The 144,179-nt window shown below is 40.0% G+C and overlaps 1 protein-coding gene and 1 non-coding gene across 6 annotated transcripts; one reads left to right on the plus strand and one right to left on the minus strand.

Annotated features, from left to right (window-relative positions):
- Window positions 1-780: 780 nt before the first annotated feature.
- RMDN2 (regulator of microtubule dynamics 2) lies at window positions 781-68,511 on the minus strand. Of its 5 annotated transcripts, none has more exons than XM_077843580.1 (12): window positions 68,360-68,511; window positions 55,282-55,749; window positions 32,488-32,662; window positions 31,281-31,383; window positions 27,502-27,562; window positions 21,133-21,208; window positions 20,182-20,259; window positions 14,997-15,095; window positions 9,312-9,365; window positions 8,914-8,994; window positions 1,096-1,145; window positions 781-990 (listed from the first exon to the last, which is right to left on the minus strand). In XM_077843580.1, the coding sequence occupies exons 2-12, from the start codon at window positions 55,731-55,733 to the stop codon at window positions 921-923; spliced, it is 1,299 nt and encodes a 432-aa protein (XP_077699706.1). In that variant the 5' UTR covers window positions 55,734-55,749; window positions 68,360-68,511; the 3' UTR covers window positions 781-920. The 5 variants fall into 5 exon arrangements, with proteins under 5 accessions (XP_077699706.1, XP_077699707.1, XP_077699708.1 ...); XM_077843581.1 differs by lacking the exon at window positions 68,360-68,511 and adding an exon at window positions 65,015-65,162; XM_077843582.1 differs by lacking the exon at window positions 68,360-68,511 and adding an exon at window positions 63,358-63,484.
- LOC144281473 (U6 spliceosomal RNA) lies at window positions 17,878-17,984 on the plus strand. Its single transcript, XR_013349989.1, has one exon. It is a non-coding gene; the product is annotated as a U6 spliceosomal RNA (small nuclear RNA).
- Window positions 68,512-144,179: the final 75,668 nt, after the last annotated feature.

A 144,179-nucleotide genomic window follows, 5' to 3' on the forward strand; every position in this document is an offset into this window, starting at 1 on the left:
AAATAAAATTTTAAAAAATTTAATTATCCATTACAATGGATAATTAAAGTGTTATTTTGGTAGTGAAAAAAATGGGAGATACAAGAAATAAAACCTAACTCCACAGAAATATGAACTGCTACCAGATTAGTATCTTTCCAATAGACGTTTTTCTGCAAATATTTTCATATAGTTGAGATGTTTTGTATACACTATTTTGCCTTGTACTTGCACTTAACACGCTTTGTGCATTTCACAATTTTTGGAATTTTTTCAATGTCAAAATAATACCCTGTTGTAATTATTTATATTTTAATATGGTAAACTGCTTTCTATTGTTCCACATAGTGTTTTGCTAAAATAAATAATGCTGTTATAAACATTTGTGCATAAATAATTATACTCTTTCTCTTTAGAGCTATTTCATTGAAATCACCTTACAAGATTAAAGAGTTAATACATTTTTAAGGCTCAGGATACATTTTACCAAATATTTGTGTCAAAATACCCTTCTGCCAGCTGTGGTGGAGAATGTTTCAAGTCATAGCATCATTATTAGCACTGAACATTTCTTGAAAGAAAAAAAAATTCTTGCTAATTTGATGACAAATCAGTATCCTACTGTAATTTTATTCTCATTTCTGAGTACTAGTTACAATATATTTACTCTTTTGTTTTTCTTCTTCTATCAATGACTTGTTCATGACCTTTGCCTATTTTTCCCATTTTTCATACATAGTAATGAAATTTTGTTTTAAAAAGTCTCCACTGAAGCAGAAATAAAAGAATCGCTAGGGGTCATTTTATTGAATTGATTTAAATATTTTATTTAAAGAAATATTCTGAAGACTATGTTTATTGATAGGAAAAATATAATCATACATGTTTAAAGATAATTTTGTACTGACATTATGGGAAGTTGATTTCTTCAAATAACATGATTAGTTTTGTCTACTTGTGGAATGCATTCTGAAGAAATGTGATTTTACCTTCAAATCTGAGCACATCATCCTTACATCAAAAAAGAAAAAAGGATAATAAAAAAACACAACTTGGATTAGTTTGAATTTTAGTAGACCACATCTGATTTGTTGAAGAGTAAGTTCTTTTATTTACCTCTTCAAGGAAGTGCTTATTTTTTTCACTTCTTTCTGTGCATCTTTATCCTATAAAAAAATACAAATACATAATGAAATTTCACACATTGATCCTGCTACTCTGGGTACTCGGAAACAATTTTTGGTGGAGTGAGGTGATACATTCTAAAGAACCATTAAAAAGAAATTACATATTTCTTAGAACCAGGCATGATTCAGATCTCTGAGAACACATATAATGTGGAGAGCTATTTCTAGGCTCTTCCTCTACCAGGTTTGGAGTGGTGGGATACAGGAAAAAGAGAGCCTTCCCTGTAGGCTGACATGCTGGATCTTACTAGTGTGTTAATGGTAACACTATTTTCTTCTTCAACTGTATCATGTGCAAGAAGTCCTAACCCTACTAGGAGAGCTTGAAGAAATGTGAGATTCCACTGCAAGATCCAGACTAGCAAATACGCATTTCATTACTGACTTTATCAAGTAGTTTATATTTAAGATGAGAAACCAAGTATATTTTATAGTACTCCACATGTATTGTTATTCCTTTAAAACAAGAGTGGAGGTTGGAAACAGTGGCGATAAATTCAGATGACAGGGAACTCCTCTACACTTTTGCATTTGACATTTATTGAGAGGCGCCTGTGTCAGTAGGTTAAGCATCTGCCTTCAGCTCAGGTCATGATCTTGGGGTCCTGGGATTGAGCCCCACATCAGGCCCTGCTCAGCGGGAGTCTGCTTCTCTCTCTCCCTCTGCTCCTCTCCCTTGATTGTGTGCTCTCCCTCTCTCTCTCGCTCCCTCCTCCCCCTCAAATAAATAATCTTTAGAATTTTTCAAAAAAAAAAAAAATACCCCTTGGTCTTTTCCCCTGCCTTTAGGAAAAAGGTACACAAGGCTCTCATCTCTTCTCTCCCTCTAGTACTCAACGTTTCAGCCATATTGTACATTTGGTTCAATGCTTTTAGGCATATTTCTCAATTCCAAGCCTTTGCTTTTAGTGTCTTATAAAGTAGGGCCTGTAAAAAAATTTTTAAAAAAATAAGTAGGGCATGTACACCACCCACATCAGTATCCTGAAATATCTGAATCACATAGCGTGTGTTTATGTGTTCATGTTTCCATTCACCCTTGCCATGTAGATACATATTTCAACACTAATATAATCATTAGAACACATTATTTTGTATTCTACATTTTTCAATTACATTAAAAGTTGTTTTCTGTTTGAACAAAGTCTTTGTAAATTTGTTTAGAGCTGCATAAAAAATAGAAACTAATCAACTTTCAATAGTGATGAAACAAAGAGAAAATGGCCTGATTACTCAGCATAACATTTCATGATTGAAGACAAATGCCAATGTATTAGATTTTCTATACACAACTTTTATTAATCTACTGAGGAGGGACTATCTTACTGCCCATTACATTTTACCTATTCTGCATTCAACATTTCCAAGAATGCATTACAGTTCTACCTTTTTACATGACATGATCTTCAGTGCCACACCCTTTGCCAAAAGTCTAAATTATAGGTTGAATTGCTAAATTGTGTTCTAAAGGGTTCTTGATCATTTTGTTCTCCAGTAGGAGTTTTCTTACATAAATGGCAGATAAAGGCATTCCTACTTTGACTAGAAGCCTGAAGGACTCCCCAGTGTGAGAACTTGAAGGTATGTGTGATCATTGAAGACTTTCCTTCATTTGTGATACCAAGAGTGTTTTATTCAGTAAGAATCCTTACATGTCCTGGAATGTTGCTCTATGAGGAAACAGTTTCTCATGTTTATTTCATTGAATTGCTGCTCTAACATAAATTATCTGGTATTTCTCAAATGGCTTCCTCCTCCTCGTAAAGACTTGCTGTTCCCCATCTTGTTTTTGCTTCCAAAGTTTGAGGTTTGGCTAAAGGCTGTAGGGTGTCTCCCCTGTGGAAACTCTTGTGTCTATAAAGGTTAAAGCTGAGGCTGAAGGCTCTTCTACACTCATTACATTTATAGGATTTTTCATGATGGCTAAGGTTAGAGCATCAGCTAAGGGCTTCACCACACAGATGACATTAGGATAGTTTTTCTGCAGTGTGAATTCACTCATGCTGTTTAACAGATGAGTTGTTCCTGGAGGCATTTCCACACTGATGACAGGCCAAGGGTTCTTCTCCTGTGTGAGTTCTCTCATGTAAACAAAAGTTAGTTCTTCAGCTGAAGGGTTTGCCACATTCATTACATTTGTAAGGCTTCTCTCCAGTAACACAGGCTAAGTCAGTGGAGCTATGGCTCTTTCCCCAACCTCATTATATTCAAAGACCTCCTCTCCAGTGTGAAATCTGAGGGAAAGTAGAGCCTGCTAGAGAACTGCCTATATCCATTCATCTATTCATTTTTCTGCATATGAATTCTATGCTGATCCTTGAGTGATAATCTCCAATTAAAGTTTTTGCCACATTGGTTACAGCCATATGGTGCGATACTCTCCTGCATGTAAGTTTTTTCCTTCATAACATGTCAACTGCACAGCTATGTGATTAATTCTGAGGTCTTCATTATGTTTCAAGCACTCGGTATATTGGCCATTTTTGTGCAAATGTCATCTTCTAAGGATTTGGGTTATGGTTTTGAGTTCAGGTTATCCTTTCTTCCCCAGATTCAAACTACCCAAACCATTCTGTTGAGACAGCACACGTTCTCTCCATAAAACACTGCAGTTTCAGATTCTGGGAATACAAAGTTGTTCACATGCATGAATCTAGGCCCTAGAGCCCACGGGCTGACATTTTCAATATCAAGTGCAGTGTGATGAGCTTAGAGCTCCCTGAAAGGGACAGAAGACATGTCACAAATAACTATCGTGCCAGAAAGAGATTTATAAACACCACAGGAAAGAAGCACATATGGGAAAATATGTCAATACTCTCTGCCAAAAACTTCAGATAAGTAGGAGAGAGAAAGACTTACTTATATTATGTTGTTATACTCCTGGCATTTGGAGAATGATTATCAACATCAATTTGATTAGACAGGGTACATGTTAAGAATGGCTGATTCCAAACCGATGCTGTGTCATCAGTTATTTTAAGAAAATTATTAAAAGGAGGTCTAAGAAACTTCTTTCAGGTGTTTTTAAGATCAACTTAAAATATACAACCAAGGCCATTATATATGGAGAAAGCTCAATGAATATTTTAGAATGTCAATCAGTAAAAGATAAGAGCCCAAAGAGTAGAAATAGAGGAGTATAGACACAGTAGCACTCTCCGCCTGCAACTCATGAAAATGTCTGTTCAGAGAGTGGGAAAACTCTGTCCATCCTCTAGTGGCCTTATTAATTTATTTTAAAATGTACCAGGAAGAATGAATTCTCAAGGCATGGATAGCACAGATGAGTTAATCTATAAGAAATAAGTTCAAACCAGAAATAAATAGGCAAATCAGAATTTCTAACAAATGGGAGACCTTGGACAACACTGCTGGATTTCAGTAAGTGACCTGCTCATCACACTAAGCTGTGGTATTCCCTTAACAGGAAGGCAAGATGAACATCTGTGGATGAATTATATTTTATAAACTTAACTGAAAAACCAGTCTCTTAATTTAAAAAATCAGGGATCCCTGGGTGGCGCAGCGGTTTAGCGCCTGCCTTTGGCCCAGGGCGCGATCCTGGAGACCCGGGATCGAATCCCACGTCAGGCTCCCGGTGCATGGAGCCTGCTTCTCCCTCTGCCTGTGTCTCTGCCTCTCCTTCTGCCTGTGTCTCTGCCTCTCTCTCTCTCTCTGTGTGACTATCATAAATAAATAAAAATTTAAAAAAAAAAAAGCTTTCTAAAAAATCAAATATGAGGTCTTAATTAAGACAGAAAATTAAAAGCAGGATTAGGAATTGTATTACTAAGAGTGGTTACTACTCAGAGGGATGATTCTTAATCTATGTAACAGCATGGAGATACAGCCCAGGATTTTAAACAACACATTAACTTCCAAGAACTTGCTAGGCAGGATGAAGTATTCCTTACTGTGAGCACTCTCAGAGTCCTTAAAAGAGCAATTAATGTCACTTTCAAATATTACAGAAATTTAAGAACAGTTTGTTTCTTTACCAGATTAGCACCTCCCTTGTCATAAAACATGATATGACATAGTACTTTTTGAGCGGAGCTTTTGCAGCATACTCCAGGTCAATATGACTTGGACCATTCCTCCAGGCAAAACAACTCCCAAGCTGCTGGTGTGGTCATGACTTCACTCATCAAGCATTCTTACACTGCCTTAGACACAGGATCCCTTTTATTTTAAAAACGGGATGTTTCTCAGGACCTGAGATTACCTTCCTAGGGTCAAGAAAAGTCCACATGAATAATAAAATACCGCAATTTCAAGTTCTGGGAATCCAGAGCTGCTCACATGCATGAGTCTGGGCCCTAGAGCCCAAGGGCTGATGTTCCCAGTATCAAGGGCAGTGTGATGAGAGTTCCCTGGAAGGGATGGAGGACATGTTACCAGTGACTCCAATGCCAGGAAGAGGTTACAAGTGCCATGAGAAAGCAGCCTATAGGTCCTGCGAGGTCACCTGAGGGAGAGAGCACTGATGGCCGGGCCAAGAAGGGGTGTTCAACCGTAATTTGTGGCTCTGCTAAGCATTTTGGGTATGAATAGACTGGTCAGCAGAATCACTAGCGGGATATATTTCAGTCAGGAAAAGCTTACAGAGAGAAGGGGTACTACAGATAACTCTCCTCAGCCTAGTTTCTAATTAAAAAAGAAATTGAGATATTCCTGATAGGTCATTTACTACTTAAAACAAAACAAAACAAAATCTCCTAGAATATACAAATGGAAACATCACTGGAAAAAAAAAGTAACATGGAAATATTCACTACTGCTGTTTTATTACATAAATATTTCCACAGTGCCCAGGTCTCTTAGCTACATTCATAATCAGTCTTATTTATTAGTACTACTGGCACTAATATTTTTATTTGCAGGGTATTAGTCTTCTGATTCTTCCTGCCATGAATGAATGCTTATGATCTGCCAGGCATGGCAACTGGTGCTGGGAACAGAGGAGTGAATGAAACACATCTAGCTGTGACTCTCATGGAACAATCAGACAAATGACTATGCAACCACAACCCTGCTAAAAAATATGAAAGAAAAGTACGAGGTACTTTCTTGCCTGGGAGTGTCAAGGAAGTCTTTCCTAAAGAAATGACATTTGTGGTGAGGCCAGAAGGGTGAGTAGCAATAAAGGTAGTAAAGGGAGTGGAGGGCTCAGGGCGGGGGCGGAGGGTATTACAGGAGGAGGCAACAACAGGTGTAAGGCAGGGAAGAGCAGGGTGCAGAGGTGGGGAGAGCGGGGAACATACATCAGAGCCATGATGGACATGCTAAACATTTCGGACTCTGAAGCAGCAAAGCGACATACTGAGGTTTGTTTCATCTGTTGCTTTGGCTGCTATTGAGAGCCAAGAATGACCAGGAGGGAGGAAGAAAGCTGTGAGACCAGTGGGAGGCAATGTAGTTTGGGTGAACTTGGGTGTATCCTGCTTGGAGTGGTGGAGTAGAGCAAGAGGGCAGTTGGATGACTCATGGCATGTTTTAGAAGAGGAATTCTGAGAACTTGGGGACTGGGTGGATGTCTGGGTTGAGGGCTGAGGGAAAAGGAAGTATCTAGGATGATTCCCAGCATTCCCAACTGATGAATGAATGTGCCAATTAGTAGATGGGAAGATGGAGAAAAGCAGATCTAAAGGCCTGATGATGAGTTAAGTTTGAGATGTCTGCAAAACCTCCAAGTAGAGATGTTACATAGGAAGTGGGATAAATAGGTCCAGAGCTCAGAAGAGAGGTCTAGAGATACAAATATGAAGACTCCTGGCAGGTAGATAGCATTTGAAGTCATAGAAAACAGGCTTGTGAGGTAGGGAGGAGGAAGAGTGAGAGGAGAGAAGAGACTTAGGGACCAAGGACCAAACCTTGGGGGTCATTGATATTTAGCTCTTGTGTGAGCACTCTAAATTTTATGCACAAATATTTGCATGTCAAACCAGGTGTTATGCCTCATTATCATACTGTGTTCTAATCTCAAATTCTTTTTTTTACATTTTTAAAATTTAAATTCAATTTTCCAACATATAGCATAACACCCACTGCTCATCCGCTAATCTCAAATTCTAATAAGAACGCATAGGCACTCAGTTTAAAATGACTTTATGTAACCTAAACTGACATTCCAGGAGAGGTGGAAAAGATGGTAGGGTCCCCATCACTCATATGAAGCAAGCAACCAGAGGAACAAAATCTATTTTCTGCCCCCCAAATCTATAAAGCATCTTCTGGAGAAGTGCCACTACTGATCCTGCACTGTTGTGCTCAGTACTGACCAACAAAACCAACTCAGGGATCTGAGTTGGAAGGATGATCGACCTTGTAGGAAATCCCAAACATAGAAGTCATCTAAGACATTGTACAGGTGGTTGCTGGAAAGGTCCATGGACGCCTAATAAGTCCTGTGTACAGACGTGGGCACTCCTGAACCCTGAGGCTCCCGGCAGGTCTTGTTCCACTCCCCCACCACCACCGTCATCCTTATTTCCCATGACCGTCCTGAAAACCCCCTCCCCTCCAGGCGAACAAATCTTTGCTTTTCCACCTCTATGCCTTTGTTCATGACCTGAGATGTGCTTCACGCACAGCTCCACATATATCTTCAAAGCCCACCTCTGATGCTACTTGATCTTTTCTAGGTGAAAATAATTTCCATATTCACTATTTACATAACCAATTACTTGTACCTCTCTTAGCACTTTAGGCTTTCCACCCTGAGCTATAGTTATTTGGATATATAATTTATATTCTAGGCTGTAAGTTCCTAGAGGGCTGTGGGTATGTCTTATATGTTTATATTCAAGATCACAACAAATAGTGAAGCCACCGTTGCTCCAACAGAGAAGAAGAAGGATGCTTATTTCTGAGGCATTTTTTCCTTTTTTTTTTTTTTTAAACATAGGCTCCACACCCAGTGCAGAGCCCAACATGGGGCTTGAACTCATAACCCTGAGATCAAGACATACTTTTGAAATTAAGAGTCAGACACTTAACAACTGAGCCACCCAGGTGTCCCTTGGGGCATTTCTTTTAGATGTGATTCAGAGGATGATAACGTTTGGTGGTATGAGAAGGGAGCAGGAAAACATTCATCTATTTTTCTTTTGTTCCCACACCACCAATATATGGCTCATAGGAACACTGAGTAAACACTGAGTGTTTACTCTGAAATTCCTAAAACAGAGCACATCCAGAATCCTGAATTTGTGAACAAAAGGACAAGAAGCAATATGATAGTTTCTTCTTCATTAGTGGTAGGTTTTCAAAGACCAACACAATGTTAATATATTATTTTAAATCTTCTTCATGGTAGAAGATAGTCACACTCTGCTGTGGGGTTGAAGTTGGGGATTGAAGATGGCAGCCATGTGGACAGTCCTCTTGCTCCAAGGTGGGCAGCCTACTTGTCCGTTGCCTCTCACAGTTTAATCATTGGCTTCCCAGAATTAGGCTTTCCTCCTTCGTTCTCAGTGGGGTTGGCCTATTCCCTGCTGTCTAACATTAAACAGACATCAGGATGTTTTAACTGCTAGGCCATGATGTGTGTGTCCCTTAAAGATACAGGGAGTCTTCTGGTAAAGGGTTACCTACAGCAACTTTAAGAACCTCATAGGATGTGTTAAATACAAAACGTTTTAGTGTGGAAGAAAATCCAGATTTATCTAAGCCAGTTGTTCATGTTTGAAGCCAGAAAAGTACTAATAATATAACAGCCCTCATTGTCACTGTTGGGACTTACCTCTTTGGTAACACAAGGAAGCAACACTGCCAAATTACAAAACTTCACAGCGTTATCTGCTTGTTCAAGATCAATGTAACACTAGAAATGAAAAATAGTCAATATGAAACACAATCACATCTTTATGTAATGGACTCAAAGTGATCTCAAAACAGCAGGCTTCCTGGGGTGCCTGGGTGGCTCAGTAGGTAAGCCCTCAGACTCTTGATTTTGGCTTGGGTCATGATCTTGGCGTTGTGGGATTGAGCCCCATATAGGGCTTCTTTCTCAGTAAAGGGTCTGCTTCAAATTCTCTCTCTCCCTCTCCCTCTGCCCTACATCCTACTCGTACTCTCTAAATAAATAAAATCTTTAAAAAAAAAAAAAACCCAAGCACCCAAAACAGTAGTCTTTCTTACCTTGGCCAAGTACAAGTAATTGGACTTAGAAAAACCAGGGTGTAGTTCTTCAACCTGATTTTAAGAGAAAACAGAAAAGAGAATAACAAGCCAATATTGAAACAACCAGCAAAGATGATATATCTTAATAAATCAAATATTAACCAAATTGTCCTAAAAATTTAGGTTGATTACGTTACATTAGCATCATTTTATCAGTTCAATATCTTTTAGATAGAAATACAGCTTTTGAGGTTATACAGCTCATAGGGCTCATGAAACAATGAGACACAATACATTAAGATTTTGAGATTCCTTTGTATAACCTATCCTTTCTCTTCTATTCCTCTCAAAAACAAAAACAATTGGTGATACATTCTCCCAGGACAAGTCCTATACAATTCACAATCTATTTAGGAAATGAGTAGAGGATAACTGGTATCCCATGGCTAGCATCCTCCACTCCACTGCATTAGTACTTGATTTCTTAGGATTTCGACACATCTCATGAGTTGAATCATATTTGAAGTCCATCACATCAAGTATTTTGAAAGAAGAGACAGACTTGTGAAACAACCAGTCAAAGTAGCAGACCTACTTGCAGATTTTAATAAGTGGGTATTATGTAGGCACTTTACTCCTCATCTACTAAACTCTTATGCACCAGTTCCCTTTCTATATCTCTGGTGAATAAGAACTTTTTTTCAGGCATCTGGCACTGCTACTAGAAAGCACTTCTTAACCTAAGTCAATCTTTGGTCAGAGTCAGCTTCTGCTGTTGTAAAGGCCTATGCAAATAAGCTCCCAATCTGACCCTGGAACTCAATCCAGAGAGATGCAGAACCCAAGAGAAGGTTTCTTTAAAAAACTTACAAAGATGGGCTTGTTTTACAAGATACAAATAATATGGACATTTTTAAAATTAAAAAGTGGAAATTTCTTTGTACTAATTTCATCTTCAATTTCAATCTCATTCCCCAGGGGTAACCAGTAGCAACAGTTTGACATGCATCCTACCAGACCTTTTATCAAGTAAACACAAATTTTTTAAAAATTCACTTTCGAAAAAAATTAATAAGGGAACATTTCTACATATTGGTCCAAAACTTTTTTCCCACAACATATCACAGACACATTTTTTTTGTTAGCATTCACAAATCTACCTCATTGTTCCTAAGAGCTGCATTTCATACTACACATATGCCATAATTAAACTGAGCATTCTCTATTAGAATTTTTTTTTTACTGTTACTAATAAGGATCAATGAACATACTTGTTCCTATATGCTTGTGCACATGTGTGATCATGTCTGTAGGACAGATTTCTGGAAGTTGAATCACTGAGTCAAAGGATACATACATCTTAAAGATGGAGGGGAAGCTAAGAACTAGGCATTCCTGTGCTAAGGAATGCACATCTTTAGTAAAGAACATTTACTGTCTATAAAATTCAAAAGGCAAGGATTCTAGAGGAGGTGGAGGACAAAGTCTTTTGGACTAGGGAACCACATTGGGTATAACTCTTTAGGACCAAGTAGATGAACAGTGTATGGATCTGGCCAAGAACTTGCTAGTGAGATCACAAGGCTGCCAACAGATGAAAGACATTGTCAAGCCCAGTCCTAGCCAGAGCTTTGAAAAGCCTGGAGAGTCATCCATGGTGCTGATGGATTCTGGTTCTGCTGCTCCACTCCTGTCCCATTACTTTCATCTCAACTCTTTGAGTCTAATAAGTGCATTTCTTGAGTCACTCTAATAAGAAATACCTCAATTAAACTTTGTTCAGTTGTACCTTCTATGTCTAATAGTTGTCCAGCTCTGTCCAAATCCTGTCTGGAAAATGTGCTCCAACATATGAGCATAAGCAGCTTATTTTTTTTAATGTTGGCATTTTAATTCTGATACATACCTTAGCACTTATGTTTAATTATCTGTAAGGACTATAAATTAGAACATCTCTTATGTGCTCATGATTTTTAAAAAAAGTCAAAGGAATATATACAAGCTACTAACAATACCAACTTCCTAAAATGGAGCAGAGTCTGAGTTTTTACCAAATGGCTTACCCGAATAACAAGGAAGGTAGTGTTGCTCAGTAGAATGTTCTAGTTAAGGAGCAGTTTCTAGCTAGGCTCTTCGAACACTCTATAATAACACTGGGCAGAGAATATTGTGGTTGTTTACTTGGTCTTGGCTATACAAGTCCCTGGAGGCAGGAGCTGTGTTGATCATTTCTGTATCCCCTACATTTGACACGCTGGTACTAAGTATGTGCTTAAAAAGATTACTGAATAAACTAGCATTATTTTAAGAAATCTCATAACCTCAAGCAGCAACCCTCCATTGTATCAGGACACAGATGATGGTTCTGCAGGTGGTAAAACCACTAAGGGAGATCCAGGGATCATATGTTACAAAGAGTGGGGGAGACCAGGGCCACCAATCCCCCAACATTGCCACACCTGTTACCTACTACACACACTCAGGTACTGGTCCTGGGCTGTCAATCATGCCATAGACTGTACAAGAAGAGCTTTAAAAACACAGATCAAGTTTTAAAAATACTTCCCTTATGACCCAACAAGTCCATTCCCAGGCACTTACCAAAGAAAATTCAAAACATATCTACATAAAAGCTTGTATATGAATGTTCATAGGAGCTATATTCATGGTAGCCCCAAACTGGACACAACTGACATGTTTACCCTACCTACCAACGTAAATGCATAAGCAGACCATGGTATGTACACAAAATGCAGTATTACTAGGCAGTAAAAAGGAACTACTGATACATTGATAAAATGAATGAATCTCAAAACATGTTGAACAAAGGAAGCTGATATACACAAAGTACAAGCTCTATGATTCCATTTATATAAAATTTCAGAATAGGCTAAACTAATCTATAGTGACAGAAAGCAGATCAGTGGTTGCCTGGGGCGGGGAGTGAGGGAAATTGACAGTAAAGGGGCAAAGATAACTCTTAAGGGTGATGGAAATGTTCTATATCTTAAAATGGTGGTGGCTACTCAAGTATATAAATTTGTCAAACTACAATGATCTGTAGACTTCAAATGGGTGCATTTTATTGTATATAAACTATACCTTAATATATTCAAAGATTCTGAAATAATTAGTCTGGGTTGTGGCCTGGACTGGCCTTTTTTAAAGCTCTCCAGATGATTCTTGTGTATAGCCAAATTTGAGAACCACTGCCTGAGGGAACCATGCCAGAATTTTGGATGAGGTGGAAAGCATGCTATAGTTTGAGGAAATTCCCACAGAGGATTCATAGATGACTCTTGGCCAAAAACCACCTCCCTAGTGGCTGTGATGCTGTGGAGGATCAGATTTCATCAGTTGGAGGAGCTATATAATAACAGCAGCTAACATTTATTTTTAGTTAGAGTACTTAATGTGCTAGACCCTGAGCTAAGAAAATTTTATGTATTAATTTATTTATCTTCACAAAAACCATATAAAGTAGGTATTATTATGTCTGCTTTATCGATGAAGAATTTAAGACTAGGAGAAATAAAGAAACATGGCCAGGTCATACAGATAGGAAAAGGTTCAGGTCTCAGACTGTCTGATTTCTAAAGCCAGTGCTCCAGATCTCTACAAAACGGAGCTGGATGGTCTGGGGACACATTCCTGGCCCCTGTGAACCCTCTTTGGAGGGACTGAGTTGGGGACAGGAGTCCTACAGTCTGGGTTCCAAAAACATGACCTCCTGCTGGGACCACAGGTTGCAGACTCCCCTTGGGTGTGGGATACAAGTTTCTTTCTCACCTTCCACCTCCCAGTTTTCTTACATCCTTTCAGCCTTTACCCTTAGCACTCTGGACTCCTCAGCACCCTCAGCTGTGGCAGCTGATGCAGGAAGAAGCTTTCCTGATGCCTTCTCACTCCTTAGCAAACACCGTGAAGCACATTTTCAGATGGAATCTAAGTCATGACTGAATTGTCAGGTCCCCAAGATGGTTTGCCACGGTGTTGACAATTTCATGGAGTTAAAATTCTTACTAGGTGTGGAGTACTAAGCAATTTCCTTGCGTTTACTTATTTAATCTTCACAACACACTATATGACTCAGGTACTGTTATCTCCATATTATTGATTAAATTGAGAGGGGGCTAAGAAACTTATTCAATGAACTGGAAAGGGGCAGAACTGAGATTTAACCAGGTGGTCTGGTTCTAGAGGTTGTAATCCTTACCTCTACATTATTGGGCCTTTGATCATTTTTTATTTATCTGGGTAGTATTTCAGGTACACTAGCAACTTAAGAATTTCTGTGCAATGTCCTAAAAACCTGAGCCCCTGCTTATAACTTTATAATATGAATAAATGAGTTTCAAGTCCAAATGATATTTTTCCTAATTAGCTTAGCGTCTTCTACTGAACTATTTATCTTAAATATACCATGATCTTAAATTCTTATAAAATGTAAAATAAAAGAACAAATTCTCAGGGGTAGGAAAAAAGGTGAAGAAATTGGAATGATATAATCTTAGACTACATTCATATCTTTGGTCTGCCACTGTGTAACACTAAAAAAATTAAGTTCCTGAGGTACTGATTTCCTTTTATAAAACAAAAAAGATCACGTTAAATAAAAACTAAGACATGTCTGCCCCTTGTGCTTTTATACCCTGCATTCTTTTCCATTGGGCTCGTACTTGATCTCAGAACACTTATTTTTACCACAGAGCCCTGGAGGTAGGCACGAACCATTCACTCAGTAATGGAAAGTATAAATGAAACCTATTTGCGATCTGAGAATACATATTCTTTAAATTCCCTTTCAGTTCTATAAGATCAATCCCTAACATACAACAGAAAAATATGAGCATGTACAGTATGTTGGATAACACAGTCTAGAGCCTGATTTTGTCTGTCTGTTGTTACAAATCTGAAATAGGTAGATCAGGAAAGAAAAAAACATCTTAGGGTCTATAAGATTCTATAATTGCTTCCAGAGAAAGACACAGGGATTAGCCCATGAGGAAGCTGATTATGTGCACACACACATGTAACTCTTCAGAGTTTTATTAGCATAGCAATTATACATTTTAGGATAGGAATGAAAATACTAGTTTGGTCTGATTCTCCAAGAATATTCCATAAGACTATCTGCAACTTATGTGATGGCTTTTAAAATAATAACTCTTCCTTCTGGCACCTTTTAGTTCTTCAAGATTTTTTTAAAAAGATTTTACTTATTTATTCATGAGAAGGCAGAGACATAGGCAGAGGGAGAGCAGGCTCCCTGCAGGGAGCCCAGTGTGGGACTGGATCCCGGAACTCCGGGATCACACCGTGGTGAGCGGAAGGCAGACGCTCAACTGCTGAGCCACCCAGGTGTCCCTAGTTCTTCAAGATTAAACTGGCTCAAAAAAAAAAAAAAAAAGATTAAACTGGCTCTCTAGTAGGCTAATTAGTAGTATTTGGGAACAAGTCTAATAATCACAAATGCTTTTGCGTATACTCACATGACCTGGAGAGCTGCTCTTGGATTTGGTAGTAAGGGCCATGCAGCTAGGACCCAGGGCATAGCTAGCTGCTCTGGGAAGCAGTTTGGATATGCTAAGACTAGGGTTCAACCACAGCTCCCATTAGAGAGCTATTCACGGAGAGGGGTAGGAGGGACTGGTACAGGCAGCAGCCTGTTTGATACTAAAATAATGGATAGACAAAGTATACCTTAAGGAAATTTTGCAAAGCTTCTTCCACTGTTGAGGATGGTATTTTTCCAAACAGAGTAGCAGCCATTTTTTTCTCAATCCAGCTCAGTTTGGAGACCTGCAAACACAGAGGCAACATCATTCTTAGGAATTTGTGTACATTTTGAATAAATAATCTCTCCTCAGTTAGATGTTTGGTGTATGTACGTATACGTATATATATAAATATCCTTAAATAACATATATGATAGAGATCACCTTTATGGCATTAATATTCTACCTTTTTTTTTTATAGTTCTAACAAAATATGAGCTCTAAAAGCACTGGTTACCAAACCAATTTGAAACACTCATGATAAGATTTGTGTTCAATCAGAGAAAGGGATGGGAAATAAAGCTGATCCTGTTTATTCAAGTGATTCAAGATTCTGGGATAACCACCCAGTATTTCTTTGCACAAAATGTAGGAGCTACTAGACCCCATCTTTGTTCCTTCCTGATTACTCTGTGTTATCAACCTGACCCAGAACACAGCATCTCAGAAATGTACATAGAACAAGGATCCTCAACCCAGAAGGAGTATAGAGTGAGGGCCCAGTATACATATTTACAATCCAGAAGAAAATTTTTTTAACCAATAACCACCAAAATTAAATTTCATATTATCATTTATTTTTTGCTTCCTTCCCCTCCCCCATTTTAATTCCAGTATAATTAACATACAGAGTTATATTTGTTTCAGGGATACAGTATAGTGCTTCAACAATTCCATATATTACTCAGTGCTCTACAAGATAAGTGGACTCATAATCCCCTTCATCTATCCCCTTAATCCCCCACCCACCTCACCTCTGATAACCATCTGTTTGTTCTCTATAGATAAGATTCTGTTTTTTGGGTTGTCTCTTTTTTAGTTCTCTTGTTCATTTATTTTGTTTTCTAAATTCCACATATGAGTGAAATCATATGGTATCTGCCTTTCTCTGACTGACTTATTTCACCTAGCACTATAGTCTAGATCCATTCATGTTGCTGCAAATGGCACGATTTCATTTTTTATGGCTGAATAATATTCCATTGTATGGTATAATATACCACTTCTTCTTTATCTATTCATTTATTGATGGACACTTTGGTTGCTTTCATAATTTGGCTATTGAAAATAATGCTAAAATAAACAATGGGGCACATGTATCCCTTTGAATTAAAGTTTCTGTATTCCTTGGGTACTCAGCAGTGTGATTACTGGATCATAGGGTGATTCTATTTTTTAATTTTTTGAGGAACCTCCATATTATCTTCCACAGTGTCTGCACCAATTTGCATTCCAACCAATAGTGTATGAGGGTACCTATTTTTCTACATCCTCACCAACACTTGTTATTTTTTGTGTTTTTGATGTTAGCCATTCTGATAGAATATCAGAAGTGATATTTCAATGTGGTTTTGATTTGTGTTTCCCTGGTGATGCTGACCATCTTTTCAAATGTATCTGTTGGTCCTGTGTACTTCTTCTTTGGAAGAAGATTTTCTCTTTATGCATTCTGTCCATTTTTAAACTGGATTATTTGTTTTTGAGTGTTGAGTTGTATCAGTTCTTTATGTTTTTTGGGCACTACTGATATGTCATTTGCAAATATCTTCCCCATTCAGGAGATTGTTTTTTAGTTTTGTTGGCTGTTTCCATTGCTGTGCACTTTTTATTTTAATGTATATACAATAGTTTATTTTTGCTTCTGTTTCCTTTGCCTCAGGAGATATATCTAGAAAGATGTTGTTATGGCCAATGTCAGAGAAATTACTGTCTGTACTCCCTTCTGGAATTTTTATGGTTTCAGGCCTCACATTTAGGTCTTTAGTCCATTTTGAGGGTTTTGTTTTGTTTTGTTTTTTGGTGTATGATGTAAGAATGTGGTCCAGTTTCATTCTTCTGCACTTAACTGTCCAGTTTTCCCAACACTGTTTGTTGAAGAGACTTTTTCCCATTGCAAATTCTTCTCTCCTTTGTCAAAGATTAATTAACTATGCAATTGTGGGTTTACTTCTGGGATTTCTATTCTATTGATCTGTGTCTATTTTTGTGCCAGTATCATACTGTTTTGATCACTACAGCTTTGTAATATAACTTGAAACCTGGAATTGTGATACTGCCAGTTTTGTTTTTATTTTTCAAGAATGCTTTGGCTACTCAGGTGGTTCTATACAAATTTTATGATTGTTTATTCTAGTTCTGTGAAAAATGCTATTGGTATTTTGATAGAAATTGAATTAAGTCTATAGAATGCTTTAAGTAGTATAGACAGTTTGACAATATTTGTTCTTTCAATCCATAAGCATGGAATGTCTTCTCATTTCTTTGGGTCATCTTTAATTTCTTTCATCAACTTTTTATAGTTTTCAGAGTACAGGTCTTTTACCACTTTGGTTAAGTTTATTCCTAGCTATTTTATTATTTTTGTAATTATAAATGGGATTGTTTTCTTACTTTCTCTCTCTTCTTTTTAGAGATACAATGGATTTTAGAAATGCAACAGGATTTTGTATCCTGTGACCTTACTGAATTCATTCATCAGTTCTAGTAATTTTTTGGCAGAGTCCTTAGAGTTTTCTGTATATAACATCATCTCATCTGTGAATAGTGAAAGTTTTGCTTCTTCCTTACCAATTTGGAAGCCTTTTATTTCCTTCTCTCGTCTGACTGCTGTGGCTAGGACTTCCAGTTGAATAAAAGTAATGACAGTGGACATCCTTGTCCTGTTCTTGATCTTAGGGGAAAAATCTCTCAGTTTTTCACCACTGAGTATAACATTAGCTGTGGATTTTTCATATAAGGCCTTTGTTATGTTGATGTATGTTCTCTCTAAACTAACTTTGTTGAGGGTTTTATCAAGAATGGATATGGTGCCTGCTTCGGCAGCACATATACTAAAACTGGAATGATACAGAGAAGGTAAGCAAGCCCCCTGCGCAAGGATGACATGCAAATTCGTGAAGTGTTCATACTTTTATATATAAAAAAAGAATGTATATGTACTCTTTCAAATGCTTTTACTGGATCTATTGAGTTGATAATATGGTTTTTATCTTTTCTCTTAATAACAGGATGTACCACGCTGATTGATTTGCAAATACTGAACCAACCTTGCATTCCAGGAATAAATCCCATTGATCATGGTCAAAGATTTTTTGAATGTATTGTTGGATTTGTTTTGCTAATATTTTGTCAAGGATTTTTGCATCTATGTTCATCAGAGATACTAGTCTGTAGCTCTTTTTTATTGTCTTGTCTATAACTGGTTTTGGAATCAGGATAATGCTGACCTATTAGAATGAATTTGGAAGTTTTCCTTCCTATTTTACTTTTTAGAAAAGTTTGAGAAGAATAGGTATTAACTCTTCTTTAAATATATGGTGGAGGGGATCCCTGGGTGGCTCAGCAGTTTGGCGCCTGCCTTCGGCCCAGGGCGTGGTCCTGGAGTCCCAGGATCGAGTTCCGCGTTGGGCTCCCTCCATGGAGCCTGCTTCTCCCTCTGCCTGTGTCTCTGCCTCTCTCTCCCTTTCTCTGTGTATCTCATGAATAAATAAATAAAATCTTTTTAAAAATATATGATGGAATTCACCTGTGAATACATCTAAACTTTTTTTTGTTAGAAGTTTCTGGATTACTGATTCAATTTCATTGCTGGTAATTGGTCTGTCCAAATTTTCTATTTTTTCTTTTTTCAGTTTGGGTAGTTTATATGTTTCTAGGCATTTATCCATCTCTTCTAAATTGTCCAGTTTGTTGGCATATACTTTTTTATAATATTCTCTTATAATCCTTTGTATTTCTGTGGTGTCAGTTGTTATTTCTCCTCTTTTGTTTCTGATTTTGTTTATTTGAGTCCTCTTTTTTTTTTTTTTATGAGTTTGAGGTTTATCAATTTTATTGATCTGTTCAAAGAACCATTTCTGGTTTCACTGATCTGTTCTATTTTTTTCTTTTTTTTTTAGTTTAGTTTTTATATCATTTATTTCTGCTCTAATCTCTATTATTTCTTTCCTTCTCCTGGATGTGGGTTTTGTTTGTTCTTCTTTTTCTAGTTCTTTAGGTGTAATATTAAGTTGTTTGAGATTTTTCTTGCTCCTTGAGGTAGGCCTCAGTCGCTATATACTTCCCTCTTAGAATCACTTTTGCTGCATCTCAAAGATTTTGGATCATTGTGTTTTCATTTTCACTTGTTCCTGTGTATTTTTTTTTATTTCTTCTTTGATTTCTTGGTTGATCCATTCATTGTTTAGTAGCATGTTATTTAACCTCCATGTAGTTGTGGTCTTTCCAGATTTCTTTTTTTAAGAAAGAAATCTAAACAAATATAATGTACATCCAAGCCCCAGACTCATGTGATGTTGGGTCAATGGTTTTTAAGCCTGAGGATTTTCCTACCTTAATGAAGATTCATATTCTTAATATTTAAAACTGGCATAATAAAAATTGCTTACAGAGCTGTTTCAAGGGTTAAAGGACATAAGAAATAAAAAGTATAAACTGCACATTTGTTACATAGCAGGTGTTTAGTAAAAAAGCTTCCTTCTCCATTCCCAATCCTCAAACCTCAATTAAAAACTTCCTCTTTTGCTTATGCTAATTTTCGCATTCAGAAATAGCATTTCTCTTCAGCATAATTTTTTCATGCATCTCTTAAGATAGATTTTCACATTCTGTTAATTTTCTATAAACTAACATCATTTAAGACACCAGATTTTACACTTGCCAGCTGCCTTGATTTATTTCTATAGGTTTCGTGTGCCTTTCTAAATTCAGTTCTTTGAAGACAAGAACAGTGGGCATGTAATTTATGCTCAGTATACTCTGATAAATGAAAAAGTCCTCTCACAAAACAAACAGTAATGTGCCAATATAGGACACATGCAAGTAGATGATTGGTCACCACCTGAGAGCACGAAGGAGACAAGTGATTGCTGCAAGGGGAAATAGAGAGATGGTAAAGGGAAAAAATTATATACTGTATGTAACACAATACAGAAAACACAGTAACACAGTACAGAAAGAAATCAATCATAAACTCATAAAATATGTATGGATTTTACCATTTTCCTTATAGTAGGCACTAAGTAAAACACTTAAAGAATAAGGCACTGAAAATATATCACATAATCATAGTGTATTTAAATAAGACTTATAGATAAAAATACTCAACTCACAGTATAACAGTATCTTCCTTTGAGGTAATACAAAAAGGGTTCTTCAGGTAAAAATTGGATTGCTTTATCTAGGTGTTCCTGAAAGAAAATTCAAAATAAATATCATCTCTCAGATTTCAAGCAGTGTTGAATGGAAGTGTGCCTAGTAAGTTCAAGGGGCTTTACGTGTTGTTTGGTACTCCTCCTCAATCCCTATCATTAATACAAGTAAGTCTTACCAGTAATTCAATTATCAAAAATGATTGCTCACAAGTAGAACCAGACTTTGACTATGATTTAATTAAGCTATGGATAATTTAAAGCCAAATGTGACTATGAAAATAGAAAATATCTGGCTGACATTTTTGTCTGCCCATGCCTTGCCTAGCTAATACTTATTATTAGTAATGGAAGCATGCTTGCAAATATCAAATGATTAGGATATAATGGAGGAAAGAATAGCAGAACTAGGTGGTGGAGGAATCTACTCTCCTGACATTATTAAATGGTTTTAGAGAGCTGGAAAACAGATTCTGACCATTTATATTGAGTTATCAAAGCTAAAGGCACATTATAAATGATGTACACATACATTACTTATTTTATTCACTTATCATGTTAAGTTTAAGCCTTAGATTGGATTCTATTCCTTCCACCAAATCAATATGCAAGAAATGTTAACTAATTAGTCCTAGTCATGTTTATGATGTTGGTGAGCTCATGACCAAAAGACTAATCCCCCATCTTTGAAAAAGTAATACTCATCTACTATGTGACTTCTTTCAAGATCCAGAATAATTATCTTCAATCTCCCAAATAGTTTTATTCTTTTTGCACAGTACTATGTAAAGACTGTCACTTCATTTAAATAAAAAAGATAAATTCCTTGAGATTAAATTGTTGAATAACTTGATTTATATCTTTAAGGGGAACATACAGCTATATTAAAATATTTTTAATTTTAAGAAATACCTTGAAGCGATGTCCATAGTTGATTTTGTTTTGTAAGCCCTCAAACTCAGATACATAGCCACACAAAACTGCATACCTGAAAAGGATAAAGACAGTGGATAGTCTGTGAACTTCTAATCAAATACCACCAAATGTAACATTTAAAAAAAATATCTCTAAATCATTCATTAACACTTGACAGAAGTATTCATATAGAGGCAAGGGCCCTAAAAATAAAAAATACCTGACACTACATGAGGCCAGTTTCCTCATCTGTAACTGGGGATACTGACACCATCCATCTCACATGTATGCTGTAAGGGCAAAACACTTCAAACACACAAAATTGCTTAGAGTACTACCTGGAACTCTTAGAGTGAATTCCAAGAAATATGAGCTGCTGCTAACACCAATATTGACATCAACGTCACAAAGAGGCTCTCTGAAAAAGCCTAGTCACACAAGTAATAAATTGAAAAATATATTGCATCATCATATCCCTATTCCTCCTTAATAAAAATAAAAATTTCATAGCCTCCCTTAACGTCATCTGAAAACAAAAATAAATATCATGACTAAAACAAAGTCAAAGGTGACTTCAGAACACACTTTTCTGAAAAATTCCCTTCAATTCCTTTAATCCTGCCTTGTTAGCACTGCATACTAGAACAGGGCATCCCATGAACTGTTTACTTTTTTTTTTTTCCACTGAGAATACTAAAAGTTACATTAATAATTCTTTGACATACATTCTGTGCAATATTTGTTCAGCAATTTGCTCACTCCAAAATCGGGGGATATGTTATTTTTATATCCAGAATGTTTCTGTCTGTGCCAAGTCTCCAGAGTATTTCAGAGTGTTTCTGTCTGAGGCAAAATATTCATTTACCTAAATATTTTAAGAGTAAGTATTAATTATTACTTTCATTGTCATAGCTGAAATGGAAGATGTAATTTTGGGTATTTATCTCATCATTTCTGTGGATAAGCATAACTTTCAAGTACAAAAATGAAGTGAACGATTTTATTTAGAACAGTAAGACCATTCCTGAACACAAAAGATCACATAATTCACACAACTTAGGACAACCAATAAAACAGTCAGTTTTCAGTGCTGACTTGTGTGACCTCTGAATTTTCAGTTTCTATATAATCAACCAAATCTGCTACAGTAGAAACAAGAGTGAAGACCAAATCAACCTATCAAAAGTGGTCTGAGAACATAACTAGAGTAGGAGATATCACAAATTCTATGATCAGACTACTTTACACACACATCTCTACACCCATCAGAGATTGAGCATGTAGGAAAGGATTACTGGAAAAACACTTGTGAATTCCCTTGTAGAAATGCTATGGTCACCATGTTCTCTTGACATGCTGTCATTTTGTTCTATCATTCCTCCTAGGGAGTTCCAGAAAATAGAACAAAATTCCATACAACTACATCCCCACATTCCCCCATTTCTGTTATGGGCATTATCATTTTCTGACTTATTCAGACTTAAAGCCTTAGGTCATCTTTTTTTTTTTTAATAAGCTTTTATTTTAAAATAGCTTGAGATTTATAGAATAGTTGCAAAGATGGCACAGATGGTTCCTACATACGCATATTCAGTTTTCTCTACTGTTTTCACCTTACATTACTAGAGTACATTTATCACAAGTGTACTGATACTATCAAACAATACTGATACCTAATTTTTACAATGTACCAATATTAATATATTATTAACTAAACTCCATGCTTTATTCAAATTTTCATCTATTTTTCCCTAACTTAAATTTTGATGCTTTTCTCTCTATCCCTCCTTCCACATTTATCCCTATTAAATCACACATGTGAAGATCTTTGGAATTACTATTGTCATTTTTTTTTTTTTTTTTTTAGTAAGAGATCAGTTTATGGTTAACGGTATGGGACAGACCGGGAAGATACCAGGGCCCATAGTAATGAGCTTCCCAGGAATAGACTGACAGACTTACAAGTAAACAGAGGGGCAGGGAAACAAAGCCAAATGGCTGAGAGACCCAGGCCCAGCCTCGGTGGCTGTACCTGGGCCCTAGTTCCAGTTCTGCCCTGGGAACCTGGGGGATGAGCAGGACCTACAGGTGCCTCAGTTCTTGTAAGGCTCCCATCTCCTCACTCCCTCCTGTCCCCTACCAGCAGGCTGGGACTTCTCACATGTGGTGTATTTCCAGGGCTAGGGAATGGCTGGTCTGGGAGTGGGAAGGCAGAGGCCTGGGTAGTACGGGGTTAGCAGCAGCACTGGGGGGAATCTGGTCAGGCACCAGGTCATACACTCTGTTCCTCCTAATTTTATGTTACTTGCAACTTTCATAAACATATGTGTTATATCTTTACCAACTGACAATTTTACACAACATATCAGTGTTTATAATGAAGACCTGGAGCCCTAGAATCACCTCCAGATTGACAAAGATGTTGCCAACAGTTACTCTGTTGAATAGCTGAGGCTTGAACCCTCCTCTCTATACGGGTAACCCAGAGACTTGCCCACATTTCTACATCTTGTCCACAGGAATGTTAGACATAAACTTACCTTAATGCCTTGTTTAAATCCAGATATACTAGCTCACTTGCCCTATCCTATATGCTGACAAAGAAATAAAAAACAAATCACGCCACATTTTTAGAAAAATTTGTTGGATCTTTTTGAACTTCCTCCTCCAGAGACTTATGGAGCAACCCAAATATTTGTGCTGGAATCAAAAGAAAGGAATCTATGTTTGCCAATCTAGAATGGTGGGATCAATCATCTATTTCCCAAACATTAGCACCAGAACGACTTAGTGCACACCACTAGGTATATACAGTGCTCTCTCAGCACACTCTCTTCAAGCTATTCTGAGGAAAAAAAAAGGAAAAAAAAACCCTATGACTTATGAATTCCATTATATGAAATATGTACATTTTCCTTGTAAATAATGTCATACAGTTTTATGCTTTTCATAATTTTTTTGAAGTCTGTTTTTGTTTTTTTATGTTTTTTGAGCTAAGATCAAGAGTTGGATGTTTAACTGAGCCACCCAGGCACCACTTGAAGTCTGTTTCTTTAAAGTTTAAAATATAAAAAAATAATAATAATAAAGTTTAAAATATTATTTATCTTCCTACATACCCTAGTTCAAAGTTCACCTAATCAGTTTTTCTCAAAGGATCATCGCTTCTTTTCTGGCAATTAGTTCCACTTATGTCTCTCTGTGTGTGTGTGTGCATGTGTGTGTGTTCTTTTATGCTGTTCATCTTTTAAAACGTAATTTAAAATTTTATTTCATAAACCATCTCAAGTGGATGGGAACGCTAAAGTATGTTATTTCACAATATGGTCTATTAACTCCATCTAGAGGTCATTCTCATCATACATGCTTTGACAAAAATTCTGTGTTTTCTTTGCATTGATATTGAATATATCTTTAATAAATGACCAACACTCCTGTTTCCACAACTACCAAAATAACTCCATTAGTTTATTATTTATACTATGAGAAAGCAGTAGAAAAATAATGTAATAGAAGAATTACTGAGTATCTAAGAATAAAAAACCTGGTTTTTGTTTTTCTATTTATTGTGTGACTCTTGCTTACTATTCAGCATGACTCCCCCACCCTCACCACACACACCCTAGGCATACTACCTTGCTCATCCTTATCTATAAAATGGAAACAGGTTGTTCTGTGAATCATGTGCTGCAAGGCATATGGATATAATTTGTGAACAGTAGAGCTCAACAAATATGTAAGACATTATTTGTAATTAAGGTCAGGCCTATTCAGCTAACAAACTGCAAATCCACAGTGACTTTACTCTTTTGATTCTGGAAGTATTTGAGGCTGAGTATAACAAAAACAACAGAATTTGTAGCAAACATTTTCAGCTTTGAGGTCAGATAGTCAAGGTTGCAACTATTCAACATCATTGCTAGGCACAAATCCAGGGGAGTGGCTGTGCACCAATAATAAATAAAACTATTTATGAAAATAGGCAGTTGGCCCAGAGCCATAGATTGTCATTTATGCTGAATGAATGAGAAAATGTCTTAAATACTGAAAAAGACTTTTTGATGATATTTTCTTACAATTAATTATGGAATCAGTTAACCTAAATTTTAACCATGGCTCCTCTAGTCAGTTTTAATTTCTCTTTTTTCATTATGCGAAACTTCTACTATTTAAATGAATGAGAACTCTTGTATTTATTACATATAATACATTCTAAGAACAAAGATAATATTGCCATTTGGATTTATTAAATTTTATCAACTGATTAATTTTAATATTCTTTAAATTAAAAACTGATACTGAATAAGAAATCATGTGTAACACAACTAATCATTACTCTGTGTGTGTGTGGGTATGTATGGGTGTGTGTGGGGGTGTGTGGGTGTCCATAAGATTTAAACTTGGAGTTAAATAACATAGTTATAAACAAGGCAAATCCATTCAAAACAAAAAGTGAAAGAAGATAAAAGAAAAGTAGCCAGATTAGTGCAGGCCAACTGGGTTACCTACTAGGGCAGAGTTACATATACTTTCTTCTTAAAAAATGGATTTTAAGGTACTTGTGAAGCCTCCAAAGAAGACTTAACATTGTTCCTCTATGAAAATTTGAAGTTTACACAGACAAATGCCCCCAGATTGAGGATTAAAATCAATTGTACGTTTTAAATGTGATTCTTCATGGATGCAGATGTATGTATGGGAGAAGGAAGAGAGCGACAGAGGAAGAGCAATGCAGCGGGAGGGTGAGGAGGAGCAGCTCAGAGTTAAAAGTAGGGCTTGGGAATTTATTCTGCATGTAAATCTGACCAACCAGCTCCCAAACACCTCCAATATCAAAGGAGATGAGGAGTGTGTGGTTTGATCAGTACAAATTCATCGCAGTTACAACTAAAAGTAGTACAACAGAAGTACCTGAATGCATACATATATTAATTTATTAATACTAATGTGCAAAGTAGATGAGAAGGTATATTTGGCTGTAGAAATAACAGCCAAGACTGTTACATACTGGGAAAATGATCTTAAAGATATGTACTAGGATGTTAACTACAAAACTACCTTTCTCCTAAAGTTGTGGTAGAAGCACCAAGGGCATAGAAGAATACTCTATTAGGTGCTCCAATTCCTAAAGCAAGATGCTCTTGCATGCTCTTGTATGATATGCTAAGGAAATGATCCACAGGTCTTGCCAGGCTATTAGCCCTTTACCCTTCTCCAGGCTACAGAAGAAGAAGGTAAAGAAGGATTCCTGTAGATAAAATTGTTAGGGGACTGTGGGTTCCACCTCCCACCTTCTCAGGGGAGGGGGCAGAAGGAAGGCTTGCGCCTCATCTTAAGCCAAAACGAGGGCAGATCAAAAGATCTGTTTTTATTTTGGCTTGTGTCCCTTAGGGGACAGAAAATAGGTTACTTGACTCGTAAGCAGAAAAGCTTTCAGATAAGAGTGTGAATGGAGCTCCCCCTGCTGGTGGTACAGTAAAGAAACTGGTCTGCTTTGGGAAAATTGGTTTGCATTTCAGAGTCAGCTGGTGGAATGAAAATGAATTTCCTGTGGGGCAAATGTGGACCAGCAGAATGGGAGCCATTCTGAGAGAGACTGTGCCTAAAAGTGCTTCAGAAGAATAACAAGAATCCTGAGAAGGGGTGGATTTCCAGAAACCTAGGTCTGAGAGAAGGGTCATAAATTAACTTATCATTATCTTCCTAGCACCTAACGTACCTGTATTGCTGTAAGGAACTAAAAGATGTTGTAAAAACGCAGCCACAGGATGTTAATTTAAAATGACATATTTCTTTTTATTTGTGTTTTATAATTCTAAACATAAAAAGGATCCAAAACAAAACATATTCAAGAATAAATTTGTTTCCCCAAGGATCTTCACCTACCAAATGAATTCCCTTTGTTTGAGCTTTCTTATATTCTATTATATTTCTTATATTAAAAATGGCTTCTCTTTGACCTATAGAATTTGTACACATGGACTCATTAAGGTATAAGAAATGAGTGACGTGCTTTTATTCTTTGAAGCATTCTTCCTATATTTCATTTAGAAACAGGACATCACTTCAGTATGTTTTCAAACAAGAAGTTAAATTATATTTAATTAGAATTTAACATGTTCAAAGGCACTGCGCTTGCTAGATTCACTTATGAAATCTTCAATGAAAGTTTACTTTGGATATATTTAGAATATGCATACTGCAAAACACATGAGAATAAGAATAGTTACTGTGCTATCTATTAAATATACTTTTCAGTGAACGTGACAGACAGGTTAAATGGGTCAATAATATCTTAAAAATCAATTGTAACTTAGGTTGAGGCCTATGAGAATTTAAAAGACTGGATAAGTTCTTTGTACTTACCACAAGTGACAATGTCCATTCGTGGGTGCTCTAGTAATAGCTCTTTCTCCTAATGTCTTTCCTGAAAAGACAAATGTACTTATGTTTAGTACTTTCATGTGAGTTGGTGGGGGAGGAGGTGGATTATTGAATTAAGTCAGTGGCTCCCAAAATATGGTCCCAAGACCAGAAGCATCATCTGGGAACTTGTTAGAAAAGCAAATTTTGGGCTCCAAGGGAGACTCATTCCATAACAAGGTTTGGTCTCGGCAATCTGTTTTAACTAGCCTCTAGAGATTCTGCTGTATGCTCAAGTTTTAAGCTCACTGGACTAAGTGATGTAACCAAGTGCAAGAAAAGTCATTCAGTCATTATTTAAAAGTATTAATTTAAGAGATTGTTTTGTAATTAACCCAACCAACATCTACTGCGTGCTTTGTACGTGCCATATAACCTCTGGGAATAAAAAGTCAAATTAAGACACAGTTTTTGACTTCCAACATTCACGTTTTAGTAGAAAGTAGGTATATAAGCAAATAAAACACATGCAAAAATTAAAAGCAAGATGAAAAAAGAGAAAGCATGGCAGAGAAGAGAGTGACTAACTCAATCTAAAGGGAAGGCTTCCCAGAGAAGTGCTTACCTAATCATGCACTATTAATAATGAACAGGCTCTGTACATAAATAATCTTCCCAAATCATTTCACTTAGTTTTAGGATAACTTTCATAATGTCATAATTACTTTGGATAGAGGTTTGTCTATTTTCCTGAAAAGTCAAAATTCTTGCAACAAAACTGAACATTCTGAAAATCCTTCTCAAAAAGGGGCTGCTTTGTTTTATGCTATCTCCTTTTACCTTGTTCCATTTTTCTGTTGTTGCCTTGAAGAGAACATCCAGTGATCTGCAAAAATGTTCTTCTAAATAAGTGGTTGAGACAATCTTTATAAATAAAGATCTTTTATTCTAAACCATATTATTTGTTAATTTGTTAAGGTGGTACACTCTGTATTTTATAGCTCTATCCATTAAGAGAACCATTCTGTGTAGAAATCTATCTAAACTGGAAAAAATTAAAAAGTGAAGTGTTTTAATACTGATATTACATTGTAGACATATATTAAAAGGGTATCTTTTAAGTAAATGACTGAAAAACATAGTTTAAAATGTACATTTAAATATTAAAAACATAACCAACATTTTAGCTGCTTTGCCAAAGGAACAAAAATAGCTTTTAGTGCACTACCACAAGCCTAACATAGAGGAGAGTCCACTACCCTGAGAATATAAAAGGAAGCTGGGTAGTATATAGACTGGTTTGGTAGTCTCATTTTTGCAGCTGAAGTCTGAAAGGAAAGCTGTTTTCTGTACAAAATTATACTTTGTGATCTATTTGAGGCACTTGTATTGATTATTTAATTCTGGAAATTATAATAATATTCCTTTAGATATAATATTCATATTTTATTTGGAATACAAATCATGATCAGAGTACTTCAAAAGATGTACTGCACCGCAGCTACAACCCAGCTTGAGGACTCTGAAAGAATTCTGCACTCCCCAGTGATCACATCTGCCCTTAGTATAACAATTTTAAATATGCTATTATGAGGAATAACATTTAGCACTTCGTCCTCCCTCACGCCGAGTTCCAGTGTCCTCTAACACTGGTCTCAGCTCAGTGCACTCTGTCATCACCTTTCCTAAGAACTTATGACCTGAACCCTTAAGTATGATGGGCTGTCTCCATGCAGATCTATCTAGTAAGTTCCTTAGCACAGCATCCTCTTAATCACATTCACCTCCCTCCTCTCTCCCTTCTCTTTCCCTCCACCTCCTCATTTTAACATTGTTCCTGGACACACTAATTTCACATAAATATTTCTTAAATGTACAAAAAATATTTTTAATATATTTTAATATCTGAACAAATGCATTTGAGGCTTTCACTCTTTTTTCTTGATATTTTAAATGTTTCTCTCTTCAAAATATATCATATTCCAATCTATGCTCCATTTTGTCCCTTGATTCCTTCCAGCTCATTTCTTTTTTCATTTTTATCACCTCATACATTAACTCAATCAAACTTCTATTCCATTTAAAAATAGAGATCCCAAGTAATATCACCTATGTGAAACTCTTACTTCCCCCAGGAAAGACTCCTGGCCCCTGCCATCACATTCTTTCTGTTATTACTCTTAGCATCCTGCATTCTCTTTTACTCATGGTGGGTTTCCATCCGCTTCTTTAAGTGTATGGTTACTTCTATAATAGTGCTCCCCTCACAGAGCTATCAGTTCATCCAGAGTCTGAGAACGTGTGATTTTGCTATCATTTCTACCTCCTATCACACATAGGAGGAGCCCTGATGCCCGGGGTAGGAGAGGTGCTTATGGGAAATAAAAAGAACTTAATACTGATACTGTGATTTTCTCAGTAGATACGAACATAAGCCAGTTTTTTCTCTTTGTGCAAAAAAAGAGAATCTACAAGTAGAAGGAATATAATTACAAGGAGTTTGAAGATACTACCTTCCTTCTTGGAAATAAAAATGACAGGGAATGAGATTGGAATGAAGTCTGTAGTATCATCATGTTTTGCTGTTTCTTCCTTGTGCTACCTTAGAGAAAGTAAGCTTGGAAAAGGGGAAGTTTGGAATAAAATAAGAATTAAATAAGTTTTGATGTCAGATTACTCTGCTAAAACTCAGAGAAATGGCAGCTAAGGGGATTTTTGCAAGAAAGAGTTTTGATATTAGGTGAGAGTCAAGGTGAGACATATATGCATAAGAGATTTGACGTTCTGGGTGTTTTTCTTTTGTTGTTACTATGGAGAATTTCAAAAATACACAAAAAAGTATAAAGGATAGTATAATGAAATACCATGTACTGTACCCCTTAGTTTAACTGATGATCAACTCAAGGCTAATTTTGTTTTATCAAGATAAATTTAGAAAAAAAAAAGCACTGAAGTCTGAGTAGTTATTTCTCTGCAGCAAATAAAGTTCTACCTTATGGAATCAAGGAGGGTTATTTTTATTTCTTTAAAATATTTTATTATTCATGAGCGACAGAGAGAGAGAAACAGAGACACAGGCAGAGGGAGAAACAGGCTCCATGCAGGGAGCCTAATGTGGGACTCAATCCCAGGACTCCGGGATCATGCCCTGGGCTGAAGGCAGCTGTTCAGCCACTGAGCCACCCAGGCATCCCTCAACCACTGAGCCACCCAGGCATCCCAAGGAGGGTTATTTTAATTCCGCTGAAGACAGCTATCCTCTGCCTCTTATTGCTCCTCATATATTACCTCTTAAATGTTTTGCCTGTGATTTTATAAACTTTAATATCTGAAATTTGAGTTTTACAGTTGCCTATTCTAATATGCTCAAACATTTTTAAAGAATATATACTTCTGGGGTGCTTGAGTGGCTCAGTTGTTTAAGCATCTGCCTTTGGCTCAGGTCATGGTCCCAGCGTCCTGGGATCAAGCCCTGCTTGGGCTCCCTGCTTAGTGGGGAGTCTGCTCCCTCTCCCTCTGTCTCTGTGTATTCTCTCTCTGTCTCTTCCTCTCAAATAAATAAATAAAATCTTTTTTTAAAGAAAAGAATATATATATATCTTAGTCCTAAAAAAACCTTTCTGTCCTTAGGCTTTGTATATTTTTCAGTACTAGGATATATTAAAATAGATAAAACATATTGGTTTTAGCTAAGATAATTTAAATTTAATTAAAATTCATTAATAGGTTATTATAGATAACGATTGTCATTTGAGGATAATCAATCTTTACAAAATACTTACCAATATTGGCAAAATGTTTCTTTTCTTGTGCATTAGTAGATAGCTCATACATGTCTCCATAAGCACGAGTTAATCGCCAAGTAAACTCTATTTCATCTCTAAACTGAAAAGAAAAGATAGAACTGTATATTAGATTAACTCAGTAACTTGGCCAGGCTATATGAATGTTTTGCAGTACAACTTCTAAAAAATTTAGGCTGATGAACTGGAATTTATAGATGACTGAATCTACTCATGTGCATATAACATTTTAAATTCAAATATTCATGACTACAAAATATGATTTAATATAGAGTTACATTTGGATCTTAAAACTAATGAATGTTATCCAGATACTAGCTCTACAACATAGAAGAGAATTGATAGGTGCCAGAATCTTTAAGTTTTTCCTGGGTTGTAGTCTCTTCTTATTTTCCTTTCTAAATTACTACCTTCAATATAATGCCCCAGTGAGCATTATAGATCACATATAGTCAAAAGAGCAGTCACATTTCTAACCTAAATTACCTATAATCATAATCTTTGTATTTAGAGTTGCTAAATCCTCACGCAAAGGGTTTAAGACTTAAATTGCTCATAGGAAGGAAAGATTCATTGCTCAGTGGGATACTGAGAACTTCCTTCCTTCCTTCCTTCCTTCCTTCCTTCCTTCCTTCCTTCCTTCCTTCCTTCCTTCCTTCCCTCCTTCTCTCTCTCTCTCACTCCCTTTCTTTTTGGTGGTAGTAGTGGGAGGGATGGGCTTTCCCAATTCAGTCCAACGATAAATGCTAAAAAATGATCATTAGTAGAAATACACTGAAATACTGATGGCTTATTAGTTACACTATAACTATAAGGCAGAAAATTTATTTATTTATTTTTGTTTGTTTTTAAGGCAGAAAATTTAATATGTAGCTTTTCCTGTCCCAACAGAAGCAGTAGGTCTTACTCTTTATGTTATAAAGTATGTATTAAATACGGCAAATTAATAAGAATCAAATAAAGATAGATGTGTATAATCATACATCTGGGTCTCATTTTCATGATCTTAGGGCCTAATAAATTCCTATAATTTATTTTTTAAAGATTTCAGTCAGATTATAGAAATATTTTGCGTCAACTATTTAGCTTGTGTAAACTGTAACACAGTTGTTAACAGTCATACCGTGAATGGGATAGCAGATTAAAAATTAAAACTATATAAACATTATTGTCTCATATCTCTTACCTTTTCTTTGTGATCACAAAGTAGTTCAAAACTCTCCATCTTGCCACATTCATTCATACGTAAATTATCAGCCTTTTGAAGAAGGACATCTAAATTTAATTCCTCTATGTGTGTATTAAATGCCTTAGAGACTGGAAAACTCTGTTCTTCTGTGTCAGTATTAGCTGTAATATACCTAAAATTGCAGAAATAATAATGATCAAATCTCTTGAAAGTAATATAATAACCAGAGTAATTCTTTTAAAATATAAGCCAATATCTATAAGAACAGATGAGTGACTGATGAAATAAAAGAGGCCAGAGGCAGATCCAAACATATATGGAAATGTGTATGATGGAGTTGGCATGTCATATCACTGGAAAAGTAAGGGAATGGGCCCGAAAAAAAAATTCCTATGGAAAACAATGAAATTGAATCTCTACCATATAATATAAAAATAAGTGTGGAAGGAATTAAGTGTTAAAATTTTCTAAACCCTAAATAGAAACTATAGGTGAATACCTTAGTCTTTGGAGTAAAAAAATTTTCTTAACCAATATATGAAAACATTAATTATAAAAGATTATTAATTATGAATGATTAAGAAGTTTGGCTATATTAAAATGAAAAACTGCTGCTAATCAAAAGACACTCAAAAATATAAGAACACAAATTGAAAACCAGGAATTGATGTTTTGAAACACACACAACTAGAAAACATTGATACAAAGAACACATAAATTCTTTCCTAAAATAAACACAGTGAACTCAACAGAAATTTGCTTGAGAGATATAAATATATTGGTTTCCCAAATGAGAAAATACATACAGTTAATAAGCTAAGAGAAGATGTTCAATGTTCACTAGCAATTAGAGAAATACAAATAAAGACCACAAAGAAACATTGACAAAATGTAAAAAGTCTGACAATAGCAAATGCTGGGGACTGTCAATCCACAGGATCTGATTTGAATGCAAACTGGTGAAGCCAGTTGAGAAAGCACTTTGGAGTTATCTTCTAATATTGAACTTTCACATACCCTAGGACCTAGTAACCTAGTCTCTTGCAGATGTGGAAAAAAAAAAAAGGTATGTATAATAGAGACAGTAGTACTTTCAAATAGCAAACACCAGGAAACAACCTATATGCCCATCAAAGAGTGGATGAATACTATACAAAAATCAAAATGAAAGAAATACACTGATGTGCAAAATATGGAGGAATATTAACAAATTTATTATTAAGTGGAAAAATAAGCTCTTAAAACTATACACAACACAATCCTCTTTCAAAAAAAATCAAAATTAAATGTGCATCTTAAGGCATATACATATACATGCAATAAAATGGTATATTAAAAAAGGAAGCAACAAACAATATAGATTATACATTCAGGATAATAGTTACCTTCAGGTGAGGGAAGAAATGTGTACATATGTTTATCCAATCATAATAGTCCATAACTGGAAAGTACCAAATGCCTGTTAGGAATAGGAAGCTTATATATTGTGGTAAAGTAACACAATGGAAGAGCATTTAGTAGTGAGAATAAATGGACTACAACCACACATAACAAAATGGATGAATATCACAAGATAACGTCAACTGAAAGACGCTAAACACAAATAAGTATGTAGTGTGTTATTTATATTAGTAGAAACATAATTTTAACTAATGTATGCATTTAGAAATCAAGGTGGATTATACTGTTGGTGCCAGGGAGTGACTGAATGAAAGAATGTTGGGAATATGTGAGGTACTGATAATATTCTAAATATTATCTCTAGTCTCTAAATATGGGTTCTGACTTTACCATTGTATTCAGTTTGAAAATCCATTAATTTAGTCTCTAAATATGGGTTCTGACTTTACCATTGTATTCAGTTTGAAAATCTACCTGTGTACTTGTTGTTTGTATGCTTTTCCACATGTACTCTGTATTTCATAAAGTTTTAAAAGAATTTAAAAAAATACACCTCCCATGTAAGAGAATGTAAAAAAAAAAAAAAGAAAAAAGCAGAAGTCATTATAAACACCATCAGGAATGAAACAAAGAACCATTGTTACTACAAATAGAGTATGGATTTACATAGCAGACTACCATGAACAATTTTATGCTAATAAATTTAAACTTTGAAATGAAAGGCAATCATCTAGAAAAATGTAACTGGCTAAAACTGTTCAAGAAAAAGAAACAATCGGGATCCCTGGGTGGCGCAGAGGTTTGGCGCCTGCCTTTGGCCCAGGGCGCGATCCTGGAGACCCGGGATCGAATCCCACATCGGGCTCCCGGCATGGAGCCTGCTTCTCCCTCTGCCTGTGTCTCTGCCTCTCTCTCTCTCTCTCTCTCTGTGACTATCATAAATAAATAAAAATTTAAAAAAAAAAAAAAAAAAAAAAGAAAAAGAAACAATCAATTTGTTCAGAAATAAAAGGTGCTCACATTGAAAAGAAGTAATCTCTAATCACAGATGATATCATCTTGTTCATATAGAATCCTAATGAATCCATAAAAAGTTATCAGAACTAATAACAAGTTCAACAGGTTGCAAAATACAAGATCAACTTATAAAAGTCAATTGTATTCCTATACATCTAGCAATGAACAATCCAAAAAGGAAATGAAGAAAACAATTTCACTTACAACATTATTAAAAAGAATAAAATTCTGGGGCACCCGGGTAGCTCAGTCAGTTGAGTGTCTGACTCGTGATTTCAGCTCAGTTCATGATCTTATGGGTGGTAGACTGAGCCCCACACTGGGTTCTGCACTTAATAGGGATTCTGCTTGAGATTCTCTCCCTCTGCCTGCCCCCAAATAAATAAATAACCTTTTTTTAAAAAATGGATAAAGTTCTTAGGATTGAATTTAACAAACTATGTGCAAGACTTGTATACTGTAAACTATCAAACAATTGTTGAAATTAAAGAATAGGATCTAAGTACATGAAAAGAAATATAATGCTCATGAACCAGAAGATTTTGTTAGGATGACAGCATTTCCCAAATTCATCTACAGATTCAAAGTAACTTCTATTAAATCTCAGCTGACAATATTTTCCCCCCAAAGCTGACAAGCTGATCCTAAATTCCATATGGAAATCCAAGGGACCCAATATAGCCAAAGTAATGCTGTAAAAGAAGAATTAAGTTAGAGAATTCACACTTCCGGGTTTCAAAATTTACTAGAAAGCCACAGTAGTCAAGACAGTACTGGCATAAGGATGATAGACATATGGAATAGAGATTAAGGAAGGGTCTATTAAAAATTAAGAGTCCAGAAATAAACCTTTATGATTATGGTCAATTTGTTTTGACAAAAGCATTAAGACAACTTAGTGGAGTATACAATTTTATTTTCAACAAATGGTACTAGGACAAATATATACCCACATGTAGAAGAACGAAGTTGACACTTTACCCCACACCATATGTAAGTATTGACTCAAAATGTATCAAAAACCTAAATGTAAGAGCTAAAATTATAAAACTCTTATAAGGAAACAAATATTTGTGACCAGACACTAGGCAATCATCTAGCACAAGTGACAAAAGAAAACAAAGACAAAAGAGATTTTACAAAATTTAAAACTAATGTGCTTCAAAGGAAATTTTCTTCATCAAGAAAATGAAAGGATAATTCACAAAATGGAAGAAAATACAAAATCATATATTTGATATAGAATATATAAAGAACCTTTACAACTCAATAATAAGAAATAATTCAATTTAAAAGTGGAAAAAGGACTTAATAGATATTTCATCAAAAGATGATAACAAATGGCCAAAGAACACATGAAGAGATGCTCAATATCATTAGTCATTAGGGAAATGCAAATCAAAAGCACAGTGAAATATCACTTCAAACCTCCTAGGTCAATGACTGTTGACAAAGATGTAGAAAAACTGGAATCCTCCTATATTTCTCATGGGATTGTAAAATGGTACATCAAGTTTGGAAAACAATTCAGTAGTTCCTTAAAATGTTTAACATGAGTTATCATATGACTCAGCAATTACACTTCTAAGTACACACCCAAATGAACTCAAAGCATGTGTCCACACAAAAACCTGTATAGGAATGTACATAGAAACTTTATTCCTAATAGCCAAAAAATGAAAACAATCCAAATGCCCATCATCGGACAAATGGGTAAACAAAATGAGTAAACAATGGAATATTATTTGGTAATATAAAGGAATGAAGTACTAGTGCATGATACAACATGAATGGACTTTGAACACATTATGCCTAGTGAAAGGCCTGCCACATATGGTAAGATTCCACTTCATGAAATGTACAGATTAAGCAAAGCCATGGAAACAGAGAGTAAGAATAATGGTTGACAGGGCCTGGGGATGAGGGGAAATAGACAATGTGTGGATACAGGGTACATAGCCTTTTTTTTTTTTTTTTTTTAACTGATGAAAGTGTTTGGATATTAGTCAGGATGGCCTTACAACTCTATGAATAAACTAACCCCCCACCAAATTGTATACTTTAAAGAGGTGAATTCTACAGTATATGAATATATCTCAATAAAAATTTTATTTTTATAAGAAAAAAATCCCAAAAAGTGTGAGTATTCCTGTAGCCATTAAATAAATTAAGCCAGATTCTATATATTATTTCAACAGACACACACACACACACACACACACACACACACACACGGAAAGAGGGAGACAGAGACAGAGATTGAGAGATAAAGAGAGAGGGTCAGTTTTTTTCATGGGGAATTTTACCAAATATCCAAAGAATTAGATTTACTCAAATTCTTCTAAGGAATTCAAAAAGAGGGAAGGAACACCACTTAGCTTATTTTTTGAAGCTGGTAAACCTAACACCAAAATCCAACCCGGACAAGAGCAGAAATGAAAATTATAGACCAATTTCATATATAAATATAGATGTAAAAATATCAAAGACATCAAAAATATCAAAAAACTGTAACAAACATGAAAGAATGCATCATAACCAAAATGGATTTCTCCCAGGAATTACAAGCACAGTTTAACCCTAGAATATTTCTTTAGCACAATAGATAGGATGTGAAAAATTGCATGATCATTTCAGTGGTTACCAATTTTTTTTTTCAACAAATTCTGTTCTATTTTAGGACAAAGAAATACCAAAGCCACAAACGGAGTAGAAGGGGACTTCTGAACAAAAAGTTATATGCCAAAACTATAATACATTTCACACTTAATGGTGAAACATTAGAAGCATTCTTCTTAAAATAAGAAATAAAGAAGAATGTTTAATATTGCTTCTATTCAACAATGTACTACCGGTCCTGTTAGCACAATATTAGAAGAAAACAAAAATTATAAGAATTGAGAGAGAAGAAACAGAACTATTATTATTTGGAGTTTATGGAATAGAATACAAAACCCATCAGAATTTACAGATAAGTAAATAAAACTAATCAACATTTATGATCAATTTTTGAAAATCAATTATGTCCCTATATCTATAAAACAAGTTAGAGAATCTAATTTCATAAAACATTTACAGGAAAAATATAAAGTACCTAAGAAAAAAATTCCACATAGGTTTTTTCTTTTTTCACTTTTCTATATAAAATTACAAAAATATTATCTGAGGGCAATAAAGAATATCTAAGTAAATGGACAAAGATACCATATCCATGGATAAGAGAAGTTAACATTAAACCAATTTCATATGGCCCCAAATTTAACTATACTTTAATGCAATTCTAATCAAAACCACAATGGGGGCAGCCCCAGTGACCCAGCAGTTTAGCGCTGCCTTCAGCCCAGGGTGTAATCCTGGAGACCCGGGATTGAGTCCCACATCAGGCTCCTTGCATGGAGCCTGCTTCTCCCTCTGCCTGTGTTTCTGCCTCTCTCTTTGTGTGTGTCTGTCATGAATAAAAAAATAAAATCTAAAAAAATAAAAAAAAAAAAACAAAAAAAAACACCAAAATGGTTTTTCCTATGGAACTTACCTGATTCTAAAATTAATATGGAAGGGCAAGTGCAAGAAGAGCAAAGACACTTTTAAAAAATAGCTATCAGGACTACAGTATATAAAAGATAAAGCTGTAAGAATTCAACATGGTATTGGTATTAACAATAGACAAACTGACCAATAAAACAAAAGAGAACATTAAGTTAGTCTTTTCTCCACATTTAGAAACACTCAAGTGTTTTCCTCCTTTGCACAAGAATCTTCTACCTATTACTGAGCATTTATCAAAAATTATAAGAAAGTTTTAAAGCAAATTTTAAAAATAGGGCATATCTAAATAGGCTTGGGAAAATTCAAACATATGTATTAATTTGGGGTTAGAGCTTAGATTTGCAGTAGGGAAAAAAAAAAAAAAGGCAGTTCATAGCCTATCTGTGGGAAAACAGAATTTTCCCACAGTGTTTAAGCAGGTCTGGAGAGATTCATCCTTAAATGTTAAAATTACTTACAAGCATTTGGAATTTCGTATACTTTTCTGGCCCTATTTTCTGCTCCCAATTTGAATAAGTACTATGCCATTTCCCTTATCCTTTCATTTCTTCTGCATAATCAATTGCTTACTTCAATGGCAACAACAGCATCTCTGAAGGTATCACTGCACAATTTAAAGGGAAGATGACATTATTTTCTATGAAAATAAGGTGATGTATTTACAAAATCAATCTGCGTTGCATCAGAATAGGCCTACCTACAGTACTGTGCCATCTCTCTATATCAGGCACCCTGATCTAGTATCTTTTGCTCAGCTTTACCCAATACCTCATTTCCCAATTTTTAAAAAATATAGATGCCAAGGGAGACTGAAGTCAGCAAGATAGCACAGAGGAATCTCTAGGCCCTCATTTCTACATGGAAACACTAGATGAACAATAGACAGATTGAAACAGCTTTGTGGGAGATTTAGAAGCCAGTCAAGGATTTGCAGCAACCAAGAGAATGCCAAATCAAGAAAAAGCCATACTCAAAATGGTAGGAAACTTCATAGTATTTTTGTTCATCCTTGCCTCACCTCTGGCATCATATTGCATAGATGGAAAGTTTCCAATTCCCAGCTCCTCCCCTGGGACAGAAGGAAAAGAGTGGAACTTGTTTGCAATGTTTTAGCATGTCTAACTGCTTCCTGAAAGACTGTTTTCTGTTTTGCTTGCCTCAGAGCTCAGACAGAAATGAAGGCATCATTTCAATATCAGATTGGAGGTGGTTGAAAGCAGTAGCAGGTACTGTGGCATATGAGAACTACAAAGGGTCCTACAAACTCATGGGTGACTCCATGCAAGACATTATGGGGAGAAGAATACAAGAGATTATACGGAGAGAAATACAATGAGACATCTAAGAACGGGGTAAGACTCACTGAAATTAAGATATTTTAAAACAGTCATGTATATGGGATAATTAGAGAGGGGAAAAACCACACACACACAGGTCCAGGGAAAACTAGTGCCTAGAAAACACCTGAGAACACTGGGCTAATTAGCAAGGTTCTTCTGCTGCATGGAGCCAATCAACAAAGGCTAGGATATATGGCTGTTTTTCCAAATGTGCAATTTTCTTTTCTTTCTTAAAGTAGGCTCCATGCTGAAGCCCCACTGTGGAGTTTGAACTCATGACCCCAAAATCAAAACCTGAACTAACATCAAGAGTTGGACGCTTAACCAACTGAGCCATGCAGGCACTCCAAAATGTGCAATTTTGAACAAAAGATCACAAACCATACAAAGAAATAGGATAGGAGGGACAATTTAAATGAATAAAATAAATTTCCAGAAACTGACTCTAAAGAAATACAGGTTTTAGACTTATTAAGACAATAATTTTAAAATAATACTTGTAAGTGTACTCAAAGAGCTAAAGGAAAACATGGAAAGGGAGCAAAAAGAAATCAGAAAAACAATATATGAACAAAATGAGAATACCAACAAAGAACTAGAAATTATTTTTTAGAATCAAACAGAAACTCTGGAGCATAAAAAATAAAATAAGTTGAAAAATTCACTAGAGGGAATTAACATACTCAAACAAGCATTATTAAGAATTGGCAAACTTGGAGACAGATTTTAAGTTCTTGAATTTGAAAAGCCAAGAAAAAAAGAAAAGAAAGAAATGAAGAAAAGTGAACAGAGCCTAAGAAACTCTGGAATAACATAAACGACCAACATACATATTATTAGAATACCAAAAGAAGAAGAAGAGAGGAAGGGGTTGAGAGCTTATTTTGGGGATAATACCTAAAAACTCCCCCAAATTTGAGAAAAATATGGATATACAAATGTAAGAAGCTCAGTGAATTCCACGTAGGATAAATTCAAAGAAATCTACAACAAAGACACACCTTCAAACTGTAGAAAGTTAAAGACAAATCTTAAAAATCTTGAAAGCATCAAAAGAAAAACTACTCATTTCATATAAGGGATCTCCAGTAAGATTATCAATATATTTCTTAGCAAAAAAAACTTCTGGCATGAAGGCAGTGGGATAATATATTTAAAGTGCTGAAAGGAAAAAAAAAAAACAGTCAACCAAGAATTCTATATCCAGCAAAACTGTCTTTCAAGAATAAGAGAAAAATTAAGACAATGCCAGTTAAACAAAGCTGTGGCAGTTCTTTATCTTTAGATCTGTTCTCCAAGAAATGATAAAGAGAGTCCTTCGTGTTGAAATGAAAGGATATTGGCAGCAACTTGAAGTCATATGAAAAAATATGAAGTTTTTTGCTGTAGCTAAATACATGGATAAATATAAATACCAGTATTATTATAATTTTGGTTCAGAACTCCATTTTTTATTCTCTTACCGTATTTAAAATAGAAAACCATAAAATAATGATAAATTTATCATTATATATATATTTAATATATAAAGATATAATTTCTGACATCAATAACTAAATGAGTAGAGCTGTTAAATGAGAAGTTTTTCTATGCAATTGAAGTTATGTTGGTAGCTGTTTAAAATAGATTGTTATAACTTTAGGATGCTACATGCAATGCCCATGGTAAACACATGGAAAATATCTACAGAAGACACATAAAAGGAAATGAGAAGGGAATCAAAATGTGTCATTTCAAAAAAATCAAGTAAATACCAAGAAAGGCAGTAACAGGAAATGAAGGCCAAAAGCATAGAAGACATACAGAAAATAGTAAAATAGCAAAAGTGAATTATTCTTTTTTAAAATGATTTTACTTATTCATGAGAGACACAGAGAGAGAGAGAGAGAGAGAGAGAGAGGCAGCGACAGAGGCAGAGGGGGAAGCAGGCTCCCTGCAGGGAGCCCAATGTGAGACTCAATCTAGGGACTCCAGAATCATGCCCTGAGCCAAAGGCAGATGTTCAACCACTGAGTCACGCAGGTGCCCCAAGTTATTCTCTATTAATCAATTTAAATTAATAATTTTGGGGGTGAACATGGATGGCTCAGTTGGTTAAGCATCTGACTCTTCATTTCAGCTCAGATCATGATCTCAAGGTACTGAAATTCAGCCCCACATTGGACTCTGCATTCAGTGGGAAGTATGCTTGAGACTCTTTCCCTCCACTCATACTTCTCTCTCTCTCTCTCTCTCAAATAAACAAATCTTTAAAAAAAACAAAATAAATTAATAACTATTTAGTAATTCATTTAAATTACTAATTAACTAATTTGTAATTAATTTAATAAATGGATTAAATTCCCCAATAAAAATACACAGGTTGGTAGAATAGATTTTTAAAAATCAGGATCAACTACATGTTGTCTATAAGAGACTCACTTTAGAACTGAAGACACATATGAGTTGGGCATAAAAAGATGAAAAAGATGATTCATGTAAATAATAAACAAAATAAAATAGGGTTGGCTATACTAACATCAAACAAAATGACTTTAAGTCAGAAACTTACACAAGACAAAGGAGATTACATAATATAAAAGACTCAATCTGCCAAGAGTATGTAATGATAATAAACATATATGCACTAAATACTAGCCATTCTAAATATGTGAAGCAAACACTGACAGAATTGAAGGAAGAAATCGACAGTAACATAGTAACAGTAGACTCTCAATCTCTCTCTTTTAATGATGGATAGAACAACTCCATAAAAAAAATCAATAAGCAAACAGAGGTCTTGAATATCATTATTGATCAATTTGACCTAATAGACATATATGGAATACTCCACTCAACAATAGAAGAATACACATTCTTCTCAAGTAAACATGGAACATTCTCCAGCATACATCATATATTAAACCACAAAAGAAGCCTTCATGAATTTTAAAAGATTAAAATCATACAAAGCATCTTTTCTCATTGCAGTGAAATGAAAGAAGACATCAATGGCAGAAGGAAAACCAGAAAATCTACAAATATGTGGAAATTAAACAATACACTTAAACAACAAATGAGTCAAAGAAGAAATCACAAGGGAAATTAGAAAATATCTTGAGTGAAAAGAAAGTGAAACACAGCATACCAAAATGTATGTGGATTCAGTGAAAGAAGTAGTAAGGGGGGAATTCATAGTTATAAATGCTTTCATTAAAAAGAAATATATCAAATCAACAACCTAAATTTATAGCTTAAGAAACTAAGAAAAGAGCAAACTAAACCCAAAGCTAGCAAAAGCAAGGAAATTAAAAGATTAAAGCAGAAATGAACATAATACAGAATTTTTTTTAAAAAAGAAAATCAATGAAACTAACAGTTCTTCAAAAAGATCAACAAAATTGACAAACCTTTAGCTAGACTATGAAAAAAGAACAGAAAATCAAATAACTAAAATCAGAAATGAGAACTATCACTATCAATTTTACAGAAATAAAAAAGTTATAGGAGAATATAATGAAAGATAATATGCCAACAAATTGGATAACCTAGATAAAATGGACAAATTCTTAGAAACATACAACCTACCAAGACTGAATTAAGAAACAGAAAATCTGAACAGATCTATAACTAGTAAAGAGACTGAGTTAGTAATCAAAAATCTAACAAAAGATGACAGAACCCATGACCACATGGCTTCACCGTTAAGTTCTACCAAACAGTTAAGGAATTAACCAGTATTCCTCAAATTCCCTAAAAAATTGAAGAGAAGGGAATATTTCCTAACTCAATTTATTAGGTCATTATTACCCTGATCCTAAACCTGTATAAATACAGAATAAGAAAACTAGACCAAAATCTTTGATGGCTATTGATGCAAAAATCCTCAAAAAAAATGTTAGCAAACAGAATTTGAAAACAATTAAAATGATTATACACCATGACCAAGTGGAAATGCAAGGATGGCTCAACATATGAAAATCAATGTGATACACCACATTAACAGAATTAGGGCAAAAAAAACACATGACCATCTTAACTGGCACAGAAAAAAAAACCCACTTGGCAATATTCAACACTCTTTCATGATGAAAATGTGTAACAAACTGGGCTCCATGCTAGGTGTGGAGCCTACTTAAAAACAAAAACAAAAATGTGTAACAAACCAGCAATAGAAAGAAACAACCTCAACATTAAATAGAGGCCATATGTGAGAAGCCCATAGCTAACATCATACTCAATGGTGAAAGACTGAAAGCTTTTCCTTTAACATCAGTAATAAGACAAGAGTGCCTGCCTTTGCCACTACTATTCAGTACAGTACTAAGAGTCCTAGCCAGAGAAATTGGACAAAAAGAAGAAATAAAAGACATCTAAATCAAAAGGAGGAAATAAAATGTCTTAGCAAATGACATGATCTTTTATGTAGAAAATCCTAAAGATTTCTCTCTCTCTCACACACATACACACACACACACACAAACTGTAAGAATTAATAAAGTCAGCAAAGTTTCAGATTATAAATCAACTTGTAAACTCAGTTGTTTTGTTTCTATACATTAACGAGAAGCAATCTTAAAAACAAAGAAAATGACTCTATAATAGCATCAAAAGGAATAAAATACCTAGGAGTAAACTTAACAAAGGAGATGAAAGATTTGTATACTTAAAACTATAAAACATTGATGAAAAAAATTAAAGACACAATTAGAAATCCCATACCATGGATTTGGAGACAAATATTGTGAAGATGTCAATACTACCCAAAGCAATTGATAGATTCAGTATAATCCTTCTCAAAATCTCAACAATGTTTTGTGTTATGAGAAAAATCCATTCTAAAATTCATGTGGAAGCTAAAAGGACCCTGAATAGCCTATACAACCTTGAAAAAGAATAAAGGTAAAAGTCTCACACTTCCTGATTTTAAAACTTATCACAAAGCTACATCAAAACAATGTGGACTGACATAAAATCAGATATATTCATCAATGGAATAGAATAGAAAGCCCAGAAGTACTCTCACATATATGGTCAAATAATTATTGACAGGGGTGCTAAGACCATTCAATGGAGAAAGGGTAGTGTCTTCAACAAGTGGTGCTGGGAAAACTGGATATTTACATTCAAAAGAATGACACTGGACCCCCTCTATACAAAAATTAAAAATTAACTCAAAATGGATCATTTACTAAATGTAAAATCTAAAATTATAAAACTCTTAGAAGAAAGCATAGAGGAAAAGCTTCATGACATTGTTTCTGGTAATGATTTCTTGGATGTGACAACAAAAGCATAGGCAATAGAAACAAAATAGATAAACTAGGCACCAAAATTAAAATAGAGAATTTAGACATCAAAATTAAAATGAAAGCTTATGCATCAAAGGACATAATCACAGAGTGAACGACAGCCCACATGGTGGGAGAACAGATTTGTAAATCATATATCTGATAAAGAGCTAACATCCAGGATATGTAAAGAACTCCTGTAACTTGACAACAAAAAGCAAGCAACCCAATTAAAAAAATGGGTAAAGAACTTGAGTAGACATTTTTCCAAAGAAGATATACAAAAGGCCAATAAGCACAATATTCAATGTCACTAATTATTAGGGAAATGCAAACCACAACGGGATACCACCTTGTACCAATTAGGATGGTTACTGTCAAAAAAACAGAAAAGAACAAGTGTAGGCATTCATGTGGAAAAACTGGAATCCCTGTGAACTCTTGGGGGAACATAAAATGGTGCAGCTGCTCCTGAAAAAAATGGCAGTACCTCAAAAAAATTAAAAATAGAATTACCATATGATCCAGTAATTCCATTTCTGAATATACAAGCGAAAGAATTGAAAGCAGGGTCTTAAAGAGATATTTGTACACCCACTAGCAGCATTATTCACAATAGCTAAAAGGTAGAAGCAACAAAAGTGTCCATCAACAGATGAATAAATAAGTACAATAGGATATATACATACAAAGTAATACTATTTAACCTCGAAAAAGAAGGAAACTCTGACATAAACTACAACATGGATGAACGTTGAGGACATTATGCTAAGTGAAATAGCCATTACGAAAAGACAAATACACATAATTCCATTTCTTTTAAAGTACCTAGAGGAATCAAATTCACATAGAAAGTAGAAAAGGGGTGGCCAGAGGCTCGGGGGATGGAGGAAGGGGAGTGATTGTTTAATGGGTCCAGAATTCAGTTTGGAAGATGAAAAAAGTTCTAGAGACAAATAATGATAATGGTTGCATAACAATATGAATGTAATTAACGCAACTAAACTTAAAAATGGTTAAGATAGTAAATTTTATGTGATCTGTATTTCACTACAATTTAAAACACTGAAGTAGAAAAAAAATTTTAAGACACATGCTAAAAGGTGGAAAAAGCACAAAAGTAAAAGTAACATCTTAGCCCAATGATACAGGTTTAGGGGGCATTTTATCATGATAAATAATTGAAAATAATGCCAATTTCTTCCTTTTACAAGGACCAACTATATACTAATATAAGTACTTTTAATTGTTCATATGCATTTTTCCTTCATTATTTGTTCTGAGAAATATATGTGTAAACTTTAATATAATGGAAAAAATTGAAAGATATTTATGCAAAAATAAAATTTTGGGAGATACTTTTTAAAATAAAAATTTTATTTAAAAGTTTTTTAAAGTAAAAATTTTGGAGAAAAACTGAAAAATATTCACTCTGAAAAATAACAACTAATATATGAATTTATTACCTCTGATCTCAGAGTTCTCTGAAGTCTCAGACGTGCACATACAAATGTGCATTAAAATTTTTTAGTTAAAATACCAATTTTAACTATATTTAATTTCATATATTCTACAATATATTCTACATATTTCAACTATAATTTTTTTATTTATAATTTGATCCTTGTATTAGTAAAAATATCTGTCAGTGGGCTATCTGGCATGAGAAATGTACCAACAAGGCCAATATAAATGAAAATTTGTGAATTACTTAATATAGCTCTATAGATGACATAGGAATACTGTCTGTAATGACTAGAGTAGGATAAAAGAAGATGCAAAAACTCTCAGAGAATGTCACACATGTAGAAGACTTCTATATCAGTGCTTGATGTTATTTTCAGACCACCAAAATATTACAATAGTCATCCAGAAATTTGAGACAGGTCAACCTGTCAGCAGTCAATCTGTTAAAAGCCTGAAACAGATTAATAATCTGTGACTTCCAAATTCCAGTGATGTCAATAAGCTATCTTTCAAAAAAAAAATACAGCAATTAAAATTAAATTTAGACTGCAAAGTGGAAGTCTTTTTTTTCGAAAAGGCAGTAAAACTTAGTGAGATAGGAGACTTCTAGGAGGGCTGAGCTGTGACTTCTACAGTGTGTCTGGTGGAAAAATTTCTGATTTGAGCTACCTTTCTAAGAGAGGGGAAAGTCTGAGGTGACCTTATTTTAGGAATTGCAATAGATGAAGATCTGTCTTCATCTTGAGATGAAATAGCAATGTTTTCATCTTCAAAGGAATCTGAAGCAACATCATTCTGAGGTGGAATAAAGCGAGTAGCATTTTTATAAAGTGAAGAAAATCCAACATTACACAAAACAGGGGAAGTTACTCTTTGAGAGGGATGCTGCTGAATCACAGGTAGAGAATGATCTGTACGGTGACTTTGAGAACCAGGATGAAGGGAAACTTTCCTTAATTGGCCTCTTTCTTCAATGTTGGTGGCAGTTTCATTTTGTTGACAGGAATAGGAAATAATAGCTGGAAGAGAAAGGATGGTTGCTGTGCTGTGTTGACAGGTGTTTCCACCAATGGTGTTCGGAAAGGTTGAAGGATTAGCTTTTGCTCCCAAACTCATAAAATGTGTAATATTATATCCAGAAGAACGAGAGCTTAGGTATTTTTCAGCACCACTAATACTTGGGTTTTTAGAAACTATTTCATCTGGATTAAAGATGTTATGCCCACTTGATTGAAGATCAAAAAAACCAGCAATATCATAACAGGAGATTATACTTAGTTTAGGGGCAGAGAAAAGTCTTTGGGATCTAAGGCCACGATGGTTTGAGGACAATTTCGAATCACTGGAGTTTCTTTTTTCTTGAAAGTCAAAGTTAGCTCTACCTTGTTGATGGTCAGGGAAAATATTGCTTTTCTGTAATTTGGCAAATAAAGAATGTCTTCTTCCAAAGAAAGATGCATTTGATGGAGAACATAAATTTTTACTTTCTCTACGTGAACTGACATTAAATATTGCAGATAGATGAGCTCTTTTAGGATCAAGAGATAGAGTTCGATGAGTAAAAGAGGTTCCATGGTGCAGGGAGTCTGAAGGAACTTGATCTGCAGGATAATTTAGTTGGTAGTTCTCATCCTCTTTGTAGTGGCTAGAGTGAAAAAAGTGTCAAATGAGGAAAAAATAGGGAGCAGAGGTGGAGACCTGCCAAGACTCCTGAAGAGTAATATGCACTTTATCAATATGGAAACAATAGGGAATGAGAAAATTATGACAGCTGAATTGATGGTCACACAGATGTATCCCCCCAAAATGCCCTAATCTAAAAGATTATCTCTACCTACGTAGTACCTGCCCAAACAATTAAACCTTAGGAAGACCATTTAAAGATTCAGGGAACTACTATATTTAAAGGAGTGAAGTAGAATAAATCTATGCCCTGTTGACTAATACATTTTAAAATATTAACCATGGATAAAGCAGACCTCTCTGGAGAGAATACTTCAGATAAATATCCATAGTCCAGATATTCAGTTACTGTGGGAAACTAAAGAAAGCATTAAAGCTTGATTTCTGAACATGTCCATGTTCTCGCTATTAGCACATGAAACATGGGAAGAGTGGGGTGTTTTTTCTTTTCTTTTTAAAGGCTTACCTTAAGCATTTTCCCATATTGAATTTAATCCAAATTAAATCTCTCCTTTCCTTCCTAAGCCATCATCCTTAAGCCATAAAATGCCCTGTGTAGGTGGAACAGGTCAGAAGACTGAACACTTAAGTTGCATGTGTAATTAACACGGCAACAGCACAGAATGTGATGACAGCAGACTCTAGAATCTCATGACATCAGGTTTAGATAAAATTGTTCTGTGGCTTGCCTTTCTGAGAAGTGCGAGTCACATGATGGGGGAATGTATATTCTAACCTCACCATGTTCAAGGAGTCAGCCAATAAATCAAGGGACAAGAAAACAGGATGAAGGCAGTAACATATATAATATCTACATGATCCTTTGCTTGGGACTGTCTCTCTCACTAGCCGCCCTACACACCCCTGGCCTACTAATTCATTCTACCTTCACACGAACACTATTCACCCCAGTTTTTTATACCCTTCAGTGATATGAAAAAGTCACCAATACAAACTTTGGTCCAAAAATATATGGAGAAGGAAAACAAAACAAAATCATACCTGATCAACATCACTGCCCCCAGAATGAAGTAAGCTTCATCTTCATCGGCAATAAAGCATGCCATCTGATCGTGTGGGCCACATGCACAGATTATGGAGATCGGCTATACTACTGTTTCTAACCTCACCCCTTAAAACAACTCCTACTCATTTAAAGACAAGGGTAACAGAGTTATCAGGAAAGAAATATTGCTCTCTCCTTTTCCAAACCAACTTGGAGCACTATCCATATAATAGGTATGTGTGTCAAGTCACTGATGACATAAAACACTGCCTCGAATATAAACTTTTTTACTTCTCAATGTCCTGAATACCCACTACCACCTTGTGATTTTGTTCCCTTCCTAACAATCTGCTTTGGGAAACCTTTGGACAAATTATTCTTCAAAGGCCTAACGCTCTCTCTTTTTCATTATATAATTGTCAATTTGGTAATCTGATTTCACCCTACATATAAGCTAATACATTAATCGGTTAATGTCTCACACACAGTTCTTAGGTCAGAGGGAGAGGACTTTATTATGCACAACAAATCCAGCAGTAAGATCGCTGGCATATTTGAGCTGGTTTTCCCAGACCCCAGGTCCCACAAGGGCAATGCAGAGGGCCCCAGAGACTCTTGCACTTACACTGACTTGTGTTACAAAGAAAAGAATGCTGAACTTAGGGAACCCACTACTTTTACCCCAAGCAGTAAGAAAATTTGCTAAATGTGCTTTTGGGTCTGGAGGGGACCATCACATCATTCCTCATGGTTTCTCCCCACAATCCTGTCATATGGCCTAGACAAAGGGAGGTTGGTCATGCAGACCTTACACCCTTCACAAACATGAACTCAAAATGGAACAAAGACTTACATATAAAATGCAAAACTATAAAACTGCTAGAAGATCACGCAGGAGAAAACTTAGATAAATTTGGGTCTGGCAATGACTTCTTAAATAGAACACTGAAGGCCTGCTCCCACTTCCTTGATCATCAGTCTTCTGTCTTTCCTTAAAGGCTCACCCACCTCTGCCCTCTCCCTTAGTACTGGTTCCAAAAGGCTCTGCACTCCGCCATTTCACTCTTCTCATGCAACATATTCTACCTAAGTAATGCTATCCATTTCTATAGCACTCTGCATCATACACATACTGGTGGGATGCCCAGCAAAGGAACAACTTCCCCTGAAGAAATGCTTCTTTTGCCCTTCATCGGCTTCCTTTCACAGGCTACCAGTGAGTGCATGCTCATGCTGGCCATGGCTTCCATCTTTTGGCAAGTCCTGCCTAGGAAGGTTTAGAATGCAAGAGGACTTGGCCCTTAACTGATCTGTTCTTGGCTTTTGGGGCTCTGGTTAAAGCTAGAACACAACATCTCTCTTTAACATTTTGTTAGTTTTTTTTTTTGTTTTTTTTTTTTTAAATCTGTTTGACTTGAAAGACTTTGTTTCCTAATGTACATGGAGAGCCTACACAGTGCCTGGCACAGAGTGAACACTCATTGAATGAATAAAGAGGACCCAACTATTAGTGTTACCTTCCTCTATTGTTTCATTTTTAAAAGAAATTTATAGATGAGGAGACCAAAATGCAAATGAACTATGAAGAGATGCCCAATCTTACTAGTGCTTGGGGAAATGCAAACCGAAATAATAATTAGTTACTACTTCATCTCCATCAAGTTGCCTAAAATTAAAAAGTCTAACTATAAGAATTTGTATGGAAAATAAGAATTCTCAAATACTAGTACACCCCGAAGAGTAGTTTAGTAATACAAAATAACACTATATTTGGCCGATAATTCTGCCTCCACTTCTAAGTAAATACTTTAAAATTATTCCACACGTGCCTAAGGAAAAAGGAAGGCATTCAATAAAGCATTGTTTAGAAGAACCAAAAAATGGTGACCTAAATAAACATCCATCCATAGGGAAATAAATTAAGGCATATTCATACAATGGAATGCAGCATAGCAACTGAAAAGAATGAGATAAATTTACTTACATCAATCTGGAAAAACCTCAAAGAAACATTTGATGCAAAAATGAGTTATAAAATGTTATATGGCATATATCACCATTTATGTAAATTTTAAGAACCAAACATGATTTATTCATTTCTGATGTAAACATACACATATAGGAGAAAAATCCAAACTTTCAAAGGAAGACTCTGTACCAACTTTAAGATAATGGCTACCTCTGAGAGAAAGGACTACAAAAAAGGATTTCAATTATGTGGTAATGTTTCATTTTTGAAAATTCTAAACAAAAAACAATTTTTTGTATACAAATGTGCTCTTCTACAACATGAAAGAATACCAAAGCACCACATCATGAATATCTGAATTTGTCTTTCTCTCAAGGCCTTGAGAAATTGAAGTCCAACAGTAAAACTGACTTGGCAGAAGTAATAGAATAAAAAAAATGTAAATGAATAAAAAGCAAAGACTATATTTGGCTCATGAAATGAAAATTTAAGTTTTTTCTTTTTTAAGATTTATTTATTTAAGAGAGAGAGAGAGCGTGTGGGTGTGTAAGTGACCAAGGGAAGGGGCAGAGGGAGAGAGAGAATCCCAGGCAGACTCCCTGTTGATCATGGAGCCCAATGTGGGGCTTGGTCTCACAACCCCAAGATCATGAACTGAGCTGAAGTCAAGAGTTGGACACTTAACCAACTGAGCCACCGGCACCCTAAGAATTTAAGTAGTTTTAAATAAAATCTCAAAAGCCTGTTTCTGTCTATGGTCTTGCTGGCATCACCATCCTCTATTATTTGTAGAGTAATATCTAAGGTTCTAGGTATTGTGGCTTGTATTACAGCTTGGTGCTCTTTTGGTGGTAGATTTACGGGGTTTTTCTTTTCAAATAATCCTAATTGTGCCTAGTGTCAACAGGCGCAAAAAAAAAAAAGAAACAGAAGGTCCGTAGGGTCACTATACAACCCTGATTTTCCTAATAGAAATGTCTCATTTTGAAACACATCTATTCTTTGTAAAGCTCACTTAGAATGAAGAACTATGAGTTTATCATGGGATATGATTTTAATCTAAAATGGAATAAGATGGAACTTTTGAAAGAGAGGTTTCTAAAGCTTTACATAACATTGTCATATAATAACTTTTTAAGCTCGTGGTTTGATAGAACAGTACAGATAAAGGCTGACAGAGAAAAAGCAGTGAGCAGCTTGAGAAAGAAAATGAGCTAAAAAAGTTTTCAGAAATAAGGAAGGGCTTCCTTTTAAGCTGAAAACACTGATGTGAACTTATAACCTTGAAAATATTTAGAACAATTTTTCTTTACCCTGACCTAAAATGGGCCCAAACAAGCTCTCGTATCACCCTGCCATGTCTACACACCAAGATGCTGCTGTCTAGTACTATTTGTCACTGAAAGGAACCAACGCTGCCAACGCAGTGACTGTCTCCAAGTCATGGAGCAGGGGAGAAAAAAATCAGTTGAAACATAATATTATCAAGAAGCACAGATGCTTTCCAAGACATTCACACTAGCGCTAAGAAAAAAAAGGCCCTCTGATGGCCACAGTATAGGAATCTAAGCCTCAGGCACCATCACCCCCACAACCAAGATAAAATTAGCTAGGTCTAAAAAGGCATAAACCCCTTTGTCCCTAATGATACTGTGTACTAAGACAGGCATGCAGAAGATACTGTTTGCAGAAAATGCATTCTACTGATCTATCCACTCAAGTTTTTGACACTACCTAAGGACATAATTCATTTTCTCCCCTTTTCTTATATAGAACAGTGTCGGCAAATTGTGACTGTCATCTTCTTTACTAAGAGAAGTCAAAAGCTCCAGAAACCTTTGGCAAAAGTTAAATCTAATGTATGGAACATGCAATTATCATTTGATGTTTTAATTTTGCTGCAAGGACACTGTTGTATCAAGGATACATCTTACGTTAAATATGCTAATGGGACTAAGACTGTATCTTACCATGACCAGTCACTTTGTACTGTGGGAGGTTTATCAGGACGGGCAATGTAAAATTTACACAAATATACTTTATAAAGACCTTGTTTTTAAAAAGTACATTATTTATTTTAAAAGTTTGTCTCTAGGTTTTTATTTAGAAAGAGGGTATTAAATCTTTGTGTCTTATTCCTCTCTCAAAAAAAAATCCACAGTAGGTGTTGGTTTGCTTGTTTTGTTTATTTTATTGAAGTATAGCTAAATAGGAAAGTTTCCCTCTATTAAGAGCCATTTACTATAATCTAGTCCAAGTCATGAGGGCTCCCTTGCCTCAATTCTAGTATTCTATTGCTAACAAAGGCACCCAGGATTGAGCAAGAAGGGGCAATGATGTAGGCAACAACCTACATCAATCTTAAAGTTTTTCTTATTAGCTGTCTGTGACTATTATTCACAAATTTCACAAATCCTTCCTGAACTCACATAAACAATTTATGCCTGTACTATTACTTGAAGTTAATTAAGTCCCACAGTTATCTTCTTTTCATTTGTCCCAAACATCTTAAACTTGTCAAAGGTTGCCTCTCTTCCTAGAATTTTAGAATTTCTTGAACAAGCCTGTGCTCACCCTAACCCGGGTCTTTTTAGACTAAGGTCCACTCAGCCTTTTGGCCTCCACTCCTTTACCAGGACTGCCGTTTCTTCTCTCGGTCTAGGGGATCTTCTCTGGCTAGTCCTTAGCTCCATTATGTCCTTTTGAAGATGAGATTGCCAAAGTTGAACACAGGATTCCTTAGGAGGAAATGCCATAGATTTACATAAAGGTATAACCATTGGTGATCTTCAAGAACTCTCCCTGATGTCCTATGTTGTGTTGGGATCTTTGTTCCTCATTAGAGTACTAGGTTGCTATTCTCTATACCCTTAATAATTAATAGTGCCTTTTTCAAGTTACAGTCCTGGAGTATTTAGAAATATTGTGAATTCCTTTTAAACATCCCACTGCCAGTTTTAAAATCAGTCTATGACTTGTTGTTCAGGAACACAAATGTTTAAGACCTTCCTGTTATCTAGATCTATCGTTTGTGACTTTTCTCTATCTGAAAGATTTTTCATACAGTTATGTCTCCAGTTCATACATAAAAATACTAAGTAATTCCAGTCCTCGCATGATGTCAAAGACTTGATCAACCATTTACATTTCTTTATCTATGAAATCACACTTTTATCCCTACCCTTTGTTTCCTCTCTTCTTCCCTCTCCTTCCTTCTCCCTTCAGATCCCTTCTCCCAATTCCATGGTGACTTAGCAGAACATTCATTCATTCGTGAAATATTCATTGGTGTCTACTCTGTGCTAGGTACAAGAACAATGTGTTAAGAATATAACAAAGAAAACATAGTGTCCTTGCCCTAAAGAACATCTAGTGATTATATGCTTGCCTTTTTTATTCTTCAAAAACACTAGTTGAGCATGGGTTTGTTTTTTGGGTTTTGTTTGGGGTTTTTTGTTTTTTTGTTTTGTTTTGTTTTGTTTTTACTTATAAATCATGTTTTTCTTCTAAAAGAATATTATTTATGTTCTTGGTTTTAGAATTCAAAGGATTACCATTGAGGATGGTGAGGATGAAACTGAATCACTTGTACATTATCAAATCTATTTTAGGTCTGCATTGCTCAATTCAGTAAGCCACTAGTTCCATGGCTATTTAAATTAATTATAATTAAATGAGATTAAAAATTCAGTTTCTCAGTTGCACTAACTACATTTCAGGTGCTTAATGGCTAATGTAGCTAATGATAATTGGCAGCATAGATTTGTTGGACAGTTCTTACATAAGGGGTCACATGGTAGCCACATATAAAAATAGGCTACATATTCTGGTAAAAATTACTGACTTTTTCATTAACTCATATGAGGTCACGAGGTACTAGTCATTTACTTACATTCTTTTTGTCAATATAAACTATCTTAAATATAGACCACTACTGAATAGTTTTAATTATGATGTAAGCCATACAATCATTTCTTTTTTTATCTTATTAGTAGCAGTATATATACCTGGAAGTACATAATGAAAGAACCTAAAATAATAGCAATAATGAAATAAATAATTCGACATGGGAAACATCGTCAAGAAACTTACCCTCCTTCACTTTCTGCTTCCTCTGAACTATTACTTGTTGCAGAGCTTTGAACTGTGGTAAGCCTTCTTTTTCTAGCTCTGTGCTGAGGACTTATCTTATGAACAGTTATCTTCCCTCCAAGTTCACCTTGTATATATTCCTCCAGCTTTGGAATGGTTTCTTTAAGAACTCTGATTTCCTCTTTGAGTTCTTCCATATTTGTCAGTAATTCATTTAACTTCTCCAATATCTGAAGCTGCCTTCCTTGAAAGATTGCTGCTGTTTCTTGGCCATTATACATTTCATCTTGAAAAGTCATTGAATCAAACTTACTACCCAGGGAAAGAAATTTAGGTAAATTCAATGTTTTCCTGGATTTACGAACTTTGTGGTACCACAAAAGAAGCAAGCTGATTCCAGTAGTTCCCACCATGATGCCAAGTATCAGCTCTTTGTTTGTGGAATGAGGCATTTCTTGGGTTTTGTTTCTAAAATTGAAAGCACAAATGTAAATGAGTGTTGTTTCTGTCTTTGCCCAAGACAAAAATATTAAAGCTTTCTCAATCAACAAAAGCCAAGTCTACATCATAGACACACCCACCTAAACACACACGATAAATCATAAACTAAAATGTATTATAAGCAAAATACATTTACCTCTAAAATGTATGTGGCCAATAGAAATATTTACTTTAAGAATATTACCAAAGTCCATTATAAAGTATCAGTTTTAATTCAGAATTTGTATTCTATATGACTGGCCTGAAATTTACTCTTTATCATATATTTTTATTTATTTTTTTTTTAAATTTTTTATTTATTTATAATAGTCACACAGAGAGAGAGAGAGGCAGAGACATAGGCAGAGGGAGAAGCAGGCTCCATGCACTGGGAGCCCGATGTGGGATTCGATCCCGGGTCTCCAGGATCGCGCCCTGGGCCAAAGGCAGGCGCTAAACCGCTGCGCCACCCAGGGATCCCTTTTATCATATATTTTTAAAGAGTATGATAAATAATGGTAAAAGCATCATCATACATTTCTGGGAAAAGAAAACTATTTAAGAATTCAAATTGTGCTTAACTGTGTTTGAGCCCCTTATCGATATAAAATCAGTATGCTGACTTCTGAGTCTTACCTACTCTTTAAGGAAGTCCAAGGAACTTTTTCTTAGCACCTAATTCACACGTATACTTAGAGTAATAAACATTTTAAAAGCTCAAGGATTTGGAATGTAAACTATATTAGAGAGCTCTGTCAAGTTTGGAGCTCACCTCATCTCTGTTTTACTCAGCATGGGGAACAAAAATGCTGACACATGCAGGCTTCATCTCCTTTCTCCTTTTGACCCAGAATGCCTCTGCTCCTTACATTTCTATTTCTGTCTGAGGTCTTCATGTTATTTTTTTTCAAATGATCCTTTTTTAAAAAATAACAAAAATGTCCTCTTCTTAATTCTTTTCTCTGAACTTTCACTGTTTTGCACTCAAGGCTCAAGCTTTAGCCTGCCTAATTCCACATAAACTCAGCTACTTTGAAACGCACCATAATCTTTCTTTGGTATATCCCATCTTCACTAGTTTTATTGTTTATCTCTGTTCTTAAAATCAGAAGGCCATTAACAAGAAACAATAACATAAAGCCCCCTTTTCTTCCAAGATTTTAAGATAGCAGTAAGTATATTAGCAGTACAATAAACCTCTGTGGTTAGAGCAAAATATAGTGAGGCTTTTTTTACAGACTTTGAGGTTCCAGAAATTATTTTCTCACCAATATCCACTACATTGTAAACAGGTAAACATCTGTATTAAATTTTGTTAGCAATTTGAGACAAATGTTACAAGTAATGGTATACTATCCATTACAGGAATTTAAATTCACAAAATTTTTTTGTTTTTCTTGACACCTCTTCAAGGAGCATACTAATGCAGCACTGCCATCTTTGATCCCCAAGATAAAGGAAACACATGAGGTAAATCCTATGACCTCCCCAGATGTTTAATTAGAGGCAATTTCTGGACTATGGCGCTGGAAGGGGAAAACCAAACAAAGCCTAGTAGTCTTCTGAGTTGAACAGAGAATAGAGCTCAGAGAAACTGAAGCAACCTAGAATTTGTGTGGCACGGTACTGTGAGGAAAGTACGTAGAGAAAGAGCCCTAGAAATATGCATAGGAGTCTTCTTAAATCTTTAACTGAATATCAGTCTGAACATGTACAGAGGAAAACCCCATTAGGCCAGGCAAAAGAACAATTTCCAGGAATAGAACAAATACCAGGAAGCTGTAAATGGAACTATTCCTAAAGACTACACAAATTGCCACCAGAGTAGAGAGTATTTATCAAATATCTGAAGCTTTCAGTAGAGATCTCAAAAGGGTAATGCCTTAGAAATGAGGCCTAATTAACCCAGAGTTAAGATCTATTTAGAGTTGTTCTAAAACAGATTAAAAATGGGCCTCCAAAGGATCAAACTAATTCACAAATAATTTAACTGCCTTCAAGAGAAAGTCCAACACTCTTTAAAGGAAATGAAAAATTCAATAACATAAAATCACAATGTTGATCATCCAATCAAAAATTACTAGATATGTAAAGAAGCAGGAAAATGACAGACATGATGGAATTAGCAGACAGGATGTTAAAACAACTATTACAAATATGCTCACTATTTAATATAAATATATTTTTAAAAGATTTTATTTATTTATTCATGAGAGATACAGAGAGAGGCAGAGACATAGGCAGAGAGAAGCAGACTTCCTGCAGGGAGTTTGATGCGGGACTCAACCGCAGCACCCAAGGATCACACCCTGAGTCGAAGGCAGATGCTCAACTGCTGAGCCACCCAGACATCCCTATTTAATATAAATATTAAAAATATGTTAAAGAAAAACATAATCATGATGAGGAGAGCAACAGAAGTTATTAAGCAGAACCAAACAGAATTTCTGGAGATGAAAAGTAAAATATCTGAAATAAAATTGTATTAAATGGGATTAACAGAAGAAAAACCATGGTGGGAGAAAAAGTGAGCAAATCTGAAGATAAAACAACAGATACCATCTACTACAGACTAAATGTTTGTGTCCCCTCTAAATTCGTATGTTGAAATCCTAATCACCAATGTAATAGTATTAGGAGGTGGGGCCTTCAGGAGGCAGAGCCTTCGTAAGTGAGATTCGGGCCCTCATAAAAGAGAACCCAGAGATATCCCCCCACTCTTCTACCATGTAAAGTTACAAGGAGACAGTGCCATTTATGAACCAGTGAGCATCTTAATATGTATATATACATATTAATCTATTAAGCACAGCTTATAGCAATATCAAGCAGTCTAAAACATATACAGTTAAAGTTACAGGGAAGAAAAGTGTAAAAAAATATTTGAAGGAGGGCACCTGGGTGATTCACTGGTTGAGCATCTGCCTTTGGCTCAGGTCATGATCCTGGGGTCCCGGGATCAAGTCAGCCTCTCTGCAGGGAGACTGCTTTTCTCCCTCTGCCTATATCTCTGCCTCTCTCTCTGTGTCTCTCATGAATAAATAAAATCTTTAAAAAATATATTTGAAGGAAAGATGGCCAAAAAATTTCCAAATTAGACAAAAATGCTGACAACCAGTGATAAAGAAGAAGTGCTAAAAGTAGTCAGTGGGAAAAAAGTGACATATCATGTACAGAGAAAAACGGATAAGATTACAGCAGTGATTGTCTCAGAGACATCACCTTAGAAACTATTCATGTAAAAATACAATGGAGTGACACCTTAAAGTACTGGAAGAAACTGTCAACCTACATTTCCATGTGCAGTGAAATATTTTCCAAAAACGAGGGTAAAACAAAGATTTTTCTAGACAAAGAAAAGTTGAGAGAATTCATTGCCATCAGACAAGGACTACAAGAAATGCTAAAAGAGGTCCTTTAGGCAGAAGGAAATGGCAATAGATGAATTAAAACAGTAGTGGCAAATAGGGTAAATATAAAAGTCATTTTCCTCACTTTAAGATTTCTTTATAAAATCTTTGCTTATTATAGTAAAAATAATATTTAACCTATTATGGGGTTTATAACTTATGTAGAAGTAAAAGGTTAGAATAATAGTCCAAAGTATGGGAGGGGACAAAATAGATACACTGTTGTAAGGGTCTTAGATTATAATGCAGTATCATAATAATAAACTAAAGATGTACAGTCATAAATCCAAGGGCAAACATTAAATAAACAAACAACAATAACAGCAAAAAAAAAAAAACCCACTAAGGTATAAATAATAAGCCAAGAGTGGAGATAAAAATGTAATACTAAAGATATTCAATTAGTCCAAAATTAGTCAGGAAAAGAGGAAAAAGAACAAACGGGCATACAGAAAGCAAGTAAGGAGAGAAGAAATGATGTCGTGACTATATTGGAAAATGGTGCCAAAAAGATGGAGAAATAACAGCATTTCTGTTATGGGAATGGACAAGATCCAATTTTTTTTCAAAGGAAGATAAAATGATGAAGTAAAGAATCAGAGAATCACTGTGGCAGTAAACTTGAGAAGGCAGAGGGATGGGTGGTCTGCAGTGTACAAGTACTGACGTTGACCTTTGATGGAAACACAGGCCATTCATTCATAGAAACAAAAGAAAAGGCAGATTATGTGAGCAGATTCAGGAAGGTGGGTAGATGTGACAGTGGAAGCTGATGGAAGTTCTCTGTAGTTGCTTCATTGTTCTAAGTGAACTAGGAAACAAAATAAACAGCTGGGAGTGAGAACAGGGTAAGGCTCACTGCAAAGATGCAGATTCTGAATTCAGCTGTGTACGTGAAATGTGCCTTCCTATGGTCTATATCCCATGATCTCATATACTTAAGCAAGGCATTGTTTCTTATACTCTAAATGACCAACTAAATGTGACGTTTCAAATGATGCCCTGTGGGAGAGGGAATAATATTTCCAAGAAGTCTCCCTAAAAGAATGTCTCATTAGATTCCGAAATCTTACAGTAGATGATACGCACTGAATGCAGGGAGTATCCTATTTCGATGCTCCACTTCATTATAGGTGTCAGTGTAAGAGAGAAGGATTAATGATTTTAAAATGATAATTTTCCAGAAATTACCTCAGATGTTGGTGAATATAATATCCAAAAGAATTAAGACTCCTTTCTAAAGCCAAAGATTCTAATAGCAAGGCCATGTGCTTAATCTTGCCTGCCTGACCTCAGGGAAGTTTGCCTGGAATTAATTTAAAAAAAAAAAAAAAAAGCATTTTTACCTAATTGGTAGAACAGAACTATAAGTCTAACCATTTGTCCTCCCCTATCAAATGCAGGAGACATGCCAGCAGTAGATTAGGATCAGTTTGTAACTTCAGCTGAATAATACTTATTATTGGCTTTACACTTTTATTTCCACACACAAAAAAATAAAACTAAATTTTGAAAGATTATTACAAAAATGCAACAGATAATAAGAAAAGCTGTTACATGCCCAGGATTCCCATTAGCATCACATCTAATAACCATGCATCAAGCTTGATCTTGGCTTCTTGTCAATAAAAAGATTAATGCAGCATGTTCATATGCTAATCTGGAGGTCTATTAAAAGAAATCTTCTTATTGTGATTGCTTTCTTGGTTCATTCCTGCTGGGCCTTCCTTGAATTTTACATTAAAAAATATAGCCTAGTTTGAAATTCTTTTCATTTGATAAAGTAAATAAATAGGAAGTCAAAGTCTATGTAGGAAGGCGATCTTATCCCTGAGACCATACCAGGTTTAAATAGGTGGCCAGGAGCATTAATTTTTCTTTCACCTTTTGTTTAGGAATTATACCAATTCCAAATTATCTCTTGGAGGCAGGTCCTATTATTATCTCTATTTTGCAGATAAGCAAACTGAGGCATACAGTTGTCATTTACCCAGGGGCCATCTGACTAGGACAGGAAAACTGTTACCCTGATAACTCTTAGATGTACTGCTGCATGACGAAGATTCAGAATCAATAAGGACATGAAGGAGAATGCTGACTAGGCAGAGATGCTCAGAGGTGAAATAGGATTTTAGAACTATAAAAATCAACTACAATCAATCAATAGAGCAGGTATTGCTTTTAAATAACCACAGTTAGAGACTAATAGTACAAGCTATTATCAAAATAAATGTGCTTCTAAGCCACCAATTTGAAAAATGCCACTCATTAAAAATAGTAACTAGTGGGGGCACTTCAGTGGTACAGCCTGTTAAGTGCCAGACTCTTGGTTTCCACTCAGGTCATGATCTCAGGTTTGAGATCAAGCCCCTCCTGCAGCTCAGAGCAGAGTCTGCTTAAAATATTCTCTCTCTCTCTCTCTCTCTCTCCCTTTCCCTCTGCCCCTCCAACCCCACACACTCTCTCTCTCAAAATAAATCTTTTAAAAGAAACAGTAGTTAGCAAGGTAAGAAATCAGAACACTTGCTTAGCTGTGGTATAATTTCAAAGGTTATATTACATTAAGTAACTTTTCTATGTGTAATTGTCAAATTAGTACACACCTATACTTTTGTATAAAAACACAGTAATCAAAAGATGTATTGACTAGATGATCAAATGCTAAGTATTATTCCCATTACATGTGTTGATTTGTAAGGTGCTAGTAATATTGATAGAAAATGAAACATTAACAAAAATTATTGGCATCTAAAATTAATGGGTAATATATAATTAAGTTACTAGCAGATGAGAACAAGAATCCTACTGAATAAATCAAAATTTTAACGCTAAAGAAATTTCTTTTTTTTTTTTTCTAAAGAAATTTCTACATTAAAAATAATTTTGGGGAGCGTCTGGTGGCCCACTTGACTATTTGGCTGCCTCCAGCTGACTGAGGTCATGACACAGGGTCTTGGGATGGGGCCCTGTTGGGCTCCCTGCTCAGTGGGGAGTCTCCTCCCTCTGCTGCCCCCCTTGCTTATGCTTTGTCAAATAGATAAAATCTTTAAAAAATAAAATTTTAGAAAAGGAAATTGTGCTTTACACCAAGGTAGTTACTGTGTTTTCAGCAATGTCTAGGACATATATTCATTTAATGCATCAGCAGACTCTCAGCGGGAAGTACATGAAATGTTTAACTCTGGTACTTGGAAGACGTACGAAAGGTCTTGTAAGAACGATAAAGGCACATCATGGGTTACACTCGAGTGTGAGGCTTGTTTCCCAGAGGGTTATACCTGAGACCTCGAAGTGGCCATCAGATTCCCCACGGCGACCTGGATGATCTAACACTTCCTAAGTGAACTCTAACTCTGTTTCATCAGGTTCTCACTACTTTTCCTAGTTTAATAACTTCTTTTAAACTCAAGGGCTTGCTGATGTCTGGCGCATTTGCAAACGTTGGTGGCACTACCCAGCCCTCCTCCCGTGGAGGGCGGGTGGAGAACCGGACGGAGGGCAGAAGCCGCCGCCGCGGGGTGTTTGCGCGCGGCTGGGAGGGAGGGAGGGAGGGCGGCGGCGCGGAGGCCAGCGGAGGCCAGCGGGGGCGCAGCGGGCGGGAGCGGGGGCTCCGGGGGCTTGCGGACCCGCCCGGCCGCCACGCAGCACCCGCCCGCTCCCGCGCACCCAGGCCGGCGGCGTCCCAAGGCCGGCGGCGTCCCGCGTCCGGCGTCCCGCGTCCGGCGTGGACACACCGGCCAGTCCCAAGGCCGACGCTCTCAGACGCCGGCCGACAGGGCAGCGCGGGCGCGGGAAGCCCCCGCAGCCGCCGTGCCCCGCGCAGTGTCGCCGCCGCAGCCGCCGCAGCCGCCGCAGCGAGGATGCCCCCGGGACCCGGAAGTGCCGCCGCCGCGCCGCCGGAAGTGCCGCCTCAGCCCGCCGCAGCCCCGCCGCGGCCCGGCCCGGCCCGCCGCCGAGCCGCCCAGGGCCCACCCCCGCACGCACCTGAGCTCGCCGCGCGGGCCTCTCCGCCGTCGGGCACCGGGGACCTGCGGCCGGGAGCCGAGCGGCGGGCGGACAGCAGCCCCGAGCCCGCGGGTCCCCGCGGCCCGCCCCGTCCTGACCCAGATAGCGGAGGCGCCGGGGGAGGAGCCCGCGGCCGCTCGCCCCGCGGCTCCCGCCTCCTCCCGCGGGGGGTTCGACTTACCCGGGCGGCCTCCCAGCGCACCCTGCCCGGGAGAGACCGCTCCGCCGGCGCGTCTGCGCGCACCGCACCCCGTGGCCGGACGCCGCCTCCCCGGGGCCCCGCGCCGGCCCGCCGCCTTCCGTCCGGTCGCCGCAGCCCCGCACAGCCGCGGCCGCGGCCCCCGCCCCCCGGGTCCCCCTCTCCGACCCCCTCCCGGGCACGACCTTGACGTTCGACCCGCGGTTCTGGGCAGCGCCGAGATCGCTACCATCAGCGGGCGGGGCCGCGACCACGGTTTCTTCGCTTTAGCTCACGTTCCAGTTTAAGGACTGAAATCCCCAACCGCTACTCTTTTTTTTTTCTTTTTTTTAAAGATTTTTTATTTTATTTATTCATTCATGACAGAGAGAGAGAGAGAGGCAGAGACACAAGCAGGCTCCATGCCGGGAGCCCGACGCGGGACTCGATCCCGGGACTCCAGGATCGCGCCCTGGGCCAACGGCAGGCGCCGAAAGGCTGAGCCACTCCGGCATCCCCTGCCCCCGCCCTTCTGAGCTGCTGTTAGCTCAAGACCGCGGCCCCCTCGGATCCGTAACGTCAGCGACCTTACCAGACCTTACCCAGCTGCATGGGCTGTGGTGGGTACGATGAAGGCAAACTCTTGACAAACAGAAACAACGCACTCCTTTCCGTATTGCCCTCACCTTGAGTTTTAAACGTAGGCTTGCGGAGAACTTAGTTTGGATTCCAAATCCCCCACCAATGTGTACTAAGTGGAATTAAAACCGGAACATTCCTATTTATCGAAGAAAAAAAAAATCCTGCTCTCTGAACAATAAAAAGGCTCATTTTATAATCTATACAATGCTGTTTACCGACGGGGATTCTGTAGGATTCCCGAGACTCTAAGGTGTTTGGAGATTCAAGCAGGCCGCATTAAAGAATTCAGTAAGCCTAGACATAGCCACGGTCATTTTGTTGAAATAAAGTTGTATTTTGGAATACAGCAGGCTAATGCTTTTAAGATTTGAAACTAGAATAGCCCTCCATTCCAAAAACCACTTTCATCTCATTTATGGTTTGCAAGGATGTATTACAATATAATCCTAATATTTGCTTTATTTAACCAGAATACAATAAAATATTATTGTATTTATGTATTATACATATAATACAATAAATGTATTATACATAAATACAGTGATGCGATTATACATAAATACAAAACATATTATTGTAATATGTATTGTATTTATCCTGTTATGCAGGATGATAATAAGTGTTTTTTTGTTTTGTTTTGTTTTTTTTTTTAGTTAGAGTCAAATGCAAAAGAAACTATACTGTCGGGGATCTCTGGGTGGCTCAGCGGTTTAGCGCCTGCCTTTGGCCCAGGGCCCCATCCTGGAGTCCTGAGATCCAGTCCCACGTTGGGCTCCCTGCATGGAGCCTGCTTCCCCCTCTTCCTGTGTCTCTGCCTCTCTATGTCTATCATGAATAAATAAATAAAATCCTAAAAAGAAAAAAACTATACTGTCTCTTCTGTAGTACTTAAAGTACCTATCAATTTAAGCTTTTCCAGAAGCAGCCCTCTGAGCGGTCTACTGCTGCGGCCTCAGCACACAGCACAGAAGAGGTCCAAAATAAAAATATGGAGTATAGGCTGAGAACAAGGCCTTACCCCTCTCTGCTCCTAGAGGAGGATGGCAGCTGGTGCTGACTGGTTAGTCAGGTTCAGGAAGCAGGGGAAGATAACTGTGGACTCCTGTGTGTGTACATGACACCTGTTCCTTCGCCTGGCACCGGTATCTTTGATTCTGATCCTGGCTCTGTAAAAATTACATGAGAGGTAGAAACAGAGATAGTGGTAGCCGTTGATCTTTGGTAAAGTTCAAACTAAATAGCATAGAGAGGACCTACCCTTGCCAGGCTAACTAAAAAGAAGAAATGACTGCTGCACCCTTATTCGCAGAATAGCATAAAAGGAACTGCAACAGCTAGGGGAGGCTGCAGGAAACAACTGCTAGGACTTTCCAAGTTGCTGATCATCATGGACACATGTTTGTACTCCCCCAAAGTTCATATATTTAAACCCTAATTCCCAAAGTGATGCAATTTGGAGGCGGAGCCTTTGGCAGATAATTGGGTTACAGGGTTGGAGCCCTCGTGAATAGGATTACTACTCTTATAAGAAAACTAAGAGGCCAGAGGTCTCTTTTCTACCATGTGAGAGTACAGTGTCTGCAACTTGGAAAAAGGAGTCTTACCAGAACCTAGCCATACTGGCACCAGGATCTTGGATTTCCAGCCCCCAGGACGGTGAGAAATAAACGTCACTTAAGCCACTCAGCCTATGGTAATTTGTTATAGCAGCTGGACCTAATTAAGACCCTTTTCTCCATCACAACTAGCACAGTGCTACAATTATCTGGCCCTTCACAATTTGTCCTCACTGGCTTTTCCAGCTCTTCCCTACCAGGCATCATCCTATGCTTTAGCTATAGCCAAACTGCCATATCCTCTTTCCGTAAGCCACAGATTTTCCAGTCTCTGTGTCCTTTTCAGATGCACTCTGTGCCTCGAACACCCTGCTGTTTACCGCTTGTCAAAAACCAACTCATCCAGCAGATTAATTTTAATCTGCTTCCATTGAGAGGCTACTCTGTACATTTTCCTCCTCCCCAAAAGATGTATCCATCCATGCCCCCATCAAAACTTTCGTAGAAGGATAAGGATTTCAACAAACCCGAAACCCTTCTCTGCCTCCTTTCATACACGTCTCTCTCATACACTGAATTATTACTGCTTGGTCAGTGACTGTTGGGTCCTTGAGATTGAGAATCTTTTCAAGGCAAGGATGCATCTATCTTGATACCCCAGTGCCTGGCACAGTGCACATACCCAATGTTAAATAAATATTTTGAAAAAAAAATTTTAAAGTAATATGTATAGTGAAAAGAAAAGCATTAAGAAATGTGTAGTCCTTCCTGTAGTAAAGCGTGTGTTATGAGTTTATCAGGTTTTTTTGTTTTATTTTTACTTCTCGGGTTTTATCTGTGTTTTTATTCCTGGAGCAATTGAATGACCAAGTTGATCTTAGCCCTATAACAATAATTAATCTAGTCTGTAGTTAATTATTCTTATATTTCCTTATGTAATCATTTCCTTTTTTTTTTTTTTTTTTTTTGTATCACCTATCAGCTTACTCAGGGAACGGACCATTAAGGGCAAAGGAACTATTTAGTTGGAAGGCAATCAGGGGTTTTGCTTGCATTTCCTTGAGAAGATATACTCTCCTTTTGTTCTAGAAATTTGATCTAGATTTTATTTTAAGGCTCAGGAACTGGTGATGGTCAGGTATTACCATTTACATTCCAATACATTATATTTTTGCTCTTCAAGTTAATTTACCACCTGAATTTCTGTGAACTGCAGATTGAGCTATAAACGTTAAGTACTACTGTCACCCTCAACTCCTATCTCAAAAGAGCAAAATCTACCTTCTTCTCCAGGCTTGGGTCAGAGAAGTATTTTGTTGCTAAATAATTGAAGAAATTATTTTAAAATTAAGAACACACTAACCACGAAGAGAGAGAGAGAGCATGCATGCAGAGATCTATGGCTGGCTGTGCAAAGAGCAGCAGTGGAGAAACCAGCCAGACACAACTCAAACTCCAAGTTTCCCAAATCAGATCTGGAGACCAGAGGAGAACCAGTAACAGCAACAACCACAGCATAAATAGTGATTGGGTCTTACATCCAGTTCCTGCTTCCTTCTTCATATGGATTGTCTTACTCCATCTCCTCAGCAATCCAGTGAGATCAATAACATTACAGGTAAGGAAACAGAGGCTTGCAGAGGTGAAGAAACTTGGCCCCAGGCACAGTCATTTTTAGAGGCAATAACCCAACTTAGCATTGTCTGAGAGCCTTTCCTCTCAACCACATCCTGTGAGTCGAGACTGGATGGCTGGCCTCGATGCCTGAAGAACATTCGAAGGAGGTTCATGAGAACACCTTTCATAAACACAGCACAGAAATTCGCACATGATATTGTCCTGTCTGCATCTTCCATATCAGTTATCAATGGAGCCTTCACTGCTCCATTTACAGGAGGGCCTGAATCTCCAGATCAGAGCATCTTACCCATGGGAGCTTCTCAGTAGGGGTTAACCATTATCTCTAAGCCACAGGGTACATACAGAATTATGGTGGGTCTAGATGTTCAGGTTGGTGTAGGAATAGACTTGGGGACAAGAGGAAAAATAATACCGTGTCTAATGCAAGTGGGAGTGTTTTGGAGGGCATTTTTCCTTTTAGAGGACACCTAAAATACAAGAAAATTACCCCCCCCCCAATTATAAAAGTAGTATGAGATTACTATGGCCAACTTGAAACTTCCAAGGGAAAAATGCTGTCTTTGAAAAAGGCACAAAAGTTAAATAAAATCTTAAAAAAATAAATAAATAAATAAATAAAAAGGGCAGCCCAGGTGGCTCAGTGGTTTAGCACCGCCTTCGGCCCAGGGCCTGATCCTGGAGACCCAGGATGGAGTCCCACATCAGGCTCCCTGCATGGAGCCTGCTTCTCTCTCTGCCTGTGTCTCTGCCTCTCTCTCTCTCTGTGTTTCTCATGAATAAATAAAATCTTAAATAAATAAATAAATAAATAAATAAGAAAAAGGCACAAAAGTAAGTTTATTAACTGTTTCCACAAGACTAAGTAATGAGTGTGATAAACTATTAATCATTTAAATATAATAAAATAGTTGGCCCAATATTCCTGTGCTGAATAAAACTTAAATGGTATTTAAGAAAAATATGTACAAAAGAAAAATTAGCAACAATATTTATGTAACACTACTTAGCAATCCAGTGTTGAAACCATTTATTAAAAATATGATGACCTCATTGAAATATGGAATTCTTATTAGAAACTGTTGATTTGGCTAGAAAAATTAAGTTTTTGTTCAATGAAGGAACAGTCATTTTCAGAAAGGCGTATACTTTGCCTGATTGATACCAACCTTGCTCAATGATCAGCAGTTTTCCTGGGGCACTTGAAGATAAGAATGAAATTTCTTCAGAAATTGCAGAAAGCTTTCTAAGTCACATTCTTACACCAATTTCCTGTAGTCAGCCTGTTCAAAGCACGGTCTTGCATACACTTGAAAATGGAACTCAACAGATTCAGAGCAAAGAGGAGTCTTGCCCCTCCCTTCTGCATTTTTTCTTCATCTTGAGAGATAATGTTCAGGGACATTCTTGATGATTTGTGTGTCAACTTCAGAAGCCAAGGTCAGTTTCCTCAGGGCAGGTTCAAAATAAAGTCAAATGTTCATCAGTTAGGCAAAATATTGTTACTATATATATATATATATAAAAATTAGTATATATATAGTATAGTATATATTATATATACATATATATATAAAAATTAGTTAAAATAACTGGATAGTTTTAATTATACATAAGTAGAAAAAAGATTTCATTTAGAATTTGGGTGGTAAGTCAATTTTGTTCAAGGTTCTGCTGGAGAAAATTTAGGTTAGCAGTTTCCCAGACCCACTGTTCTCAGACTATATAAAGACAAGTTATTTTCTCCTTAGAAGCGAATCTCTCTCAAAAAATTGTTCAGGAGAGGCAGCTTCTTGGTATGCAAATAAATCTATACAAGAGTTCACTCTTATGGCTCAATAGAGACCTTTTTAAAAAATGATTTATTTATTTATGTTAGACAGAGAGAGAGAGGCAGAGACAACAGGAGAAGCAGGCTCCATGCTGGGAACCTGACGCAGGACTCGATCCCAGGACTCCAGGATTGCGCCCTGGGCCAAAGGCAGGTGCCAAACTGCTGAGCCACCCAGGGATCCCCCACAATAGAGACATTAATTCATCAACCATTGTTAAAAGTTTATCCATTTTATAAAGATTGTAATTCCATCATTATAATTAAGACACATAGAAAAGTGAAAAAAGTGAATCTAGAAAAAGATGAAAATTGAAATTCACCACTGTTATGATTTTAGAAGAAAGCTTGCCTTATAGAGGCAAGTGACTAATCCATAGTTATTATGACCCAAAATAATTGTAGTTAGTTTGGAGCTTGGAACATATCTTATGAAAACCACGCTATAAATTGTGGTTTGTTTTCCAAGTAACCCCACAAAATCCTTCATAATCTATATGAAAACATACTATACAGTTTTAGCTGAATTCTCACTTAGAACTGTTGATGACAGGATATCACCAATCTGTAGCCATGGCCTTAGCTGTTTCCACTTAGGAAAAAAAAGGGGGGCTTATCCCTGCCAGCTGCAGTAGCTAATAACTTTCCAATGAAAAAAGAGACCCCCATCTTCCAGGTATGGCATCTGCTTAGCAGCTACTTAAAAAAAAAAAAAACACCTTCCTACCTCCAACCACAGCCTTTAATGAGTTTTCTAGCAAGAAAAGAACTGGGATCGCTGGGTGTACTATCCATCCAGCCACAGGGCTCTTTGATTTATCACCTGAGGCAAAACAATTCTTCCCTGCTCCTTTAAAAAAAAAAAAAATAAAAATAAATAAATAAATAAATAAATAAAAGACAATTCCAATAGTAGTGACATTTACTCTCTCTCTCTGTAATGGGAACCTCCCATTTCTCAAACAGAAGGGCACTGGGAGAAACTTTTCTTCTAGACATAATGACAGGTTAGTCACTCATGGTCTAGGAAGACACCCCAAGGGGTGTCTGTATTTAATAAATGAAAGACTGTTAAACTAATTTTAATCATTTAGATATTCACATAGAAAAATGTAATACAACTTTATAGAGTGACAGTAATTTCAAAAAAAATAATTGTGAGACGCCAACTTTCAACATAAAGGCATTTTTATGCTTTTCCTTTACTAAGTATCTACAATTATTATTTTTTCTTAAAGATTTCATTTATTTATTCATGAGAGACACAGAGAGAGAGGCAGACATAAGCAGAGGGAGAAGCAGGCTCCCTGTGGGAAGCCCCATGTGGGACTCGATCCCAAGACCCCGGGGATCACCACCTGAGCCAAAGGCAGACGCTCAACCACTGAACCACCCAGATGCCCCAATATTTACGGTTATGAAGACATGACCAAAAATAAGTAGCATTATTTTCTCCCCTTTTTTTTAATTTTTTTTTATTTTTATTTATTTATGATAGTCACACAGAGAGAAAGAGAGAGAGGCAGAGACACAGGCAGAGGGAGAAGCAGGCTCCATGCACCGGGAGCCCGACGTGGGATTCGATCCCGGGTCTCCAGGATCGCGCCCTGGGCCAAAGGCAGGCGCCAAACCGCTGCGCCACCCAGGGATCCCTTTTCTCCCCTTTTTAAGGTATAAACACTGTAAAGATCTTTCAGCAAGACAATATAATTGCCACTATAGCTTAGGTTAGGGCTTCAGCAGCATCAAACATCTAAAGGAAAAATGAAAATTATAGTTGATCTAAATACTTTAGTACCACCAATTATCCTTCCTTAAAAATCTTCTTAACCCTGCCTCCCCTCTGGTGTTTCTACTCTATCTCACACCTGGCACTACCAAAGACTGTAAAAGAAAACTTTCCATTCACAGACTTGTCTTCCTGATTCCCCTACCATTTATCAGCCCAGTGCAGAAACCACAAAAACTGCTCTTACAAAGGGGACAAAGTTTTCCTGATTTCCCAAATTAGTGGCTTTTGACTCTTTGAAACAGGACTTTCAACCTCAGTGGTATAGACTTTTGGCACTTGAGAATTATGTGTTGTAGGTTGTTTAGCATATTCATGGTCTTCACCCAGCGGGTGCTGGTGGATCTACAATGAGTAACCCAGTCAAACACAGGTACATTTTCCTAAAGAATGAAATACTCCGTGGGCAGTCTTGTTAAGCAATGCCCTGACATGGAAAGAATGTGATGTGAGTTCTTAATTTCTAAGTTTAGGTCATTTTTTCTTAAAAACATCAGCCATGTCTTATTCATTTTCTACCTTCAATTCTTGACATTCAGTAATATACACCTTGAATGAAATAGATGGATGGATAAATTAAAATGCTTCTGCATCTGAATTCCTTACTTTTCAACCTGAAGTTTTGACAAGTTTACACATATGTAACTGGCCTACCGATTGCTTTAAATTTTGTTGTTGTTGTTTTTAATTGGTTAATCCCAGGTAAAGTGGGTTACAGAAGAGAAAGGCCCATTGGTCATGGATTATGGAACTGTTGGAAGGCTAAGAAAGGAGAACTCAAGTTCCCAAAATTAAATGGGAATTTTTTGCTTCACCTCAAAAACCTAAATTTTGCCTAAAGCTAACTCTGTTTATCAAACTACTTTTCTCATCAGAATTATACTATCCAGTGTTTGGAATTCTTTCTAAATATGTGTATAGTTCAACAAGATTTAGTGTTACTGGTTTCTGCTTTACAAGGCCCACTAAATCTTTTAGGTAGCATTTGTAATTAAAATGGTAAACTGAAAGATTGGGATATTTATGTGCATGTACATCAGCTGGGTTGCTTGCTTATTTTATAGATTCTCTGACCACCAAACCTTCAGATTCTTAGCTCTGAGATGGAGCCCAGGAATTTGCATTTCAAAATATTATTCTGACTTGATGTTGCATGGACCACCCTTTGAGAAACATTGCATGTAGCAATAGGGATGATGAGTTACTGCTGAATTTCTAAAGTAAAAATGAGGTCAGGCAGCCTTATACTGGAGGATACACTGTTAAATCTGTTCTTTATTCATTTTTGGTGTTTTATGCAAAAAGAAATTCAAAGACAATATTGAAAGAAACCAAATGAAATTCAGATTTGGGAAGTTGAACACCTCATTAGGAGGTTCTTCTTGCAATTTCTCCTGCGAGTGAGTGAGAGGGAGAGAGGGCACAAAGATAAGGAAGGATAAAAAAGGACCACATTTGCTACAGGAATCACTGAGGAACCATTCTCAAGATTCCAACTCAAAGAGAATATGCCTCTTGGTACTTTTTGTTTATCCTGTCCATACGGTTTAAGGAACTTATTAGACTCAACTTTTTGAGATCATCAATTAGATCATTGAAAGTAATACACAGGCAATCCTTAAGAGTTGTGGAAGAAAGAAGAAAACCATAAAGAATGAAAATCTAGGTGGAAACGGGGTGACAAACAATAGTACAGAAGCTCACCACCTTGTGCTCATGTAAGTTTGCAACATCCAAATATCCAGGATAATAAGGAAGTCATTTATTTGGTCTGTCGTGGTACAATGCAAGAGCCATCTAAATGCACTGCAAACAGAGTTCCAGAGAAACCTCTATTAGGAACAGATCCAGAATGGGAAGAAAGGCGCTGAGAGATGTGGAACAGGGAGCTGGGAGTCAGGCGTGTGGACCCCAAGAAAGAATGAAGCATTTACCTCTGGAGAATGGGATGGAGGGGAAAAGGAAGAGGTGTCTAACACTAATTCTAGAGAATCACAGCAGGAAAATTAGAACACAAATTAAAATATTTTTATTCCATTTTCACAGTTTATGGAAATTAGATATCTTTCTTATGACTTTTAATGTATTGCTTGGCTGCAAGTAATAGAAAACCAACTTGACATGCCTTAAACATCTAGGGTTTTTCTTTCTCAAGTCTCAAAAAATCTGGAGATCTGATTGATTCAGCATCTCAACAGTATCATTAGAAGCCAGATATTTTCCATATTTCCAGGCTGCAACTCATGGCACACTGACTTTCATCCTAGGCCTGCATGCTCATGGCTGCAAGAGGGCTGCCACAGCTCCGGGAATCATGCATCTCACAACTGCTTCAAAAAGCAGGAGGGAAGAGGCTATCCTCCTGCATCTCTTTCTTTTTATGATTAAGGAAAATTTTGTCCCAAGGCCATAACTGCTCATACCCATGTTATCATTGAAAGGGAGCTGTTTTAGAAAAACAAGTGTCATTTGCATGTCTGTTGTAGGAGATGAACTCTGTCAAACAGCCAGAATAGGAAGGCTATCCGTGCAAAGAAACTTGTGGGTGAGCAAACAAAACTGCTTCATGAACAGATCTGGTGCCTCTCCTTAGATGTTTCAATACAAGTGAGTCAGATTTCTAAACCTGACTTTATATTATAATAGCTCAGGCCCAGATATTTCCTGTCTCCTGAGAGTAATTCTCTCTGATTAACTGACTTTAGAGAACGGGGTGCTGATCATGAGCTAGCTCTCCTGCTAATGTGCTTTTGCACTTGAAGGAGCAATGCCTGTTATGAAAAAGGAGAATGTGTTCCAATATATCATGTTGCCAGAAACATAATTAGCAGAGGTCTAATAATAGAGGAGGTCAAGAAGGAGTTTTGTTTTGTATAAATCACATTTGTATTCATACAAAAAGAGCTTTTACTGTTTTTTCCTTTGTACACATATAAACAAATTTCCCATTGGACATGAAACATTTGTGGAGGTGCTCTATGTCTAATGACACTTTAAAAAAAGAAAAAGAGATTCTGGCTTTCACTTTCAACAGTGTAGGAGTTAGGGCATTAGTGCATCCTTCGACAGGTCTACTACAACATCCTTCAGTCAAACAAAATACTGCTAGTACAGCAGATAAGACTTGCAGTCATAAGATTCAAATATGCAGAAATGTCACTTGCATTCTTCATCTGTCACTGAACTCAACTGTGGATCTTTTCATCTTGGCTGGCAATGAAATGGGAGGGATCAAAATCGCCTATTATTCAAGGTAATTCAGTTACTTCTAGATTTTGAGTCTGGGAATCTTCCACTCTGATGCACCTTCTCTCTCTGTCTCTGAGGCTGAGCTAAGGGGAGGCTCTTGGGGAGGCTCATGTATCATCCTGGCACCTGGCCAATGGAGCCATGCTCCATTCCCATTCACTTCTCATGCCAGAGAGCTTGTTTTCTGCCCCTGAACCCTGGCCTTGGGTTCAGGCTCTGGACGCAGCGGCTGGTGCCCCGGCCTTTGGTTTCAAGGTCTAGCATTTGGTTTCTTTTGTGTCCCAATCATAAGCTTTTCTGCTCTCTGTCCTTCCCAGCACTATGCTCCCTACCTCCTCACTTCATCCCTAGGGGTTCTAGAAACTCTTGCCCACTTTCCTACCTGGGTGGGGTAGCAGAACTTTCTGAGACAAACCAGTCTACTCATAAAAATAATAGTGACACAATAGAGCACAGATATCTAAAGAGAGACTTCCTGACCACACCAGATTTTCCAAATCCCTACCTTCCGTTAACACACTGGTGTGCCAGTTGTGGTTATCCTTGAGGGAAAACAAGAAATCAGCCTCGTTTCCAACAGCACAAGCATTGCTCTGGGAAAGTAGGAAGAATTTGATCCTCTCTTCTTAGATAAGGGAACAAAGTCAGAGATAAGATAATGTTGCCTTGGGGGAAAAAATGTTTGCTTTCAGTGATTTTCCTCCTGGGAGCCTGACTGGTCTGCAGGGACTCACTACTCCGCTGAATCACTGTGGGTTTTGGTGCCAGTGATCTGTGCATTTAAAGCATTCAGCTTCTTAAATGAATACTAAGTACCTCCACATGGAATCAACGTTGCCAGGACCTCAGTGACGTGGGGCTGTGTACTGAAACTGAAGTTCTTGTGTTTTAAAAAATAAAGCATGGAAAGAAAAAGCTGATGGATAGTTTCAGTTTCCAAATGTTCTTTCCTACAGGCTAAAGGGTTTTGAATGATGACCCTCTATGTTAAATATACACCATGTGGAAGGTTGAAACTTAGGTTAGAAAGCAGGTTTGCTTTGGTGTTGAACTCCGAGGAATTTTTATGGGGATGGTGGTGGCAGGGGTTGTTTATAGTCTTGGGAGCTGGCTTGATGGAACAAAGCTGGGAGGGAGAGCTGAGTGGCTATTCCAGCTTCTGAAATCCATTTCCTTGGTGACTTCAAGCGAGTCACCTTAAAAGACAGTCACAGATGAGTCAAGGACCTAGGCTTGAACTTGTATGGAGGACCAAAGCCGACAGACTCATTAGTCCGAATGCCTGGAGCTTCTCCGAAGGGCGGGCGGTGCTACAGAAAGAGCAGGTGTGACTATCTTGTGCCTTCTTGATGAACCTGATGGTGACCTATCAGAGCTGCAAGAGGCCTCTACGGCCATCCAGCCCCACCCCACCCCTAACAGATGAGGAACCCAGAGAGGTTAAAATAACTTAGGAGGGTCACAGAGATGAGAAGTGCGGAGCAGGACCCCTAACTCAGGTCTCATGGTTGCCGTGAGGATCCCGGTGTCCTCTGTGTCTAATGATGAATCAAGAGTTTATGCTAGAAACAGCGTGAGTGCTCACGGTGTTCTCAATAACCCGCCAGGCTCTGTGTCCTAGAGATCAGAGGGATGACTTGAGGAAGCATCCCCAGTGAGCCAGGCAGAGGCTGCTTCCAGGGGTGCGTTCCATCAATGCTGTCATCCCTAGGGATGGGCCATCTCACAGGCCTGGCGCTGCCACCTTCACGGGCTCCTCACCCTAAGTGCTCCCTGCTCCTCACCCCGGAGATTTGGCTTGGGAGGGCAGGAGGAAGAAAGAACTGAGTAAGCAAGGCAGGGGGGAGGGTAGGAGCAGAGGCCTGGGGGGGTGGGGGGGTGGGGGGAGGAGTGTTGAATGTGGGCCCTGAGGGTGTCACACCTGAGCCTATCAAGAACATCACTTTTTTTTTTTTTTTTTTGCTTTCTTGTTTGTTTTGTTTTGCTTTCCTGGGCTGCTTTGAAGAGTTGCTTTGAGGGATTCAACTGTTAGATCTGAAGCATGTCCCCGAAGTGACACTGGATTCAGAAGCATAGTGATAGCTGCACATGGAAGCCTCAGTCCCCAGACTCTGTGGGACAACAGAGGATGTGTGGATATATGGAAAACTATCTGCTGAAAGTGTTAGTGAGGAGAAAGCAGTGGGAAGGGGAGGGAGGGAGCCAGCAGAGAGCAGACAGAAAGGGGGCTCCCCTCTCCTGATGGAGCAGGGTTGTGGCCCATCTGATGGACAGGAAGGGCTGGTGATCCCTGGGCTTGAGGTTCCAGCTGCTGGCCCGGGGCCCTGATGGAGTTTGGAGGAAACGGACAGGATGGAGTCACACTGGAGCATTTTCCAGGTTGTTCCAAAAGGAGCCTTTGGGCAACAGATACTTCTAAGGTCTCCAAACAACTCTGCCCTGAAGATACAGCCCTTGGAGTCCTAATAGGCCTGGATTTCATAGTAAATAATAAGTATATTTGCTAAGTACTTCCATGTGTATGAAATGTGATAAGCATTTTTTCATGCTCTGTCTCATTCAATAATCACAACAAGCTTTAAAAGTTAAATATTATTATCCTTGTTATACAGGGGAGGAGACTGAGGTTTAGAGATGTTCAAACAGTGTCCCAAGACTATCAAGCATATAAGCAGGCAGAGATTCCAATCCAATTCTTATTCTAAATTCTTTTGGGGGATGCCTGGGTGGTTCAGTGGTTGAGTGTCTGCCTTCCACTCAGGTCATGATCAGGGGTCCTGGGATTGAGTCCGGTATGGGGCTCCCCACAGTGAGCCTGCTTCTTTCTCTGCCTGTGTCTCTATTCCTCTCTCTGTGTCTTTCATGAATAAATAAATAAAATCTTAAAAATAAAAAAATTATTTTCCATCATTACATTATACTATCTTCCATTGGGCAAGTTATTGGCACCTGGGAGCAAAGTAAGAATTTATTCACTCAAGAGGGGTCAATGACCACGTACAGCAAACTCAGGATTCTGACGGGGTCTAATCTGGGGACAGAGATTGGGCGAACTGAGCAAGGACCCTACACACTTGGATTCTGTCCCTGGGGTTGGTTCCAGGCTCTTCCTTTGAGTTATACCAATTCTATGACTTTTCTGCATGAACCCACCTATTCCAAGCTCTGTCAGGAATCAGAAACCCTGACTGATTGGGGAAAAGAAAGAGAAAGGGAGGAGGATGGAGGATGGGGGTGAAGAAGCAGCAGGCACCGAGTGTGTTCAATGCAGCCTCAGGGCATTCATCTGCCTCAGGGCTGCATTTCTCTGTGGCTTTCGATTCTCAGCCTCTTAATAGCTCTGGTCTTGTGGAAGCCAAAGAGCAGGATAGAATAGTGCAGGAGGGCCCAGGACCAGGGAGGGTCTAGTTAGACCAGATGCTTGTTCAGGCAGAAAAGAAGACCAGGTAATTTGGGCAGGGGTGTGCAGATGGTGCATCCAGGTGGGTAAGCAGGATACAGAATCAAGCCCTCTCTGTGGGCAGGGAGGACCAAGCATCAAGAGGGTCTGGAGCAGGTAGGAGAGGTTTTTGGGTCCATGAGGTTTTTGGGTCCTCCTGTCAGGAGGAGCTCGGTTTAAGTTATAAGCAAGTAAGCCAGGCTAGAGCACTTAGGACTTCAAAGAGAAAAAGTAGACAAGCTAGTGGGCCCTAGGTACTGTGTTTTGGCATCTAGTTCAATTGTACAAGTCCTCAGAGCTGGCACCAAGCCTGTACAGACCACTGATCCCAAGGCAGAGTCTGCACCCTGGCTCATGTTGTCTGGTTTACTCTGTTCCGTTTGGATGAAAAAACTGGCCACGAGAGGGCAGTAGGGAGCCATCCCTGAGGCTGTGTACTGTGGGGGACTGGGTGCTCTCAACCTTGGGCAAAGTGACACAGATTCCTAGGCTGCATCTTAGACGTTCTGATTCAGTAGCCTGATGGGGGCGGGGGGGGGGCTGGGGAGGGTGAGGGGTGGCTGGCAGTCTGTAGTTTTAACACACGGCTCACACGACTCTGATGTGACAAATCTACAGCTGGCATTTTAAAATGTTCTGAATCTTCTATTCAGCTCCCTTAACCCAGGACGATTGTTCAGAGAATAATACCTGTTAAAATGTTTTATTGAGAAAATAGATCACATAACAATGAATATCTAAAACATATGCTCATTTCAAAGAAGAATAATGAACGAAAAGCTGTGCAAACACCTGTTAAGTTGAGAAGTAGAATGTCAGCAGCACCTTAGAGGCTCCTGTGTGCCTGTCTCACCTCACATCCTCTCCCTCCCTCCAGAGGTAACCATAATCCTGAGGTTTGAAGAATCACCCCCTTCCTTCTCTTTAGAGCTTAACACCTCTGGGTTTTTGGTATTTTTTTAATCCCTAAATTACATATTATTTAACTTGGGCTGATTCTGAATTTTTAGTAAAAGGAATTATTTTTTTCAGTTAACAGTAGGCTTTTGAGACAAATCCATATAGACACATGTGTTTGTATTTCATTACCATGTATGGACATGCCCCGCTGGATTTCTCTCCTCTCTCTCTCTCTCTTAATATTTTCAAGTAAACTCTACCCCTAGCATGGGGCTCAAACTCATGACCCCCCAAATCAAGAGTCACATGACCTACTGACTGAGCCAGCCAGGTGCTCCCATCTCCTCTCTCAACAGACATTATGGAGCATCTAGGTTTCTCCCTTTACATTTCTGTGAATATTCCTGTACCTGGAGAATTTTGCAAGGGTTTTTCTAGGATATACATCCAGAAGTAGAATTGCTGGGTTTTAGTATGCATAGTAAGCATTAATCATAAAAAAAAAAACCCTGATAAATCTTTAAAGATAATGGAAAGGCAAGCCACATCCTGAGATAAGATGTTAACAATACAAAATACCGATAGAGCACTAATATCCAGAGTATACAAAGAATCACAAATCAGTAAGTAACGGGGAGACAACCCGGTAGAAAAATGGGCAATGGTCATATGTGCTTCAGAAACAAGGAAATCCAGAAGGCCACTAAAAATACTAGAAGATGCCCGACCTCATTAGTTATCAGAAAATTGCAAAGTAAAGCCACAAGAAGATATCAGCACATAGCTTATGGATTGTTCAAAATGAATCAACCCGTATTAAGTGTTGTTGAGGTTATGGGACAATAGAAAAATCCACTCATTGCAGAGTAAATGGTATAATCACTTGGAGAAATAGCCTTATTGAACTAATCCTCTCAAGACTGTGGTCTTACAACATAGGTTGGAGAATGCAGTGGAATCTGAAAAGCCAGGTGCCCAGTGCTGAAGTGGGGCTATGAAGGGGAACTCGTAGGGGGGATCTCTAGGAAGCTCTTGCCTTGGTGTAGCTAAGGCCTCTGTGGGTTCACAGCCAAGCATCTGATGAGAGGCCCAGGCTGCCATGGCTCAGCAGGGCCTGTAGTCTGGAAGAGCTAGACATGTAACACAGGAGAGGAGCGTACAAGCATCTGATGGACCCTCCAGGGCACCTTATCATGAAGACTGTTGAGAGAAATGGCTCTTGCTTCAATTCCTCCCACTTCCCAAATCTTGTCCAAGTTTGGCTTTTGGCCAACTCTAACTGGGACATATAGGCAAAGGGATTCTGGGAAATGTGGTTTCCACTGTATTCGTTTCCTATTACTGCTGTAACAGGTCACCAGAAACTCGGTAGCTAAAAATGCAAACTTAGTAGCTTACAATTGCTGAGGTCAGAAATCCAAAATATGTTCGACCTGGTTAAAATCAAGGTATTGACTGTGCCTCGCTCCCTCTGGAGACTCTGAGGGAGAGTCCACTTCCTCATCTTTTCTAGCCTCCAGAGGCTACCTGCATTCTTGGTTTGCGGTCCCTTCCTCCATCTTCAAAATGTGCCACTCCAACCTCTGTTTCTGTTGTCATATCTCCTTTCTGACTGTGATCCTCCTGCCTTCCTCCTGTAAGGACCCTTGTGATTATATTGTGCCCACCTGGATAGCTGGGATAACCACCCCCATCTCAAGATCCTTAACTTAATCATGTCTACTAAGTCCCTCTTGCCACATAAGGAAACACATTCACAGGTTCCAGGGAATAGAACATGGGTGTGTGATCCAGATCATCGCAGCAGCACAGCTCAGCTGCCTTCTTACCGACTGGAGCCTTTTTTACTGGATGATTTTCAATTTGCTCACCTAGGTTCTCCCACAGAGTCTGGCTCTCTTCTTTCAGGGATGAGTTAGACTGGTAATTTATAGATCTTCTGGCTCATAGATCTTTCCAGTCTTTCTTTCTTCTCCAAGCCTTGCTGCTATCCCACTTTTTAACATACCCAGCCATATCCCGAAGATGTGGGAATTCCTTTTTACCTTGTTTTGTTGAAGGTGTCCTCTGCATTTTTCTTTCATCATCCTTGTAGCTATGTCTGTTTTTTATGATCTGAGGGATTAAATAAAACTCTACTGCCACCAGTTCTTGCTGCCTGAATGGTTTGCACTCTTGCATTGGTTTTGAACCCATGTGTAGACTACTATTTTTTTTAAGTGAAGTTAGAAGATGGGTATGATAATAAACATTAATGAAGGTTTTGAAAAGACCTTTTCTGAGGATGGATTTCTTAGCCAATCTCTTCTCAGTCCATCCCCCTAAATATGGCTCAGCACTAAACTTCAAAGCTGAGTAGCTACTTATGCTACTAGAAATAAAATTGGATATGAGGGTTATGTGGCCAAGATATCCCTCCATTATGGTCAGAAATGAATTTGCAAAGGTTTAGGGTCATGATATTTTCTCAGTTGAAGTATCAGTTTCAAATACCTATTTTAAAGATTCTCAAACAAAGTGGTTTGATTTCTTGGTGTCTTATAAGTATTTGGTTTCACTTCAATCCAAGTGAGATTTTAGACTATGAGCCACATTGAAAGAATCCCCTGGACCACCTACCTCAAAACGTTTTCTTGCAACCACGGAACACACACACACAGAGACACATACACACCCCACCACCACCACAACCACACCATTTGAAGTGTCTACTTAGCATGTGACCTTCATTGTGGTTATAATCATCAAATATCTATTTCTGTACACTTTTTATGGAGAATTCAACTCTCTTGCAGAAAGTACTCTTTGAACAAAACCTACTCATTGCATTTGGGCTACCACAGACCACCTGGAGGGCCTTCAAAGACCAAAGTTTCAGAAACTACAATTTAGAGCATAAAAAGGATCATGGTGCCTTGAGTTGAGGAGAACCAAAAAGATACCTGGTACAAGCTCACCCCAAGTTTGAAAACTAGCAAAGCACACAACTTGTACTGGTACAAATATATTTTTAAAAATGTCTTAAAGGGATTAACTATGGAACCCAGATGTCAGCCAGGATCACCTACCCTTTAGAGATTTAGGCTGTGCTCCTGCATGCATCAATGTTTTTCTGTTTTGTCTCCCCCTCAACCTGGAAACTCAGACCCTTGGAAGTTTCTGTAACTGGTACTTCCACTCAATCATCTCTAGAAGTTAATGGCATCAGAGAGATGTCAAAGGGGTCATGGGATGCCACACCTCACATCTTCCCTCCTCCTCTTCCTCCTCCTCTTTTCCTAATTCCACCTCCCACGGAGGTGTGGCTTCGGCACCAGTCCTCCCAACCTGGCCTGGACTAATCTGCAATGAGTGGCCCTGGTGAGTGTTTCCCCAACAACGATGGGCTTCCTGTGAAGAGAAGTTCACCTACCAGCCACTGAAAGAACAGAAATGTCTTCACCTCTTTACACATATGGCAAGCAAAATGATCATAAAACCAGGGAACTACATGAAAAGTTATTCAGTCTCTTTCTCCACAGAAGAACTTCCACACAGAAAGCCCAGACAGTCAAGGACAGAAGTGAGAATGTCTGAAGCTGCTCTGAATCCTACCCTTAGCAGGCTTAGCAAACTTGCGTTACCTGAATCTTTGCCTCTCCCAAAGCTTCAATCAGAATACGCTGTTCTTTCTTCTGTGTTTTTTTCTTATTCTTTTAAAATTTAAATTCAATTAATGAACATATAACGTATTGTTAGTTTCAGAGGTAGAGATCAGTGATTCATCAGTCTAGTATAATACCTGGTGCTCATTACATCACGTGCCCCCCTTAAAGCTCATTACCCAGTACCCTGTCCCCCCACCCACCTTCCCTCCAGCGACCCTCAGCTTGTTTCCCATGGTTAAGAGTCTTCTATGGTTTGTCTCCCTCTCTGATTTCATCTTGTTTTATTTTTCCCTCCCTTCCCCTATGACCCTCTGTTTTGTTTCTTAAACATTCTTTCCAAATCCTGGGAAATCTTCTTTGCCATGAACTATATCTGCCATCCTATTCTTTCTTCTTGCTTATGGGTACACATCCAGAACTTTCTAGTGCTAGGTTTTGTGTTTCTTTCACTTGTCAAAACGGAACGTTGCGACAAACTGTACTTATCAGCAAAGAAATCAGTTAAGTTCTTACAATAAAAGAACAGGCTTTTGTATTTTTCATTAGGAGTTTCATGCATCTACGTATCCTTTTACCGACAAGGCGGAAAGTGCCTGATACCGGCTTACATTTCCTTGTAAACTCCGCCTCCCTCCTCTGGCTGCCTGAGAAATGAACAGACATCACTAAGCTTGATGGGGCTGCTTCCCACTAAGGCAGACAAAAGAGGGCCCTATCTTTATTCAAAGGACTTTAGGAAACAACATAATGCAAAAGGAAACATTGGATTTAAAGTCTGAGGACCTGGCTTCAAAAGGAGTGCAGGCAGGTTATGGCAACTCTGGGAGTTTCTTTGGTTTCCTTGTTTGTAAAGTGAGTAATAATCATCACTGCCCAGCATGGGGTTGTCATGAGAAGTGAATACAAGTGTGCCTGTGAAAGTCCTGTGCAGACTGCAAAGCATTGTACAATATTGAGATCTTAAGCCAGGGTCTCACCATTAATACAAGCCATATATCCAAAAAGGAGGTAAAGGGAAGGAAAAGTGGATGCAGTTAATTCTCTGAGTCTGCAGGTACATTTTTATGGACTGGAGCTTCAAATCCTTTTCTGCAGCTTGAATTTTGATGCAAACCTTTTCTTTATCTCCAACAGTAGTCTTGAGTTTGCAATGGATTGGCCTCAGCCTGGGTCAGCTAAGTACATCTGAGCAAGCAGCTTCACTCAGCCCTCACAGAGGAACGTCCCACTGAGCCAGGGTGGATGTGTTTGCCTCTCCACAGCTGTGGATTCCAAGCCTGTCTCTGTGGATCATGCCTTTTTCTGCTTTCCCGGGCCTTGCCTGAGCAGTGTACCAGTGCAGAGACGGAGACGCCATCCAGACAGCCGGGCTGGGTGATTTTGGGCCTGAGCAAATCTCCATCTCCCCACCCAGCCAAACCCTCTGGGAAGGCCACCCTCATATTCTATTGTGGACTCAAGGAGGCTGGATTGCCGGATATGGCAGGGACCTGACTAGGGTGGGCATGGCAGTGACTTACCAAGTCTACAGGACTGGTTTGGGTCTGGAAGTCCCCTGCTGAGTCAGGCTTTAGCTCTTTGTTGCTGGATCATGAGAGATGCCGGGGCAATGAGAAAGTACAGAATGGTTTGGATAGTGAGGGTAGGGAGGTTGCAGAGCAGCCCTTAAGGAAAGTGTGCCAGCAGCCATCTACCCACCAGGAGGAAAGTGTTTTAATATTAAGACCTGGAACACTCTTACAGGGACACACAGACTGAATACCAGCCCAGAGATTGAGACACCATCTAGTCTGTCCCCTTGGCTTCACCCATGAGCAAGGTGAGTAACTGGGCCAGGTCACTTTTCCAGCAATGGTCTCTTTGCTACATTCTTTCCATCCATTTGTCCTCAATCTTCTGGGCTTCAAAACATGAGGACTGCAGAGCGCCTGGTTGCCATGGCAACCAGAAAACAGATGCCATGCTGGGACATCCCTTTATTTAATCAATTAAAGTCTTGTTACTGGTGCCTTTGATTTGATTTCCTAATGCTTCCTCCTGTTCCTTCGTCAGGAATTCACATCAACACAACTTTATTAAGTAGCCACTGTGTAGAATGGGCTAGATTGTCCAGGAACTTCAGAGGGCCAGAGAGCCTCTGGCTTTAAGGAGACTGCAGGGAGAAGCAGACAGAGGTGTTGTCTGAGGGAGGCCAGGAACTCCTAATGAGCTGAGTGGAGAGGGGGAGGAGTGTTCAGTCAGGAGCCCCATAGCAGGGAGCCCCAGCCTGAAATGGAGACAGGCAAATGGAGTCTGGTAAAGATGCACTCATTGAAAAAAAGACACGTCTGTAGATTTATAGGTGGAATGAGGCGAAACAGGGAACTAAGCACTGAGAACAGATACAAATGGTGGCAGATGGGTTAGGCAGTAGTTCTCCAACTTTTCTTGGGAGCAAATCTTATGCTAAAGCTGAAAATATACAAGAGATTAAAGCAGACCTGTGAGGTGGGGGTGGGGTCAGATGGAGAACACCAGGGAGGGGCAGGCCTCCCAGAGCACAGTTTGGAAACCATTGGTTTAAAAGAAGGCCCTTAGTGGCTGGCAGATCTTACAGGAGGATAGCTCGTGCACTGGTCACCTCATTCCAGCGTCCCCACAAGGAAGGCCTCAGATTCCCCCGACCCTGAGAGATTAACATGGATCGGAGACTAACTTTGGAAGACTAGAATAAACAGCAAGATGTCAGCAACTGGGTTTTCAGTGGACTGGACTCTTTACATATTCTTCCTGTCGTTAAACTACGTGGCAGACTAAATCATAATCAGAAAGCACTTTACTACCCACCCCAGCATAAGCAATCATGGTCACTGGTCTAGACATATTCAGTCTGGATCTTTGGCATTCTCCCTCCATATAGACATGCATCCGTGGCAGGACATAACCAGAAGAAACCAGTACAAGGGGGAACTAAAGAAATCAAATCTTTAATTGCATCCAGCTAAAATATCCTGATATTCCTATCTTGTTATTCAGTGGACTTCAAATATTATGGATTGTGTATCTCAATTAGAAAAAACTGTTGGAGCCCATATCCCCAGTATATGTATGTTTATTTATGAATTATGGGTACTGTCTACTGATACTTTGAATATTAAATATGAATACATTTATTAAAAATGAAAAAAATTCTAGTATTTTATTTCTTCGTAACTATGGAATATTTAAATGCTCTTTGATGAGAGAAATGGATTTAGTGTCCATGGATTTCCTATGTGTGAACCTCTTTTCAGTGGAAAAATTCAAAACATTCTACCAAACACATAAAGTGCACTCACCTTTCTTCGGTGGGCATATTAGGATCATTATCTACCTCACTTATAGTTGTTGTCACCACAGTATGTAGAAACTGTGATTCTAAGCTTGTAACTCATGTGTGTACCCTTTGATCTTATCTAACATTGAAGAACTTGCTGTCTTCCTTATTTTTACATGGAAGTACAATGACTGATAGACATATTGAAGACATCAAATAAGTAGGTGAGTCTGGCCATCTAGTTCATATCCATAGAAGCTGGGGTGAAGGTGGTTTTACTTTGCAGAAACACTATGAGCTCTTGTCACAGTTCAAACATTCGGGAGTCGATAGAACTTTTTCCCTCGATAACCATCATGCCTCACCAAGAAACAATTGTTTTTGTTATGGATCAGTGTCCATATTAGCACATAATAAAGAGAATGATTTGGGCTGAACATATCGACCTCAATGTGATTCCATTTTTATTATACCAATAAACACATCAAGTAGTTCAGCCAAATTTTTAAGAATTTTAATTTTCATTATTTTTATTTTTTCTTAAGATTTTATTTATTTATTCAAGAGAGAGAGAGCATGAGCTGGAGGGAGGGGCAGGGAGAGAGGGAAAAGCAGACGCCTCACTGAGCAGGAAGCCTGACCTGGGCTGAAGGCAGACGCTTAACCGACTGAGCCACCAGGGATTTTTAATAAGATTTTCTAGATAAATAAAGGGGTGACTGATTCACAGTCACTGGTGCAAGCTTCTTGGTACCAAGCAAGTATGAAGAAGCTTGTCTAACCTAACTTGTCAACTTTCCCTTTCCTACTCATGCCTAGGTCTAGAGACAAAGACTTTCCCATCACCTCTTTTCTATTTCCTATGTGGATTTTTATGGCTATATGGTTTTTATCTGTCAAAGAAAGAAATAAAAGCATGTGGAACAACTTTCTCTCTCTCTGAATTAAGCCTAAGTTTTAAGCTTAGGTGTGTTGCTACAAAAATCCTATTTTGAATAACTAAAGCTGTTATTCAAAATATCAATTTTTCCCCTCACTTTGCATTCCTCCTATAACAATCTTAATCCTGGAGATGGAAGATACATCAGGCTGCCCAGGGAAAAGGACACATGCCCCCAAGATGTAGAGAGAAAAGCACATTGACATTTTTAGACTTCTTTACAGGACTTGGTCAGCTGGCCACAGAGGCTTTGCAGTATACCCTACAGAGCCCGTTTGGCTGGCCTTACATTGTGACACCAGTGGCCACGTGATGCTGCAGCTGGCAGCTCTCCGAGGCCTCTCTATCTGGGTTCTCTGTCATAAAGAGTGTTTCCCCATAACACTATAGCTATGGTGATTTCTGGGCTTTGTTCTTTGTTCTTTTTTTTGTTTTGTTTTTGGAGTTCAATTTGCCAACATATAGCATAACACCCAGTGCTCATCCTATCAAGTGCCCCCCTCAGTGGGCTTTGTTCTTGAAGCTCTTCCTGCCCATTGTCACCAGGGACACTCTCACCCACCCCAGGAAGTCTCCAAGTCATGAATGGTCTGTGTTTGGAATGTCTGTAAGCCCATAGCCTTTGAAACCCAGAACTCATTTTTCTGTAGAGAGGGTGTTTTAAATGTTTGTGGATATCCAGGTCAACCCACAGAGACTCATTCAACCCCTAGTACAGGTAATGAATTTTCCCTTTGCTCTTTTTATATATATCATAGAATTACAGAATGTCAGAGCTAAAATGGAATTTAGAACATCGTGTTATATGCTGCTAACAGAGTTGTTTTCCACTGTATCCTATTGCAAATGCCCCACATTCCATCTACTTTAGACGTTAAGTGGGGTCCTGTGGTCTAGCCTGGAAACCCAGTCATCCTTTACAACGTCACATAGTCATAAAGCAGGAATGGTCTTGCCACAGAGAACTTCGCCTTGGCTACTTTTCTTTTAAGCCTTTGAGGCTCACCGCAAGGGCCAGGTCTTTGCTGATGGTGGCCTTACACAGACATGACCAATACTCACACACCTTAAATCAATGTGATCATGGGAGCCCCATCAGGAAAACCAAAGGGCTCAGGTGTGGAAGCAAAGGTGTGAAGGAATACTTCCTGGCATTCATTGATCCAGGCATCCTTCCATCATAAGGGGGCTTTTATCTTTCCTGCCCTTTCTGAAATGCTTTTCCCCAGATATTGTCATGGAACACTCTCTCACTTCATCAGCTTTTTGCTCAAGTGTCATAGCTCCCAGAGGCCCTCGATGACTGTCCTATCTGAACCAGCACTTCCCTGCACACTAATTTCTCCCCACCACCCCCGCACTTTGCTTTGCTCCATAGCACCATTTATTTGTTTATTTGTCAGAGTCCCTGCTTGCCATCGTCCCCACCCCCTTTTCCCCAACTCCCATGTCAGCTTCAGGAGGGGAGGATTTTATCTGTTTTGTTTACTGTCTACCATCAGTACCCCAAACACTGTTTCCCCAGCACAGAGTAGGAGCTCAGGAAATGTACTTGGAGACGAAAGGATGAAGTGAGGGAGCACTGTCCCAGATGCTCTGTACGTGTTATCTCACTCTGTACTCAAAGCATTTCCAGGTGGTTAAGTTTCTTCTTTTCTAACACGTGAGTGGTGGAACACCCTTAGGTTTCAAAGCAACTTTAGTAATGCAATTTTATGATTCATATATGCATTTTATCAGTTTCTAATTGTTGGTATTTTTGAATCTCGGTAAAATCCTCTCACGTTCCCTACAGAAGACATTTGAATGAAAAGAAATTCTCTCTGGACTTAGTTCTCAAAAGGGGGAAGGATGGCACTTTACAGTGGTTTGTCAGTAAGTGATGATTCAATTCAAGCCAATAAATCTTAAATGATCACTGTTGCTGGAGGGGATAGAATGTAAAGTCCTTGTCCTCAAAGACCTTATGGAGGCATCATCTCTTTGTCCTGGGAGAAATAATATGTAACCATTTTTTATCCATCCATCCATTCATTTAATAAGCATGAGTTCTGTCCTTGAAGAATTCTATTCCAGGAAGAAAGAAGCTTTGTAAAAAAAAAAAAAAAAAACTTTGATAACACAGTGAGATAAAAGTAACAGAGAGGTCTGTGTAAAATGCTGAGAGGACATGTGGACCTGCACACTTATCATTCTTTTCTTCCTTGGTTATGGTCAAGGTTACATGTCAAACTCTCTAAGAGTCTTCCTAAAATTACTTTCTTAAATATATGTATGTATAGCATGGTCAGGCAAACTTGGCACATCTACACAATATGAGATACATGTGTCAGACCACAAAGGATGGGGCCCGTATCAGTACATGATGGCCTCCAAAGTGAACATCCACAGAAATATATCAGAAGGGAATTCAGAGCCATGTTTTGTGAGTTGACAGGATGAGAACAGCTTGGGAACCAGATGAAAAATTGGGTTTAAACCTGGCTCTCACTTAGTTGGATAATACTGGGTGTGGTGCCTGCTATCTCAGAAACTCTCCCTTTCACAGAATTGCTGTAAAGATTTCCTAGCACAATCTGATACTTAGCATGTGCTTAGTAAATGTCAAAGAACAAAGCTACCTTCTTCTGCTAGCTCTGGGGCAAGTTTTACATACATCATTTAATCAACAGAAGGCCCTTATAATTATTCATATCTCCTACACGGTTCAACTGAGAGCCCGTTTTTTCCTCTTCCAAAGTTAGTCCTCTTAAGCATCACATAAATAATTATATTTTAATTTCATCTGGTTATTTATGTAAGTTTCTTAAGGAATTCCATCTAAAATAAAAGTGTGTGTACCCAAATTTATATTAGCTAAGTCCCTAGGGGTACAAAATGGTCTTTCCTGGGCAAGCTGTTGCAACGCTTTGTGATTTTATTTCGTGTGAGGGTGTGGTGTGTGTGTGATTTTATTTCTTGACAGTAGATGGCGCTGATGATTGTCAAAAGAGACCAAGATGCTGCCGTTCTTCCCCCACCCCCATTCCCTTCCTTAGCCATTAAAACAAAACAAACAACAAACAAAAAACTGAAAGACATATGTAAAAAGAAAAAAGGTTGAAATTAAGAATTTGGAACTGCCATGCAACTGAGCTGGATGTATATATGATCCATGTGTGTTTAATTTGGGACTCTAGGGGAAATCTCCACAGCTACTTGCAAAATTTCATTAACGGTATTAAAACAAGATATAGTAAAATTTAATTATCCAGGCAAACAATAAACTTAGAGTTACTTGTCAGATTTTATTTTCTGCATCATAATTTTAGGAAGAGATGAATATTAAGACAACTACCATTGTAGTTAAAAAATACATGCATTTACATGACTTGCAGAGTACTGAAGACAGAACAGAGGAGTACAGAGGAATACAGTGGTCACGATGAGCAACAAAACAAGACAATTTAATTATATGACCCTCGGGCAAGTTAACATCTTGGGACACAAGTTTCCTCATCTTGAAAACTTGTCTAAGTCACAGGACAGTTGCCTGGATGGAAGCCAGTGTAAACAAACGCCTTGAGAATGATCATGTCTTATATCCAAATAAGCTTTCATTGATCTTTTCCACGCATTCAACCCAATCTCCTACGGGCCCAGTCTTCACATGGTGACACTAAAATCCAGAATAAAAGACTTGAATGGTCAATTTTCTCATTGGTCCATGAACTACTTAGTAACCTTTAATGTATCAGATTCATGGAAAACCGGGGACTAAGGTATTTTCAACCACAAGCAGAATGTTTAGGTTAATATTCAGCTATCCAGAAAATTAAATAAAAGAACCCTGAATCCAAAGAATATCTGTTCATTGAGGTAGCCTGTACTTTCCTCTCCATTTTCACTGTCTTTTCCTCTGCAGGAGTGCGTGTGCCCATGTGTGAAGGCAGTGGGTGTGTGTGTCTGTTGGATCCACGATTGTGAGGTACAGCTCAGCAGGGGTGTACTTTAGCTCCAAGAGAAGATCATAGCCCTACAGAAGCCTCTGTGGGATTTCTCCCCTGACTTTCACAAGAGGCATAGACATTTCCTCTGCTCTTCTTCTTCTTCTTCTTTTTTAAAATAGTTTATTGAAATATCTTTGACATATAAAAAATAGACACTTCTCAAAAGAAGAAATATCAAATAGCTAACAGGTTCTCAGCATCTTTAAGCATCAGAGAAATGCAAATAAAAACCACAAGGAAATATCACCTCACACCTGTCAGGGTAGCTATTATCAAAAAGAGAAAAGATAGCAAGTGTTGTCAAGGATGTGGAGTAAAGGGAACCCACGTGCACAGCTGTTAGGGATGTAAATTAGTGTAGCCATTATGGAAAATAGTATGGAGTTTCCTCAAAACGTTAAAAATAAAATTACCATAGTGCCCTCTGTTCTTTTTTTAATATTTATTTATTTGAGAAAGAAAGAGAGTGCATACGATGGGGGCCTCCATCTCATGACCCTGAGATCATGACCTGAGCCAAAATCAAGAGTCAGAGATGCTCAAGAGTCAGATGCTTCACACGAACAGGCACCTGCCCCTGCCCCCCCCCCCCCCCGTACTTCTTTTAACAAAAGGTTCACAAATATTTGTGATGATGTATTGTCATTTCTGCTTCAGCAGCCCTGGGCATCTCTTGGCACTGGTTCCTGGGCCTCAAGCTGCTCTCCCTAGAGAGAAACATCTTCCACACCAGGAACTCTAGGCAGCTAGATTCAGCTTCTCAATTCTTGTCAGGAATAAGTGCCCTGTCTCCATCCTCTATGATTTGATCTGGGCTTTGGGGACATAAAGCATCCTGACCAAGGCCAGGGTCTGGCTGGCTTCTAAAAGCACAGGGGGCAAATTCTTCTCTCTTTTACAGATTCCATCACTCCCTCAGACAGGACTCCCTGCCTGGCTCCCGTCTTGCTCCCGGCCCTGGGGAATATTCCAGCATTTGTGATTAGACAGCTGTTTCTATGGTTGTTTATTTCCTCCCACTAGACTTGAAGTTCCTGGGGGATATGATGAGGCAAATCTGTCTTTTGTCCTGCTGTGTCCTCATGCCTGCCACAGGGCCCAGCACAAAATAGGTGCTCAATGAAGAGCTGCTGAATGAGTCAAAGACTGATGAGCTTTAAGCTTCCCTGGAAACAGCTAGCAGGCATCTGAGGGTCAAACTAACCCACCAAGTGCCCAGACTGGCAGCCTTTATGGCACTTCTCAGGCTTTTCAAGACGACAGAGTGGGGAGAACTTCTGGTTGAGAGAGGCTGGGTTTTCAGGCCTCCAACCCCCCCATGCTCTGAGCTCTCCAGAACCTTTCCTGCTAAACCGCCCACCCCCCAGAGGGCCCCTTCCTCCTCTTTCCTTCATTGCTCCCTGTGGGCACGGGGTTGGCATGGAACTTGATCCTAAGTAAGAGTCTGTTCTAACAGGAAGCAAATAATGTTCCTCCCCTGATGGAGGTGTTTCCTTCTTAAAGAAGTTACAAAGGGCTCTTTTCAGAGGGAAAGGGGGCGGGCATGGTGTGTGGCCACAGTGCTGCCTGCCCTGTACAGATGCAAGCACATTCTGGAGTCAGGGCCTCTGAAACGAACCCCAAAACAGAGTGGCCCAGGCTATCTGAACCGTGGTCCCTTTACCTGCTGGTTATGAGCCTCCCTGCCCCCGGATCCCCTAAAGTCGTTGTGAATCTTTTTCTTTTCTCAGCTTCCAGAATACAGCAGGCTGGGATTTCTTCCTGTTTTCTCAAAGTCCCCTTGCTGGATCCACTTCCTCTTTGTAATCTCTTCCACACAGGTCCCCCAGACCTGTCCTGAGGACTCTTCTCCACCCACACTCACCTTGGGATGAGCACACTGAATATCATGGCCATAAATTCTGTGTCCTGAGGAATCTGTCATGTTTTATTCCAGCTCTTGCTTTGTCCCTGGACCCCAGAGTCTTATAGCTACTTGCTGACTCTGCATTCCACTGGGATGTCTACTAGGTGTTTCACATGAACTGGATCTAAAGCTGAACTCTCTCTCTCTCTTTTTAGAAGACCACTTATAATGAGTAACAGAGCATTAATGTAGACCCAATAATTGATACTATGAGCCATAGTGAAAAATTAGGGGCCTTCATGTTACAGGTCAGAAAGAATGGAAGGAGGTAGCCATCTTATGCTATTTTAACAATAATGAGGAGGCTCTAGCCAGTTAAATAAAATGAGGGGAGAGGGTAGAAGAAAGGAGGATGAAAATTATTCTTTGTAGATGATATGATTTCAAAACCGCAAACCAAAGAGAATCTAAAAGAAAATAATATGAAAAGACACATCAAGTAAGAGTTAATTAGAAAATAAATGTGCATATATTAATACCTTGCACTAGTTCTAACAAATTCAAAATATAATGAAAGAGGTGCCATATATGGCATAATTTTTTTAAAAATAAAATACCTCAGAATGAACTTCTCAAAGAGGTGTAACATGTACATTTTGAAAATTAAACTACATTTAAAAGCAAATGACAAATCAGGAAAACAACTTCCAAGTAAATGACAAATCAAATTTCCCTATCCCTAATATGTAAATAACTCTTACAAATAAAGAACAAAAAAGAAGAATTTCAGTTAAGAATTGCAAAGGTTGGGGATCCCTGGGTGGGTCAGCAGTTTGGCACCTGCCTTCGGCCCAGGGTGTGATCCTGGGTTCCTGGGATCGGATCCTGTGTCAGGCTCCTTGCATGGGGCCTGCTTCTCCCTTTGCCCATGTCTCTGCCTCTCTCTCTTTCTGTGTCTCTCATGAATAAATGAATAAAATCTTTTAAAAAAATTGCAAAGGTCAAAGGATTCACAAAAGAAGAAATATCAATAAATTTATGAAAAAAGTTTGGCCTTGTTAGCCATCAAAGATATACAAATTAAAACAGTAAAATGTTATTTATGCCTTGTCAAATTATAACCTTTTTCTAAAATATTGTCAGCATTGATAAGATGTGAAGAAACTGGGATAATTATATGTTGCTGGTAGGATATAACTAGCTGTGCTTTTCTTGAGGACAATTTGACAATATGTATCAAAAGCCTTAAGGCATCCTTTGACCTAGAGATTTCACTTCTAGAAATATAACCATACTCATTATAAAAAGCTTTGCTGCAGAGATTTTTGATATGGGGGAAATTCTGGGAACAACCCAATTGATGAACAAGGGACTGGTGAAATGAACTACAGTTCATCCAAAATTAAAGAGACTATGCAGCCTTACACATGACATTATGGAACATAAAGCTGAACTCTTGTTCCCACCCTCCCCACGCTCCAGCTGGCCTTTCTCTTAATCTTCCCCACCTCAGTCAGTGGCTCAGTCCCAAAACCTTGCAGTCATCCTTGACTCCGCTCTTTCCTTCATAGTCTGCATCTAATCCACAGGCCTGTCAGCTCCACCTTCAAAATGCATCCCTTATCTGACCTCTTCCCACCACTCTCGAACACCCTAGGCTTGATGGAGACCAAGCCACACCACCTCGCTCCTGGACCACCTCCACAGTCTCTCTCTTTTACTTCTACTCTCGTTGTGCTATAGGCAATTCTCCATATGGCAGGCAGACTGAACTTTTTAACTATCAGAACATGTCCCCCCTCCTGCTTGAAACTATCAGGGGCTTCCCTCACACATGGAATAAAATTCAAACCCTGTGCAATTGTCTAGCCAGCTTTGCTGGCTCTGGCCCCTGTGTGGCCTTCTGATTTCAGCTCATATCTCTGCTCTAGCCACACTGGCCTTCTTGGTATTCCTCAGACTCACAGGCTTGTTACTGTCTCACATTTGCACTCATGTTCTCTCTCTGGGGTTTCCTCTCCCCAGTTCTTTGCATGGCTTTGCTCTTAAAAGTACACAAAGAGGCTTATTTGATCATGTAAGTGAAATAGCTTCCCATCACCCTCCAGGCCCTCATCTGCCTTCTTTTTTGTCACTGTATTATGACTCTCTGTGTTAGGAGTTACCTGTCCTTAGGTGAAGGCTAGTTGAAGTAGAAGAGGAGTTTGTTAATAGAAAGAAGCTCAAGGAATGGTTAGGAAGGCTCAGGAGTTCGTGACCAAGAGCAATGCGTAAATCACACCAGTTGGTGAGAACTCTGTTGCCCTGCTGCCTAAAAGTGTGCCACCAGTACCACTGTTCCAGACACTAGCTCTGCTGTACCCACTGCACTCTTCATCCTCCTGCAGATGCTGCCACCACAAGCGAGGATTTTCTGCAGGCCCTATGCCCTTGAATCACTGGCTCCTGACCCAAAGTATGGGCTCATGTGTTTGATTTACCAAGCCTTGACCATAGGTCTTGGCTTATTCTGCAAGCAATCAAACTACTATCTGGAGATTTCTCTTTCTATGTAGTGGACCATGGGCTCTGCATCCCAATATTCCACAAGGTACAGAATCACTAGAAATAAGATGGAGTTTCAGATTCTGAGTGGCCAAAAAAGGATGACAAATACCTATTGCATTATCTGGTTTTCTACTATATGTATATTTGTCTATTGCCTATCTCCTCTGCTAGAATAGAAGGCTCACTAGGTCAGGGACTCCGTCCCTTCCTCTCTATATCCCCAGAGTCCAGAACAGTGACTGCACAGAGGTGGCCTTCCAAGAATGTGCATAGACTGAATATCAGATACTCTATTAAAAGCATTCTCAATCATAAAGATTAAACAGTCTAGTTGTTACCATTCCTCTTTTGGGTGGTGGATGCTCCTGGCCCCCTCTTCTGGCCTGTAACTTCTCCCCTAGTTCCTATAACAAAAACAAGCCAGTCTGGCCTGATGTGGCTAGAAACCACATTTCTAGGTAGAAAGTATCAGAACTGAGTTACATTGTAGGACACCCAGCTGATGCTGCAAATTGCTTGGTGTGGGGGGAAAACCTTCACACATTTGGTGACCAGAAATGAAGTGTTCTCTGTGTTAAAGTCAAGGAGACACACAGGGAAGAAACACTAGTAGGGAAGAACTGGGTTTTTCCCTACATAGAAGGAGGAAAATAGTTTTTTCCCTGACAAAGACACTGACATATGAAACTCCAGCATGGTGGGGAGGGGAGGATGAGATGCAAAATTTTTCTTTTTTAACTAGAAGGAGAGAAAATGATAGTGAAAATAGTGTCTGGGCTGGACTGTCTGCAAGAGAGGGATGCGTGGAGGAAGGAGAAAGAAAAGAAGCGGGGAGGGGAGAAAGAGGCAAGGAAGGGGGCTCTCTGAGGGAGAATCTGGCTGCACAGAATGTCGAAGGAACGCTTCCTATATTCTATTTATAGATTCTAGGGACCTGCTAAGAAGAGACAGTGAGAGCTGGCTTAGTTGTGTTAAAAGATTCCTAATTACAGTCATTTATGAGACTCGCTGCTTAGCATTTCTAGCTAATCACTGTGCAGGCAAGTATTATCTATATCGTGAATATCTGCCAGGGTGTCTTTTGTTGTAAATTTTATTTGATTGCAACACCTGCTCGTGAAGATTCCCTCTGTTCTGGTGCAGCATAGCTGCCTGCTCAGGACTGAAACAAAGCAACCCAGAAGGAATGCTTTCTAAGAATATAGGGGGGAAATGCTTGTAAATATACCACGTAATTTTTATTATTTTGGGTGATGGCTGGTAGAAGAGGATCAACAAAGCACTAAGAATTTTGTTTTTATTTTTTCAGCTTCCTATATCCCCATTCTTTATTCTCATCACCATCACACACACACACACACACACACACACCACTCTTTGCACACTAGGTCCATGACAGATTCAGAAACTGAAGCATGTAATCTGCAAACCTCTCCATTATGGTGTTTTGCAGATGGACAGAAGTTGCTTTTACCATTTTAGAAAAAAGTGCCTGCTACTAATAGTGCCTAGGCCACTCAGGAAATCTGTGACATATTAAACAATTTGGGATTTGGGTTAGGACAAAAGGTTAAGTTAAATCCAAGCCAAAGCATCTTGACTTGTAACTTAGAAACGTGTGCAGCTCCTTCCTTTAGATTCAGTTTTGTGAAGTAACTTTCCAAAACACAATTTGTGGGTGTGTGCGTACATGCATAGCCCTGTGAGCAGTTTGGAAAGAAGCATGGCCTTCACTCTCAACCATGTCTGCCACTACCATCTCTCCATGGAGGCGATAAACTGGGGCAGCGGACCAGGGCTTCTCTACCAAGGCTGGAATGCAGACAGGGAATTGCATACGTAGAAAAAGAAAACAGATTGGAATCACTCGGTTCCTATGTACATTCATCAACTTCTATCCAGTCAACATTTGGCATCAGCCCGGGGGGAGTCAACCTTTCCAGGCCTGTTGTTCAGATGAAGACATTACAGAACACAAAAGGCACGTCAAGTCCTCCAACACAGCAGCAGGCCTGAGATAAAAACCAGACTTTGGAGTCAGAGTGGAAACAAGCTATACCGTTTTAAAATGTTACTTACTGTTAAAAAAAAAAAAAGTAAGGAATCAGGAATCAGAAAAATTAAACCTAAGGGCAAGATTTTAAAAATCAAGCATTTTCTTCTTAAAATATACAACTTCTATGTAACATTGTGAACCCCCAATAAATGCATTATTGGTTAAGAACAAAATGATGAAAACTTAGAGGTCCTCAAGTGCAATTCTCATCTGATATTTGAATCCCCTCTTGGTGCCCCAACATCTTGTCATCTTGTTTCTGCCTCAAAACTTTAAGTGACAGCAAACCCATTGCCTGTTGGGGTAACTTATCTGTCTCTGGAGCGTGCCAGTTGAGAGGCAAAACACCCTGCTACCGTATCACCCCGTGGTCCTGACATTGCCTTTTGGGGACACACAAGTCCAATCTCTCTTTCCTGTGCAATCCCTTCCTGCACCATTAGGAAACCCTAGTCACATGCCTTTCAAGACTATCTGTATGACCCCAAATCTACAAATACTCCTGGGTCATGGTGTCAGGTTCCCTCATCAGCCCTACTGCCTGGTTCCAGTTTGCAAATGCTCCTCTTCAGTGTAATACTGGCAACCAAACCCATGCCACAGCCTGAGGTCTGACTGGGCTTAGTATCTATCTGACATATTTTTGATCACCCAGCCAGTTTTGAACATCCCTCTCTTAGGAGCCTGGTTATCCCTAACGAAGTAGTCAGAACTTGCTTTGTAAGCCTCCCCTGCAGCTAAGGTTTGGCCATGTGATCCAGACCCCTCTGTTTACATATAATCACATGAGACTGTGATTCTCGAACTACAAATGTGAAGAAGGACTGCACTGAAGCCATTCTGGTAAGACTGGATGTAGTGACATCCAACATTTCACAGACAGGGCTTATGAGGTCCTTTGGTAGAGCCCAGAAATTGAACGATGAACTACTATGGTAGACAGACATGGCTACCATATTGGATGCCCTTGTCCAAATCTTTATAACCTGAATATGAATATGAGACTCATGTGGCAGATGTGATCAAGCTCAGGACCATGACATGGGAGTTATCCTGGATTATTTGGGTGGACTGATGTACTCTGTAGAGTCGTCCTAAGGGGGAGGCAGGAGGGTCAGAGTCAGGGAAAGCAATGTGATGACAAAAGCTGACTTCTGACTTTCAGAACTATAAGAGAATAAATTTGTGTGTCTTCAACTACTAAATTTATGGCAATTTGTTATGGCAGCAATAGGAAGCCAATACCTAGATGCCTAAGTCTTCAGCCCAGTTATGGTGGTAGTGGGGGTTACATGAAAGCAGTTCGATGCAATTCAAGTGCTCCTCTTACTGCAAAACTTGCAAATCTGATTCTCTGGCTCCCCTAAAAACTTCATAATCATTCTTCTATCATTTAACAAATTCATTTTCTTCTTAAACCAGATCAAATACATAAGTTTCATGGCTTTCAACAAAGAATCTGGTAACTCTGGCCACCCATCACTCTACATTTGTCCTTTCTTTTTGTCTCTGGATTATCTCTCAGCTCCACCTTTGCTGCTCTATCACTCCTGCCTTAGTTACAGTTTCCACTATTCTTTACCTAGACCATTTTCATGCCTTCCTAATTGGTTTCCTTGTCTCTGGCCTCTTTCCTCTCCATCTTTCTCATCCACATTGCTGCTTTGTCATTATCATTCTGAAACTTAACCACAGGACTTCATTGACCTATTCAAAATACATTGATGATGTCCTGTTGCTAACGGGATAAAGACCAAAGTCCTTACATGGCTTAGAAGGACTCTTATCACCTTGTCTGAACCTGCAAAGCCTTTGGTGCTAGTGATATCTGAGGAGCTCTTGGACCTTGGGTAAGTGGAGCCTCATCTGTAATGTAGCAACAGTAACTAACCTTCTTCACTGGTAAAATGGTGATTTAAGAATTCCTAACTCATAGCATTGTCATGTAATTAAAGGAGATAATGCATACAAATGAGATTGGCTCAGTGCTTGGTATATAGCAGGCATTGAATTATATGTGTGTGTATGTGTCACTCCCCACCTTGTACCACCAGATACTCTCCATAATACCCCTGGATTTTATGCTGATATTTTTTCGACTTCAAAGTCCTTCCCTTCTTCTCTTTTGCCTGGAAGACTATTGTAGAATCAAGCTCAAATATTACCTCCTTGTGGAACCTTCTTTGATCCTTTAAGCAAGGTGGTCAGTTCCTACTTCGAGCACCTGATGTGATTCTGTTGCAATGACTTGCTTACAAAGTCACTTTCTCTGTGGAGAGTCTTTTCCATTTTGAGGTTGATAAAGCCCAAAGTGGCATCCAGCAAACAGAAGCCTCTTGATAAATGTCAGGCTAACAGATGAATGAAGCAATGATGAAAAGGAGAAGATTGGAACCGCCTCCTGCCCTTTCTGGAAAGTAAGATTTGGCCGAAAGCATGAAAGTTCAAACCTGAAACTTCACGTGGTTGCATAGCAAATCTATATGGGTGTTCTAGGTAGGCTTGAAGAAAGTTGAAAGTTACATAATGGGTGAGTATGAAGGATTTTTAGGCACATAAAAGAATTGTTTTAAAACCATGTTTTCTTGGGATACCTGGGTGACTCAGTGGTTGAGCGTCTGCCTTCATCTCAGGGTTTGATCCCAGGGTCCTGGGATCGAGTCCTTGTGGGATCCTGCTTCTATCAGGCCTATGTCTTTGCCTCTCTCTCTTTGTCTCTCATGAATAAATAAATAAAATATTTAAATTAAAAAAGCAACAACACCATGTCTTCTTTAAGAGGAAGTCATCCAGTTGCCATAGGTAATTATTTATTTAATAATTCCAAGTGTGGGCAGGGCAAAACCTCAGTGGTAGCGACCACTGCCCAGTGAGGTTGTATCTGCAATGAAGACAAAGCACCCCAGAGCCGAGTGCCAGTGAGAAAAAGTCATTACTAGACGCACAGCTATTTACATGTTTGTGTACAGTGAAGTGCATCTGAGTGGTATTTATTGCTTTTTCACGGAAGTCAGCAAGAAGTTTCAAACAATCCAATGTATCTATATTTTCAATGTCAAATAACAAATTGCAACTAAGATCTCCGAGAAAATGGTTATTTTGTGAGTTACTTGGACTTTCAAACAAAGTATACAAAAATGGAGACTCCTCTTTCAGGACCCTATTAACTGGTTATAAAAATGTAGTTTACAACTCATCTGGGCTGTAACCCACTAGAGGCCAGAAACATTTTCCATGGGTGGAAATTGCAGCGAGGACCAGTGGTCCCCTCTTACCTTCGCCCTGCTGACATTAGCAGTAGAGCCACATTCAGAAGTTCAGAGACAAGTGAAACTTGGTTGGGGTCGCTCAGGCCATGGAACCTTCACAAGAACAAAAAACAAAAGGTCATGACCTTGGTTACATCTAAAGTAAAGACTTCCCTGTTTTAGATTATAAACTGGTCTGGATGGAAACCAGCTGATGTGTGGACAATCTGATGGGTTCAATAGGCTTTTCAACCTTTGTAATTATCTCTTTGCTAAAGTAAATGTTAGCATAACCATGAACATTTGCTGAGTTATTTTGTGCTACCCAAGATAGAAGACAGATAAACTTTTATCATTTTTTGAGGAGTTAATAGACATTTCTTATCACAGAACACTATTTTTTCTTCCTCCTAAAACACTATTCTGTTTGGTTGTTAGGATGTACAAGAATATGTTCATCTACAGTTAAGTTCAAATAATTGTACATGTATGCAAGTTTTTCTGTTTCCAGTATGTGCACAGTTTTTAAAACACGGCCCTCCTTCGCAAACAAATAGTGACTTTCCTTTGCAAGGCTGACGATGAGGCAGTGCAAATGGAGATGCTGGGTTGAGGACCTACGGGGGGAACAAACCAAATTAAAGATGAGTGGTTTCATAGGGACCACGGGCTTCTTGGGGTATATTTTTTGCTGATACTGATTACATGTACTCCAGCAACATGAATAGTACCACTTCTCAGATTAATGAGAACAATTTCCCTTGAAAGATAGAAAACATACCATTTCTCAAGAAGGAGACAACCTGTCAAAATTATGCATAAATAAAATCATAACTAGAGGGCCTCAGTCATTTATAGCCATTAATCTCTTCCATCCTCTTTGAAAACCCTAGGGGAAGAGGCAAGTGACAGCAGTTCACACACAGAGCCATGGGCGTACCAGGGACTCCTGCCAACTAGACAAGATCTAAAATAGTCCTTTGGCAACTGAGCAGAGAATGGATTCCAGGCCCCAAGGCAACTGTGCACATCAGAGGAATGGGTTCCCTCCCTTCAGCTGGGGCAGAAACTAATCCTGTGGTCTTCCCAAGACGGCAGCTCTGCTCTGAGGGCAGCCAGCTAATGCTTGACAAAAGCCAGCTTGGGGAGCGGCCCAGCCCAAGCTCCTACCCGCATGCTGCTACTGAAAATGTCTTAAAGATTCCTAACATCTTATTTACACTGCTTAGCAAGAGCAACTGCCAACGTTCTCCTTCCTTTCAGAGTAGCAATACCAACCTCCCTTTGGAGTTCGACCAATAAACAGCAGTCCCCACCCTGGGCATTATCAACTTAAGGGTGAGTTGCCTGAGACTGTTTTATTTCACATTCAACAAGCATTTCCTGAGTGTTCACTATGTGCAGGGCTCTGTGCAGTGGCTTGGGAAAAAGTTCAGAGCGGAGTAAGAATAATCATTAAAAAAAAAGATAGCTCAGGGAGATGGAACAAAAATAAAAAGATTCACTTCAGTGTATCCCACTCGTATAAGGCTCTGTGTTGGTCTCCAAGGTTGCACAACTTAATTGCCTCATTTGGTCTTTGGAACAACTCTGCAAGGTGAATATTTTCATTTCTGTTTTACGGATCAAGAAACGAGGCTCAGAGAAATTATGTGACTTGGCAAAGCTCAGAATATCAAGGTTTGGAAGGGAATTGATTCAGTGGCGAACAGGGGAGTACTTGAAGGTTGTTGAGCAGTGATGTGACCTGAGCAGAGACTAAAGAAAAGAAATCGGGGTGCCTGCGTGGCTCATTTGGGTAAACGTCCAAATATTGATTTCCGTTCAGATCATGATCTGGTCCTGGCATTGAGTCCCACCACCACCACCACCACCGGGCTCTGTGCTCAGCAAGGAGTCCCTTTGAGGAATTCTCTCCCTCATTCTCTCCCTCCTTCTCCCTTTGCCCATCATGTACACATTCTTTCTTTTTATCAGATAAATAAATAAATCTTAAAAGATAAAATGTGCACTGAATAGCAATAGGATAAATGAAGAAGTGGGAAGATCAGCCAGGAGATCAGTCTATATTTGGCAGAAAATGTGCTAGAGGTTGACCTGCAAATCTAAACAACACGCATATATGCATATGTGTTTTAAGAACACAATAATCTGCAATAAAAACTACAAAGAAAAGCCAGGTAATTGCAAATGCAAAAATTGAGGGCAGTAGCTACTTCTGGGAAGGATGAACAGAAAAAATGGGGAGGGAAATAATTAGAGTCGAGGTTTCAGTGGTCTTAAACTGTATTTATTTTTATTTTATTTATCTTATTTTATTTTTTCAACTTTATTGAGGAATAATTAATAAACAGAACTGTAATCTCTTTAAAATATACAATCTGATATTTGTTATACACACACATTGCAAAAGGGTTCCCACTATCAGATTAGTTAGCGCATCACTTATCTCACATATTCCCTTTTTCTTTTTCTTTTTTGGTGAGAACTCTTCAGTTAAACTCTCTTTGCAAATTAGAATTATACAATATAGTATTCCTGAATGGCAGCCACAAAAGCTGGGGCACCAGGCATGTGTATATAAGCTCTTCCCAGAGAGAGGTTGGCGATCCGGTTGCTACAGTTGGGGTGAACAGAGGGAGAAGGTGGAGGAAGTGCCCACTGGCTTCCCCAGGTTCCAGTGAGGGTCGCAGCTAGCCCTGAGAAGCAGGCAGATTAGAAGCTGGACCCTCAGGTAGTCGGTTGTAAGGTCAGCAATCAATCCCTTGCAGGGCAGGACTGGGAGATGGGTCATTTGCCTGCTGCCTCTGTGCTGGTCTCTGGGCTGACAACCTCAGCAAGTGCTCGCCTGCCTGTTAAGAACTGCTTCTTTGCTTTCTAGAATCCTGTGGGATGAAAAGCATCATTGGCTTTTCATAGGTGTCTGGGGGCCCGTCTCTCTGGTGGGAACCTTGAAAGTTGAGATTCTAGATGTGGGGTCCAAACCCTTTACTCCCTCAAGGAGAAGCTAGGAGATGAGGATCATCCTGACTGTACTGTAATGTGGCCAGACTTGGGGTTTACAGAGTGTGTATCCCCGTCTCTGACCCATTTTGATGTGGGCTTTTTCTGTCACATGGTGTGTAGGAGTCATTCAGCCAGTTTCTTGATTTCTCTCAGAGAGAATTGCTGCGACTATAGCTGTACATTTGGTGAGTCTGTGGGAGGAGGGAGCTCAGGAGCCTCCTATGTCCCCATCTTGATTCCTCTGCTTGCCTCCTTCAAGCAGTAGTTAAATGCTCTATGCCTTGTGCTTTTTTACAGGCATGTAGGTGGTCAATACATTCTTCTTTGAAACCCTTATGTACTATGTATAGTGTTTCACAAATTCTCTCAGCTCTTAGTGTCTCAGTGAATTTTCAAGTGTTCTGAGACAAAACCAAATACTTTATAGCTTTGTTTTTAAATAGTTAGGTCCAAATAACTTCGAAGTAATGGATTATGTGGTGTCTCTGAAACATTTAAAATATCCAGTGGTTCACCTATGATTTCCCTGTGGTCTTCTGGATGCCTCAGCTTACAATATATCATCATATATGCTCATGTGTATGAAATATTTCAAAATATATATGTATACATATTTAGATATAAGGATTTGTTCAAAGATTAAACCGATGGAGATGTGAAAGGGGGTTAGGATTTCCTTGGCTTGGTGACTGACTGGATGTGAGGAAGGCGAAGACAAAGACCTTAGCAGAGCGTTGAGGTAGAACGTTGAGAAAAGTGTAAAGTCAATGGTAGGAGCTAATTGAGGGATTATAGGAAGAAATAAGAGTAGTTCGGGACATAGTGAGTTTGTGGCAGCAGATGATATTCAGATTTCCAGAGATGGTTGAATAATTGAGACAAGCTTATGTCCAGAGATTTGGACCCAAGAAACTGCTTTGGAGACCATCTGCAGACAGCAATGAGGCTGGGGACCCCAAGGGCAGAGGATAGGGGGAGCATGATAGGAACTGGGAGCAGAGACCAGGGAGAGAAACTTGTCAGAGAGAGTGAGAGAGGAAGAGAGCAAAGGGTGTGTAGCTTCAGAGAAATCCGAGAAAGGGATTCTAGAAAAGGGTAGGGGGAGAGGAGCTTGTCAATGGAGCCCAATGCTGCTAGGCAGTCAGAAGAGAAAGATGGATAAAAGCCACGGGGATGAACAATCAAGAAATTACAGAAAACAGATCATGGGTTAACTTTGCTCTTTCAATAAATTTGAAGATAAAGCTCAAAAACTCACTAGAAGAGATGAAAAGGGTCAAAGGACTTTTCGTAGTTGTTGCTGTTTTGTAAGGAAGCATCTGTCCTGATCTACAGGGAGAGAGAGGGAAGCCAAGGGAGAAGAAGGAAGCTTTAAAGCAGAAAAATAGGAGGGATTATGATTGGAGCCGAGTGCAGAGGAGACAAGAGGAAACAGGGTCAGAGTAGGGGCCAAGGCAGACAAGTGCTCCTTCCTGGGAGACAGGTGCGGGTGGAAGGGGAGGGGGAGGACCAACGAAAGCCCAGGGGAGAGACATAAAGAAAGGTCCTACCTCAGGGCTTTAAGTGTTTCAGGAAAGTGGGAAGCAAGACTGAAAGAGAGTGTTTTGTTGAGGACTTGGGGAAAGCCAAGATCAAAGAGGTCAGAAACCAATCCAAGTGTTCAAAGGATCCTCCGGCACCCACGAGGCCTACATGGAGGCTTCATGGTCCCTGTCTGGGGGCTCCAGTGAGCTCCGCTCTGTGTCTGTCTTCCATCATCAGTGCTTGGCAGCTCAAAGGAAGTGCAGATAGGACCAGGGTGGCAAGGGCAGGACTGAGGCAGCGAGGTCAAAGGCACAAGGACATCACAGAGATGTCTGGTGATCATCTGGAAGGTAGCAAGGGCCCCAAAGCAGGGAAGGGTGGAGGGTCTGACAGTTGCAAGGAGGGTGGTGTGGAGGCTGTGGAGGGGTAAGATCTGGGAGGTGCAGAGGCCGGAGGCTGTGCAGAGCCGTGTTGCCCCACTGTCAGCATAATCTCAGGTCCACCCCTACTCCTCTCAGGCTTTTTAGCCCTCCAGCTTGCAGGCAGACTCCACCAACCCCGGCACCAGGGGTGAAAGAAGGGGAGACTTGAGGCCACTTTTCACTTTCTTCCCTCCCTGTTGGCATCCCTGGCAGTGGCTGTGTTTCCTTTTGGGCTCTTGATCATAGAAGGAATGCCCTCCCTCCATGGTCCCAGTTCCCAGGGAGCAGCCCTTGCCTGAAGACCCTAGTTTCTGGCCTGACTATGCCACCTCTCCTGTTGATCCTCCAGTCCTAACAGTGGTCATGGGTTACTGCAGTTGTGAGTATCTCTAGAACCTGGAAACTAGTGCCCTGCTTGAAATATATTCAGTGATTTCAGTCTTCTTAAGTGACTTTCATGGATACATCAGACTAGAAACAAATAAAAACAAATACTTCCTTTTTGATCTGCTCCCATCTCCTTTTTTCTTTGCCTCAAAACAAGTGAGGAACAATATGTAGTTTTAAAATTATCTAACGGAGAATAATAAAGGAGAGTGCGAGTGTGGACCCCATCTCCACAGAGTGTGGCCATCCCAGCCTTGGGTTGATTGTGAGAGCCAGCACAAACTTCCTTGCCACCTTTCTGAGATAGAGGCCATGCGGACACAGAGCCAGGGGTGAGTGTATGGTCATCTACATGGCCCTCTGACCCAAAGTAGCTCCACTACCATAGATCTTGGTACCTGAAATTCCTCTTTTTCTCCCCTTTGATTCAAGTTACTCTGCATCTCCAAATATAAGTTACTCGTATATTTAAATAGAATAAATAAATAATATAAGAAAGGCCCTCAATTAGACCAAGATGGACTGGAGAGTTTGCAAAAAACTCTAGGCGATTGGGCCCCTATAGAAAGTTTGGGTTCGAACAGGCAGAGAGGAAAGGAGAAGGCCTTTCAGGGACTATCTGGGTGGAGGGTGACCATGGGGACCAAAGAACAGAGAGGCAGAGGTTTGCTGGGAAGAGACAATGAGCACCTCTTCCTGGCTGGTGCTGTCAGCAATAGGGAGAGAGAACTCGAGACAGGTTGGCTGGACCTTGACTACAAGACTATGGATCTAGCCTTCACTCAGAAGGCAGTAGGAAACAGTCAGAAGTTTCTGAGCAGAGCTACAGCATATCAAAAGTGGTTATGTGAGGAAAAATCAAGGCCTGAGCCCAGTGGCAGTGTGGAGAATGGATGAGAGGCAGGGAGAAGTTGGGGATGGGTAGAGCGATGAGGAAGCCATTGCCATAATCCAGGGGTGTTGTGATGATGATTTGAGCTCGAATAATGGCAAGAAGCCAAGAAAGAGAAGAGTGAGAGAGATATCAGGAAGAGTATTCCATAGGATTACACTGATGGGATAAAAGACTTCTAGGAGATGGATGAGATTCAGGCAAGGTTGATTTGTTGGATGCACTTCCAAAATGTGTGCTTTGTCATGAATCCACAGATATTTATGACTCCTCGAATGTCATTACCTAACTCATTTACAATCTGGAAATTCACATCCACTTTATCCATCATATGGGATTGACTCGTACTCTATATGTCTTTATAGAGAGATTACCTGACCCTGTACAGAGGTTTTTATACCATATAACATGTAATTTTTTGTTTTTGTTTTTCTAAAAACTAGACTTAGCAGAATCTCAGAACTCCCAAATCCAGACTTGGTCAAGGATGACTAGAGGAGCTCAGGACTGGGAGCTAAGCATGAATTCAGTTTATCCAACTGAGGGGCAAACAGCACTGTTCCACAGGCCAGCTTGGGCCATGTGATTGACAACTCAAAGCCCAGGTGCCTTCTCCAGGAATCACTCCAGTGCCACATGCGTGGTCCCTGCACTATGCAGGAGGGTCATGTCTGCCAGAAAAGGAGACCATAATCCTGTCACTAAAGAAATGGTTATTCTGTACATAATCTGATGGTCAGTAGAGGCTTTCTTATAAGTTTCCAAAGCTTCAGCCAAGGCATTTAGATTTCAAGTGTGAATTAAACAGACCATGCTGTGTGTATAAAGGTAAAGATGTCCTGGAAAATAGACAATATAAGTAATAATCAGAAAGAACTGTAGTTTGATCCAATTTGTGTAAAGGGATAGAAGTTTTACTGCCTTTGATGAAAGATTTTCTTTTGTATAATACATAAGTAATAATGCTGTGATCGCTACTGCTTTTATGTAGAGAATAATTCCCCCACCAGTCACTAGGACTATATCCTCAAAAGGAGAATTTCTACTTGAGCAGCTTAAGATGTTTGAACAGCAGGTACTACTTAGTGTGGTGAGCTTTCTAGAAGCTTCCACATTTATCCCCCACAGTGGATGCGGGGCACCAGTGCTGTGAGGCCCCTGGAAGACCCCATCAGTTCACTGACCCAGTTGTCAGCCACATACCGCAGCCCATTTTTCTCCCCTTTGCCTGCCCTGCTTTTGAGTGTTCAGCTTGTCAGCTTCATTTTCCCATTTCCGTCCTTCTTCCCCTAAGACTCAGTACACCATGTTCCCTTCTAACTCTGACCTCGGTGCCTCTGGGTGACATTCTGATGCTTCTACTCTGACCGTGCTCTCTATTTTCAGAGAATATTAAGTTTATTCAATATTAAATAATTAAAATAATAGTAAGTTGCCCTCCTCCCGATTTAAATGTACACTTCTGGCAAGGTCCTAGTATTGAGGCAACATACCCATTCATTTACCAAACATTTAGTAAGCACCTCCTAAGTACAGGGTGCTGGGTCAAATGCCGAGATACCAAATAAAAGTCACATCCCCAACCCCAAGGAGCTCTCCAGTGGGAAGCTCTCCAGTGGGAAGGGAACACACAAGCACATTCAGGCCACAAGAATCTCTCTATTTGGATAGGAATTGGCTACCCTCAGCCCAATCTCAAAATAAAACACTTAAAACAAACCCAGTCAGAAGGACTAGGCAGGAGTAAAACTCTGTTTTGTTTTGGGGGGTCAGGAAGGAGTTATATTCTTATTTAAAATTCATATTAATGTTCAAACAATGTTTATAATTAAATACAAAAATAAATTTTGGATCATGTCTGCTGTGACCAGCAACCCTACCACTCGCCTGCCATTTCTGGTGGAGATGTCTGATGAGTGAGGTCAGACCTCCAAGCGGGAGCTGGGAGCATTACTCATTAGCCCTCTGTGGACACTTTTCTGCCTGGATGGGACTGCAAGAGCCCCAGAAAGGTTCACAATGAACACAAGATAAGTTACAAAGTTCCTTTCTTCAGCGCTCTTCCACCTTTCTGCCTCTCCTTTGCTTACCCTCTCTTTTGCTTCACCCCATGGGTGCTTGTCTACTTTTGATGAGCCCCGCAGTGTGTTGGGCACCAGGGTCCATGAAAAGGCAATAAAGTCCCTGCCTTCCAGGCCTGGCCATAAGTGAGATTCCAGGCATGACCTCTGGGTGAGAGGTTGGGGAAGGTGGACAGGGTGGGCTGAGGGCAGGACTAAGAGGGAATGTCTATGCAGTAGGAAGGCAGTGTATAGATGTCACAGCATCAGTGAATGGGGTCCTGGAGCCTCATCTGCCACTCAGCTTGGGAGCCTAAGGAGGCCTTTGGAGGGGTTAACCGAGGTGAGGTGCGTAATGTAGCCAGGGCCATTGCCTCTCAGGGAGTTCACAGCAGGACACCAGAGTGCTGTCAGGGTTTGCTCTGTGGCGACTTCCAAATTAGGAAGCCCAGCTAGCCTGGAAACCCGGGAATGCAGGAGGAGAAAGAAGCATGTTCTAAAGAAGGGGTGAGTTAATCTTGCCTCACAGCCTGGGAAGGAAGGGCCACAGGTTCTCTCTCTGCCCAGCATTCTGATCACCCGCTCCTCAGAGGAAGAGGGGTCTCGTACTCCTAAAACTCATTTTGTTTAACTTCTGACAATGAGAGTGTTTATCTTAAACACTTTAAAGCTTAAGTTAAAAGCTTAGAATATGTGTAACTTCATGAATTGTGTCTCATAGTCTATGATAGAAGAGGAGTCTCTTTTAAGTTATCAGTGCCAATAAGCAAATTAAAATGGGATGGACTTTTACCTGGTGTCAGGGATCTAGGCTCAGGCACACCACCAATGGTTGTCATTTGTGGTAGAATTTAAAGTAGAATTTTGGTTCATGAATCAGTTATTGGCTATTTGGTCTGAAAATAGGCAGCATACATACTTTTACATGGAGGCTCAAAGGCAAACAGATGCTGGTCTCTTGGTTGTTTCATGGTGGCTGGTGGGTTAGGATGGGTGGGAGGCAAGAAGCAGGCCAAAGCTGCATCTGTCTTGAAGCCAGATGGGAAGAGATGCAATTTGTTGGATCGCAGGCCCTCAGGCAAATGTCTCCTCTTTTCTGCCATCTTCGTGTCTTGCTATGTGTCCTGGGTAAGCCCCTGCCTTGGCCCCCAGCTCTTTGAGGGTGTTTGTGAGGGGCACAGTTTCTGTTCTCTGTGTCCTTGGGTCCCAGGCCCCAGCCCACGATGCCAGGTGACCCATCAGGCTGTTTTCCAGCACATAATTTCTCCCCTGATCGAACTGCTGCAAACCCACCCACCAGCCCCCGCCCCGTGTAATTCAGCTGCTCAGACCAGGACACGTGAAGACAGGTAGAGGGCAGAGGGTGGTCAGCAGTCCAGCTCTCCCCACCCCAGCCCATGCCCCAAGGGAGTCAACCGTAGAATACTGTACCTATAGTTATCAAAATTGTATTGTGCACTTGGACCTTTGTTAAGATGATAGATACCATGTTGTGTTCTTACTATAATAATTTTTTTTAAAGGGAGTCAGTCAGTCAAGCTGCTTTGGTTGCCTTATTTCTGAGCTTGTGGGAAGAGAAGAGCAGGAAAAGAAACTGAGGACCAGAGGGACAGTGACCTGCCTGAAGGTACGTCGTGAGGCGAGTATGAAGCGGCACTAGAATCCTGGCACCAAGTCCCAGAGCATCAGCCTTGCCCCCACTCCTCGCAGGAGGGAGGCCTGGAGTAAGAGACTGACAGGCCTGGGCTGGGACATTCGTGCCAGGCCAGCAGTGAAGAAGTCACCAATGAGCCTTGTGGAGCTTCTGTGTAGCTGGGAACAGAGATGAGCATTAGGTGACTGGCCTACATTGTGCTGAGGGCTCTGAGTAGGGGCTCAGCCTACTGTGGGAGGGACACTCTCAGCCTCACTTGGCTTCTGGGGTGGGGGATGGGAGAGGACAGGCATGGGTCTGCAGGCTTTTAGGGGCAAGGAAGAGGGTGTTCTGAGCAGAATGGCAGTAAGTTCAAAGCAACTTCTGGCAGGTAGGAGGAAGAATGATGGATTCTGGGAAATGGGTGAGCCTGGAGCCAGGAGTGTGAGGGGCAACACTGGGAAGGAATACCTGAGAGAGGCAGGAGATTGAGCATGAGGATTTCAACGTCATGTTGGGGTTCAGGCTGAGTCAGAGGATTCTGGGAAACCATCAGGGGTTTCAACTGAGTAGCACTGTTGGATCTGCACCTGGAAACGCTCCTTGTGGCTAGAGAGGAGATGGGGTTGGAGGGCATGGGAGTGGTGACCAGCAGACCTGGTGGGAGGGACGTGCAGCAATCCTGGAAGACAGCACGGCTGGGAGAAGCTGGCCTCTAGGCCACTGCCATGTCACCCCACCCTCTCCCTGCTGGTGTGCAACTGGCCTCCCAGGTGCTCCCCTCGACAGGCCAACACTCCCAGTGCCGGATCATGGTCAAAAATGCCCTGTGACCTCCTCTGAGCCTGGCAGGGCTGGGAGCTTGGAGCAGAGGAGGGGAAGAACAGGGCTAAGAGGAGAGATGAGCAGAGCCGTTTTCCTGTGGGCTGTGTTCTTGTCCTTCTCTCTGTAGGTCACCAGGCTTTGGCAGACGCCCTGTGGACAAATGGGGAGGAAAACAGGGGAGGAGGCTCTTGCAACTTGTTTTCGATTTCCAGACAGCCTCACTAAATGTCATTCTTATTTCAGGAAATGAGTTTGAACTTTCCTAGACCCTCCAAGCCTAAGGTGACAGAGCAGTCTTTGCTGCTTCTGAAAGCCCCCTGATGGCTAAGGTATCTACTGGGGTCTCCTGGCCAACTTTGAACTCCCTGACTATGGCATTTTGCCAAGCCACTGAACTTACCTAGACCTCTCCACACTCCAGGGAGAGTCAAGACTTGTCTATAAGTTACCGCCCCAGTGTCCATGCAGAGTAGGTCTCAGGGCTAGGGATGTTGGTCTTGGCCACCAGGGAGGGGAGGAGCAAGAGGAAGACAGCTAAGTGGGCTGCGCTGGCAGTGCCAGCTCAGGGGAAGGAAGCCTTTGCCAACTGGCCACCCTGACATTCCAGCTGCAGCCCCTGGGCCACCTTCCATGTTGCTCTGTTGGCTTGAACAGTGTAGAAAACATGGAGGTTTTTGTCCAACAGATTTGTTTTTGTGTTTCAGACTCTGAAGGAAGAAACACATTTGCTCCTCTGGCTCTGCCATCTGCCCTCCCTTGACCCAAAGTGACTGTTTTCCACTCTGTGCCTCCCATCCTCAGAGAGGCTGTCTGCTGTCCTACCCTGCTGTGTGTCCTGGAGATGCCACAGGAGTGGCATGTGGCAGCATGTGGCAAACAGCATTCCTGGCCCTCTGCTCTGCTGCGCTAGTTTGAGCCTATATTTCTTTCCCTTCCTTTCACAGTCTGTTGGCCCACAAGACTTGACTAAAAGATACCTCATTTGCATAATGAAGGTTCAGGTGGACATGATAAAAAGCGAAAAGCCGGGGGTTGACTCTAGGAGCCCCCGCGACCTTGTGAGTGGCGTCGAATGTGAGCCTCGGGAGCTCCCTCCCTGGCTCCTGCCCCTGAGCAGCCCAGCAGCTCCAACAATAGGCATGGCTCCTGCCAAGGAAAGTTGGCTGAGATCCGGGAGGGCAGCACCCGGCTGCTCCCACCTCCCAGGCAGGAGGCATGGGATGGACGAGAGCTCAGTAATCCACAGCAAGCCAACTGAGTTCCTGGGGATTGCCCTACCTTGGCCATTAAGACTTGCATGCTGATGTAAGCAGGATAAGGTGTTCTGTTAGCCAGTCCTGAACTGTGTGGCATGGGCTGCCATGGTCAGAAGAACCACGGGAAGGGATAGGTGACATGTCATGGGCCTCTTGGGGTCAGGGGGGCTGGGCTTCTCAGGGTCTGTGCTGGAGAGTTTCAAGTCTATAGCCAAATGCCAGTTTTGCCTCCTTTGAATCACCATTTAGTAGGCTTTAAGGCAAGTAGTAATCACTGCTGATCCCCTGCCTCTCTACCTGGCCACTGTGCAGACATTTACACAGCACCAACTCCATGCTCTACCCAGGCCAGATGTAGGGAAACCATAAGACTGAAGGGCATGGGGCCTTTCTTCAAAGGCCCTTGAGGCTTGAGGCTTCAAGGTTCCTGGTCATCGATCCTTCTACCCTTTGCATTCAGTACATTGCCCCCAGGCAATGCCCCCATGACCAGGGCTAACCCCACCAAATTGTTCGGATGATCCTTTGCGTAGAGAACAAGGACTTATGATAGAATTGGATGACACAGGGTGAATCTTTTTATAAACTGTTGACAGCAAGCTTTTTGACATTTTCTCCAAATGGAAGGCTAAGGAAGCCACATTCACCCCTGTTACCACCACCTACCCACTCAACACAGGATAATTAAGAGGCCTGCACTGGAGTTCTGGCTCTACCTCTTCCAATATTGAGCAAGTCGCCACTGCTTTGTGCCTCGGTTTCACCAATTGGAGATAAAACATAACAACAACCAAAAGACCCCAAATAGCAAAAATTAAAAATATATGCCACGACAAGCTGCTAAGTACTAATGGTATCATACTATGGAAGAATCTGTATAAGCTTATTATAATGCTACAGCATAATCAAGTTATAGTACACAGTTCTGAGCTATATCATAGATGCTGGGGAATATTAGCTTCTGATTTTCCCCAACGCAGCAAATATTCAATTAATTCATGCAAAACCACCTTGGGTACTCGGATGATGACTGGCTTTCCTTTAATGGATGTGGCTTGGGCTCCCAGTGAAGCAGACTCTGAGATGAAATTTAACATGCCGGATGTTTATTGGAGTTTCTTTTTGGAACAAACACCTGCTGAAGGAAGGGGAAGGAAGCAGGAGTGGCCAGAGGAAGTCATGTTGCAATGAGGGCCTGTGATGACCTCAGTGGGCCACATAGGCTCTGGAGTGAGAATGGCCTTTGGGTTATCCCATGTTGTGCCAACATGGCCAGGTCTTGCCTGCACCCATCTATTGTTTTCTTTTACTTTTGTTATATTTTGCCTCTAACTGGGGAACCTGAAGCATAGAACAATGGGGACCTGCCCCAAAATTGGAAGAGATAGGGCCAGGACTCAAACCTACACCTAATGTTGAGTGTCATGTGATGTGTCTACAACAATGTGCCTTAATCCCTTGTTTTATCCATTCATTTATTCAATAAATATATTATATGCTTCCTTTTCTATAGACACTGGTGGTTAAAAAAATGAATAAGACACCATCCTATTGTCTATGCTCTCACATTTTCCCCTCTCTTATAATTATAGGCTTATTTTGCTAACAAAGTTTATTTAGAGTTTCTGTAATATCAATGAGTGCTTCTTAATCTTTGATGTGCTTGTGACTCTCCCAGAATCTTGTCAACATGCTGATTCTGAGTCATCAGGATGTGATGCTGTTGGTCTTAGACCACTGTGAGTAGCAAAGGTCTACTCTTTAGAAGCAATTTCTACTTTGGTCTCCTTAAGTCAGCCTCGCCACGTAATCTCCTTTCAGCTGAAATGTTAGTTGGGTTGTAGCATATCAGAAAGATTCCATCCACTGATAGTATAGCATCATGGCTAAAAGTATTTGCTTGGGTGTCAAGCTGATTTAGGCTTGAATCCTGGCATTACCTCATACATAGAATTTGGGCCATTTCCTTAAGCTTGCTAAACTTTCAGTTTTTCTTCTGAGATGGGAGTGATAACAGCTTCCATTTGGCATCTACCTTATGGATTGTTGAGGAAATTCAATGTGTAAATGCACATATACTGTTTACCACAGTTCCTCACACATAGTAAGCACCCTGTAAATTCTTACAAATAGTAAAATACCAATCTTTTTGGGCTCCCTGCAAGATGTGGATCCTAAGCTGATGAGTCTATCTACAGCTAAAGAATGATTTGCATTCATTGGAGGGGTTACAGGGCACAGGGCTATAGTAGAGAAAGGGTCTTTAATAATCTTGCTCCTGGCTCTTGCAGAGGTCCAAAAACACTGCCTGGTTTCCTGGTCTAGTGTTTAGTGGATGCTTCTGAAAGAGGGAGCAACACCATAAGAAATGACATTTAATGAATGACCTTCTGTTGTTAATACTTCTGAGTAACTTTCTGGCACCAGACAACATCCTTTGGGTGCCCAAACTGGAGTGAGTAGGGGGTTTTCTGAGCCTTTTTTTACAGTTCCTACAAGGATGGTGGATGCCACTGCCTCCACTTTCACTATCAGGAGAGATGGCAATGGCTTTCTGTCTGTCAAAAGTATTTAGCTCTGGAAAACCACACTTGTTCATGTGGATCCTGACCAATGACAGGACTAGACCATCAGCTGACCACTGAATGTGCCTTTAGATGGCAGGATTGGGACCAGAGAGCATCCAAATGGAATCCATTCATTTTGCTGGGCCAAGGTCTATAGGAAAATGAAGAATTATTTCCAAATTAGTGCACAACTTCTTCCCAATGCTGTTGACGGGGCCACTCTCTACTATGTTTAAATGCAATGTCTTTGTTTTTCTTTTTTTCAATACACAGTTGCTGCTGATGCTAAATTTATAGTTTGCGTATGTGCACATTTTCCCCACATGTGTAGGTGTCAAACATGTTACTAGCCTAACAGTTGGTGTATCTCCAAACACATTGAGGCTAATCTCAGGGAGGACTCACAATGCAAGGGTGTGGTTGATATTAATGCATAGGTTGCTTCCACTTTTGTCTCAGTAAGGAAATAGGCTGCCATAGTAACACATTTTTGGGGTTTTATTTCATGGGGAAAATAGAAAATTGCCTTGTGAAGATAGCTCCACCCAGTAATTATTCACAGAGTTTCAGGTACTGAAACTCCCCCATTTCTGTGTTTTATATTAATGGCTTCTGTAAGCTAAAAAAAATTAAAGTGCATTTCACTTTCCCTCTGCCAAAGCAAGCAAACAGCAGTGGGAAGACCAAACTAAGAAGAGAATTTACTTCAGGAACTTTAAATAAGGGAAAAGAGCTTTCAAATTCGTGGCCCAGAACCTCAAGAAACAAGATTTAACAAATTTAAGAAGCACAAATTTAAGAACATGAGATACTGCAAGAGAGAAAAAGCAGAGTTGACTCTGACCTCAGGGAGTACTGTGGAGGGCAGGACCGAGATAAGGAACAATTTCGACAAATAAGTTAATTAAATAACTTCACATCCTGATTAGGACTGTAAAGGAATAACAGGAAATGTTCTGAAGAATAACACAGGGCGCCACCTACTTCGGATGGGGTGGCTAAGGCGGACCTTCCCGAGAAGAGGCATTTAAGCTGAGATCTGTGAAATGAGAAGAAACAAGGGTGTGCTCTCTTTCTCTGGCAATTGAGTTAATGTTAATGAAAAGGATGGAAGAGATAACTTACCCACTTTCCTGGCCAGGCCAGTTCTCCTACTTCTCCATGCTTGGGAATGATACCGTAAGACTCTGTGCAGGAGCTTCCTGAACCCCAAGCTCTATGAGATGGGATGCGTCCCCACCTTCAGAAGCAGCAGACCGTTTGAGAGGTTAAGAAACTCGGCAAGGGCATTACAGAGTGTACCAGCCTTGGTTGGTGAGTCCCATGTGAGGAAACTACAAGCACTGACCATTTTGAGTTTTCTGAATAACTAGTATCAACTTTTTTTTTTTGACCAGCGCCCACCTTGCACACGCTAGCTGGGGAAAAAATGTAAAACAGTTTTAGCAGTATCTAAGTGCATCCAAATGCATTTAGCTTGACTTGGCAAAGCTACGTTTGTAGTCTGACCTGGGTATTAAAGTTGTGGTGTTGGTTCCCTCCACCTCTCTATTCCTAGCGCCCTCCTTACCAGCACCGATATTGATGTCTGGGGCCAAGCCTGGGAGAAGGAGGTTCCTGTGCTTTTGTCAGCAGCGGGCAGTTTGACTTGGCTTGGTCCTCTGTTGGTCGACTCATGGAAGATGTGTTGCCCACTGGCCCCAGAGTTGGGCTCTTCTCTGGATTCCTGCATTGGTTCTTTGGCTAGTGGTGGTAGAGGCGGGGAGGATGAGTCTGAACCACCTTTTTTCACTGAACAGTGTGGGGTCCACTCCTCAGCCCTTTGCCACTATGGTTTCTTATCCTTGATGCGTGGACTTGGGAGGGGACATATCAGGATGGCCTAAGACCCAGCTACTTTCCACACTATCTGACCCATACTAGGGAAGTTACTATCTTTGTTTCTGAATTGAGTGGTAGAAAATCAGACTGTCTCTCTCCATCCCTTCCCTGCCTCCCAATCAACCCTCTTTCCATCTTGTTCTCTTTCTATTCCATCTTCTCCCACACCCTGGCATCACCAGGCATCTCTGCCAGTTCAGTGGGAAAGATGAGGGAAGGTGAGGGGGGACATGTTGGAAGCCTTTGATTGCATGAAAAGGGAAGAAAAAGCCCCTAAAGTGAACTCTCTTCTTTTTGCTTGCCTTCTTAATGAAGATGAATGGTAAGTTATCATAAAGATTTTGTTGATTTGCTTCCTCTTAGAAACCCTACAACAGGATGTAGCTCCTTCTGTTCTTAGCTATGAGCTATCTGTCCAGCCTTGCACTGGGTTGGGTTGGAGGCAGGGTGCCCCATCTATATGGAAAAGCCAGAATTCAAATCCAGGCTTTTGTGGCTCCAAAAGCCATGTTCTCTACCTGATGCTACCTCCACCATGTACCATATTTTAGAGATGGAATATGCTTTGAAAAAAAAAAAAAAGCCAAACCAAGAAAAAGAATATAATTATGTATGCTGTGGGGTAAGGAGTGGAGGTGAGTTCATATTTTTTTTTTAAATTTTGATTTATTTATGATAGTCACAGAGAGAGAGAGAGAGGCAGAGACACGGGCAGAGGAAGAAGCAGGCTCCATGCACCGGGAGCCCGATGTGGGATTCGATCCCGGGTCTCCAGGATCGCGCCCTGGGCCAAAGGCAGGTGCCAAACCGCTGCGCCACCCAGGGATCCCGAGTTCATATTTTTTAAGTCCTTGCACAAAATCTAGGTAGAAGGAACCAAATGGGATGAATTTGAAGGAGCTGAAGCTAAAATATTTGAATTGCTGATACTAACATTAGATGCTTTGCCCAAGGACCTTGTGCTGACCACAAGGAAGTGGAATAAAAGTCTAGCCTCATCCTACTTCCACTCATGATAGATGGCTCCAGTGTGTGTTTTCTTCTTGAACAAGTATGCCTATAAAGCATGGGGTTGTGGGGAGAGAGCGAACATCTGTAGGAGACTGCAGAAGGGAAGGGATGTCATTGTCAGAACTAGAAGCTATGTTGAACTGATAGTGTTCAAGGCACAGATCTCAAACCAGCACACTGGTAATAGAGGAGAACCAAGGATGAGGTTTTGATCTGGGGAGCAAACATGGGGCAGAGTGGTGTTAGTGGTGCAGGAAGGAGACAGTGACAAGGTAAAGGTGTGAGAGCACCATCCTCTTTCCAATCCGAGATCCATTCGATTATTTTTCTCATCCTTGTCATTATATATTACCCCATCCAGCACACCCAGTTCCCTATTTATCCAATACATCTGACTGAGGGGCTCAGATTCTTTACAAATTCTTCTTAGAGGCTGAGTGGTTTCCTCTGACTAAGCCAGCCAATTGATGAGAGTAAGTTATGTTATCTGAGAAAAGATATCTCAAGTCAGGGTGTGAGCTGAGGTTAGATTCACTTAGGTCATGTTTAAGGAAATTTGGCTGTATATTACCAGGAAGTGCAGAGGCCCACTCCATCCTATTTTAATCATATTGGGTCTTTAAATCTATGGCTACTTCATTCAATTAGTTAAAAGAGTCCTTTCCAAATATTTTATTGATTTTATTTCTATTCATTTTCCACTTAATTCCTTATGACTATACAGTGATGACAGTGTGTAGCTAGGTGATTCCCTATTGCCAAGGGGAAGGACAATGAGGCAGAGAAGTCTGTACATACATAAAACAAGATGACAGTGACTTACGAAAAAATTAAAAGTTGTGAGAATTTATCTAATCTTTGTAGTTTAATGATGATGATTTGAGGACTATTGAAACTGTTTAGTGTTTGTTATGTGCAGGGCACTGTGCTAAGTATTTTACATACTGCGTAGATTTAAACCTGTAAGGTGGGGCAACAGCATTCCAGGCAGAAGGACCAACATGAACAAAGGCATGGAGAAGAGTAGGCTCAGGTTAAATGTACAAACAGGGCAGTGTGGCTAGAATGTAGCCACTATGTGAAGGGGAATATGGGTAACAAGGCAGCAATGGTAGCTGGAGTGTGGAAGATCTTCCTTCTATAGGTGATGAGTGGCCATGGATTTTGAGTGACTTCTATGATTGCTCCCCTACCATTTGATTGAATCTGCATTTTCTTCCCTTGTGCTATTGTACCCTGTATAGTTTGTGGAAGCATCCATAGCTTCTGTATGTTTCCAGGTATGCCAATTTGCTTAGTTACAAGCTTCCCTGCAGGGCCTGGTGCAAAATAGGCTCTTACATGTTGGCTGAGGGAGTCAACATGCTGTTAAAACACGTCTGGCTACAATGAATAGAATGAACAGAGGAAGAAGAAGCCCAAAGGCAAAGAGATCAACAAGACAGAACATGGAAAAGGAAGGGTGAGCTGGGATAGTGTGAATTGAGAAAGAGATGCTTATAACCTGTGAGAGGCATTTTGGAAATCAGTGTTGGCAAGATACAGCAACTTTGATTTGAACTGTGTCGGGGCTGAGATAGGATGAGGATAAGTCAAAGGGATTATCAAAGGCTTCCATGGATATATTGCCAAGGTAGGCAAAAGGGATCCTACTCAAGGGGAAGAGGACACTAGCCAAGAAGATTGTGTCTTGCTCAGCTGATTCCTTCACCTAAAATTCCCACTCTTACTTAAGCACTGAAGTTATTGCTACCCTTTAGAAACATTTCAAAAGCCTCTGTCCTTCCATACACCGAAAAAGTTCTCTGTCTCTAGGTATGATCATTTCCTCCTTTCAATGCTTATAGCATTCTGCATCTCTCATTTGGCATGTTCAGTTTCATATTATACTTACTGCTTTTCTTACCTCTCCTTAACAGAACATATACTCCCTTTTTTTCTGTGCTTATCCAAATTTATTCATTTGAGTGGCACAAATGCCCTGATTCCAAAGCTTTCTTTGCAGATCCAGAGAGGAGAGGAAGAAGTCAAGAGTGACTCCCAGGTTTTTGCCTGAATAACCATAAGGACAGAGTTGCCATTAATTGAGATGGGTGAAAACTAAGGATAGAGTATGATTGGTAGAAAAGATCAAGAGGTCAATTTTGGACAATATATGTTTGAAATGTCTATTAGACAACCTATGGGAGATGTTGAGAGGGCAGTTTGACATGTGAATTTAGAAGTGAAGAGAGAGTTAGAAACAAAAGGCATACATTTGGGAGTTGTCAGTTCATAAATGGCATTTAAAGTCTTGAAACTAAATGACATCATCAATGGACTGCATGTGGCTAGAAAAGGGAAGAGACCCAAGGACCGAGCCCTGGGGTACTCTAGAATTTAGCAAGAATCAGCAAAAGAAACTGAGAAATGGCTAATGAGAAAGAAGAAAAACGAATAAAATGTGGAGTCCTGAATGCCAAAGGATAAAAGGACTTCCTGGAGAAGGGAATGATCTACTATACCATATTCTGCTCAAACCCAAGTAAGTTGCTGAAAGTTGAGTTAGCAATGTGGAGGTCATTGGTGACCTTGAAAAGAGTGACTTTGGAAGAATGGTAAAGGCACAGGCTTGATTGGAATGTACATAGGAAAGAAATGGAAAAGGGAACAAGGAGGCAGAAATTTTCAGAAGTTTTCTGTAAAGCAAACAGTGAAGTGAGGCAATAGATGAATAGGAAGATGAATTGAGGCTTTTTAAAAAAGATTTTATTTACTTGAGAGAGAGAACATGAGCAGGGATGAGAGGGGGGTGTAGAGCAGAGGGAGAAGTAGATTCCCTGCTGAACAGGGAGCCCAACACAGGGTTGGATCCCAGGTCCCTGGGATTATGACCTGAGTGGAAGACAGATGCTTAACTGAGGCTTTTTAAAGATAGGATAAATACGTATATGTGTATACGTTTAGGACTAGTCCAGAAAAAAAAGAGGACAGTTAATGCAGGAGAGAGAGAGAGAGAGAAGAATTATTGGAGTGATGTCATTGAATAACTGAGGGAAAGTGGGAGCTGGTGACAAAGTGGAGGGATTAACCTTACAAATACAGATGGTAATAGGAGGAAAGGTAGAGGAGAGTTGCTGGTAGGTAAGCAGATGTGGGATGGAATTTGTGGAAGTTCTCTTATGTCTGATTTAATTTTCAAGAAGGAATGAGAATTATCTGGATACCAAAAATAAAGAGAAAATTCACCCGGGAAAACAAGCTGTGTGTTAACGCTGCAGGAAGTGTGGGGAGGTAATGGGAGTTGGTCAGGTTCTGCCTTGGGTTGGACTTTAATAGCCATATAGGAACAGAGACAAGATTATGTGCTGGCAGAGAAACTGGCATGTCTGCTTAAAGCCTGAACTCTTAAAGGACATCAGTGAAAGTTTGGACTAGAAAACATTCTGCCCAGTAGGCCAGGGAGATCACAGGAAAGTTCTATGAGCTCTGCTGAGGTTCTAAGTGAATAAAAGCACTCTGGAAAGTGGAAATCCCTGGGCTGAGCTCCTGGAAAATTAGCAGTTCAGAATCTGCAAACACCACAGTACAGATGCCCCAAAGTCAGAGAGAGTGATGCCTATGAGGCACCTGCAGAAGTGAAAGAAAAGCAAATTACCTCTATTCCCCTTCACATCCCTCTGGAGGACTGCTCCCACAACCAAGGCTGCAGGAGATTCTCACAGAAAACAATTCCCACTAAGGATGAGTTGCCAGTAAAATGTTATAAAATACAAGAGGTTTAAAAAAAAGTCCAACATGAATGAGAAGACCCAGTTAATAGGAGGATTGCAGGCTCAAATACTTCAAATAATAGAACAATTGCCTAGAAACTTTAAAATAAGTGAATTTAAATTATTAAAGGCATAAAAAAAGAAATCAGAAGCATAAGAAAAGAAAAAAACAATGAAAATAGAATATATGAAAGTAAAAAAACATTAATATTAAAAACTCAGTGAACAAATGAAACAGCAGATTGGATGTGAATGAAGAGAGAATCAACAAATGAAAAGATCTGTTTGAGGAAAATTGACATAGAAAAATAAAGAAAGCAAAACTATGAAATAGACATGAAAAGCATGGGGGAAAAATAAGATGTCTGACCTGTACCTAATAGGAGTTTAAGAAAAGGAAAAGGACATTTTAGTGAATACTAAAGAAAACCCTAATGAGTGGGAATTTCCATAATTGATGACATGGCATAAGAAGTACAGGGAGTCTCAAAGAAGTTAAATAAAGTCAGGTTCACATCCAGATGTCTTGGAGTAGAAATGTAGAACATTGATAAGAAAGAGAAGCTCTTGAAAGGAGAGACAATTTATAAGTTTATAAATATAAAAGGGACAATTTATATTAAAAAATATTTAGACTTAGACATCTTACCAGTCACAATAGAGTAGATGACAACGGAATGATACATCAGTGAATCGAGCAGAAAAAAAACCTCACTAGAATTCAAAACTAGCTAAATTGTCATACAAGAGTGAGGGTAAAATTTTGACATTTTCCAGCAAAAACTGGAAGAGTTTACTGTTTGTAAGTATTGCTGAAATAACTACTAAAGGATATGCTCCAGAAAGAAGGTAGGGTATAAAAGAAGCAATGGTGTCTGTTTTATTAGTTTTTGGATATTTCTGTTTTGTTGCAAAAATGAAATAAAAACTTTTTATTTATGTACCTCTATTTATCTATAGAAATATAGCTTCTGGTTACTGCTTCATAGGTCTTCCTGCTGCTTCATAGATCTTCAAAAAGTTAGGTCCTAGACTTTGGTTAATTTGAAGATAGTTTTCTTACTTCACTGAGACATGTTCTTTTTTTAAAAAAAGAGGAAAGAAAGAGGAAAAGCAGAACCTAGGAATCAATCCCTTGAGAATTACTCTGATCAAAGTTTGTGAGTCTCAAAACTTTTGAAAGATATGATTGCAGAGGCAACTTCTGGCTGAAAACCAAAGACTATTACCAAAAAATTACTGAAATTGTCCACAAGCAGGTGAATCATTCATTTAGAAGGCAGCCAAAAGCTCAGGAGACCTTGCTAATGCAGATGAATGAGTTAAAAAGAATGCTAAGCCTTTGGTTCACATATTTTATTTCTCTGACTAGATACTTCTTTGAGAGTAGAGGGAAGTACCTTTCTGGGACAGTAAAAGTTTGTAAACATATGAAATTCATGGGACATTCCTAAGGAAAGTGTAAGAGAACATTTTTGTGTGTGGAAAATGGGAAGAAGTTCTGTAAAAATGATGGATGCTGGGAAACTGATGTTTAAAAACCTGTAAGGAATATAAAGGTGCCAATAAAGAGAACAGTACCATACTGGGAGATGAAACGTGGCAATAAAAATATCTATTCGGGAAAGGAGCTTTCCAAGGAGAGAGTCTGTAATTCTATCATTTGGCAAAGGTTGGAGTCCTCTTTTGGGTTGCCAGGAAAGATGCTTAAATCACAATTTTTATAGTTTCCTTCAATGGAACTTCAGGAAAAATAGCCAAATATGCATGATTGAATATGGATTCAAATTTGATGGGCTGAGTCGTGCACTATATTGGGACTTGGATCCTCAGTTTGGCTCCTTCCTTAGGTTCTCAGGTCATCTTTCACTCAGAGAAGATTTATTAAGTCTGATACTGAGCCAGTCAGTGTGCAAGGTGTCCAGCGGTTCTACTTCATTTCTCTGGGCCATCCTTCTCCTTAGCTATTATTTCACAACTTTTCTCACTCATCTGTCTTCCAGTACTTTATCTATCCTGTTCTCTCGAAGCTAATGGCCCTTCTTCTCATCTCACTGAGAAAGCAGGAGTTAGCAGAAGAGAACTTTCACAGACTCTGCCAACTTTATCTACACAACCATGCTCAGCCCTCTTTCTGGTTACAATGATTTAACTGTCTGGACTCCTATGTGGAGCCAAACCCTCCATAGGATCACCGGATTCCTTCTCTCTTCAACTCAAGGATGTGGCTCCAGCCACCATCCTCTTTCTCCTGCATCTCTGTACAGGGACCATTTCCAGCATAGCCAAGTATCTCCCTTGATTCCATGTACACTTCCAGTTCCAATTTCTCTGCTCTTCTTTAGTAATAATAATAATAATAATAATAATAATAATAATAATAATGTCTTCTACAAAGATTTGTCCATATTTATAGTTGCCACTTCCTCTTCTCCCTTGAAACCTTTTAATCAAGCTTTCATCTTTACAGCTCTACCAAGACAGCTCTTGCCAGATCCACTGACAACCTTCCTGCTGCCAAGTCCGATGGTTAAATCTCAGCCTTCATCATCTGACACAGTTGATCACTCTTTTCTTTTTGAAACTGTCTTTTCACTTAGCAACTAGTTCACCACTTCTCTTGCTTCTTCTTCCTTCTTCCTTGCTTGCTTCTTCCAGTGAATGCACTTTCTCAGTGTCTTTTGCTTTACAAAGTTCTTCATATTCCTAATTTCTAGCTGCTGGAATGCCCAGGACTTAGTCCTGAGAATTCTTCTGTAAGTATGATCCCTCCAAGGTTATCTTATATAGTCCTATGGCTATAAATACCATCTCTCCGTAGATAATTTCCAAATTTATAAATCCAACCTGACCTTCCTCTTGAACTCCAGACTTCATCCACTTTCCCATTTGACATCTCCACATAGATATCCAATATGGATGTCAAACTACATTTTCAAATATCTTTGTTTTATTTATTTTTTTTTATTTTTATTTTTTTAAATATCTTTGTTTTATTCCTACCCCTACCCACAATCTGCTTCTCCTTCAGTCCTCCCCATTTCATTTAACAGTGGTTCCTTTCTACTTGCTGTTTTGGTTAAAAGTCTTGAGGTTTGACTCCTTCCCACCTCTCAACCCCAATTTTGTGGCAAATTCTCTTAGTTTTATCTTCTAAATATATCCTAAATCTGATAACTTCTTACCACTTCCAGTACTTCTACCCTAGTCAGAGTTACCACCATCCCTTGACTTCTAACTGGTCCCCTTGCTCCCCTACAGATTACATGCCATAGAGCCATCAGTGATTATTCTGACATGTAAATCAGACCACTTTCCTCTTTTGCTTGAAACCCTACATGACTTTTAGCTCATCTAGGTAAAATAGTCAATCCTAACCAATGTCCTGCTTCTCCTGGTATGTAAGGGGATGTTACGACTCTGACCTCATCTCCTCCTTCTCTTCCCTTCTCTCACTCCTTGGAAGCCAGGATGGCCTGAGCATGCCCCCAACTTTGCCTTTACCATCAGTGTTCCCTCTGCCTGAATGCTTTTTGGATACTTGCATAGATAGCCCCCTCTATTCTTTCAGGTCTCTACTTAAATGTCACCCCATCCAAGAGGCTTTTGCAAACCATCATATGTAAATGGCACCCACTCCCTATCACTATCACTTGCCTTACTATACTAGAATGTCTTGAGGATACAAAATTTTCTTTGATTTTCAAAATAGCACTTACTCTCAATTAATTAAAAATTTAAAAACAGTTTAGACTTCATCGATTTGGGACTGATCATTTAAGGTGAAGTTAAAATTGTATATATTTGCATCACCTCTTTTTATATTTTTCCCTCTAAATAAGTGTAAACAAGATGTTAGGGGCTGTTGTGTGTAGTGGAAGGGCAATTGGACTGAGATTTAGGTAGTCTGGATCCTAGTCTCAGATCCACCACCCAAGACTGTGTGCTCATGGGCCTGTTGGCTGACCTCTCTGGTCCACTGACCTCTCCCCTCCCAGTTCCTTCCTCTGTAAAATGAGGATGTACAGTAGTGCTGCCACTGGCAAATCAATCTGAGCTCTGAGTAAGCACCTTTTACAACGAACTCAGTCCCATTCCAACCAATAAATGTATGTCAAACATCTACCATGTCCAAGGCACTATGTTAGTGACAATGAGAAAAAAGATAAAAGATACCCCTATCATAATTCATAAGGAACCAAAGACCTTGCATATTAGAATTGATGTAAGTATATTTTTTAAAAATGATGTAGCATGGTTTTGTGCCCTACCTTCATCTTTTTTAAGATGTATTTATTTATTTATTTATTTATTTATTTATTTATTTATCTATTTATTTATGAGACTGTGCACATGTGCAAGAGTGGGAGTGGGGGAGGGGCAGAGGAAGAGGTCAAGAGAATCTTTAAGCAGACTCTGTGTTGAGCACAGAACTCAACATGGAGCTTGATCTCACAACCCTGAGATCATGACCTGAGCAAAAACTAAAAGTCAGGCACTTAGCTGACTGAGCCCCCCAGGGACCCCCTGCCCTCATCTTGAGATGACAAAATTGAAATGATGTTCAGAAAGGTAATTTATTCAAGAATATATGGTTACAAGTAATAGGGTTGGGGCTTTCCAAAGAAGTCAACAGGTTTTTAATTCCAAAGGTAGAATTCCACTCATTCCTCAATATTAGCTACTTTAAAAAATCAGAATATAGATTCCGAAGCTGAAGTCTTCTTTTGTATTTTGATAACCTTTTAGAAGCAGTATGAGAGGTCTCTTTGGGAGAAGATCTTTATATTTTTGCAGCTTGATAGTCTGTCTCTACTACTATGTAAGAGCAGGCAGTATTTAAATGCCTAAAGATGAACAGCCTGTCACCTGTGTACACAGTCCAGTGTTTGGACAGGATGAGCTATGATTAATTTAAATCAATAACTGAAAAACAAGACCACCACCACTCCACCCATCCCAGAAGAGAGGATCATGAAATTCACAAAAGATACCTGAAACAGCCCGTAAAAAACAGGCATTGTTAATGCCTGGGTCAACACAATCCACCTTTGATTTAATTTACACAAACTATGAGAAAGAAAGCCACAAAGGTCTTGACACACCCATCCTAACTATGAACAAATTTTCCCTAATAAGGGAACACTTTTCTCCCTTCCTTCCTTCCTTCCTTCCTTCCTTCCTTCCTTCCTTCCTTCCTTCCTTCCTTTCTTTCTTTTTCTTTCTTTCTTTCTTTCTTTTACAAATTTATTTTTTATTGATGTTCAATTTGCCAACATATAGAATAACACCCAGTGCTCATCCCATCAAGTGCCTCGCTCAGTGCCCGTCACCAGTCACCGCCATCCCCCGCCCACCTCCCCTTCTACCACCCCTAGTTCGTTTCCCAGAGTTAGGAGTCTTTCATGTTCTGTCAGGGAACATTTTCTAAAGAATTCAGTTCCTTGCACTTGACCTTGCTTCATGACTTCAGAGTGAAGAAGAAAACGACTGCCAGATTGAAAGAGAAATCCTTTGATTTTTTGGCCAGACTCTGATCAGCAGAGAAATAAGATAATAATGCCTGTTGAGTGAGCACCCCCAAGGAGCCTTCCCTCATCTATTGCTGTGGGAAACAGGGAGCAGCCACGTGGAGCAGCCAGGCTGCCGGGGACTTTGCAAAGTCGTTCTCCAGGAAATGAGGTTACTGCCTTCCGAATATGTCTTCACTCAAAGGGACCTGCATCACCACCTGTCGACCCCTTCCCTTCATAAATGTGTTCTCAGTTTAAAAAGCACTGGTCCAGCACTATCATGTTGATAGGGTAGCATAGACGTCAGTATTTCTATTTTAGTTGAGAACATGAACTGAGACCAAGTTCAATGACTCACCCAAGGTTACACATAGCTAGTCTGTCTGGGAGAAGGTGCCTGAACTATAGTTGTATCCTCTGAGTTTGGTAACTGGCCATTGCTAATTCTACAAACTGGAACCTGAAGCTTATCAAGATAAGATAATTTCCCACAATTACCTAGGGAATGAGCACCACGGTCAAGATTTGAGAGCAGGCCTCTGATTATTTAGCAATGCTGAGGAGTGCAGTCATTGTCCTTTCCATGTACACATGTCTCCCAGGGCAGCATCCTATTTCCTTCTTTCCTGTCCCTTAAATGTCTCAGAGATTGGCCCACCTGCCTTTTCTACTCCTATCACCTGTTTCTCACTTGAAGTCCAATGAAGAAAATGCCACAGAACCTTGACGTACAATGCAATCCCTTCCTCCCCCTACTCTGAAAATCAGGAAACCCTTTCCTTTTGGGGAGTTTTGTTTGGTTTTCAAATTTAATAACCATGGGGAAAAATAAGACAAGTTAATGAGGTACCAAAGCTTCCCATTAATAGAAAATTTTAAAATAATGGTAATCATTTTCCTAGGATAATTACCTCAGGGGCTTAGCATAGGGCCTGACCTTCTAGATGCTCAGTCAATGGTAGATATCCTCCTCCCTATTCTAATTACTCTTGGCCATTTGGCAGAAGCATAACCAGTCTCAGGCTCGTCGCACAGTGCTCTACTAGAGTTCCCTAGGATGTGACGGTTGAACCAGGCAGGGGTAAGAGAGAGGTTGCAAACCCAGAGGAGGGGGTCTATGAGGCTAACAAAGATGGGACAAATTACAGCTTATCAGCTACTCGGGAAAGGGCATCTAGGGAGGGTTCCTGTACGGGTGCTGGGGAATGCGTGGCTCAAGTGGAATGCATATATTGCTTGGCTCCTCGACAGGACTGAAAAAGCTAAAGGATTTATTTGGCTGGAGAGGAAAGGATTGATGAGAGTGGGGCAGAAAACATCACTTGTGCTGTCTGCTCTGCCAGGGTGCAAACCCTTTTTCCTTTGGGTGCAGAGTGAAAGGAGGAGATGCTGAGAAAGGAAGATCTGGGGAGTTTGGAAGGGATGGGAGGCTGGAGGAAAGGAAAAGATGCTTCCCTAAGCTCTGGACTGCTTCTAGACTATCCTACTTGTATACTGGCCAAGAAGTCGCCCCACTCTCCCCAACCATGCCCACCTCCCTGCTCCACTGAGCATTGCCCACACACCCTCGAATTTATTCCCATCTCTGTCCCAGATGGCTGCAAAGCCCAGGGATTCCATGTTTTCCCTCCGCTGCTCCCCCGCAAGCCTTTTCCAAGCCTCCCCTCCCCAGAGTGACGCCCCACCCTCCCCCAGGCTGGCCATGTGGAGTCTGTCTTTTTCCTCCCATCTCTTTACACTTGTGTATTTGGTCTTTGACGCAGGGGCTGACCCCACATGTTATATTACCGTGTGCGGAGAACATTCTGCGGGCGAATGACTTACAGCACATGCTTCGTCTTCTGTTCTTTCTATTAGGGACGTGATTTAGAAGATGAATGTTTATAACATGACCCAAGGAATTTCATCCTCCTCTGGAAAACTGTGTAGGAGAGAATCCTAATGGATAAAGAGTAATGCCTTCTGGGCTCCTGCCAAACGTTTGGACTTGTAAAAAGCCTCTGCGCTCACCTTTTCTTGTTTATTGTACACTCGCTACTTCACCACTTGTTGGCTCTTTCTGAAGGGAGTGGTCACAAATAAGTGAGCATCTCATTGGTTTTCACAGAGAAACAAATTGCAATTGTAGTGATGATGTGTTAATTCTGTATTAAGTGCCTTCTTGACCAGGCACCAGTAAAAGGATGCAGCTCTCCTGCATCGCACTGGTGGTGGTGGTGGGGGGGGGGGGGGGGAGGGGGCTGGAGGGGGGAGGGGGGAAAATCTGAATGACTAATCACATTGAAGTGTGAATACCTAGTGGCAGAGCAGCTCCTTGTCAGTGGAAAACAACATAGCAGTGCTCCCTCCTGTAGGTCCTTGGGAGGCCAGTCGGCATGATGGAAAGACACAGGTTTCGTTAATCCTGGTCCAATTGCTTGGGAGAGTGACATACCCACTCTGAACACCTCATCTGCACATGAGGGTAATAGTAAGTACTCCTCGGGGCTATTGCAAAGATTAGATAAATTTAAGTATCTGTAAAGAGAATAATAATAATAAAAATACTTCCTGTTGGTTTTTCTTTGAAAGATTTCTTGCCTCATTATGACTCTGGGGAAGGAAAAGAGTAGATGCTGCCTTGGGAAAGAGAAGGGCGTTATGTGAGAGAATCCCTGTCAGAGAGGAAGGGGAATTAAAACTCTCAAAAGGAGTCTAAGAAATAAAATAACTTTAAGGGAATCCTAGAAAAGAGAGGGTTCCCTGGAAAGACTAAGGAAAGCTAAGTCTCTTTAAAGCATTCCTGCATTAAACACAACAGTTCTCAAATGATGGATCGGAAAAGTTAAAGAGCCAGCATGGTGGTCTGGGGTATGACTTAGATTCTCTCACAAACTGAGGCTAACACATTGTGAACTCCCAAATTTCCTAGGGCTTAGAGAAAATTGTACATGCCCTACATGAAGCTGTCCCATGGGGAAAAAGAACCCCACACAACGGCTATGGAGTAGACTCAGTCTAGGTATGGCAAAGAGAGAAGGTCATGCCTTTGTATGCCAGGAAACTATGTAGTGGACACTGAGCTAGTTGTTAAAAAACAGTTGAATATACTACACTATAGAGCCAGCAGTTAAATGCCCCCAACACTCAAAACCCCATTTGAGGGGACCAGAGCTGGAGCCAGCAGTCAACAGGCCATGAGTTTCACCAGCCATGAACTTCAATCACAGATATCATACAAGTGCCCAGGGAACAGTCCCAGCCAACCACATTGGGTCAGAGACCGAGCTGGTAGACCCTCTTCCTCATCACCTGGAGGGCACTGGGCATCCCTCTTCGACCAGATGCCATTTTGGTTGAGGGAGGCAGGAAACCTTGGTGGTACAACATTTTTCCAAAGTAAGCATGTACCTTGAAGAATCTCATTAAACTTTAAGACACTATTTTCAATCCAAAGATTCCTATAAATGAAAAATTTTCTGTTCCTTGTCGGTCCCTCCTACCCCTGGGCCCAGTAGGATGGGAACTTATGAGGATTTGTTGCAGAGATTAGTTACAGAGAAATAAATAGGCCCAAGAGACTTGTACACTATATATTTAAACCTTTCTCTGAATTTAATAGCATCACAGGTAGGAGACACTCAATGCATGTAAGTCCCTTAAATATAAGTGAAAATATCAAACTGGGTTGAATCCCTCAAACTAAAAAGATACATTTCTTAACTAAAGTTAATTTCAAAGAAGCTCATCATTCCTGGCGTGCTAAGTGCACCTAATACACATTAGGAAGAAGGTTTGTACATATTTTTTGGTCAACAGATGATTTCATTTATTGTAACACTGAAAGAAAATGAAAATATTTCCTGATGTTTCTGTTATTTTATTTTATTTTATTTTTTAAAGATTTTATTTATTTATTCATCAGAGAGAGAGAGACAGGCAGAGGGAGAAGCAGGCTCCATGCAGGGAGCCCGACACAGGACTCAATCCTGGGACTCCAGGATCACGTCCTGGGCTGAAGGTGATGCTAAACCGCTGAGCCACCCAGGTTGTCCTATTTTATTTTATTTTTTGAGGGGGTGGTGAGGGGCAGAGTAAAATGGAGAGACTCTTAAGCCGGTCCACACCCGGCCCAGAGTCTGATGTGGGGCTTGACCTCACAACTCTGAGATCACAATCTGAGCCAAAAACAAGAGTCAGATGCTTAACTGACTGAGCCACCCAGGGAACACTGTTACTTAATTATTTATATTGAACATAGTTGAGATTTTTCTCTGTTATCTCATAAGTGTGAAGGGAGTAATGACATCATAGTAATGTCCCCTTTTCCAGAGAAATGAGATTTTTACCACATGGTGTTCCTCACCTCTCTCCTTCCTAACGCTCCAGATTTGGGATCATCCACCTCAGCCCATAGTTTTTGTTACTATCTCTTTCTACCTTTATTCCAGATTTCTTCCTATTATTATGTCATCTGTCTTTACTTAATTAGTCCAAATGTCCTCTGTGAATGATAGTATTATCTCCCTCTTGCAGATAAGGAAAGGATGAACCAACAGAGTTAAGATATTCCTAAATATTTATAGCACATAAAATGATGAGAAGCTTGGTATGAGCCCCAATATCGTGTGAAAATAGGATTCTTAAAGAAGGCCTGACAGCCACAACCTATAATCTGGGAGGCAAAGATAGATGTCAGATGTCAGTGTGCCCTACCCTGGCTTCTTCCATCATGGGCCTCTAGAAATCAGGCTGAGGGATGGTGAAGAAAGGAAACCTACACTTTCTCCTTCAGAAATTTCTCCAAAGAAGATCACAAACCAAGACCAGTCAATGACTCAGTTTTAGATGTCAGACTTTCATCTCTGAGAAAGAAAAACACAGAAGGGGTCTTTCTCAAGAAGCAGAATAACTACCTCTCTTCCCACCATCACAACAGACAGGATTGAAGTTCTTAAGGAACTCCCCTTAAACCTGAAGCAAATCACAAACCTGCAAACACTGCTTAGAAGGTGTCCTTCGGGCAGCCCGGGTGGCTCAGCGGTTTAGCGCCACCTGCAGCCCAGGGCGTGATCCTGGGATCTGGGATCGAGTCCCACGTGGGGCTCCCTGCATGGAGCCTGCTTCTCCCTCTGCCTGTGTCTCTGCCTCTCTCTCTCTGTGTCTCTCATGAATAAATAAATAAAATCTTAAAAAAAAAAAAAGAAGGTGTCCTCCAAATGCCCAGGATCCCTCCAGATCTGAGCTGCATCTCCATCTGTGTCTGAAGGCTTGACAGGGATAGTGGTGGGGATGGTATGGTTAGTTTCCTTCAGGGCAGGGTTGTGGAGAGTTTTAAATATATTAGTGGCAAATTTAGCAATTAAAAATCTAATATTGGGGATCCCTGGGTGGCGCAGCAGTTTGGCGCCTGCCTTTGGCCCAGGGCGCGATCCTGGAGACCCGGGATCGAATCCCACGTCGGGCTCCCGGTGCATGGAGCCTGCTTCTCCCTCTGCCTGTGTCTCTGCCTCTCTCTCTCTCTCTGTGACTATCATAAATAAATAAAAATTTTAAAAAAAATAAAAATAAAAAAATAAAAATCTAATATTGACTCATCTTCAATCCACTTCACCCTGAAATCCATTTCATAAGAGGAAACACGGAAGCGATGGTATTGCCTACCACTCTGTAGTGACCAGAGAGTGGCTTAATGGTTTTTAAACCTTTTTTCCCCCCAAAGGAAATATTACAGGGAAGTTCAATACATACAACAGCTAACGGCCAACAACTCTGGGTGAAATAAAGGGCTGACAGGAGCCCCACCCTTTGTTCTCACTCCTTCTGTCCTTCCCACACATCCCTGGGACATCCCTTCTGAACCCCATGGGCCCCATAGAGCATAGTTTGGAAATCACTGCATATGTAAAAAATGTGAGTGAGAAAACCACACGTGAAGAATTATTAGTAAGTGTTCCCATAGCATCATACTTTTACTTAGGGGAATCGTGATTCATTAACCAAATAAGAACTTATTGCCATTTTTTCAAGGGTACTTTATCCAAGGAATGCCGTGTACACAGAATAGATGTATTGCATTGCCATGGTGGCCATTTTAAATTTTAGTAAATACTGCCCCTTTGATTTGGTTCTGCTTAAATATGTAAATTAGATGCATTTTCATCGACCCAGACATGGTGGTAGACCTCACAGGAGTCATTAAAATGTTCAAAACACAGATGTATCTCAAGATACTCCCAATATAGACAGCTTGAAAAAACACAAATCAATATAAAGTATAATATCAGTAAAAAAAAAAACAAAAAAAAAATTTAACAACTGAAGATAAATGAAGAGCTATTGTAGGATAACATGTGATTAAAAGCCAAAGCCATTGGCTAGGAAATAACCCGCTATACGTCCTCAGTGCTAAAACTGCCGTGGATTACACTGGCATCCTGAATACAGTATCTAGAAAAACAGAAAGGTCAACTTCCACTTCATTTGGGTCTGATCACATCTCATCTGGAATGTTGACTTAGTTCTGGGTATCTCACTTTCAGAGGAGCATGGTCCAAGGGTAATGAATGGGCTCTGATATGAATTCCCGTTCCGTGAAGAAGTGTTGATAGAATTGTAGCTACTTTGCCTGGAGAAGGTAGGGCATCAGTGTGATCTGTTACTTAACTAGGGATTTTTGTGAAAAAGAATATGGCCGATCTCTCTACAACTTTCTTCCCTTCCATCCCTAGTCACCTCTCCAGTAGGGCTAGCACCAGGTGGTGCCATTTACACAGGTTAAACCTTCAAGGGAGTCCCTTATAGCTCTGCCATGTGGTGGCCTGGTCACTGCCATTGCAAAAAGGGATGCGAGTTTTTGACTGGTGGCCCCAGAAAGGTAGCTGAAAATGTAAAGCCTGGAAGACAAGGGGAGTGAAATTTTCTTTTAAGATGAAGACATTCTAACAGTGGGAGAAGACAACTCTAAATGGAAGTATTTGGAAAGCAGTCCAAATCTTTATAGGTGAGCCCGTGCTTCTAGGATTGATAGTAATGGCAGCCATTTGTTAACTGGGCTTTAATGATGTGACTGGCCTTATGGCATTTGACTTTTTTTTTCCCCACAAGTGATCTCCTTCTTAATCATCACTGCAATACTCCCAGGCAGGAACTACAATTATCTTTATTTTATAGGGAAAGAAATGAAGCTTGGACAAATAGCTTTACTTTTCTAAGGTCATAGAGAGAACTAATGAAAGAATTGGCATTTGAGCTCAGGTCTCTGACTCTAGAGTGTAAATTCTAAGCCATTATGCACACTGATTCTCAATAATGCGGTAACAAAATCCCTTCTTTCTGAATGTGTCCTTCTGCTTGATTGTAGCTAAACTTGATCTACAAATAAAATTGGATCTCGACATTGTACATCAAAGAGTAAGATCATGGAACAGAGGTAGATGAGGTGAGTCTGCCCTGCTCTCACCAGTCACCAATATCTGCATCTTGGACTCAGGGGCAAACCACACACCTGGGCTCCAGATGCGGAAAGCTGTCACACACCCAGCATACACTCCAAGATCCAATTCCATCACTTCAGGAACCCAGCGCATGAAGGATGTGCTGGGCTCACACTGGATATTTTTATTTTGTCATTTCCCAAATGCCCTCTCCAAAAATAACATCTCAGGAGGCAAGATGTGGCCTCAGTGGATATTTCAGAGCCTCTGGGGAGAGCTGAAGGGAGCGGAGCCCATCAGAGCACACCCAGTGGCCACTGTCAGTTTGGAGATGCTCAGATGAAAGGGAGAGCCAGAGCCCTTCACTACATGTGCACTGACAGCTGCCGCTCTGCCATTGCTAGAGCTGTGTCTGCCGTGAAGACCACGGGGAGGCCTCGCTGAGGCTCTGTTAGTGCTAAAACAGATGCTCCTTCAGCACGCACATCTTAGGTGGCCACTTTCACGGGGTGGAAAAGGATAATCTAAACCTTCCTGTTCTTGCCAAAATAACCATGTGTAGGTCTTTGTTCTGCAAGTCTCTGGAACACACAGATAGATTTCCAAGCAGTGGGAACCTCCTGTCCTGTTCAGTCTTTGGACAAACTTGTTCTGCCCATTTCACCCCAGTTTCCTGAAACCCTGGCTGTAGGGCTCCAGTGGCTGGAGCCCATGAGAGGTTCCTTTGTAAGGAGAGTGTTCACAGCCAAAGCCATCAAGGCAGGCAGTGAGGGACATCGGGCTTTAAGCCAATGACAGCAGTGACAGGTATTGCCTTGGCTTTCCTGGGCTGAGAGGTCACCCCCTGTAGGTCTGCTTGCCTCATCTGGCTCCTTTCCAGGAAGGAAGGCGGTAGAACCACTGCCCGTGGGCTGCGGTGGGTACTGCCTGGCTGGGGGAAGGTTGGCAGAGGAACAACTTGTGGCTGATTCACACATTTAGGGTTTCTTTTGCCCCTTAAACTGATGGAGAGAGAAGCTGTAGGGCAAGAAAGCTAATCCTTCCTAGCAAATAATTCAAATACAGAAGCCAGAAATCTATGTTCAGACCTTACCTCCATTTTCCTTCACGAATTTAGGGCATTTGCCAAAGAGAGAAAAAAAATGGAATGATACATGGATTTAGAAAAGAGAGAGAAATCAGTTAGAGAGTTGTGTAGAGAGGCAATGTGATAAAGTAGAAAGAAAAATAGTCTTGGAGCAAGAAAACTCAGATTTGGCCCTCATTTCTGAGCCTGGTGGCCCTGAGCAAGTTGCCTTTCAGCTCTCGGACGTGGGTCTCTGAGGTCCCTTTCAGCTGTAAGACTAAAAGCTGAGAGTTCTTGATTCTATAAAGAGAGTTCTTCTAAGACCAGAATTATTCCCATAACCAAGAACTATTTATTAAATAATCAGTGTGTGAGTTTTCTGGAGATAAGAGCAAGAGCTGGTCCCTAAAGGTTAGGTAGATCAACAACTATGCATGTGAGAGTCTAAAAGTTCAGCTAAGCTCAGAATGTGAGTTAATAACATTAACATTGTTACAGTAGTTTCCCTCTTATCCACCATTTGGCTTTTCGTGGTTCCAGTTGCCCATGGTCAGCTGTGTGGTCTGGAAGCAGAGAGCCCTCTTTCCGATATATGGTCAGAAAGTCAGTGGTAGCCTAGTGCAACATCACAGTGCCTACATCATTCACCTTGCTTCACCTCATCATGTAGGCACTTTGTACTTGACCTCGTCACAGGAAGGGGAAGAGTGAATACAATCAGTAAGATACTTGAGAGAGATCATATTCACACAATTCTTATTACAGTATACATTGTAAAAATTGTTCTATTTTATTATTGTTGTTAATCTCTTACTATGTCTAATTTGCAAATTAAACTGTATCATAGGTGTGCATTGCATAGGGAAACAGAATATGTAAGATTCAGTACTATCTATGGTTTCAGTCATCCGCTGGGGATCTCAGAACATCTACCCCAGATAAGGGGAGACTACTGTAGTAAGAATTTAATAAACACGGGTATCCCTTGGTGGGGAGGATTATGTTTTCTGATACTGCCCTTATATGTGGCAATGCTTCCTAATTCCAGGGTGCAGAACTAGCCGTGCCACACCTCCTAGCTATTCTCATTAACCAAGAAGATATCTTGACTACATTTTGCCTTATTTCTTGCCTGTCTCTCAAATACTTCAGAACTTAGATTGAGGGGAAAGAGGTATATATATTGACTTCTTAAATAAATCCCATCAGGACACGTGGGTGGCTCAGTGGCTGAGTGTCTGCCTTTGGCTTAAAGTGTGATCCCTGCATCCTAGGATCAAGTCCGGCATCGAGCTCCCCACGGGGAGCCTGCTTCTCCCTCTGCTTATGTCTCTGTTTCTCTCTGCGTGTCTTTCATGAACAAATAAATAAAATCTTAAAAAAAAATAAATCGCATCAGTTCTCTTTCATATGGCATTTTCCCTTAGTTGGGTCTGCACAAAGCAAAAGAAAAAAGAAACTACTACAAATTCTCTCCCTACCCACACTATCCCCGTGCTGTACTACAACCCTCATTATATAATGCATTAGTTTTTATTGAAACAGTAATTACCAAACCATTTGTAATCCATATGTCTCTACCCAGGACTGGCAACCAGAACTTGAAGATTAATTGCGAGAGCTATAACGAGGCTTTTGGACATTTCCCCCGAGAGCCTCCACGAATAGCACTAAGATGAGTAGTAAAGACAAGTTCCGTGCTTCTCACTGCCATGTCAGGTCATGATGCCTTCTTTCCTAACCAGAGGCCAAGAGAAAAGGCTTTTCGGATCTTCCAGTGTATGTATGACACGAAGAGCTCATTCTAGTAAAGGGAACCAGACCCCTGTCATCTGACACTAATGAGGTGCCCCTTCCCTTGGCTCACCGGGATTTGGAGGAGGACATGCAGATAACCTTCAGCCTAAAGAGTAATATCATCACCGCTCTGGAATCTCTCTGAAGCATGCCCAGTGACGATGAGGAATTCCACAGGGCGCGTGTCCCTCCTGGATCCCTTCCAAAGGAGTAAGTTATCAGAAGGACCCCATTATAATGTGGGCCCCAGGGACAGTGTCAACCGGCAAGCTCTAGGGTAACTGGTAAAATTCTGCTGCTGGTCCATTCATCACTACATGCTGGCTCCTACAGCTGGGCCTTGGTCGCTTCGAGAAGCACTGGTCCAGCCTGTCACTCACCTCTCTCCCATCCCTTTGTGGCCGGGCTAGCTTCTAACTTGTTCCCAGGGCACCACCTGTGAGTGTCTGACAAAATGAGCCTCTTGCTGGAAATGCCTAATCCAGAGGATTTTCTCATGATCTCTTTGTCGCTTCTCTTACCTTTCCTTCGGCTTCAGGCCATTGGCTTGGCTGACGGAAGTCGCTGAAGGCCCGAGAATTCTACCCACAGACTTGGCCTCCCATAGGGGTCACATTTCTGCCAGGCAATGTCACGATAGTGAGAGGAAGAGCCCAGAAGACCAAGCCTTCAGAATCCGCCTTGAGGCTCTCGCTGGCCTGAGATTGGAAACCCTCTTGGCCGTGTCACCAGTGCAAGCGATTTAATGACAGCTTGAAGAGCTCTGAACTTAAACAGAGATGAGCACAAGGCAGGAATTTGGACCCTGGAAGAATTGCCTAAGCACGGATTATTTTTCTATGGTATTTGACGAGAACAAACGAAGTTAAGAAGTTTCCTTTTGTTCTGGCATTGTTTACTTTCCTTTTATTATTCTACACAGCACTTGGAGCTCTGGCAGTGTTTCTGTCCTAAAACCTTATTGTCAGGAGTTTATTTTTCAGCTGTTTCAAATCATATCTGATAGAGGGAGCGCTTTGCCTGGGCTCATCACTTTACCTCAGAAGAAATAAAGTTCATCCTTTTAAATGACAATCCTGATTGTCTACAGCTTTAAGTTTTCTACACTTAGGCTGTAGGCTTCATTTAAAAATCTGTTTTCCCTCATCAAAAAGGAGCTGTGGTGGAAGTCCTCACTCTGCCGGCGTCTGGGTAATGACCTAACACGGTGTTCTGGACGATCGCTGTGTTATGTCAGATTTTCACGGCATGTGGAGGAATTCTTTGTCAATGGTGGTTTTGTCAACTGTGGTTTTGAGGCAATGGGGTTTTATGCTTGTGCTTGAAGTTTTAAAAATATACAAGCTTTTAACATTTGCAAAGTTTAATTCGGTTCTCTTCTAAAAAGTGGCAATTTGCTATTAGTCCTCCTCCTCTGTCAAGGCGCATGTGGGATAACAGAGTAGAGTTTATGCACGGCCCTTCTGGAACACCGACTGGATATCAGCAAGGAAAAATCATCCCTTCAGCCTCGTGATGATTTGTGAAAAGCTCAGATTAATTTAGTAGGCATTTTCTTGACACCTGTGGAAAGTCAGTGTGTGTGAGGGCGCAGCATAATGGTGATGAGGCCACCCTCTGGAGCAAGACTGCCTGATGGAATCCCAGCTGCTTAGCTGTGGTGGTTTGAACAGGGGCCCTGATCTCTTAACCCTTGGGACCTGTGAATGTGACCTTATTTGGAAAAAAGGTCTTTGCAGATGTAAAACAAGAAGGATCTCTGAGGTGAGAGTGTCCTGGATTATGGGGCAGTGGGTGGGGTGGGGGTTCAACATCCAATGACAAGGGTCTTCATAAGAGACAGAACAAAAAAAAAAAAAAGAGAGACAGAACAGAAAACACAGACATGGAGCAGGGGAAGGCCACCTACAGACCTAGGTGGACATTGGAATAATGCAGCTACAAGCCAAGGAATGCCTGGAGCATCAGATGAGGAAGAGGAAAGAAAAGAGTCTCTGTTAGAGCCTTTGGGGCAAGTGTGGTCCTAGTGATACCTTCACTTTGGATTTCTGATGCTAGAACTGTGAGAGAAGAAAATTCTGTTGTCTTCAGCCATCCAGTTTGTGGCAATGTGCTACAGCAGCCCTAGGAAATGTATCCATCACTTATCAGCTGAGTGACCTTGGACAAGTTATTTAACCTCCATAAATCAGTTCCTTCAAAGAAAAACTCTTGCCCCAGGTCTGTTGTAAGGATAAGATGCCTTCATTTAAGTGACTGACTTAGATCAGTAACATACCTACATGCTCTATAAATGCTGTATACATATAGCATGCTCTATTTCTATCTGCAGGCAAATGCCACAGATCCAGTAAAGTGCTGGTTGCAAGAATCACAATTCGAGAAATAGAAAACTTCTAGAAGAAACCACTTCCACTCATCTCAATGCCTCAGCCATAGCTCTCAAAGAGTATGAGAAAGGAGCAGGATTCCCTGCAAGAGCCATTACTTAAATGCCTCTAAATCTGAGCAGTTTGGTATAAGTAGGACTTCTGAAGGGTCATGTGCTAAGACTTCACAAGTACATCTGGTACAGACCGTGTGTATTGTTCCTCCAACCTCCTGCTCTCCGTGAGGTTGGAGACTTCTGCCTTGGTAGCTGTAAGGACTCCAGTCTAGGGGCAAGGGAAGCATGGTGGTCTGCAGAGAGGGGATTTGTTAGAGCACTGGTGGGTGAACTGGTGTCTAGGAAGCTACACTTCCTGTCTTATGTCCCCCTTCCTATTATTACTGGGATCACTGTTCTATTTTGCTGTGGATCCTGAAGTCTTAGTCCTTTCGTGTTACTATAACAAAATTATCACAAACAGGCTGGCTTACAAACAACAGAAATTTACTTCTCGTAGTTGGAGGGTAGGAGGTCCAAGATCAGGGTACTGGCAGATTAGGTGTCTGGTGAGGGTCCCTTTGTAATCTAACCTCCTGGCAGAAGGGCCAAGCTAGCTCTTCAGACCTCTTTTATAAGGGCACTAATTCCAACCATGAGGTCTCCACCTCCCAACAGGCCCCACCTTCTTTTTTAAAAAAATTTATTTATTTATTCAAGAGAGACACACAGAGAAAGGCAGAGACATAGACAGGGGGAGAAGCAGGCTCCCCGCGGGGAGCCCAACACAGGACTGGATCCTGGGACTCTGAGATCATGCCCTGAGCTGAAGGCAGATGCTCAGCCACTGAGCCACCCAGGTGTCTCCAGGCCCCACCTTCTAATACCACCACCCTGGGGGATAGGATTTCAACATATGAATCTGGGGAGACACAGACACTCAGACCATAGTACCCCAGAAGGCATGACTCTAAAATGAGAGTATCTTCCAAGAAGAAATCTTAGATATAAAACCTCATGTCAGGGAAGACTCAGGAAGTTTTAGAGCTCCAAAGATCATTGTTCAAATGTTCATCATGCTCAAATCATTTTGAACAACGTTCCCATTTTACAGATGAGGAGTGTGACTCTCAGCCAGGCACAACAGCTGATCCCAATGAACACAGGCTCTGGTGGCAGAAGCCAGCTGCATGTCAGATCCCCTGCTCTAGGGATGTTTGTTCTAGTAAGTAGACCTGGATTGGAAAATTGTGAGGGACCAGAGCAAACATTAGGACTTGGATACTTATTTCTGCTAGCCCTACAGCTTAGTCTTAGCATAGTCCAAACCAAAATTTGGTTTTGTTAATGGAGTGGGCCAACTCTCAGCTCTTTCAACATCTCTGACTTTTCTAGGGTCTCCAGAACAGTCTGGATCTGTGTAAGTGGGCATGTGAAATTCAGCCCTGGGCTTTGTATCTCTGAGCATATTTTCTAAAAGCAACAGCAACACTATTTCCCGTTGAGAATAATTGGGGGAAATTAGAGTATCCATGCCTCTTGACAGCGCCTGATGTATAGTGGGAGGGAGATATACATTAGCTATCATCATTTTTATTTCCACTCACTATGGCTTCACTTTGATCGAACTCCGCACTGTAAAGTGAAGGTCATAAAAATGGTCTACCGGAATAGAAGTGATGAGCATGAACTCAGGAACCAGACTGCCTGGGTTCAAATCCCAGTTACATCCTTTTAAGCTGTATAACCTTAGGTACATTATTTGATTTCCCTATGCTTCAGCTTCTTCATCCATAAAGGAAAAAAAGATAACAATGAATACATGCAAAGCTCTTAAAAGAATGCCTGACTCCTAGTATATGGTCAACTAAGTGTTTACTAGACTAGTTTTACTTATCCCACAGGACAGTCCTGAGATTTAAATGAGATGCATATTTAGAAGGCCCCAGTGTTTTCAGCTGTTAATCATCACTATCGTCATCATCAAGTGATTGAACCTTTCCCCCACCATGGTCTGTTTTTGTATTTGTTTAATACCTAAAGCTTACTGACATGCATTACTGATGCATTTGTGGAAAGCACTGTGCAAAGCCTGTGTACTTAGAACAATACTGAGCTGGAAGCCAGGTTTTCATGAGTTTTCTTAGGCAGCTTCTATCTTGCTGCTGGTGAAGCATGTAAGGTGAGACTGGTGCTCTGAGGGGACATGTCTATAGAAGACCCTAAGTGGAATGGCTGTGTGGTCCTCAGGGTTTCCTCTTTATTGGGAATGGGCTCAATGCAGAGAGTCTGAGATCCAGGGGTCATGTCTGTATAATATGCCATTATCCTCTGGCCATTGCTAACCTACTGTGTGGTGGGCCCCAACCCTGTCCCCAGTCCTGGATCTCAGGAAATAGGATCAGCCTATTTCAGCCTATTTCCCGTGGCATAGCTATGCAATGTGAGGTGGGGAATCTTTAGCTGCTAAGTTTCTTGCCCAGGCTACAGTAGGAGAGGAAGAAATTGATGTGAAGAAAAAACCAGAGTGAGCACATGAGGAGGGCCCTTAGAACATTCAAAGCCATGGGACTTCATAGTATCTTCCCAAATAACGTGGGAGAGCCTGTATCGTTCCAATACATCTCCTGTTTGACCTATGTGGTATTTCTGCTACTTACAACCAAGAAATTCTTCCTTTTCCTCCTAGAACCAGCCCACATATTTCCAGTTCTAGAATAAATTTTCTGACCCCCTCCCCCACTCCAGCATCTTGAAACTCCCTCTCCATAGCACTCCCTAGACCCCTTACAGTACTAAGCTTTTTTTTTTTTTTTTTTTTTTTTTTTTTTTTTTTTTTAGTACTAAGCTTTTTAAGGACAATGTCTGGGTCTTATTCGACTTAAATTTTCATCCAGTGCTGGTGTCCAATGATAGTTTGACCTTGTTTTTAAATGAATATGTGAATGAGGGCATGCAAATTGCAGCTGATTGACAGGTCAGATTATCTCTATGATCTTTCCCAAACTGGAGACTCTATGGGGCTAGGTTATTTGTGAAGGGGGGACTCTGAAGAGGCTCAATGGAAGGTTCTAGAACTCCAGAAGTTGAAAGTCTCAATTTCATACTATTCAAACTGTACTTCCTCATCTACGTCTTTCTGCTTCATGGCTCCAGGTTGTATCTAGCCACTCAGATGGTTTGGAGTTATGAATCACTAACATCCCTCTTAGACTTACAAATGGAGTAAGAGGAGATGACGAAGGGACAGAGATACTGAAATTGAGAACTGACTTCAAGAAAAGCTAAAAGGAAACGTGTGCTACATCTGTGGGAGAGAGAAATTTCCAGAAGGAGAAGTGAACTGAATTACAAGCTATGAAAGACAAGAGAGGAGCTGGTGCCTGAAGGAACCTCATCTCATCAGTCACTTCAGTGAAACAAACAACTAGATTGACCAAAGCTCTACGATGTTCGAGTTCTCTGTTCCCAGCAACCTAAAAGTTACATTCATCTGCATAGCTTGATCCCAGGGAAAGCCTGACTGGGGACAACCTGACTGCAAAGGGGCACAGATGACTAAGTCTACTTCCCTCAGAGGGAAAGACCTGGGGCTTTGGGCGATTTCTTTGAAGTCCCCCTAGAGGGCTCTAAAGATTGTTAGTGGCATCTGGTCTTTAATCCTGGACATTAAGCTTGTTGATTTTTGCCCCAGACCATCTGTTTCTCAGCTTTGCATGGAACCTCTCCTTTGTGACAAGTAGGGAAAGAAATACTGTATTTTTATTGTATTATATTTTTATTTCTTTCTGTTTTGCCTTTCATTCCAGTCACAGCATTAGAAAGGGAGTGTTTACCTGCCTGCTGATGCTCTGAAAGATTAGACACAAAGTGCTGACCTTGGTACCTAATGAACATTTCCTACAGAATGGGTGCCTTTGTCCTTCATGCTCTGAGAGGAAGTCAGGGATAGTGAGTACACTCTTGTGACCATTTAATGTCTGTGCCCAGAGCACTGTTTGCACTACTTGCAGCCCTCATAGTTGTGAGGAGTGACTCTGGGACCTGACTACCTGTTTGGATTCCATCTGAGCCTATTCCTAAGCAAGTGTGTGGACAAGTTAGCTAACCCGTCAGCTCCTAGCTTACTAAGTGGAGTAATGACAGTACCTACCTTGCTGCAGCATTGTGAAGGTGAAGGAGATAATACATGCAAAGCATTTTGTTCAGTGTCTGCCACTTAGTAAATTCCCATGCACATCAGTTATTGTTATCTAATATAGTAATAGTATTCCTAATGTTAAAGTGCAGCAAGCTCTACACTTGCCAGAGAATTTGCAACAGGAACAGACCTTTCCTTGAGTTTATCTCACTCCAAAGAATTCAGTGTTGTCATATGTGAGACATGAAGATCAGGAATGGACATTTCCAAACTGGTGAATCCCTTAGGGATTTTTTATCCATTGTGGTTCATACAGTTGTGCCCTTCATTTTCAGTTATCAGGATCATTTCAAAGCAGCCATGAGCTGGGGGACCATCACTCTCTGGTAAACTCTGTGCCACCTTGAATCAAGCTTCTCCATTTCTACAAACCCTAGTGGTAAGTGGGACAGTTGATGCAGACTTCCCTGGCAAATGCTTGCTGGGCATTGTAAAGACCCCTACTCTGAGGGGATTGCACATACCATCACTCTGGCCATCAGAATGAAGGCTGCATTAATGGAGATACCCTTCTGGACAAAAATGGAGGCTCTCTCGTTGAAAATCTTAGAAGACTGATTTTTTTTTCCCCATTGCAACCACTATTTATTGCATGAGATTTCAGAAGACGAAACAAGTTTATAGAGACAGCATGAGATTG

The sequence above is a fragment of the Canis aureus genome, chromosome 12 (genome assembly GCF_053574225.1).
Source record: "Canis aureus isolate CA01 chromosome 12, VMU_Caureus_v.1.0, whole genome shotgun sequence".
Taxonomy (NCBI): domain Eukaryota; kingdom Metazoa; phylum Chordata; class Mammalia; order Carnivora; family Canidae; genus Canis; species Canis aureus.

Bases quoted from the DNA above. Each gene is read 5' to 3' on its own strand.
- RMDN2 (XM_077843578.1), bottom strand. The intron at 32,663-47,231 runs GTCACCTCAGAC...CTGCAATTTTAG, and splicing joins ATTGCAATTCCTAAAATAAG to GTATATTACAGCTAATACTG. The intron at 1,146-8,913 runs GTAAGTCCCAAC...ATTTTTTTATAG, and splicing joins TTCCTTGTGTTACCAAAGAG to GATAAAGATGCACAGAAAGA.